The following is a 144,179-nucleotide window of genomic DNA, read 5'->3' on the forward strand; positions in this document are numbered from 1 at the left end:
CCCTTGCACAGAGGCAGGACCCACACTTCCTCCTCCTGAGGGCTCTCCTCAAATAAGTCACTTGCACAAGAATCCCTGCCTCAGGCTCTGCATCTGGAGAACAGGACCTGACACCCTACTTTTCTACTCTCCATCTCTGCCTCTGCTTGCCTGGGGTCCTGGTACATAAGTGTCTGCTTCTCACACTCAGAGGTGGGAAAGGCAAAAGAAGGTAAAGTGAGGGACTCAGGAACCTGGGGTTTCTGGGAGGCATGAGGCCAGGCAGCTGAGACAGGGCAGCCAACTCAACCATGCTGGCAGTGCCCAGCCACCCCCAGGCCAGACTGCCCTCGGCCTCATGCACTTAGGGTAATTAAGAACAGATGGCCCAGTGCCTCCGCCAAGCCCCATTAACTCCTTAATGCTGCTCTTCTGGAGGCCGGATGGTCGGCTGGAAAAGCCAGGTTTGGAGGTCATCTGATTAAATGATGGCCGGCACAGAGGGATGCCCAGTCTCTCTTCCTAGGCTGGCAGCTGCCCCCGCTGCTTCATCAGAGCTGCCATTGGTGACCAGATGGGCTGGGAAAGGGGCCTGGGTGTGCTTAATGGGGGAAATGTGCTGAGTGCAAGGAGGGCTGGCTTAGGAATCAGGGGATGATCATGGCCCTGTGGCCTGGGACAGGTCTCTTAATCCAGGTCTCACTTTCATCACCTGCCAAATGGCTAGAATAATAACAATGATAATAACCAGGCAATAAGAAGAAATTTAACATTGTCCTTGTGGCAATTATTATTCCTTCAGTGCTGATAGTAAGCATTCTAGTGGTGGAAAAAATACTGTGCCAAAACCTTCACATGTAATCTCTTCTTTAGTCTCCATTACCACCCTTTGGGGTGGTACCTCTTCTGTCTCCACTTTACAAGTGGAAAAACAAAGGCTCAGAGAGGTTAAGCAGTGTGCTAGGTTCACTTGCCCTGCCTGGCAAGAGCCGGAGGGAGGATTTAAACCCCGTTCTGACTGACTCCAGAGCCCTTGCTCTGCACTGCCAGGCTACAGTGCCCCATGGCACCTGCCTGGCAGGATATTCAAACCTCAGAGGAAAAGGCGGGAAAAGACATAAAAATGTTCCCTTATCCTTGGCACACCAGAGAATCCTTGATCCCTCTCCTCAAAAAAAAAAAAAAAAAAAAATCCTATTATTGATTCAATCTATTCGTCACCAAATTATTTTCTCAGACCTAGAAATCCAAGGCTTGTGCCAGAAACTACAGGTTCTTTGTAATGTTTCTCACTACCTAGAACAAGGGATAGATAAGACATGTATATCTACACATTTTGGGTAAAGAGGAGGCTCTGAGAAGGTGGCTATGCCCTTGGTGAATGAGAGAACCCAAGAAACATATGCTGGTGTCTCATTTGAGAACACTGGGCATGTGAGATGGGCTACAGGGGAAGGATGTAGGAGGGTCGTGGGGATGCTCACAGATCAAGAGGGCACAGGGAACAGACTCTCCACATCCATGCCTTTGGGTGCAGTATGGTACCTGGACAGGACAGACCTCAAAGAAACAGTTAATTCTAGTACCTGGTTCTGAAACTTAAAAATGCTCTGGCAGAAAATGTTTTATTTCTTGTTACATGGGTGTGTTCAGTTTCTGAAAAATCCCTGAGCCTCTCACTTATGTAAATATGCTTTTCTGACTGCATATTCTATTTCAATAAAGAGGTTTTCAAATAAAGAAAAACTACCACTCATGAAAGGCAGAAAGGGCTTTGGAAAACCCAAACTGCTATCCAGGCCTCCAGTTTTGCTGTTCTCATTATGCTGTAAACAATCCTCCCCGCCTCGCCCCTTCACCACCACCACCACCACCACCACCACACCACCTGGAGAGCTGGCTCTTCATCTTAAAACAAATGGACACCCCGTTTGCTAGATACCTGCCTGCGTTAGTCTCCACACTGGTGGGGGATGGTCCCTAACCCAGCCCACCCTGGCAGCATTCAAAAGCACCTGTCAGGCAAAACTTTCTTACTCCTTATTCTCTAAAGGCTTTACAATGCCAGATGTTCTCTCCCTGTATCACATCCACTCCTTGAAGCTGGAGACTGTGACACAGTGTAAGCAGTTCAGTGGAGACCCTCACTCTAGCAAACACAAGCTTGTCACCAAAAATGCCAAATGCCGAGAGAGCAGTGTTGGACACTCTCTTTTGTCTCCTTCAACTCAGTTTTCATCCCACTCATCTCCTCCACTGTCCTTGCCTCTGTCTCATTGAACCTTGACTTCTACTTCTTGTCTTCTAACTCCAAGTAGGCCTTCTAATTCTTTTCATCATTCCCCAACTTCCCCAATGTCACACCACTTTCTCCTACAGCCCTACTTGGTCACCATGGCCACTTGCCCAGTTGTTCAAGTTGGAAATCTTAGAATCACTCTTGGTTCCTCCCATTCCCTTACCCCTCATGTCTGGAATTTAGCTGCTCCTCCCCACCCACCTCCACCTACATCATGGCTCTGGGTCTCCTATGTGACTGTGATAGCTCTCATTCACCCTCCTTTCAAATGACTCTTACCAAAAAACAAACAAACAAACAAAAAAAACCCAACACCAGAGTGAGCTTTTATAATGTAAGTCAGATTAGGGTAATTCCCTGCTCTGAACCTCCACTGGTCTTCCCATCCCACTTAGAGAAAAATCCAATGTACTTTCATGCTTATGGGGCCAATGCAAGTTGATATCTGCTTAACAGTCTCCAGAGTGGCCCCCTCACTCAGTCTCAACCTCAGGGACCAGTTTCCATTTCCCAATCACTAACCTCACCCCTGACACAAGTCTTTCATGCATGCTGTTCCTTTCGTGTAGGCCACTTTTTCCTTGGCCTTTCCTGTAGCTGGTGGCTTCTCATCCTTCAGGTCTCAAAGAAAGGTCACCTCCTCAGAGAGACTCTCCCTGACCACCTGCTAATTCTCCATCATACCATCCTTTTAGTCTCATTTGCTTACCATCTGTCCTCTAACATGAAGGACCACGGTACCTATCTGTTTTGTTCTGCCCTGAGCCTTCAGCACCTGGCACACAGTCAGGACTCAGTGAATGAGTACACCTGGCACGTCCCCAGCATTCACTCACCTAGGTTGCCTACAATAGAAGTGCCTATCTGGCCCATTCCCTGGCTGGCATCCCAATTCATGAAGAGATAAATGGAACATAAAAGAATGGCTCCAGATCCTCCTGAGATGTTTCTTCTTCTTTCCCTTACTCCTAGCATGTCAATGGCAAAAACCAACAGAAAAAGCAAGGTTGACATGGGCCTGACTGACTCCCTCCTTCCCAAGCACCAGTGGTCACATTGGTTGACCTGCATTCCCCACTCAACTGGGAACAGAGAGGTAGCTAAATAAAATGGTGGAGCAAGAAGTCTGGACTCTGGAGTTGGAAGGATCTGAGGTCAAATTCTAGCCCCAATGTATTTATTAGCTATGTGACCTAATACCAAGCCTCCTGCCTCAGTTCCCCTTCTGTGAAAGAGCAATCAATCAATCTTCCACAAAGTAATCTGTGGTGTTAGGGAATCCTTTAGTGGTAAACCATGACATGAGGTCCATCTAGAAAGTGTTTAGCATGGTAGATGACACTAAGCACTCATTAAATGTTGCCTAAAATGAATAGTAATATCTCTGGGAAGCCTACAGATCTTCATATATATTTTCCTTTATCTGAGAAGACTCTCCTGCCCCCTCACCTTCTCAGTCTAAGGTAGATGCTCCTCTCACACACAGCTCTCAAACCCAGTGCTCAGTGGGATCCCAGTCTCTTTCAGAGTTAAAGCTAGCCTAATCATGGACACTACACATAACTGACCCCATCAGCCCTTTGACCCTCTTCATGCCACTCTCCCCACCATCTGACTCTGCTCCAGCCACTCTGGCCTCTGTGCTGTTCCTCAAACCTTCTTAGTCACCCTCCAACCTTGCCTCCTACTCTCTTCCTAGAACACACATCGCCCCAGCTATTTGCATGGTTCCTGCCCTCCTCTCCTTCAAGGACTTGATTAAAACTCCATGAGGTTCTCCTTGGCTACTGCATCAAGCTGAACATGGCTCCCCAAAGATGTCTCCATCCTAATCCCCTGAGCCTTATGTGGCAAAAGAACTTTTGTAGATGTGATTAAGGAACTTGTCCTGGATCACCCAGGGGCCCAATGTCATCAGAGGGGTCTTCATAAGACAGAGGTAAGAGGGTCAGACAGAGTGACTTCTTCATAGAGGAAGGGGCCATGAGTCAAGGAATACAGATGGCCTTTAGAAGCTAGTCAAGGCAAGAAATTGAACTCTCCCCCATAGCCTCCAGAAAAGACACATGCTGCCGACCCATTTTGAACTTTTGACCTCTAGTACTGGAATGTATTATTTTAAGCCACTAAATTTATAGTAATTTTTTTAAATTTATAGTAATTTATTACAGCAGCAATAGAAAGCTAACAGCTACCTAATAGAAAATTATATTCTCCACAGAATGTGGACATATGCATGTATTTGTACAAAACACACACAAGTATGAGTGTGAACACACAGAACACACACATTCCTTATCTGCTTTCCTTGATTAAAAGTTTTCTGGGATCCCTGGATGGCGCAGCGGTTTGGCGCCTGCCTTTGGCCCAGGGCGCGATCCTGGAGACCCGGGATCGAATCCCACGTCGGGCTCCCGGTGCATGGGGCCTGCTTCTCCCTCTGCCTGTGTCTCTGCCTCTCTCTCTCTCTGTGACTATCATAAATAAATAAATAAATACCTAAAAAAAAAAAATTAAAAAAAAAAAAGTTTTCTCCACAGCACTCACCATCTGACAAGCAAAATAAATAAGAAAATGTGGCACAGATCTCCCACACATATACACACAGAAATATTCTATGAAAACAGCAATTTTTGTCTATTTTGGTCATTGCTATATTCGTTGCACCTAGAAATAGGCCTGGCATTATTGAGTGGATAGACACTCACTAAATTTGTTGACTGTATGCCTTCTTCATCTTAGAACTCATATATCCTGTTCTTATTAGTTACATAAAATCTGTCTCACCCCTTGACTTTTAGCCTTTTTAGCAAGGACCTGTCTCCCTTGGTCACTGCTACATCATTCCATCACTAACACAGCACCCTGCCCCGACCCCCAGATGATCCCCACCAACATGTGTCAAATGAACATGATACCGCATTCTATACATCTGAGCCCCAGAGTTGTCAGAATTCCAACCTGTCAAGAGCCCTCACATTTTCTTTGATTGCAAATATGTCTAATTCCCAGTTCACTGAAGCAAGGAAAAAAAAAAAAAAGAAGAAAAAGCCACTCGAGTCTATAATTTACAAAGCAAATCTGCCCAGCAGAAATACTCATCTTCAGAAGACAGTGGGATGCAATCATTTTTTAAAGGGGAGAAGAGAAACCTGCCCTGTTCCTCAGACTTTCCAGTAGTATTGTTTGCAAACCTTTAGAAAGCAGTTTGAGGCCAAGGCTAATCATTTTGCCTCAAGGGGTTCATTTCCTGAGGCTGGTAGTACTTTTGTCACAGAGCAAGTTACACAGCAGGCATGAAAACTGAGAATGTGGCCAAAGTCCTTCTGGGGGAAGGGATGTATGAAAATCCAGTCAATTCCACTTGGCTTGCTAATTAGAAATCAGGAGAACAGGGGCGATGTGTCCCTCTGAAATCCTTGGAACAATCAGATGAACAGTATGATGATCCCTTAGAGGGAATGTGCAAGGACATATTTAAATTATCCTATTCTCACTTTAAATAACCACGTAGGAAGAACTGGTGACCAGAAGTTAAATGAGGCAGGTGGTTGGGGGGGATGGGGAGTGATCAGTATGTAATAGTTGCCTTTGCCTTTTTATTTCCTTGTCAGATTTATCTCATCATGCCATGTTGTGAAGGACTCTTCCATGCCCGTTCCCAGACCTGTCTGTGGGCTCCTAAAAGGCAGGGACCATGTGTCAATTTTCATTGCATTCCCTGGTAGCCATGACAGTGCCTGACACACGCTATACCCTGTGTTCACTGGCTAAATAGATGAGCAGATGAGTGGATGAGCCGATGCATGAGCGGATGCTTAGGCCAGGAATGAATATGCCTGGGGCCCCCTTTGCCTGATAATCATCATCCAGGGCACATGTGCAATCTGCAGCATCTCAGGCCTCCACCCTAGAGGTCTGATTCAGCCTATCTGGAATGGAATCTGGGAATATGTGCTTGAACTTTGACCCCAGGCAGCTCTGCTACTCAGGAAAGCTTGGGAACTGCATGTGCATCCACCTGTTTCATGCATCCTTACCTAGAAAGCCCTTGGGTTATGCTCCCACCTGCAGTAGCAGACGATGCTGCTCACATTCCAAAGGGGAAGCCTTCTCCACTTTATGCCACTTCATTCGCTCCTGGCTGCCATTCAACTCCTCCAATCACAGCCTTGTACTTTTCTGTTCTTGCTCTCTTCACCAGAGTGTTCAAAGGTTTCCAACATAAGACCAAGACAGCAGAGCCCACAACAGTCTGCATTCTGCCTGAAATCCACACAGTGACCACACTCGATTCCCTGCAAGACTTTGCACCTAAAAGCAGGGCTCCTGGCTCAGATTTCCTTGCACACCGCGTCCTTCCTGCCAGATCCACATACGTGCCAACTTGAGAAATGGGGTGATCAGTGTGTGTGTTTATGTCACAGGCCCCTTCTTTGAGGAATAAGGCCTCCACAGGCACTGTCAACCTGTGCTTGAAAGAGCCTTTAGGGAGCCACCAGACTCTGGGACTCTACCCTCCTCTCACTGGGGCAGCATCTTATTCTAGGTTCCATAGAAGGTCTTCACCTGAAATATTTGATTCAAGCAAAGGGTTCCACAGGACAGGTTGGAAGCCAATGGACAATGTTTGCTTTCTTCTCTCAAGGCACCACTAGAACAAAAGGGAATTGGCCTTTTAGGATGTTGAGAGCCAGACCTGAGGATTAGAATTCCCATTTATACTGCAGTGACAGATCAAACTGGACATAAACTATTATCAATTCTTGGAAATAGGAGGAACCTCTGAGAAAATTAATACTTTCTGTATTCATGGTCTGTTGGTGCAGAACAAATTGCCCCAAACCTTAGTGTGGAAAACAGTGTTTATCATCTCAGTTTCTATGGGCCAGGAACCCAAGCACAGCTTAGCTGGGTCCTTTCAATCATCTTGGGCTGAGCTAGAGAAGACTCCATGTCCTAGATCACTGACATGGTTGTCAGCAAGATTCAGTTCCTCAGTGGTACTGGACAGAAAACCATGGCTCCTCTCTAGCTATTGGCCAGAACTGTTGTCCTGTAGGCTCTCCATCAGACAGACCATGACACGACAACTGGCTTCAGAGTTGAGCAAGGGAGAAAGAGCATACAATCCAGATGGAAGTAAGCTAACCTTTTTTGTAACCTGATCTTGGAAGTGCCAACTCATCCCTCTTCCTGTGATCATTATCAGAAGCCAGCTCACACTCATGGGGAGGGCGTCACCCAAGGACACAAATTCCAGGAGGTGGGGGGACTTGGGAGGCATTTTAGAGGCTGCTCCCCACACCTACTTTTAAAGCACCCCCATCAGGTATTGTAGTCAGAAGCAATGCATGTGACATGGTCAGACAGACCTAGGTTCAGCTCTTGGGTCTTCCTCTTACTATTACTACGACTACTGAAAGTAACCATAAAAATGATTGCTCCTTCTACTACGTACTAGGCACCTTGCAGATCTTCACAAGCATCGTTTATTTTATTCTCACAACATACCTCTGAGGAAGTGCTTTTATGACTCCCCCCCACACCCCACCCCCACCATTGCACATTTCTCTTAGATGAGAAAACTAAGGCTTAGGAGAGCCCAGCATCTTGCCTGAGGACTTCCAGGAGTGAGAAAAGCAGCCAGATTCCAGCCTCTGTGTTTCAGGTGCTGTGACCCCAAGGCTAGCTCCAAAGGCTAGCTTAATTACTCTGACCTCTCCATGACAGACTCGAACAACACACACCAGCAAGGGTTGGCAGAGTAATAAATTAATCAAAGAATGGCACATGGTCAGAGATCTATAAAGGAGAGGTATTTTGTTGAACCACATCTGCTGAGCACTTCATCTGTGCCAGGCACTGTGCTGATTCAGGGTTTACTTATGCAATTTGTTCAGTGCTCATGCCAAGGCCGTGAGGCAGGTGGTGGTAAATGTGCAGTCTGGCTTATTAAAACTAGACTGTTTTGAGAGCTTTATAAAGTTGGGAGGATTCGCTGAGTCCTCAAAATGACTCTAGGAGGTAGGTACTTGGAGCAGAGGCCAGGGCGGGGGTAGGGGTGCAGGTGGACTCACTTGTATCACTGGGAGACATGCAGGCCAATTCCTAGTCTCTAGCACCTGCTCCTCTGCCAGGGCTTTCTTGAGCTGCCAAAGCTTGCTTCACCCTTCTGTGTGTCATGCACTGCTGCTTCTCCCCTGAGAACATCCTTCAGCAGATGACTAATCCCTCATCTTTCCAGAGGGGTAACTCTTGAGCTGTGTGCTGTGCAATGTCTACCAGAGTCACCTAGAGTGATTTCTGGGCTACCTCAGTGGCAACTGCTGAAAAATTCACTCTTTCTGGCTGCCCTCCCTTCCCTGTCCCATCCTCCACTACTAGTTTCTCTGGACCTTGGAGATAAATAACTTGTACTCAAATCTTTATCTTGGTGTCTGCTTCTGAGGAACTCAAAATAATACTATTACTAACCTCATTTTCAGATGAGAAGACTGAGGCACAGAGAGTTTAAGTAACTTGCCCAAGGCCATACAGGTCATACAGCTGGGAAGTGGTAGAGTCAGGATTCAAAATTAATACTCTCCAAAAGCCATCTGGCTCTTAATATTACACGTCATTATGTTGTTCCTTCTGACTAAGCTGGAGTACAGTACTGTAAGTACAGTAAGAACAGTTGACTTATGGTGTCAAGAATAACCCTAGCCCAAAGCACTGTGTAACCAGTGGCCAGGTGTACACATGCTTTCATGTACGACTGCAAAACCAGTTCCATTCTTTAATGAAAATGTCAGCTCCTCAACACTGCCACCTGTGATCACAAGGAAAGATGTGATTATGGAAGCCATGCTAATGGTGTTATCATGTAGCAAGGATTTCTGGTGTGCTTGTAAACCTAAAACCATAATTGCTAAAGAGAACTCATCCCCCACAAATCAAGCCCCTCTGTATTGACAATTATGTCCAGTGTTGCATGGAATTTATTGCCTAAATAATGAAGTCAAAGAACAATGCTGGAGACTGAGCATTTGAATATACTTGATTGATTCATTTCTCGCTCCCATTTAATAACCCACTTAGTCGGTGACGGTTAAGTGCAGCAGACTTAGAAAGAACATAACACACCAGAGAGAAAACATTTCACAGATTAATAACTGGATGTGGGTACAAGCTGGCGCTCCCCTAATAGCAGCACAAAAATAGGTTATCGTCAAAAATCTGGATTTAATGTTCCAAAATGGGGATTCGTGCTTTTCTTTTATATGGCTCCATACTTATCACCACAGGCTAATGAAACATAAATCAGAAATCAGGAGCTAATAAATGCAATTCTGGGGGAGTATTTTTTTTTTAATTTAATACCTTCTAAGATCGTGATCTTTGTTCAAGATCTTTAATGTTCAAATTACAATGTGTGAATATGAAGTATATTCGATTATGATTGAACTCTCCAAAAGGCTAATTTATGAACCCGGCAGCCTGACACGTGTGCACCATTTAAAGGAGGATGTGGCCACAGTTCATTTATACCAATTTCTTCAGTATAGAGACAAACACTCTTAAACGGCCTGTACGAATAAAGTCATGCGCATATGGATCTGGCTGGTTTGTTTGATTTGTGCACAGGGATGTGCAATTAAATGATATTGACTCAGCGTTTAAAGCAATTTTGGCAGGAATTTTGCTTCGGGGAATGTTCTCTTAAGTTTCTCACATGCTTTTTGGGTGAAGGAAAGAGATGGTTCACTCAAGGAAGAGTGCTTTCTTGGGTTGGACAGTGATAAAATAGGCTTCCTCTCCAACCATAATTCTCTTCCTGAAATAATTTTATTATATCTGTGGGAAAATATTTTCCCCAATGAGCTTAGTTTTAATGTCAGTTGAACAACTCTCATACCTTTAATTTGTTATAAGATTCCCTCTCATTTGCCCCGTTTATCATGGGATGGGCAAGCCAGTGGATACAATGAGAACTGCCTCATGTCATTCCAGGTGTCCAGCCAGCCCAGAAGGACATATTACTAAAGCAGCAGGGAAATGGAGGAAGGGGAGTGAAATATTTCCTGTGTGCTAGGAAACACTCTGTCCTGGAACACCTGGATTCATTTGTTCTCCAGGTTTCTGTGTTTTGCCACAGCATAGTGGGTTTTTGTTTGGGGGGTCTTTGTTTGTTTTATTCCCAAAGAGTATATATGATACTGACTTAGTAAATATGAAACATGAAATTAGAACTCAGAGGTTAGGGAGAGATTGGGTAAAATATATTGCAGGGACTTACAACTCAAGATCCTACACATTTATTACAATGAAACCATTTGATTCTGAACCCCCTGGTAGTCAATGTATAAAAGGAAACTCATCTCTTAAAGGATTCCCCAAAGAAGGCAGACATTTTTCCTGGCCCTTGAACAAGTACTGTCATTAACCTATAAAGTGTCTCTGAAAGAACTAATAGATCTGCTCCCACATTACCTTCCATACACACACTCCTCTGAGTGGCAGGCTCTTCCTACTGAGCACACAGTGTCTTTATGCAGTTTAGCAATAAATTTACCCTTCTCTGGATAGAAGCAGTTGCAGGCAAGCTGACTGTGACTAGTACAAGGGAGAAGGCACCCCTTCCTCTAGGAAGACAGCACCAAAGGAAAGAAAACAGCTTGGCAAGCAATGCTGGCTTGATATCGGCTTCCATGTACTCCTTTGGCTGGACTGTGCACAAGGACCTGGATTTAATTCTAAAACTTCTTCAGAGATGCATTGGTGCCTTAGTTGGTTAAGTGTCTGTTTTCTGCTCAGGTCATGATCCTGTAGTCCCTCGATCAAGCCCCACATAGGGCATCCTGCTCAGCGAGAAGCCTTCTTCTTCTCCCTCTGCCCCTTTCTCTGCTTATGCTCTCTTAAACAAATACGATCTTTTAAAAAAATTTAAATAGAACTTTTACACGCAGCGCTTCTAACAGAACCACAGAGCGATAGGTGGACAAAATTATCAATAATGGGAATAATCTTGGGTTCCCTGAAGCAGTGTCTCAGCCTTTGGTGAAAGCCAAGAACAGTGTCTATGGGAAATTTAAGGGAAGATAATTCCCCTGGGGCCAAGATAATGTGGTCCTAAAATCCCCACTGGTCTATCTCAAACCTATACAGGAGGATATATGGGCTGACTGTGCTTCAGCTGATCTTCCAAAGTACTACTTCCCTCAGTACGATCAGAAGAGAACCAGAGAAACTGATTAACCATTTTGCCAGATCATGGTGCTAGAGGAGCCATTATGAGAACAATATCCAGCCCAGGAGTAGACCTTTCAGGACCTGTGAGAGACTCCTAACCTAGGGTGAGATACTGAAATAATCTCCACCTTCTCTCTTATTTCAAGAAGTACCCTTTTCCTTCATTAATTTCATTTGTGTTGAGGGGGCTTGATTTAGTGAGCCATCCAGGTGGGCTTAAGAGCACAGCAACAGGCTGTAAATAATGAAGGCAGTCCAGAAATCACTCGGTTGTATGGAATGAAGGCTAACATGAGTGGTAGTAGATTAATGAAGAGTGCCAGAGTTAAGTCCCTTGAGTCCCTTGAGCATTGGAGAAGAAAAAAAAGGGAGCAAGGTGGTGGGTGGGAGGTTGAGGGATGGATTGAAGCTCTGGGACTTGAAACTTTGAAGCAATCCCCTATAACCCTCTGACAATGAAAAGCCAACCAAAGACAAGTTGGCATGTTAGGCTCTTATATATTTTCCACAAACATTTTGCCACCCAGTGAGAAGGTTCCTTCTTGTTGCAAGTATTCCTCCAAAGAGTCTCTCTTGCTCTCTGGGAGAAAAAAAAAATCATTAGGAGGAACACTCTAATCATGAGCAGAGGGGTCTCTTGTTGGAAATAATTTATGCTGGCCATCCAGGAAGCAGTATGCAAAGTTAGGCTGTTCTGATTGGACAGAACCCGCAAGATGCCAACCAATGCCCACGCGACACGGTTTGACCCTTCTGTCCCTGTGTTCACTGTCAGTCTGGGACCAAGACTCTCTCCATCTTCAGTCTCTCAGCTCACTAAGCTTACAGGAAAGGTTTTCACCACTGACTCTCTGGAGCATGAGCTACAGAAAGCCGGCTAGTATAACAGAAGACCAGGACGGAAATTCTTCCCCCTGTTCCCAGTTTTGTTCATGACCTCTCATATTTTGGTCAACATCTGGAATGAACAACTAATAATTGCAGCAATGCCTTACGGGGGTTTTCGCGTATTTACATATAAATAGTTCTGACCAGAGCTGGCCATCAGCAATGGTTAATTTAATTTACTATCCCTTGGCAAAAGAATAGTCATTGGTTTTCCAGCACTTTTAACCTTGGTAGACCCTCGGGAAATAAAAATTAGATTGAGAGAAAATTACCAGTGGTGGAGAACAGTATAAAAGTGACAGTAACATATATAAACCTCCGGCAGGAGTGGAATAAAGTGGCATATTATTGTTCGCTGGCTTTCAAAGTTCAATATTTCTTGTGTGATTTACACTCCCAGCACTGTCTTGCCCCCTGGAGTAATTCTGGCCTCTTTGGGCAGCCTCTCCCAGGGTGCACATCCTTGTTACTGTCAGAGAAGGTACAGATTACCTGGCTAAGTAGAGAGAGATGTGTGGACAAACAGCTTTGAGAAAACAGGGCTCAAAAAGTAAGACTTTAAAGAGATGACTGGAATGAAGCAAGTGAGTGTGTGGGATGGCTAAGGCTGACATTCCAGCTTTCTCTACAGAATTTTTTGATCATGTTCCACATCGGAGCTCAGTTCTGAATGGAGGTTCTAATTGGCCAGTGCTGCCTTCTCAGCCTCACTGCTCACCATAATATGCTCCCACTCCATGAAACCTCCTGTATTCACACATACACACACACATGCAAACATATACCTATACCATAGTTGTTTCTCTTCCCTGAACCTTTGCTCATGCACTAACCTCTGCCTGGACCACCCTTCTTCCCCTTCTCTATTGAGCTTGTGTAGCTTCTAATTGCCTTTCAAAATTCAGTCCAGGCATCACCTCCTCTAGAAAGAATTCCCTGATTACCTCCAGGCCTGGTGAGTGCCTTTTTTCAGGATTATCCTTCTGAACTTGCCATTTAACATTATTTGCATTCATCTCTTTATGTCCTTCCATCTCGCCTCCAGAACACATAATGAGACTACTGTGACCTCCCAAAGAACAGAAAATACAAGTCCAGAGAGAGACATCAGGGTTCAAAATGGGAGACTGAGGCAGAGGTTAAGAAATTACTAACTTCTCTAACTGGACAGATGTCCTGGTATAGGCTCTTCCTTCATTGAACATATCATAATTTTGTCCTTATTTTATCTGGTTGATTAATGTACACACACACAAATACAGACATACATACACGTGAGGTTGTAAAGACAGGAGTCATGTCCACCTTTCTTTCCCATATTTCAGTTATCTACCACAGTGTCTAGCACATAGATGGTACCCTGTAAACATGTGTATAATTAATTAATGAGCAGACATGAAACAGAACAGGGAGAGAAAAAGCAGAAATAAGGTCATAAATGGACCTGAAATCCAAAGTTCATTGGTAGGTGTCTACATGTCCCAAGAAGAAACAAGCACACTGTAAAGAGATGATGGAATATTAAGCCCCAATTCCAATGAAATTACATTCAAGCTGGGGAGGGTCTGATTCTGAGACTTACGTTTAAACAAATACTGAAACCACCATGGAATTTCTTTTCCCTGAGAGGATCCAAAGCCCATGACTTATTGAGTTAAACAGACTTAAATGATGAAGCTGTCTGGAATCCACTAATACCCTCATTTTACATGTAATGAGGTGGAGCAGGATTTTATTCACTCACCCACTGGAATGATAACTTTTCATGAAGAGAGCACAGTATTTGCTTAGGAGACACTTTGATTAACAGTGTAGGAGTAGAGTGTGAGGCTCCAAAAGTCATGCACAAGTCACAACAGAAGAGCCCCAAAGTGCCTTGGATAAACAGTGATCACAGCTACCCTGAGATTCTTTCATTTTGCCAAGCATTATTGTGAGCTGAATTTGCAAGTCTGGGGCAGAGAAGAATTGCTCTGATAATGGAAAAGAAGGGATCCAGGGTACTTCAGTGGGTATCAGGAAAGAAGGACACATGGGTGATGTGACTCTGAGAGACTTGAAGATTTCTCACTTTGCTTGCTATGGGTGATGTGATATATACACTCACTCCCTGTCTCCCAATAATGTCTTCAGTGAATGCTGCTTGGATTCCTAATGCTCTCACATGAGTAGGTTTTTATTGGGAAGTGAGAATGAGGACTCAAAGAATAGTATAAGTTAGTAGCTGACATCTGGATTTTGAAAGGGGAAAATGATTCCTAGCCAAGCTAACTGACTTGCCAAAGAACCCTCTGCTAGCCACAGACCAAACCATCAGATCCATCAGCTTCATCTATCCCTGTCCTATACATTAAACATTTCAACTAGCCTTTCAGCAGGGTACTTCAGGCAAAAGAGAAGGAAGGGTGAGTTCATTTTGGAGGGTTAATGTCAACATTGGCACCTAACACATGTCAGATGGTTTATGTGGATTTTTACTTACACTTCACAACATCTCCCTGGAGTAGCTAGTGTTACTTCTATTTTATAGTGGAAGAAAGAAGAAATTTGGGACTATGGAGGTAAATTGTTACAAAGTCAGGCAGCCAGTAAGTACTATAGCCAGGATTTGAATTCCCATCTGTCTTTCCACCATGTTATACCTATCTCCTTATAAAAGCAGGATTATGGCTAAGGAAGGGGAAGGGATGGAGTTTGGGAGATGAGGCCACCAATTCAGATAGAACTTCTCGGGAGAAACTGTTGCCATGGAGGACTGAACACTATAGGGAGCCAAATGAAGTATGTTGGTAAGGTATATAACCCTAAGCCTGGGAACTATGGGATTTGCATTTGCCATGATCGCCAAGGGGAGTCATACAGTGGGGAGCCAGAAATGCAGGCATTGGAATCAGGCAAATCCTCATTTGGATCATGGCTCTGATTTATTATCTAAAATGGCTCAACTCTAAATTTCCCTTTAGAAATAATAATCATAAACATAAATTTAACAATTAGTCAAAAGAAGAACAGCCCTTCTGAATTAGGGAACAAGTGTCACCAGAGAATAATAATCCTAAATCTTCTTTGCTGGATCCATGGCAGCCTCCAGTTCACAGAACATGAGAGCACAACCTTGTAATTTCCTTAATTCCTAAAAATAAACTGAAATTTCTGGTATCATTGGGATGAACCTTAATTGTATAAAAAGACAATGCTGGGAGTGGTGACTGCTCTGCAACCTGGGGCAAATTATTTCACCTCTTTGAGACCCGGGTCTGTCATCTGTAAAAGGGGGATAACCATGCACAAACATTCATTTTGAAGATATCGTGAGATAATGCATGTAAAGTGCTCAGCACACTGCCTATCACAGAGTAAGAATTCACTGAAAGGGAGCAATGGCAGTGGCAGTGACCATGATAACAATGACAGAAACACTGATGCAAAGATAAGACCCCAGTGAGACAATAATGTGTTGATGTTGATGTGGTAGTGGGTGATGATGATACTGACGATAACGATGATGATGATGACAATGATGATGATGATGATTTGGCAATCATGGTGATGGTGATCATGGTGACAAGGACAACAGTGCCATGATAAGACCCTGAAAAGCACAGATCATGATGCTAATGTGTTTGTTGATGGTGATGTTGGTAAGGGTAAACATGATGAAGGAAAAAGAAACAAAAGGGAGAAAAGAAGGAAAACATAAAAAAGAAGGAATTAAAAGAAGGAAGCATAGGATCTCTGTAATGTAGCAACTATAATTCATAGCTGACTGGGTCTCACCTACCCAAAGCTAAGGTGCTTTGTTCCTACAACCAAAACCATGGGGGTAGAGGGACCCCAGAGCATACCAGTGGACATGGCCTCTGGGGTCCCTCTAACTCCATGGGTCACCCAGCCCACTCATCCCCTAAGGAGAAGGGAACCTTATTATTTTGATTCTCTGAAGAGAACAATGCAGACACATGCCCACCATAACACCCACAGCCATATGCTTTCTGTGCAGTAAAGCCAAAGCCATGAAGGCTAACAATATAGAGAGGTGATCCTCAAGAGCCTAGTTTCCAGGTGGACTGAGACCATGACAGGCAGGACCTGGCCAAATCACTTCCTCAGTGTCATCATTCATGAAATGGAATTAAAGTCTTTTCAAGAGTTCTAAGATGAATAAAATCATATAAGCAAATGTGCTCTGAGTTCTCTCAAATAGTGACTATGAATATCTTAATTTTTAGATAATTATAAAGCACAGAATTATTCTAATGGTTGAAAGCATGACTTTTAACAAGTTAATTAATCTCTCTGAATCTCTATATGATGAAATAATAAGTTCATACAGCTGTACCTATCTCATAAGATAATAAAAGCCTTAAGTGATCTATATAAAAATACCAACATCATATCTTTCTTATGGTAACCTCTAGTAACATTAGCTGATATTATTACCAGCATTGGAGACAATAGGAAAATAAAACAAATATACCCAAAATACAGATGTGGTTATGTGACTCTCCAGCTTAAAACTTAAAGACTTAAAACTTAAAACTGTGGTTTCTCCACAGTTCTAAGGACAGGGTTGAAATGCTTAATATTGGCTGGTAAAGTCCTTCATGACCTGGCTCCTCCCCAACTCCCTCCACAACTAACCTTCCTAAACTGCTTTAAGGCCTTCCAAGTTTCAAACTCTTTGTATGCTTGTACACTTCCATCATGCTGCTGACCTTCCTAGAACATTTGGTGGCTAGGTTCGGGGGAGCCGCCTCCCTCCATGGCCCAAAGCCCTTTGAAAATCCCACATTACAGCATAGTTGGGTAGTTTCCTGGTGATTTATCTGTTTTCACAACTACTTGGGGTTGAGATGGTATACTGTTAATCTTTGCCATCTATCATAGCACCCAGCATACAGCAGAGCCCAGTAAAGCTTACTGAGTGAAGGAATGAGTACTGTGATTGATGTCTGAATGGGGTGCAGAGGAGGAGCATGGAAGGGGTCAGAGGAAGTCTAATGGAGGATGATACCTGAGCAAGATCTTGTTGGACAGGCAAGATTTATCCAGGCAGATAAAAAGGGTAAGAGCATTCCAGAAACAGAGAAGTGCATGGACAAAGCACAGAAGCATGACAGAGAAAGGTGCATTGGGGAAACTTCATATACTTATGTAGCACTGAAACACAGGATTCCAGAGTATGGTAGTACAAGATGATGCTGGGCTGTGAGTGCCATCAAAAAATTTGGTCTTTATGCTGTACAAATTGGGTAACCATTGAAGAATTTAAGGCAGAGGATCCATTTGATCAGATTGCGGCATGGGATTGGTGTCTGGGACCTACTATCTGATTACTTTCTGTTCTTTCCATCCTCTCAGCCTGTTCTCCTTTTATGTCTTCTTGAACATGTTCTTTCCTTTCCTACAGTTTCTGTTTACATTTTTGTTGACCCAGAATGCCAGAGAATCATGAATTAAGCTAGATCATCCCAACAGCACCAACTGGGATTCAGAAGGATAAAAATCCATTCTGACATGGTCAAAAACACTAACGGGCACCCCTTCTCAACATGAGGGCTCTGAAAATGAGACAAATGGTCCAAAAATGAGGCAGGGATTGTATTTCCATGCTGACAAAAGAAACACATTTGTCACTTGCTTAAAATAATTATTTACCTGAGTGTGTCTCTGGCAACACTAAGACTTTCTGATGACCAATAAACTTTTTAAATTGTAATACAATTCTTCTCATCTCTTCTTTTTCAGTGAATAATACACACAATATCCATTGAATAGCATGGCTCATAAAGTTATTCTAAGGTGATGGTTATCAAACTCAAAGTTCCAGACTTCTCTCTGAGGATTAAGGTTTGGGTTAAGGTTTAAGCTTAGAGTTGGGGTTGAGGGTCAAGGTTTAACATTAGGATCAAGATTGCCTTTTTAAGGAACATATTTTAGAATGATTATAATCTGAGCCACTTAAAAGGTCTAAAGAACAGGACCCAAAATTCAAGAGGTTAGGTAGAAACCATAAATGAAACCAAGAATGAGAGGGTAGCTGGGGAGCTAATAATTGATCAAGCCTGAAGATATTTTTGGGAATGAGGATTAATACCTTTCTACTAGAGCAGGTGTCCAAAAAAAAATTCTGGGAAGGACCAGGACCAGATAACAAATATAAACAGCTTTGCAGGCTACCTACAGTCTCTGTCACAGCTACTCAGTTCTGTTGCTCAAGAGCAAAAGCATTCACAGGCTATGCATGTACGAATAAGTATGGCTGTGTGTCGATAAAATTCTGTTTAGAAAATTAGGCATCAAGCAAAATTTGGCCCTTGTACTAGGGTCTTTCAGAGCATGTTTAGTGATAGACTATAAGAGGATAATCTTCTGAGAACTGAACCAGTGTAGAGAGATGCATAATGGAGATACTGGAGAGCAAGATCAAGACTGCAGTATTATTAGAAAGCCTAGATCCAACCACACCTGAAAACTAATTCCCCTGATATCTTCATTTACAGGTTCATCCTCCTTATCTGCAGTTTCACTTTCCATGGTTCCAGTTACCCATGGTCAACCACGGACCAAAAGCAGATGATCCTCCTTCTGATCTACCATCAGAATTTCAACAATACCCTAAACATTATGTCACAAGACCTACATCATTGACCTTAGTTCATCTTATCATGTAGGCATTTAAACATCTCGCATCATGACAAGAAGAAGGGTGGGTATAGGACACTAAGATATTTTGAGAGAGAGAAATCCATTCATAAAACTTTTATAACAATATATTATTATAATTATTCTATTTTATTACTAATAATTATTATAGTAATCTCTTACTATGTCTAATTTATAAATTAAACTTATCATAGGTGTGTATCCATAGGAAAAATCGCAGTGTATGTAGGGTTCAGTACTATCTGTTATTTCAGGCTTTTACTGAGGATCTTAGAACATACCCCCTGAACAGAAGAAGATTGCTATATATGAAATAAATTGTATTTTTTTATGCAGTATGATTTAGGTTTCTATCCATGGTCTCTATCCAGAAAAGTCTTGATTGACACACAAGATGTCAGAAGAAAAAAAAAATCTGGTCTTATCCCAAATCTTCTGACTCCCATTCCAGTGCTCTTTCTTTTCAGGCAGAAATAAATGCCCTCGTTGAGATATCTGTTGTCCTGGCCAAAGATCAATGTTGCCTATATGGGCTGAATTTTGCTCTAAGAAACTCCTATTTCTTGGAGTATCATCAAAGGAAACTATGTGCCTAAGAAATGCTGCCCCTGGATGTGGAAAGTTGACAGAACAGCCCTGGAGGGCCAGATGGATTCCAGACAGCTGTGACTTGATGGAGGCGCTCCATTTGGCAGGGCCAAGGAGAGCCCAGCATGAACAGCATCAATTAGCAACCTCTTTTGAGAGAGGACAATTATAGCACATCACTGCAATCAAGCTTCATGCAGCCACTACAAATAATGGTTATAAAGTCTCTGTAGCAACATGCAGACATGTTTGATACGATTTTAAAAGAGAATAGCAGAATATACTAGAATTCTCATTCATTGCTCAAGAATTTATGAATTGGTACAAACGCAATTTTGCCACATGTTTCAAAAAACTTTAAAATAAAAAACCTCATGGCTCTTTTTTTTTCCTCATGGCTTTTGATTCAGTAATTATCCTCCTCTCCTCTAAGAATCTACCTCAAGAAAATAATTGGAAATGCAAACATGGATTTCTGTGTAAAGATGTTCATCACAGTGTTATTTATAATGGACATAAAATAGTGCCCAAATGCCAAAGGTAGGAAATTGATAAAATACATGTCAGTGTGGAGCCACAGGAGGAAACATGATGACCGCTGTCAAAATTATGATTAAGAAAAATCTCCGGGATGCCCGGGTGGCTGAGCAGTTGAGAGTCTGCCTTTGCTCAGGGTGTGATCCTGGAGTCCCGGGATTTTCTTTTTTTTTTTTTTTTTTGGCTTTTAAAAGGATATTATATATTATTTATTTTATTTTTTTATTTTTATTTATTTTTTTAATAATAAATGTATTTTTTATTGGTGTTCAGTTTGCCAACATACAGAATAACACCCAGTGCTCATCCCGTCAAGTGCCCCCCTCAGTGCCCGCCACCCAGTCACCCCCACCCCCCACCCTCCTCCCCTTCTACCACCCCTAGTTTGTTTCCCAGGGTTAGGAGTCTTCCATGTTCTGTTTCCCTTTCTGATATTTCCTACCCATTTCTTCTCCCCTCCCGGGACTGAGTCCCTACATGGGGCTCCCAGCGAGGAGCCTGCCTGTCCTTCTGTCTATGTCTCTGCCAATCTCTCTCTGTGTCTCTCATGGGTGGATAAATAAAATCTTTTAAAAAAAACTCCAATGCCACAGGAAAATATTTTTACTAACATGATAACCAGTAAAAGTTTTCATTTTTACTTACCCGAGTATGGTGATGAAGTATCTGAGTTGGTGGATGCAGGGCTCCTCTTAGGGGTTTATTTGCATGAGGATGCTTTTCTGGGGCTAAGAAGTAAGAAGAGGTGGTAGGAGGATTCCTAGAGAGAGAAGAAACCAAGAGCAATTAAAAGAATGTAACAAGGGGCATCTGGGTGGCTCAGTCAGCTAAGCACCTGCCTTCAGCTTAGGTCATGATATCAGGGTCCTGGGATCAAGCCCCACATTGGCTCCTTGCTAAGCAGGGAGTCTGCTTCGCCCTCTCCCTCTGCCCCTCCTCCTGCTTATGCTCGCTCTCTCAAATAAATAATATTTTTAAAAGGATGTAACAGTGAATCTGCATCTGGTCCTCAGAGTGATATTTTTGAGGCCTCCATGGACGAGAAGTTCTAGGCAGAATTGAAGGATCATAAATGTTGCTTGTGGGGGGGGTTCTTTTTCCCCCAGATGATATACCATGCCTTTGATAGATGTTCTCAAAGCACTTTATGTCTCTCCTACAAAACACATAATAGACACTGTCAGCATATATTAAGATGATGTGCCATCCTCACTCACCAGTCCTATCTGGTAGCCACTGTAAAAAGCACGTGGCTATTTAAAGTTAAGTGTAAATTAATTCAACTAAAACAAAAATCTATTTCATGGTCATACCAGTCATGTTTTAAGGGGATGAAACAGATATGAAACATTTCCCTCAGCACAGTCTTATTGGACAATGCTGTCCTAGCTATGATTCTAGGTCTTGCTCACATGCCATCGCTAGTTCCTAGAGTCTCACATATTACAGTGCTTCATAAACATTTTCTGAATGAATACAGTAATGAGATGTCTTCATTAAAAGTAGGACCCTGGGGCACCTGGATGGCTCAGTCAGTTGAGTATCTGACTTTTGATTTCAGCTCAGGTTGTGGTCTCAGAGTCCTGGGATCCAGTCCCACATTGCTCTCCATGCTCAGGATTGTGTCTGCCTGAGATTCTCTCCATCTTCCTTTTGCCCCTCCCCCCACTCATGTGCTCTTGCTCTCTCTAAATAAACAAATGAATGAATACAATCTTTACTAAAAACAAGTAGGACCTAACATAGCAAAAGACATAAAATCACACCTCCTCCTTAGATTTGTTCCTTTTTCTAACAAAAACTAGTTATGAATACATTTACTTGGTAAGCAATAAATAGAAGTAATGAGAAAAGAGCTCTGAACTCAGAGTAGACATCCAGGTACATGGCATCAGCCCTGGCAGCAAAGAGGTGATATTTGATGACACAAATCACATCCAACTTCACAGGACTAAATCTGAACTGGAAGCAGCATATCTCTGTCACTGAGGCCAGGGTGCTGGGGATGACAGAGCTGAGGACCTGACAAGTAGCTAGTCCATGCTCTCTTCACCACTGATATATTTTCCAGAGCTAAAAGAGATAAAGGTTAAAATCTTAATCATATATAGGGACATAACCCCTGTATGTTCCTGACTGCCACAAAAAAGGAAAAGGAAAAGGAAGAAAAAAGAAAAGAAAAAAAAAAGAAAAGCCAACAAGAACCTCAATGTGGAGAGGCAAGAAATTGTACTCTTATACTCCCTTACCTTCAGGAGATACTTAGATAAATGGTGACTTAACAGGTGATTTAACTCTCAGTCTTGGAGGGCTGGTACCTTGTAAGTAACACTCACTCATTCATTAACAAATGTTTACTGGGCATCTACTGAGTGACAGGCAATTTTTAGACACCAGAGATATATCAGTGAACAAAAGAGAAACAGAAAAAAATGTCTGTGTTCCTGAAGCTGACCTGCCAGGCAAGGTTTTAACTTTGGCCGAATATTAGAATCATCTGAGGAGTTTTGAAAACTCCCATTACTTAGGCTACACACCGTCACACGGACACACACACACACACACACACACAGATTCTGATTACAGTGATCCAAGATAAGAACTAGGAACAGGTAACTTCCCAGGTGGACCCAGTGAGCAGTCACCTGGCGAAACTGAGAACCACTGTTCTGAACCAGGGGTTCTCAATTTGTGATCCCAAGACCAGCAGCAGCAGCATCTCCTTGGTGCTTGTTAGAATACAAGTTCTCAGGCCTCTCTCCAGATGTACACAATCAAAAAATCTGGGCATAGGGCCCAGCAAGCTGTGTTTTAACAATCTCACCTGGTGATTCAGATGCCCACAAAAGTCAGCAACCACTGCTCTCAGCAAAATTAACTGGGGAGATAAGTTTTTAAAGATAGAGGAATCTTGCCCTCCATCTTTTCCTAATCAGAAGACAGGAATCACAAGAGCAGCCTCCTCAAGTTGGTACCTGACTGCCACGCCAGGTGGCAGTTTTTAGACTCCCACCAGCTGCTCAAGGCACTACGTTGCTAACTAGGGTTCCTCTCCACACCCAGTTCCCTAGTTAGCAACTCCCCCGCCCCCCAAACTGCCAATGAGGCTGGCACAGACATCCTTTGGCTGACTCTCCATGATAGACTGCAGATGCAATTGGCCACAGCCATCTGATGTCCTTATCTCCCACACTCTCACATACACAGGCCTGCCTCACTGTGGCACACATTTTACACACATACAGCCCCATTTTATACAACACATGTAAACACATTCACCCTCTATGGCAAATATCACACACACACAAGCATGCATGGTCAAGCATACACTCACATCCTCTTACGTTGTTCTACACACACACTGAACTCATTTTACCAGTGATTCTCAAATTTGTCTGCATATTGGCCTCACTTGCAAGCTTTAAAAAATGCTGATGCCCAGACCACAACCCACACAAATTAAACCGGCAACTCTGGAGTTCCAACCCAGGTATCTGAGTTTTTAAAACTATCAATGTGGTTTCAATGGACAGCCAAGGTTGAAAAGTCCTGTTCTATGCCATGACTAACAGAAAGAGGAAGAGAGTCACAGCTTCTTCAGAAAAAGAGACAAGAGGGGGATCCCTGGGTAGCTCAGCGCCTTTGGCCCAGGGTGCGATCCTGGAGTCCTGGGATCGAGTCCTGCGTCGGGCTCCCGGCATGGAGCCTGCTTCTCCCTCTGCCTATGTCTCTGCCCCCGCCCCCTCTCTCTCTGTCATAAATAAATAAATCTTTAAAAAGAAAAGAGACAAGATCCATGGAGGAAAGTGGAATTGACAGACTTCCAGAGGTCTCCTGAGAATCTTTTCAATCCTGATTACCTGCACCACACATCCAGTGTTACTTTTTTCCACTTGCTGTATGCCCATTAGTTGAAGACCACCAGAAACACACTTTGTCAAACAATGTTGGGTTTACTGGCCCATCATGAGGGCAATGGCCCACCAAGGAGAAAATGCCATGAGGCATCTTAGTAAGAGAGTATTAGCAAGAACTTATTATAGGATTTTAAATAGTATGTGTTCTGGGAGAAGTTGCAAGGGAACAGGACTTCACTCTGGATTGGGTATGTCAGGAATTGAGGATGATAATTGTATGATTGGGTGTCCTAATGAATCTTATCTAGTGGTCAAGAGAAATGAAGTAGATAAGGAAGCAGAAGTCACTCCCATAAGCCAGGAAATAGGATGCCTGGCCATTTCTAAGGTTTTGACAGTGGTCTTATATGATGTTGGTCATTTGTGCCACTGCCAGTGTTCCCCAGAGGAGCAGCAAGGGCCAGCTGTGAGTGTGAGGTCTAGTGCTGGTTTTCTCTTTCTTATCTCTCCTTCATTCTCCATGTTGACTCTATATTGTCTCTTTGCACCTTACATGTGTCTGCTTATTTCTCTAGAAAATAACCCTCACCTTCTCAGTCACCTCTCTAAGACATAGCACATATAATACTGGCTGGATGTGTAGACAAGAGAGCCTTCACATTCTGAAAAGTACACTGGTTTAGATTTGGAATCAGAAAATCCAACTTTTTTTATTGGAGTTCAATTTGCCAACATATAGCATAACACCCAGTGCTCATCCCATCAAGTGGCCCCCTCAGTACCCGTCACCCAGTCACCCCCACCCCCCACCCACCTCCCTTTCTACCACTCCTTGTTCGTTTCTCAGAGTTAGGAGTCTCTCATGTTCTGTCTCCCTCTCTGATATTTCCCACTCATTTTTTCTCCTTTCCCCTTTATTCCCTTTCACTATTTTTTATATTCCCCAAACGAATGAGACCATATAATGTTTGTCCTTCTCTGATTGACTTATTTCACTCAGCATAATACCCTCCAGTTCCATTCACATTGAAGCAAATGGTGGGTATTTGTCATTTCTAATGGCTGAGTAGTATTCCATTGTATACATAGACCACATCTTCTTTATCCATTCATCTTTCAATGGACACTGAGGCTTCTTCCATAGTTTGGCTATTGTGGACATTGCTGCTAGAAACTTTTAATTCCTACTTTCTACTTGTTAGTATACAACCTTGCAAGTGGCTTAACTTCTGAGTTCCTCTGACTGAAGGTGAAAGTCCCCATCTTCCTCACTGGGTTTCTGGTGGCAGCAGATGAGACAACTCTGAGAGCACAAGAGGGTGGCAAAGTAGTAGATTCTCATGAAAAGGACATAGGGTAGGTAACTGGAGTGGAGAGATGATCGGTTTGACCAATACCTTGGTCAAGGATCACAAAAGACAATTGAATTACCAGATGGAACCTCAGTCACCTAAGTGACCCATCAGTTCTTTAAAAACAGGTTTCAATGTAAGCAACCAGACAATGAACTTGCTTAGAATGCTATGCCTCAACATTTTCTGAGTGCTTAGTATGTGTTAGGCATTATGATGCAGAAGTGGAAAAAATAACTTTCTTTTTTCTAAGATTTTATTTATGTCAGAGAAACAGTGAGCAAGAGTGTGTAAGCAAGGGGAGGGGCAGAAGAAGAAGCAGACTCCCACTAGCAGGGAGCCCGACCACACAGGGCTCCATCATGACCCGAGCTGAAGGCTAGATACTTAACTGACTGAGCCATCCTGGTGCCCCCAAAATACACTTAATTTCCATAGATGCTCCTAGTCTATTGGGAGAGAGACATAAATAAAGCAACTGCAATTCAGCATAATAATAATAATTTTAAAAAGTACTTGTAAGGTACAGTATAGCATAGTGCAGGGAGGAGTTAATACTATCAGGGGTTGGGGAGGAGTGACAGGAAGATCTTAGGGAAAACTGCACAAAAAGGATAATGCTTCACCTGAGTTTTCCCAGGATGAGCAGGAGCCTGCCAGGCAGATAGAGAAGAAGTATAAGGGAAAAAGTGATCAGTAGCAGGTGCAAAGATACAAGAGTGTAAAATACTCTGATGTGTTCTGGGATCTTGAAACACATTCATAAATAAGTCATCAAGGGGCCATCACATCAACTATTACATCTCCGGGCCATAATAAATTGTCTAGGGCATTATATTTACTTACAAATGGAGGGAGCAATTAATGAACACTAGAGCTGCTCCTGTCAGAGATTTCAGCCACTGTGATAGAATTCCAACCATTTACAAATGTTTATATATGGTATAGGCTTGTTTTACAGGTAATGGTACATTCTATTTTCACTCTTCTGGTCCCATGTGTAAAACTCTTTGGAATTATCTATATGCTTAACTGGTTTCAGTGCTCAAAACCAGTTTTTTTTTAAACAAAAATTGCACCAATATTGAGATTTTTTATTATTATCATTCAGTCTTTAGTTAGCTGCTGTCTTCAAATAACTTATTCAGGAAAGGTCTGACCCAAGGGCACAAGATTCCCTCCCTAGACTCTTCTGAGTTTGGCTTCTAGAAAGTCAAGTTTAGTTAGCTATCTGTAAGGTAACAGGCCATGAGAGAGCCCTGGGCCCTTCCCACGGACCTCGCTTTTATAGCAGAGACTCAGAAGCGAATTCTAGGAGTAGCTGCCAAGAGAGCTTTGGGCTTCACAAACCATGTGAGTGGCCATCTCCTGGGTAATCAAAACTGAAAGTGACCTATCTGGCCAAATTTACTGGGTGGAAAGACCATCTTTTAGGGTATACTACATACAGATTAGAGGAGTGGGTACACGTCTACTAGGCCTCTGCTCACTAATAGAACAAATGCCTCTTCTGGGTGGATGAGGCAGTGGTGAAGACAGTTGCCCCAAGACAGCTAAGGTCCCAATGAAATCATTTCATGAAATTGGAGCATAAGAAAAAAGCTGTGGTCTAAATATTATTTTACTTTTTTAAGACTTTATTTATTTATTTATTTATTTGAGAGAGACGGTGTGTGTGAGCTGGAGGGAAAGGGAGGAGAATCTGAAGCAGACTCCATGCTGAGCAAGGAGTCTGATTATCATGAGATCATGACCTGAGCCAAAACCAAGAGCTGGCCACTTAACAGACTAAGCCACTTAGGCACCCCAAAATAATGTATTATTTTATACCCAAATTGAAATTGGCATGTTAACTAAATTAAATGTAAGCAGACATTTGACTTATTTATCTCCATCTCTAGAAATTGATATTTAAGTTGGCAAGGGAAAAAAAGCATTTATCTCATTAAGAAAATGAAAGTCATTGTATTTTCAGGGATACAGAAATATTTAATACTCGGCACTGTGAAGAGGACCTGGGGAAGACCCAGGGAGGATCAGGAAGGAGGATGAGTGGCTTTAAGCCCCTGGTGCTGTCTCCATGTGCCACCTACATGGAGGACTTAACATTCCTGGTCTCAGCTTCTCCTCTATGACCTTTCCTCTACCTCTTTCCTTTTTTTTTTTTTTTTAAAGATTTTATTTATTTATTCATGATAGTCACAGAGAGAGAGAGAGAGAGAGAGAGGCAGAGACACAGGCAGAGGGAGAAGCAGGCTCCATGCACCGGGAGCCCGACGTGGGATTCGATCCCGGGCCTCCAGGATTGTGCCCTGGGCCAAAGGCAGGCGCCAAACTGCTGCGCCACCCAGGGATCCCTCCTCTACCTCTTTCCATAAAAACTTCAGTGTCCAAGACTCTGTGTCCTTAATCATTTTTTCTTTTTTACTTTTTTACATCAATATCATGGAGGTATAATTAATGTAAAATAAGATGTATTCATTTTAAGTGTATAGCTTGATGAGTTTAGAGAAATGCATGTGCCATTTTAACCCCCATCCCAAACCATAAAGAAACCGTAAAGAGTGTCTTCATGCCCTTTCATGGTCAGTCCTTTCTGTCACCGCAGTCATTTCCCCATTCTAGGATTTAATATGAATGGAATCAAACAGTATATGCTGCTCTGTGTCTGGCTCCTCTGACTCAGAGTGATGTTTCTGAGATTCACCCATGTTGTTGCATGTACTGGCAGTTTATCTTTTTCATGGCTGAGGAGTATTCCATTATACAAATCCACTTCTATTCATTTATCCATTCATATGGTAAAAGGCATTTGGGTTTTTCTCTTTTTTGAATATTACACATAAAATGTCTGCGAACATCCAAAGTCCTCTGCTGCCTTTGTCCAATGTTGGAAAACAGTTATTTCACATAATATCAGGTTGTCTGATGCCCTATAGTGGCTCCATTATGGGTGGGAACACAACAGAATCATCTTTAAATCCCGCCAATAGATTTGCCTTCCTGCCCCTGATCTGCTATCCTCATCCTCCTTGGGAATGTGCTATTTGACTCTACCCTAAGACACCCCTGCTTGCAAAAAGTTTCCCATTTGCCATGCTACTGCCTTGAAAATGGAAGACAGGTATCTATCAATCAGGTTTGGTAATGAGGTTAACTTCACCAGTGACAAGTCATGTCGATGGCACATACTCCCAACATGATGCATGAGAAGGGCAATTCTTTCTGTGGTATCCTTCCCCAAAACCTATATGACTAGTCTAACCAGGAGAAGCCCAAACTGATGGACAGTCTACAGAACACCTGACCAGTAATCTTCAAAACTGTCAAGAAACAGAAAGACTAAGAAACTGTCACTGGACCAAAGGAGACTCAGAAAACATGACTACAAAATGTAATGTGATCTCCTGGACTGGATCCTGGAACAGAAAAAGGATACAAATGGAAAAACTGGCAAGATCTGTATAAAGTCTGGAGTTTGGTTAATAGTGATGCACTTGTGTTAGGTTCTTAGTTTTGACCAATGTACCATGATAATATAAGGTTTTAACAATACAGGAATCTGGGTAAGGGGTATACAGGAACAATCTATGCCATCTTTACAAATTTTCACCAAATATAAAATGATTCTCCCCACCTCCAAGTTGTTTGAAATGTTAGACTTTAACATTCTGGGCACATAGGGGCCATCCAAGCTAACCCTGCTGTGCCGTCCACTACACCTGCATTTCCTGGGACAGGCAAGCTAACCTCTGCGTATTTACACATCTTATTCTACCTCATTTCCCTTTTGTGTAGATCTGCCTGGGATTTATGATTATTTAACTGCTATCTCATTGGTATTGCCAAAAATCCTTATTGGGGCTTTTCTGCACAGACTGGCCAATAAACTGCCCCAACAAGGAGAGGTCTAAGCCAAGAAAAGATGTGTTGTAATGCACATTGAAGTTCAACTATCTCCAGGAAGAAGATAAAGCCAGAAGGGAACATGGACCACCCAAAGCTCCATGGGCAGCAATATGCCAATGTCCTGCCTCTTCTATTATTTCCTCTCTTCCCCTGGAATGTAAAGCTCCCTGGTGTGGGCGAGGCAGCCGTCTTACAAACCCAGTGCTGGGCTCCAGTTTTATTTCCCAGGGTTAACGATCTTAATAAATCTGCCCTGCCTTACCTCTGCTAAGCTGCTTAGAAACGATGCTTTATAGTCAACATAGATCAGATTGGTACTTTCTCCCTTTGAAAGTTGCCATCAGAAGTTCTCACTCTACCTAATGAACCAATATTAGTTTAACAACATGTTGTTAGTTAAAAACAGAGTTTTATGCAAGTTTTTTTTCCCTAGGGAGGGGAAGAAAGGAATACTCTACTTGCAAAGCCCCCAAAGCAGAATAATAGTCCCAGAATTTATAGGCCTCCCTTAATGGATATGGTGAAATATCTTTTAAGGGTGTCCTTCCCTTAGGAATCTCACTCTTCCTTCAAGCAAGATCTGACCACAGATAACTTTCTATAGCCCAGGCCATTTAGCTTTCATGTGTGGAAGAAAACCTTTCATTCTGGGTTCTCAATTGGTTTTTCAACCCAAACCATTTTCCTGGTAAGTCAATGTGAATTGTGTGCCCATGAAAACAAAAGTCACATCTCCTGGTGGTTCCAGCCAAAGAGCTAGGGAAGTATTTTCATTTGGGTTCCTCTAGAAGCAAATCCTGAAATTAAGGATTCAAATGAAAATAATTTATTAAGAGGTGATCCAAGGACACATGAGTAGGGTGAAGAGAAGTGAGACAGGGAGGGGAAGAAAACCAACATGAAGGGTGTGTTACCGGGCAAATTACCATTGCAGGAAACTGGGGCTTAGCCATACTGGCATGCTCCGGGACCATGGTGGAATATGCACTATTGAGTCACCCAAAAGGGCTGGAAATTGTTCCCTAACTTTCAATTATCATAGGTTGGTGCCTATGAGAGGTGTCCCACTCCTTCCAATTTCTCATGAGCATGGGCAAAGTAGGCTCCAGGGAGCATAAAGACCCTTTGAGCAAAGAGACCCAGGTGCCAACAGCCGGAAGTTAGGCCAACTTCCACAGAAAGAGTGAGAGCAGAAGGGATGTGGGTGGGACACCAGGAGCATCTGCAAAAACAGTCAGTCAAAGCAGAAGTGGAGATGGAGCCCAGCCTTTCAGCCCTCTAGCCACGTTGGGAAAATCCCATTTCTGCCCTTGGCAGCAAGACACATTTTCAAATATGGCAGGCAGGTAGTCCAGCTCCAGAAAGTGTTAGGCTGAATGCAGTGTGCAGTGCTGTGGCTTCCCTTTCTCACTTTATGTGGTCCTAGGAAATGGCACAGTAGAAAGATGACTGAGCCAATGGGTCTGATTCTGCCAGTATTGGTGACCTTGGGAAAGCTGCTTAACCACTCTAAAACTCAGTTTCCTCCACCTGTGAAGTGGGGCTAAGAAGTATCTCATTAATACCTGAATGAAAGTTAATATTATTTGAAGTTTGTAATTGAGAAAACTGGGGCATCTGGTGTTACTGAGAGAATTAGATGAGATAATATATTCATAAGGTAAATAACCTACAAAGATAGTGTTAATAAGAACTTCATAAGAGAAGCCTTTTCAAGACCATCTTTTGGAGGATGGTTCCAAAAATACAGACATCCCAAGGCTGTCCTTGGGTATTTAGGGTATTGTCATCAATGTATGAGAATGGACACTAGCTGTAAAGAGCTAAAAAAAACATAAACACCAAATGTAACCCATTGTTCTTGTTTGGATCCTGTTTTTTTTTTCTTTAAGATTTATTTAAAGAAAAGATATATATATTTATTTATTTGAGGGGGGCAGGCAGAGGGAGAGAGAGAATCTCAAGCCTGCTCCCTCTGAGCACAGAGCCCGACTTAGGGCTTGGCTTGATCCCAGGATCCTGAGATCATGATCTGAGCTGAAATCAAGTGTCAGATGCTTAACTGAGCCAGCCAGGTGCCCCTGGATCTTGGTTTTTAAAAGAATAGTTATGCAATTTGAGACAATTGCAGGGATTTAAATATGGACAAACTTAATAGATGATATTAAAGAACTTAATTTTGTTAGGTGTGATAATGGTATTGTGGTTACTTAGGAAAATGATCTTATTCTTTGGAGATGCAAAGTTACAAATTTAGGGGTAAAGTGTTGTGTCTATATTTACTTTAAAATGACTGAGTAAACTATGGCAAAATGCTAATGCTAAAGGATAGCTATATGTGTATCTATTATATTTTCTATTCTTCTATAGGTTTAAAAAGTTTAATAATAAAAACTTCCCAATGTTTTTAGACATTTTTTAAATAAACATTTCAAGCATCAGAAAACTAGATAGTGTACTTTGGATTTATCTATGCTGTTATATAGCAAACCCCAGTTCATTTATGTAATTGAAATTTTTATTGTGATCATTGTAGATTCACATGCAGGTATAAGAAATAATCCAGAAAGCCCCTACATACACTCTTACCAATTTTCCCCAATGGTAACATTTTGCAAAACTACAGTCTAATATCATTCATAACCAGGTATTGATAGCAATGACATCTACTGATCTTATTCAGATATCCCCATTTTTTATCTATTTGTGTATATTTAGCTGTATGAAAATTTATCTCACATGTGTGGGTACCTGTTTCCACCACCACATCAAGATATAGAACATTTCCATCACCCCAAGGATCCCTCATGTTGGCCTTTCATGCAGGTAAATAGCCTACAAAGATAGTGTTAATAAGAACTATACCCACCTTGCTCCCCACTCACACCCCTCACCATCATTAAGCCTTGGCTCCTCCCATTCTAAACTTACATCATTTCAAAAATGTTTTATAAATAGAGTCATATGATATATAAGCTAAAAAATCAACACGCAGTGAGAGGTAAAAGTGAACCAGGAACCAGAAAAACTGGGTTTGAGTCCAAGTTCTGCCACCAGGTAGATGTATTTCTTAGGTATATGCCAATTTTTCTCAGCTTCTGTTTCTTTACCTATAAAACCAAGTGGCCACTTGCCTTCAAGGGTACAAGGCTTGGACCAGGAGGCAAGAGTGTCCCCTTGGCAAGAGCCCCAGTGTGAATCGTGGCTCCTGGAGTTAAGCAGGGCACTATCTCTACCCTGCTTCCAGGCTGCCATCCTTCCTCATTTTAAATGAATATGCTGGCATTTGGGGGTTTTCTCCATTTCTGCAAGCCTGCTTGAATCAATCTCTCTCCTCTATACCTGAGAGAATATTCTGCTCTCCTGTGCTGATGCAGAAAGCTTCTAAGCCTGAGAGGTCCTGGATCATGCATGATAAATCCATCCCCAAAATAAAAGCCACCTTTTGAGGCCCCTTGTCAGATAGTTAAAACTCTTCTGGTGACACCCTGACTTTACTGCCAACTCATCTTACACTTGAACAGAGGGTTTGAGCTTTTCAGGGTCTGCATTTCACCTACGAAAAGAGGATATGCAACAATTGGAATTTCGTGCCACCAAAAGAAGATGGATGGCTGCAGGGACAGAATGCTTTGCACTCTTACCGTTTAAATACGTGACACACCGAACCTCTCTCTTTAGCCAAAGTGTGACTCCAATGTCACCTGATTTATGTCCAATTATTTATTCTGTGGTAATGCCTTCTCCAATTACGGATAGATAATTGCAGAAGAGGAAATGAAACCCAACATGCCGGGCTAATGTGAGATCATTTTATGGGCAAATTCCTGGCTTGGAAACACTTGCTGAAATGGGGCACAGGTGATTTAGTACAATGAAATCAGGGAGACAGGGCCCCCTTTAATTAGCTCCTTAACTTATTTAATGATGCATCGTGGATCCTGAAAGCTGTTATTGTTTAAGGGCTTAATGTGCCATACAATTCAGGGAAAGTAGCCTGGGAAGCAAAAAGGGAAAATGCTGACTTCCCACCCAAGATCCCCGTGAGCCCTGCTCAGCACCACTCACAGTCCTGGTGATGCTTAATTTGCTTTCTTTCTCCCTTCTGTGCCTCAGATGTTAGTGGAAAGATCCTCTAAGTAACTTCATGCTGCCATTAGCCTCAAAAGTCTACTTTACAACTTTGCCACTACGTGCATTTCTACTTCCTGCTTCGGCACATCCATAACCGACAATGAGGAAATCACTTTTTCCTCTGAAGTCATCCTTCGTCTTGGGTTAAAAAAAAAAAAAAATCAGAGTCCAAAAGAGATGAGCAAGAAATATAATTATTTTTCTAAAACTGAACTTCTTATTCCCAGAGCTCATTTCACAGGAAAGGTCCCAGGAACTTTAGAGTTCTCCTTCCCTTGAGGTTACCAGGTCACCTCCAGGCATGGATGGCTTCCCCCCTCTGTGGAGTGGCAACATGCATCTCACCCTAGTTTTCTGGGTGAGCACTCAGGGATAAAATGCAGCCCTCCTACCAGAGCAGGCAGGCACTCTAGATGTGCAGTGCCTGGAGTCAGGCTTTCACTGTTACCTCTCTGAGCCTGGCTGTGTTGCTGGCAGTGCCCCCATTCCATACATTTTTCCAAGTTCAGTTTCTCCTTGTATCCATTCCTCTTCTCATTCAAGCTAGGCACCTTTGGATGGCCTTTTCTACATGAACCGAAATGCTGGAGATCATTGATGACAGAGTTTGAAACATGGAAGAACTCAGAAAGAATTTGGCACTACTCCCTGTCCTTTGCAGTGTAGTCAGGAGTGGGGGGTTGAGTATGATCACAAAAGAAGAACACAAGAGAGTTTTCTGGGGCAATGGAACTTTTCTGTACCCTGGCTATGGTAGTGGTTTTAAGAATACATACCTGTGTTAGAGTCTGTAGAACCTAGACACACACACAAATTACTTTTACTATATGACAATTTAAAAAGACAAAATTAACTTCAAAAATCTAGACCTGGGGTACCTGGGTAGTTCAGTGGTTGAGCATCTGCCTTTGGCTCAGGTTGTGATCCAGGGTCCTGGGATCAAGTCCCGCATCAGGCTTCCTACAGGGAGCCTACTTCTCCTTCTGCCTGTGTCTCTGCCTCTCTCTGTGTGTCTCGTGAATAAATAAATAAAATCATAAAAAGAAAAAAAAAAACAGAACTACCAAGTTTGAAGTTTGAGATCCCAATGTTGGTCTCCTGACTCCTATAAAACTACTCCCCAGAACAACAACAACTTAATTGGCAAAGCAGGTCCAGACGGCAAGGATGCATATATGTGTGACACGAAATGGAGCACAGGTGATTTCATACAATTATATCTACAGGACATCATATAGATGATATATATGTGTGTGTCCCTTCCATCTGGATCTGCTTTGTATATATAGTATATATATTCTTCTCCCAAGAGCTTAGCATAGTGTCTGGTATGCAATTGGAGACATAAATATTTGTTGAATGAAAATGAACGAGCAATGTGCATACAGAAAGCACCATGAAAGAATGCAAGTGAGATGCCAGGGATGTAAGTGGAGACAACTTGAACTTCCAGCCGCCAGCACTCTACCTGCTTACTTGCTTCATGCCCCTGCCAGGTGGGGGCTTGGCTAATTATCTGTGCTCATAAAAAATCAGTGCTATGGGAAGCTGTCATTTTTCTGCCTGTCAGTTGGGAGGCTTTCAAATCACCCATAGTGGTTTTTACTCTGACCTGACCCTTAAGCTCCATGTACATATATGGCCTACAGCTTCAACATCCTGATTTCAGTGCTTTCCAGGTGCCTCAAACTCCACATGGCCAAAATGGAATGGACGAGTGCCTATCCATCCTCCAGCTAAAATTCCAAGCAAAAGCCAAACATCTCTATCCCATTTCTGTAAATGGCACCACCCTGCCTGCAGCCACTTAAGCCAAAAACTAAAATGTCACTCCTGATTCTTCCCATTCCTTCATCCTCCCATTGCCAATCCATCCACTCCATCAACCGTGTCATCTCTCTCTGCTCTCTGCCCTCCCCTTATCACTCCCCTCCTGGTCGTCACCTCTCACCTGGAGAACTCCCAGCTTCCACACTTGCCCTGCTGCAGGCCATTCTCTGCAGAAGGAACTGGTCTTTAAAATGAAAATCACAACATGCCAACAAAACCTACAGTGCTTCCCTTCACGCTCAGAATACACACCAGTGGCCGGCCCTCTGTGGTCTGACCCCTGGCCTCTCTCCCATCCCATCTCTCTGCACTGGCCCTCTCTCTCATACTCCAGCCACTTTAGCCTCTGAACTGTGTATCAATTATGTCAATCTCATTCTTCGGGGTCCCTACCCTGACTGGTCTTTGGCCTGTACTACTCTTCCCCTGAACTGTGGAGGGCTGCCTCTTTCCCTGCAGGTTGCTTCGGATTTGAACTCTTCAGATAAGACTTCTTTTAACCACCCAACCTGAAAGAGCCTCTTTTTTATGAAGAGTGTTTATTATTTTCATCATAGATCTGGATATTCTCATTTATAAAGATAAGTTGTCTGTTGTCTTCCTCTGGGATTTGAGGTTCTTTGTTATGTTATTCTCTGTGACACCTTCATTCCAAGAACAGATCACATAGTAGGTTTGCAGCAAATGTTTGATGAATGAATCAATTGGGAAGGAAATGCAAGAAAAGCATGCAAAAAAAAAAAAAAAAAAGTAATTGGGATATCCACAGAGAAATTCTCAAAGACTCCACAAGCTGGTTGACACATTCTGGAGGATATATTTAAAAGAACAATTGCTAAGGCACAAAAGACTTCAGTAAAAAACCATAGCCCAGGGGCAAGAATGCCCTTCTCTTTGTATGCTGTAACTTCAACACTCAACATTTAGGAGCTTCTTCCTTCAGCTAGTAGGACACCTTATCTGAGGGTAAAGAGCAGGGCATGTATTAGGGGAATGAATTAGAATGTTTATTGGGCCATATCCCCAAAGACAAGACCACTTGTCTCATCAAAGTTACAACTGTCTCCAAAGCACGGAAAAGGCTCTCCAATCGGCAATTTACATGGGCAAACTTAACATATTGTACGATGTTGATTTATGGTGACAATTAAGAACGTATTACCAAAGTCTATTTCACCATTAACATCCCTGGGGACAGGATAAATTTTAAATCTTCCGGCTGCTTCTTCCCTAAAGGCTTAGATCTTGGCTAAGGATTTAGAGATTATAAATTTAACAAAGTATGAAAACTGCAAGAGGAGAGTCTTGAACAGCAAATAATGAGTTTAACCAGCATCTCAAGTTTTCAGCAAGATTTATAATGCTTCCCTGCCTAAGGCCAAGGAATCTTTTATTTTGAAGTTTTTAGCGCTATTGCTTGTTCTTTTAGATCCAGATGTGAGAGTCTGGCTCTGGGACAGGATTCTCTGTGGAAGTCAGTGGTCACTGCTTCAGTAGAACTTTCCTTCTGAGGACCGTTTCTGGAGAATAGAATAGTGACCAGGACACAACAGCTGCCATTTGCAAAGACCTAAAGAGGCATCTCTGGCTTGAACAAGTGGCTTGATGTACAGGCCACTGAACTGCATACTCATCCAACCATAAAGCCCAGTGATTAGAATTCCAACACTCTGGATTATAAGAATCCTGGGGTAAATGGTTCTATGATGAGACAGGTTGGATTTTCACATCTGGTGAGGCAGGGTCACCTTCAGGATCACTCATCACCATAAAGGAATACTGGAAAAAAACAATCACTATCTACTCATGATTGAACAGAGTTTGAAAGTCAACTGTACCTAGGTCAAACTTTGTCAAAGTACAGCTCACAGACCATCTGCATCAGCATCACCTGGGGTGCTTTTAGAGGATGAAAAAGCCACTACGCCAAACCTGGAGGTGAGGTCTAGAAATCTTCATTCTTAACATGCTGGACAGATTATTCCCGTACACACTAAACTTTAGAAAAGTCTGATCAAGCTTGACTGGGATGGATGAGAGATGACCTCCCAAAACACCATTCTAGGCAGAGGTCTTGGATACCACTAGTAAGTACTTCTCTTTGTCTTTGGTTACTTTCCTCTGAAAATGCAACCATCATGAGGGCCTCATGGAGAGAAAGGAAAATGAGATTCCTGAAGAACATTAATTTCTTCTGAGATATTTACCCTCCATTGGACCACCCACTAGCATGGCAATATTTCTATGCAATCCTGCCTGATTTTCACTTGAAATATGTATCTACAGGATACCTGGCACTCCACTAGGTGCTAGAATATTTTTAAAGACTAAAACAACTTGAGTAATGAATATCTGTAGTAGAATTTCAGGTACCATGAAGGCTGGTTGGGGGAAACATTTTAACTTGAACTATTTATAAACAATACTACTCTATCTCCCGAGAGAGAGTCATATAAAGGTTGGCCTACATGACCATGTATCGGATACTAGAACGTAGCACATCCTGTAAGTCCAAATTCCCAATGTTGTCAGGTCATGAAGTTTTCAAGCATGGCATTTTACCAAAAGGGAGAACCATCCACCAAATGCAAGGTGTATTATGCACACACACATACACATGCACTAATAAGCCTAGGAAATGGACTGTTCTGCTTGGCAGGGACTGGTAGAAGATGGTGGGTACAGAGGAAGATGATAGGCACAGAGCGTACCCATTCTGGTCACCAGAAGCTTAACTACAATAATCAGTAAGTACTAGAGCACCTGGGTGGGTGGCTTACTTGGCTAAGTGGCTACCTTCGGCTCAGGTCATGACCTCAGGGTCCTGGGATTGAGCCCTGCATTAGGCTCCCTGCTTAGTGGGGAGTCTGCTTCTCCCTCTGCCCCCCTTTATGCCTGTTCATGCTTACTCACACTCTCTCTTCTCTCACATAAAATCTTTAAAAAATTAAATTAAAAAAAAACAGTATCTAGAAATACCAGGTAGCCACCTTTCATAACATAAATATTTCTCTTACAAAATAAATTTTCATAATGTGAACTGGACATGATATGACATAATAGGATGATGATCATGATAACTAACATTTATTGGGAATTTATTTGTGCTCAAGAAATTTACATACATTATGAGTGATTCTCATCACTATGCTGAGTTAGGCAATGTTTCATCTCCATCTTACAGATGAGAGAACAAAAAAATTAAGTGACATTCCAAGGCTATACAGCAGAGAAATAAGCTGGGATTTGAATCCATATGGCCTGACCCCAGAGGAAACTTTTTCTGAAAAGGCTAGATACTACATGTTTTAGTCTTTGCAGGTGATAGGATCTTTGTTGTAACTACTCAACTCTACCATTCGATAGACATTCGACAATAGGTGGCTGGTGCAAATGAGCATGGCTGTGTACCAATAAAACTTTATTTATGGGCACTGAAATTTGAACTTTCTAGAATTTTCACACATCATAAAATATTATTTTTATTATTTTATTTTTTTATTCTTCCAACCATTTAAAAATGTAAAAACTATTGCTGTGGCTAATACAAAAATGGGTGATGGGCTAGATTTGGTTGGCTGGCTATAGTCTGCAGACTCTTGCTATATATCACTTTCTAGTCATGATATCCTGGGCAGGTTTCTCAATGACTCAGCTTTTTATTCTTAATCACTAGGCTATGATGATACCTTGACTGGCAGTGTACAGCGAGTCATTTCCTTACTCACATGTTCATATTGTCATTTAAAAATATTTATTGGATCATCACAATGGGGTAGAAGCTGAAGATGCTAGATTCAGTTCCATCTCTCAATGAGCTTATATTTTAGTGGGAGTAACAGACAGATAAACAAGTATTCTATGTGGCAAGTGTCTGATGGCAAAGTACAGAGTGCTATAGGACAAGAAATACTAGAAAAAGAAGCTTGAAATGTCTCAAATGCATCACAAGAAGAGAAGTAGAGAGACTTCTGGGACATAGGTAGTTCCATACCAGGAGGTGGGCCCAACGCATGTTGTCATTCATCCTACTCTGGCTTGGTCCTCTTGGGAGACTGATGGATTATCTGAATCACAGAACCTAGGTAACTGCTCTAATTCCTTGACAAAAGATGTATTTGTTTTATGTTGCTGTGTAACACAGTGCCATACACTTAACAGCTTAGAACACATATTTATTATCTCACAGTTTCCATGGGTCAGGAGTCTGGACATGCATAGCTGGCTCCTCTTCTCAGGGACCTACTAGGCTGTGATCAAGGTATTAGCTGGGCCACATTCTCATCTAGAGGTTTGACTGGAGAAGAATCAGCTTCTGAGTTCATTCACATTGGCAGGATTTAATTTCTTGAGGCTGTGGAACTTGGGGTGGCTTGCCTCTTCAAGGCTAGCAGGAGTAAGAATGATTCTTCTCAGAGCCATACAAATATAAATACATATAAACAGTTAAGGGAGTGACATCCCATCACCCTTCCCATATGACATAGCTTAATCAAGGAATCCATCATCTTTGCCGTATTCTGTTGGCTGAAGCAAGTTGCAGGGTCCTCAAATACAAAAGGGAAAAATCTTCAGGGCACTATACCAGGAGGCAGAGGTCATGGGGGTCATCTTAGGATTCTGCTGCCACAAAAGACTTCTGGCACACAGGACTGATATTGTAAGTGGGTCATTGTTAGTCTGTGTGCTAAAAGAGCTCAGAACACCATCTAGCACAGAAGGGGCTTGATCATTACCCTTATCATTTGCCACTATCATTATTAAGAAGGTCCCATCCATAATTCATCCTGCTCAGAGTGTCATTTCTCTCTCCAAGGTGATTTGGGATATTGCTATGCAGAGAGCAACTTCTCTTCTCTCCAGGGATTTCCACTGAGTCCACATTCCATTTGATGTCTTGGAATCTTTGAGCCGACCTAAAGGCTCTGTGCCGTATTACTGTCTAGGTGGAAATGCTTCTGTCAGAGATGAGTTATGTCAACTTTTGACCATAGCCTCTGAGCTCCCAAATTCCAAGTGCTAATTTGCTTTGTTCCAACAAATTCATCTAACAATCTTTTATTATGTGCCTACTGCACATCAGGTGTTCTGCTTTCTCCTTCTTGGCATATTTGCTCCAACTCATGTCCCCAGAATTTTCTGCCATTTTGACTGTTTTAATTTGTATTCAGTGTCACTTTGTTCCTCATTCTATTTAAGATTGAGTCAATTTTTACAAGCAGTATTGAAGGTTTGAAGTGTCAGAGAAATAGCACAACTCGCTGACCCTCTCTCAAATAGTGTAGGACTGAATTTAACTAAGCTTTCCTTTCTTCCTCTTTATTTTCTACTATCCTTTTCTGCCATTGAGATTCAAAATTGCTTTGTGTCCACCCTCTTAGTATCAACTCTCAGAAAAAAAGGGGGTACCTGGGTAGCTTAGTCGGTTAAGCATTCTACTCTTGATTTCAGCTCAGGTCATGATCATGGGGTCCTGGGATTGAGCCCCAAGTTGGGCTCCGCGCCCAGAGTAGAATCCACTGGAGGATTCTCGCTCTCCTTCTGCCTCTGCCCCTTCCCCAACTCATGCACACACACATTCTCTCTCTCTCAAGTAAGTCTTTAAAAAAAAAAAAAAAAAAAAAAAAAAAAACAAGAAAAAGGTAAAAAGAAAAAAAGAAACCTCTGATACTTTAGCTGACTATCTTTAATTTCTTTTTTTGTGCTTCTGATTTCCTGAGACTACTTTCTGATTCAAGTGATTGTTACTACATCATTAATAATAACAATATTAATATTGATGATGTTAATAAAAACTGGCATTGCTAGAGCTCTAATTATGTTCCAGAATCTTCCCTAAGACCTTTTTATATGTAGAATAATCTCTGCAAAGCTTCTACATGATGCCAGGTTCTGTGCTAAGCCTGTGTGTAGAATGGGTTACCTAAACCAGCCTCATTCTTTTGCTCCCAGGGCTCACTCCCTGCTGAGCACTAAGCCATATGAGATTGTCAATATTCAACCATTTTTTTTCACTTATAAGAGTGGCAATTCCATATGGTTCAACCTAATAACATGGGCTTATATTAAATGATTACACAAACAGAAGTACAATTATTATCTAAAAGCCATGCATAAACAGTGTGAGGATGTGAAAGCAAAACAGGGGAAACTGACTAAATCTCAGTTTCAGGATGGTGTTGGAGAGATACTTCTCTCCAGCCCTATGTTGCTTCCCAAATGGGGAGAATCCCATTAATGCACAGCTCTGCCCTCCCTCTACCTCCTCCACTGGTGAGTTAGGAAAAGGACTGTTTCTGGATCCCCTTCCTTCTCCTTCCTCTCAGTGGTCCACTCTTAAAGAAATATCTGCTTTTCTTGCTCCTCCATGCTTATGTTTTTCTTTTTACTGTGACAAAATACAACATAAAATGTACCATTTCCCCCATGTTAAGTATGCATTTTAGTGGTATGAAGCACATTCACACTGTTGTGCAACCATCATCACCATACATCTCCAGGATTTTTTTCTTCGTCTTCTCAAATTGAAACTCTGTCCCCATTAAATACTTCCCCATTCCACCCTCCTCCAAGCCCTGACAACCACCTCTACTTCCAGGCTTTATGAGTTGACTACTTTAGATACCTTGTATAAATGGGATCATACAGTATTTGTCTTTTTGTGACTGTCTTATTTCAATTATCATCATGTCTTCAGGGTTCATCCTCCTGGGAGCATGTGTCAGAATTCCCTTCCTTTTTAAGGCCAAATAAGTTGCCATTGTATGCATATACCACATTTTCTTTATCCAACAATCAATACACACTTGGGTTGTTGCCCCCTTTTGGCTAACCTGTAAAATATTGCTAGGAATATGGGGGTGAAAATATCCCGTTTGAGTTCCTGCTTTTAATTTTTTTTAAGATTAATTAATTAATTTATTTAAGAGAGAGAGAGAGAGAGAGCACAGGCAGGGAGGGGCAGAGAGAGAGAGAACAGACTCCTTGTAGAGCTTGGAGCCCAACTCAGAGCTCAAACTCACCGCCCTGAGATCATGACCTGAGCTGAAGCCAAGAGTCGAACACTTAATGGACTACGGCACCTGAGGTCCCCTCCAGCTTTCAATTCTTCGGGTTATATACCCATAAGGAAATTGCTGGGCCAAAAAGAAGTTCCTATTTTAATTTTTTGAAAAACTACCATACTGTTTTCCACAGCAGCAGTACCATTTGAAATCCTCACCAGCAATGCACAAGGGGTCTGATTTCTCTATATCTTTGCCAAGATTTATTTTCTTTTCTTGATAATAGCCATCCTAATGGCTGTCAACTGGTATCTCATTGTGGTTCGAGTTTGCATTTCCCTAATGATGAATGATGCTAAGCATCTTTTCTTGTGTTATTGACCAACTGTATATCTTCTTTGGAAAAATGTCTATTTAGGTCCATTGCCCATCTTTTAATCAGGTTGTTTATTATTGTATGGTAGGAGTTCTTCACATATTCTAAATATTAACCCTTTATCAGATAGATGCTTTGCAAATATTTTCTCCCATTCCATGAGTTGCCTTTTTACTCTGTTGACAGTGCCCTTTGATGCACATATTATGAATTTTGATGTAGTCCAATTTTCCTTTTGTCACTGGTGCTTTCAGTGTCATATCATGTGTCAGTTTTACAGAAGCAGGCCCACCACTGGGGATCGTGTGAGAACCAGTGTCTCTGGTAAGTGCAGTTAATTCTGGGTTTAGTGTTAAGAATCTCACTTACCCACAGAAATGAGCCCTATTTTCCAACATCAGCTTTTCTGGTTTAACAAAGAGATATTTTGATCTCCATCTGAATTACTCCTTGCCTTTTTCTTAACTTGTTTGGTACTAATTTATGCCTTTCTCCCAATACCAAAGGATGTAGGAGAATGTGATTTTAGGATGATAGCAAAAGGATTTACACACGTTAATGAACTGAAAGGAGAGAAGAAGGGTAAATCATTCAAGGCAGAGGAAAGAGAATATACAAATACCCTGTAATAAGAGAAATATAATGTCAGTAAGGAATTTTTAAAAAAGCATTCAGAGGGACTGGAAAAAGCAAGTAGAAGAGAGCAAAGGGAGCAGAGTAAAAAATGAAGTTCCCAGCCAGTAGAGCCAGAGCCCCACATCAGCAGGATCATGTAGGATATTATGCCTGCCCTTGACCAGAAAAAGTGAAGCCTGTTTTCTGTGATTCCTAAAGGATTTTACTCATTGTTTACCCTCATTCCTAGGTATGAATAATGGAGTCATCAGATTTCCCCTAGAGGATGAAGATTCTTAGTGAATAACACAGACAAACATGTCATATTACTGCCACCAAAGCCTTAAGTCAAAAATGTTTTAATTGGATAAGGAAACTCCCTTATGCCAAAAATGGAGGGGATCGCATGAAAGAGGCAACACATATTAAACTAATTTAATAAAGTGTTTGCATAGAGTGGTAAGGAAGAGAGCATCAAAATTCTTGTCCTTCTAAAATTATCCAAAAAATGTTTAAATGAACACCCCAAAATGTATTTGGCCATTAGAAATGTAAACACTTTCCACAGTATGGAGGCTCCTCAAAAAGTTAAACACAGAGTCACCCTACTACCCTACTACCCAGCAATCACCCAAGAGCATCTGGAATGCAAGATGCTCTTGGGTGATTCCTGGGTGAATTGAAGAAACTTTCAGGGTTTTATGCTTATTTTAGTGACTATTAGAAGACAAAATATAGCTAGCACATGGAACCTGTGTCCTCAGCAGTCACATCAAGTTTATTTTAAAGTAAATTAAGTAAAACTGTAGACTGTGTTTGGAGAGAAATAGGAAGCAGGTAACAGGGCAAATGATGCACCAGTATGGCAGAAACCCATGAAGGCGGTCCTTCCCCCTTGCCGTGTCCAAGGAGTCAGCTGCACACGGTCTTGGACACGTGTCTGGTCACTGCTTTTGCTGTAGAAGCTGATAAGCCAGATATTTGCTTTCCAGCAATTACACTACTAGGTATTTATCCAAAGGATACAAAAATAGTGATTTGAAGGGGCACATGCACCCCAATGTTTATAGCAGCAATGTCCACAATAGCCAAAATTTGGAAAAAGCCTAGATGTCCATTGGCAGATGAATGGATAAACCATATAATATTATTCAGCCATCAAAAAATGAAATCTTGCCATTTGCAATGACGTGGATGGAACTAGAGGGTATTATGCTAAGTGAAATAAGTTAGCAAAAGAAAAATACCATATGATTTCATGTATAAGTGGAATTTAAGAAACAAAACAGAAGAACATAGGGGAGGGGAAACAGAGAGGGAGGAAAGTCATAAACAGACTCTTAACTATAGAGAACAAACTGAGGGTTGCTAGAGGGGAGGTAGGTGAGTGGGATGGGGTAATTAGGCGATGGGCTTTAAGGGGGCATGAATAAGCACTGGGTGTTATAGGCAACTGATGAATCACTAAATTGTACCCCTGAAACTAATAATATACTATATGTTAACTAAACTGAATTTAAAAAAAGAAATAAAACATTTTCCAATGAACCCGAGTGGCTCAATCAGTTAAGCACCCAACTCTTGGTTTCTGCTCAGATCATATAATCTCATGGTTTGTGAGATCGAGCCCCACGTGGGGCTCTGAGCTCAGGGTGAAGTCTGCTTAAGGTTCACTCTCCTTCCCCCTTTTCCCCTCACACATGTACGCTCTTTCCCTCTCTCAAAAATAAATAAATCTTAAAAAAAGAGAAAGAAATATAAACACTTTTCCCTAGTCCTTGGTAAGGGGTTAGTGTAGATGAATTAGGAAGATCTTTTTTTAAAGATTTTTACTTTTAAGTAATCTCTACACCCAACATGAGGGTCAAATCTACAACCCCAAGATCAAGAGTTGCACCCTCCACCAACTGAGCCAGCCAGCCAGGTATCCCAGTGAATTAGGAAGATCTTAATAAACAATATTTCCTTCTGAGTGCTTCCATCAACCCACAGCACCCAGGACTACACAGAGGTACATCATTGCATTTAATATTTATAACTTCCCTAGGAAGATGGGTATCACCATTATCCCTGTTGTGCAGAGGAAAACACCAAGGGATTAAAGAAGTGAAATGAATTCCCAACAGTCATCACACTACTACATAGCAGAAAGATTAAAAACCAGTTTTGTCTGATGCCATAATTCACATTTCTACTCATTGTAACAACCTTATTTGTATACATTCTATTCCAGAGACTAGAAGAGACAGCTTTGGCCAGCTTATGTAAAAAGACTCTTCCCTAAATATGAGATTTTCATGTTGGTTTGCCCCTTTATTCAGCTACCTCCAGACCCTGATGACAGACCTTCTGAGTATATACAAAATTCTACTGAGTGACTGGGAACAGGAGGGAGAGGAAGGGCAGATGGACTACCTATGAAGAAGGATCTGTGAGACGAAAGAAGATTAGCAATGGAATAAAGGAAAAACAGCTATCCCCTCCCCAAAAGAGCATCTATTTTAATGAAAGCTAGCTAGTTTGAATTGTCATCTAGACATTAGCTTCTCCCTACCCCAAAATCCAAAAGCAGAGGTAAAGACAGAGATTTAAAAATAAGACTAGCTCTTTCTCATTCATTCACTTTTGACAGTTTATGGAACACCTTCTCTGTACCTGGCACTGTTCTAGGCATTTGGGATAAATCAGTGGGCCAGACAAGGATCCCTTCCCACATAAAGTCCTACTAAGAGAAACAGACAATAACCAATAACCAAAATAAATAGAGTAGGCACAAAAGGTCTGAAATAAGCTTTTCTGGCCCCTCTATCACTTCAAATATGGTCATCATAATAGCATTTATGAATGTCTGCTCTGCAAAAGATGTGATTTTGGATGTTATAAGCCCCATTTTACAGATAGGTAAGCAGAAGCTTAAAAAGGCATCTGTCTTAAGGCCAATAACTAGTAAATGGCAGATCCTATATTTGAACCCAAATAGCCTGATTCCAGAATCTACTCTGTAAGCCCTAGATAGACCAGCTCCTGGGATTAGGTTCCAAGTTATAAACAAGAGTAATGGACTTTATGTAACCTAAATAGAAAAAGGATTATCAAAAGAGTACCCAGTAGCTCACATAGTCAAGAGGAAAGAGAAAATCAGACTTTGAAAATGGGGCAGAATTAGGGGAAACAGCCAAAATTATAGTTAAAATCTCCCCCCAGGAGAATCTAGTAAGAATGTGTCTACCTCCTCCACCATCCACGCCATAGTGTTGGTAGCTTTAGGTTCAAGGTCCTGGGAAGGAGCATGTTATTGGGTGAGCTTAGTCTAAAGCCCACACACTACTCTCTATGAATCATGGAAAGCAAATATCTGGCCTATCAGCTTCTATAGCAGAAGCAGTGACCAGACACGTGTCCAAGACCGTGTGCAGCTGACTCCTTGGACACAGCAAGGGGGAAGGACCGCCTTCACAGGTTTCTGCTATGCTGGTGCATCATTTGCCCTGTTACCTGCTTCCTATTTCTCTCCAAACACAGTCTACAGTTTTACTTAATTTACTTTAAAATAAACTTGATGTGACTGCTGAGGACACAGGCTCCATGTGCCAGCTATATTTTGTCTTCTAATAGTCACTAAAATAAGCATAAAACCCTGAAAGTTTCTTCAGTTCACCCAGGAATCACCCAAGAGCATCGTGCATTCCAGAAGATGCTGCTCTAATGTAAGTAACAGCATTCTCATTTCCCACGAGGATGGCTGAATGCATGGTGACATCCAAAGAGACTATAGGAGGCTCCACATTTAATGCCAGAATTCAGAGTCAGGGACCTCTGGGAAATCTACCTTTGCAGTCTCTCCTCTTCCTTGATTAGCTCTCAGTGGAGCCCCATGGCTCCTTTGTTTTCTGGGCCCACTCAATGGTGGCAATGAGGAACAAAGACAGTAATGTGGGCACAGCCCCTCCTTGGGTTTGGGATATGAATGCCCTTCTACACATTTCCCAAAATGCTATTTAAGCTTCACATTTATCTCCTTTTCAGAAACACAATTCAAAGTCTCTTGCACCCTCTTTATTTCCCTTATCCCAGACCCACAGACTTGGCAGACTGGCCAAATAAGCAAATGAGCAAACAAACATAAGTCTTACCAAAAACAGGAAGTGGGAATGGGAGATGGGGGCAATTTTGCTCAAGAAATGTACTCCTTCCATTGCAGTTAAAGTGATGAGCAAATTTATTTACACAACGTAGATCCACCTAGGATTACCCTGGCAATGCAAGAATATCAACGCTGCATAAAGACTACTTTCTCTCTGCACAGAAAGTTCTGTCAACAGACCTGCAGTGAATGCAAAGCAGGACTTCCCAGTTGGAAGGACAAGGGCCTTTGGAGGAAGCTGAGGAGGAGATGCCATACATCCTGCCCTGCTTATGGACTCCCTCCCTCCCTCCCTCCCTCTCAGGTCCCTTTTCTTCTACTTCTTCTCCTTCTTCTCTCTCTCCCTCTCTCCACCTCACATTTCTTTCTCTTCTCCTCCCTCTCAATTACCCCTACCTCTCCTAGAGGGTGCAGGTAAGCAGGTGGCCTGGAAAACCCTGGATGGAGTTCCAGAGGTGCTGCACTAGAACAGGAGCCACCATGGTCCTTTTCCCTAAACTGAGAGAGCTGCTCTCAGCACATCTGATCTTCCATGCAAGAAGTGGGCCAGCCGCAGGAAATCATCTCAGCACATTTAGTCCTAAGTCCTCCTGCTTAATATAGTTGACTGAATTAGATAATCAATTAATTAATAAGTCGCATTGCTCTAGACTAATACATATGCCAACACAGCAAGAAACTGGAAAAGCACAAGGGGAAATGGAGAAAGCAAAGAGGCTTCCTCTGCAATAGGAGAGTATTTACTTGGAGTGCGGCGCAAGTTCAGCAAACATCTGCTTTTTTCAGGATACGAGCAACCAGGGAACTCAAAATAAGCAGAAAGGTTTCCTGGAATTTTACAAGAATGGTTGATGCTCTTAACCACAAGATGCTCAGGCCTTATAAGATCTTGAAGTGCTCTCTGAATCAGAAGATTTTTCTTTCTTTATGGAGTTTTAGAATAAAGTGGGTTCCAGCTTTCTGAACGTTAGCTCTAAGGGTATATTCTCTGGGGCAGTTTCCAGGTAAGGTAGATATTCTGTCCACCAGATAACCCCTGTCTCAATGATTCCAGGGCATGAGGGCAGGGGCAGGGGTTTCTATAAGGAAAACCCCCTTATGGTTTAAAGAATTCTGACCTTGCAGTTTAGAAAAACAGGTGGGAATCCTGGTTCTTCACTTACCAGAGGTCAGAAAATTTGGGCAAGCCTCTCAGAGCCTCAGCTTTCAAATCTGTAATTTGTAATTTGTAATTTGTGTAATGAGAAAAGCATTTCATCTTCACAAAGTGGCTGTGAGGATGAGGTAAGACAGGTCAAATGTGAGTGCTTCTTAGGGTATCACGGAGCAGCATTCAAATGCAAGGAACAATTACTGTAGTTTATAACTACACACTCTCAGGTTTGAGTTCTTCTCTTGTCCTCTCCCCTCTCTCTCCTCTTTTTTTCTCTCCCTCCCCGGGAGCATAATAATATTCATGCTAACTATTACTCATGGAAATTACATCTGTTAGTTCTTCTTACAGAATAAATTTCATCCAAATCCATTAAGATATTTTAGGCAATATGCCTCCTTTAAAGGTGTTATTAATCACGATTTTATTTCAAGATGTTGGTCTGAGGGGGAAAAAAAGGAAGACCTTAGTCATTTGGTGAGGAAGTTTGAAAGTAAGGCGGGTTTTATTAGACTTAGCCCACTCCTTTCAAACTGTCAACAAAGGCAGAGAGAAAGAAAGTCAAACAACCGTTAAATATCCAGCAATTAAGCCAACTCCAAGATCTCTACTGTGCTTAGGAAAGCTGTAACAAGTTCAAAAGACAATGTCTTGCCCACAAACTTAATATCCACCCCAATGGCAAGTTTACACTCTGCTTAGCCTCAAGGAATGGGAATGTTTTGAGACTTTTTCCTATTACTCCTTAGTCCTCCAAGAATGGGCATCTGATATCGACAATAGATGATTGATGGATGCAAAGACGGATTCCATTCAGATGGATTCTTTCTCCTGTGCATGAGGGGAAACCAAGACAAAGGGATTGAAGAAAAATATACAGTAAGGCTGATTTAGGAGGAGCCTCAAAATAATCTCACCCCACCTTCTCCTTTTTAAAAACTGAGTACAGAGAAAGAGGAACCCACTTACTCCAGGTCACAAAGCCAGTACTGCAAATGTTACTGATACCAGCAAATGGGCATTAGGTACCTACCGTGTGCCAGGTTTTGCACAAAGATTTCTACATGTGATATCTCATTTAATCCTTCCAGAACAATCAGAACACAGGTCTTATGGATAAGGAAACAAAAGCTCAGACCTGTGAAGCAGCACCCAAGTTCACTCAGCTGGTAAGAGGCAAACACAAGAGTAGATCTGAAAGGTATCCTAGCTAACAGAGACCCCAATCCCTGGTCTTTAGTTTAGTGCAAGGTCTCTGTGTATTTTAACCTGAAATTTTCATTTAAAATGGTTCTTACATTCCAGTGGTAATTGGAACCTCCCCCTTTTTTTTAAATGAACATATGGAAAAATGATTATCTCCCCAAATTGCACATTCCATTTTTTCTAGTGGAGTCTACTACCAGCGCTGAGTCTAGTTCAGCTGGGGCTGGGCTGCCCCATAAATAAGTCATGCCCAGGCTGAGTCTGTGTGCCTGTCACTGTATATATAATAGAAGAGACAGTGTCAAGGAGCAGTCAACGCTCTCCTCCGTGAGCATATGTTTCCAAATTGCCCTTGACAGGTTACGATCAGAGTGTTTCAAAGGGACGCATTAAATACCAATACAAGTGCTGGGAGAGTCTGCCTTTCAGCTTCCTGGGGCTGGCCCTTTGATTTCCTGCAATGCCATTTGGTTTTGTCTTGGCTTCCATAAGGCACGAAGTCCAAAGCAACTCCTGGGGCAGCTGGTCTGGCTCCAGGGTTACTTTCCTCATTTCTGAATACTAGCACAACAGAGTTAGGAGTTGATGAGGCACTTGGTCTCTGAGGCTAAGAGAGGTGGGCTCAAATCCTAACTCTACCATTTGCTTAGCCATGTGGCCCTAGGCCACTGCCTTAGCCTTGTAGCTCTTAAAATTGGGAGCAGGGGAAATAATGCTTTTCTCCAGAGGTTGCAGCAAGGATTAAGTAAGTATGTTGATAATAGCTAAAGTTTATTCATGACTCATTATATTCCAGACTCTTCCTTAAGCACTGAACATGTATGTATTACTCCTATAATACTCACAAAGAAATACATGGTCTTATTACCCCCATGTCAGAGGGGGTAAATAAACTGAGGCCACAGAGAAGTTATATAACCAGCCAGTTGTCTCCTGGCAAGCTTTGCCCTAGGTAGCCTGGTTCCACGCTAAGATCCTTGATCTAACACACTGTCAGTAGCCCAGAAAATGCTTAATAGATTTTGGTTATCTTCTGTCATTAAACAGCCTCCTAATTGCTCACCTATTCAGAAAGGACAATCTTTAGTGTCTTGGGGTAAGAACAGCCGAATGACCATTAATTGATCCTCAGGTTTGTGCCGGATGCTTTACTTATATTTTCTTATCTAATCTTCACAGAAATACTACATGCTAGGTCCTTTTGTCTCCCACTAAATGTGTGGGGAAGCTGAGGCTTTACAAAGCCAAAGGACTCTCCCAAGGCAAATAGGGGCACCAGGATAGAAGTCCAAGTCTGTCCCACTCTGAAGTCCATGCCACACCGACAAACTGGGCAAGCCTTCATAATGTACACCATCTAAAGCCACCAGATCCTTTTTGTCTCCCACGCTTCATGGTGTCCTGTGATGCGGAGTTTCCAAACTGTCCTGTGCACACAAAACCATCCGGAGATCTTATTAAATGCAGACTCTGATTCAGCAGGTCTGAGACGGAAACTGAGATGTTGCATTCCTCATAAGCACCCAGATGATGCCATTGTTACTGCTGTGTGGACAACTCTGAATAACAAGGATGTCAAGTCCTTCAGCCTCTCCATATTCTCTTGCTATTTGCCAATTGAGACCCAAGAGCCCTTTAGGGTCATAGAATTGAGATTGGGATTTAGTTCCACCTTCTTTAGCTGAATGGAGTCAGATTTCCAAACCACGCCTGCCTCCCACCAATGCCAGCCTCACCACCAGCATCACCATCATACATGCACACCCATCCACACACACACATACCCTCTCAGCCTCTCAAATTGTGTGTCTTTTTGTCATATGGTCATTGTGCACATTTCATATGAAACATTTCCAATATTACATGAAAACTCAAATTGTTACTAGGCATACTTAACCCCAAGAGGACAATTCCACTATATGCAAAATGCAGCAGCCCCAGCAATTTACAAATGAATAATGACCTAAGAAATGAAAATGAGCCTGCTGACACTTAGTTATACAACAGTAAAGTCTTTCACAAAAAATGTAACTTTCCCACTCTCAAATTCAGACCTAGGAGAAGTATTTAAAAGGTTCTTCATAAAGTGGCCCTCTCTTGTTAGCCTATGTTTTCATAGCTATGGTCCTTCCTGTCCAGTCTCATCTCTCTTTGCATTTCCCAAGATCTTTTTTGCCCAGTTGTGCTGGCCTTGCAGCTCCTTCATGGCCATGATCATTCTTGCTTTGAGGCCTGACTGTACTATTCTCTCTACATGGAGATTTCTCTTCTCCTGTATGTCATTCTCTGGATATCTCTATGTCCCCAAGCCCAGAGTTTCCTTCCGTAGGGCAGGGTTTATGGTTACGACATACTCATTAACCCTGCTCATGATTCCAAGAAGTTGATTTCATAGGCTAGGCTCTCTAAGTGGTCGACATTTTTTGGTGATCCAGAAAAAAGTAAAGAAAGTAATCAAGATGAAAAAACAGCAGAATGGCTAATAACCCAGGCCAGCTTATAAAAGCCCCTAGAATAACCTCCATTATCACTCAGTCAAAGATGTCCTCCATAAATCAATGCCAAGAGGTAGGACAAGTGAAGCAGGGTGAATTCACAAACATTCTATTTATCTATGCTGGTTAAAACAACAGCAATAGAAAAAGGCATTACCACCAAGTTCTTGCAATAAAACTCAACGCATTCTCTTTTGCTCACAGATTCAAACTTTCCAATGATCTCAATGATTGTCCTCTTAAGAAAACTTCTTCTGGACTTCTTTTCAGGGATTTTCTTTTCCTGTGACTGTGAAAATGTCACAACTGCAACATCTCTTCTTCTTTACCATGCTTGGGTCTCCAACCATCTCTCTGGCAATGACTTCATCTTGTGACCAGGTTATAATTGCCTGATTCTACTGTTTCAATACTGTTTATAATAAAAAAACAAATACACAAATATTTCCTAGCACAGAATTTCTTCCAGTTGTTACTTACTCCTCAATAATAAGTATTATAATCAAACACTGGATATGTGCCAGGCGTGGTCCTAAACATTTTACATACACTAATTCACTAAACTTCAAAATAACTAGTTGTAGGTATTTTTATTAGCTTCCCTATTGTACAGATTAAGAAACTAAGACACAAAGAGGTAAGGTGATTTTCCTACTGTCATATAGATTATAAGACTGAATTTGAACTTTAGCTCAGGCTGTGAACCTATACTCTTAAACCACTATATGTTGCTACTTTTGTTTACAGGATACCTGTCTGCACGTATTGCTTAACCTAATAATCTCTCATTTTAATTCATTTAACTCCTGATCAGCACATTCCATCATGTATAACTTCAAATTGCCATGGAAATTTGAAGAACAAAGAATAGTGTGCTATGAGAAAGAGAAACAGTGGGAATCCAATTTTTGATCAGAAGAGTAAAGGAAGTGCCCTCTGAAGAATGAAACTTGAATGGGGGCCTGAAAGACAAGGAGGAACCAAGCACATGAGACCTCAGGTAGAAAAATGTTCTAGGAAATGAGAAGAGCTTAGCCAAACCCTAAAGGCAGGAAAGTAACCAGTAGTCAAAGAACTAATCTAAAAACTTGGTGGTTAGAATTGAGTATAAGTAGAAAGTGGTGGGTGTGTGGGCAACCAGTTCAAGGGATTAGGCAGTGAATATGGACAAAGAACCTGTAACCAGAGAGAAGTGGAGTCAGAAACTATTTTTGTTTGGAGAGGTGGGGGAGCTAAGAAGTCATTTAAACGTGTAAAGGGTGATAGCACAGGAAAGAAGAGACTTAGATACACAACACAGAAGGAAATGGCATTTCATTAAAAGCTCCCTGGGTGATCCCAAATGGGCCTCTGTATCAGGGGTGAAATGAATACCAACTGATGCGATCCTTGAGGGACACTTACCAGAATGACAGAATTCCAGAATGATAGGGAGATCGAACGAATGGAATGAAAAGGGAGTAACAGAAATCAAGGAATCCCTCATCCTTAAACGCCAAACCTACTATTTGCCCTCTAGACCTTTTCCCACCTTTTCCTTCCATCACCCCAGATGGAAATCCACTGGATGACAGAATCACAGATAACAAAGCCACTCATCTGACAGTGAGGGAACTAAGGATCAGAGTAGGTGACTCACACAGCCAGATGGCTCCATGGTTTGCTGGTTTGCTGTTCCTCCTCACTCTATCCTACAGAACTACACATACGAAACCCTGAAGTCATGCAAGGGGGTGACACCCAAAATTCAGCCACGGAGCCTCAACCCACATGGATCCCTTTAATGGGTCTTGTCTGACCAACTTCGTAAAGCTACAGAATAAGGCTCCTCTTTCTTTTGTACTAGAACTGTCAAGAGCCTCTCTAGCCATTTATTTGATGGAGAGGTTGCTAAATGTTACAGCGAACAGCCCCATCAATCTGGGTAATAGCTGAGTGTTAGTGTCTGCTGAAACCCTAAGACCTCACCAACCTGCAAGGAAAAGTTTTCCTGACCACCAGAGCGTGCTCTGCATGATTATCCAGAACAGGAAGGTCATGTGCTGCAACGGACTCTGGCCCGGAGGTAAGAAGTGTCCTACCTGAGCCACGATTCTGCTGCTGAATTGTGTGGCCTTGAGGAAATCACTTTATCTCTCTGAGGAAACTTTCACTAGAAGGGGAAAGCGGCTAATACAAATAACTCCAAACATGGGCACACAAACTTTAGAAGCAAGTGCACCCTTTCAGAATTGGGTGGTGCCAGGGAATTTCTTCACTCCTCTAGCAGTTAGCTGTGGCTATTGGCTTTCTGTTAAGTAACAACCACAAAATCCCAGTGGTGCAAAACAGTAAGAATTCATATAGCTCATGCATCTGCAGTTCAGTTGATGTAGGTTCTGCTAGGCTGGCTGATTTACTCTGGGGTCGGCTAGAGTAGCTGGCTCTGTTCTGTGTCTCATCCTCTTCCGGCTCTGGCCAACTAACCCAGGTATACACTTCTCCTGATGATGACAGAGATGCAAAAGAGTGGGCAGAAATGCATGAGGCCTCTTAAAGCTCAGGCTTGGAACTGGCACATCATTATTCTCATCTTATTCTATTGGCCTACAGCAGTTGACATGGCCAAACTCAAAGTTAAGAGACTACGGAAATATATTCCACTCCTCTGGTGCAAGGAGCCACAAAGTCATGTGGCACAGGACATACACAGAGGGAGGAGCCAGTGAACTGCTTCATGTGCCCAACCCAACCTCCACCAAGCCAGTTTCCCCACTGTTCCCCCATTACATTGTGCCCCAACTGCAATAATCCCCCATCCACCTCTCTAAACTTGACCTATTCTACAAGTCCCAGACCAACAGGCCCCTTCTCCCCCATATGGAGCCCCAAGATTGACCAGAGCTGCTCCAACTCTATGGACCCTATGGAACGTGTCTCTTTCAGTGCCCCCAGTGCTAGTCCCACAACTGAGGTTCAAACAACAGAGGTCGTTTGATGGGTGAGGCTCTCTGTGAAGGGGATGTGGTGTTTGTGCTTAGCTTTGCCAGGAAGAAAAGGAAATGTCGACTGCCTGACCTAAAACCCCTGGGGAGCTGAATGGTGGGATTCCCTTTCTGGGGTTGAGGGGGTTGGAGCCACGTGCGAGTCCACCAGTAGAGAGCGTTGTATCTTGCTGTGTTGGCCCAGCAGTAGCACTGTGTGTGTACCAATGCCTACAACAGTGCCCCCTTCAGCTAGTGTAATAATCTTCATCCTCCCTAGAGCCCAGACCTAGTGGGGCTCAGGAGCAGACATCATAGTGTCCCTCTAGAGGATTGTGAACCTCTCATGTCAGCCACAATACTCAAAACATCCTTGTTGAAGAATGCTTGCCTCTGTAAAATCAATCCATGCACAGACAATGGTGGGTTAAAGCCCCACACACCCAGACCTCAATTTAGGTTTATTCAATCCACCCCCAACTATAAATATAATTTCTTAAAATGAGAAAATTAGGCATAAGAGACAAAAGATGAAGCCATAAGCATGACTAACACCCAACATTAATTATACTGCATCCCTGTAATACCGGGCTTTCGAGGAGCTAGGAGGATAATAAAATGTGTGGATAGCCCCAGTTCAGCTTCTGCCACAGACATCAGTGGCTGAGCCTCTTTTCTCCCATATATGGATCTCTCTTAACAGACTCCCAGATTTTCAAGGTCTCACTTACCTCTGGCTACAGGACCAGGGCTGCTGGGTCTCAGAATAAACATAGTCTGACCCCCACATAGGTTCCCTCTCATTCCCCAGGCCACTCTCTCAAAGTCCTATTCTGCCACTTTCTTCAACATCAGAGGCAGCCCAGCCCCCTGCACACCAGGCCACAGACTCTCACCTCATCTCCCTCTTAAGTGCCTAGAGACCATTTTGCACACACCTCTCAGCAGCAGCTACAGCAGACACCATAAACCTGTGAGCAGGATTCATTAGCTCCATAACAGGTCCTGGTACTCAGCCTCCTCAGCGCTCTGCTTCCTCGAGGTAACGGCGGGCTCCGGCAGAGAAAAGAAAGAGAGAGTCCAGCATCCACTGATGCCCCATGGTGGCTCCAGTGGCCACTTGGGGGCACGTCAAAGTGGGCTCCTAGTTCTGCAGGCACGAACCAGGGCCTAGGAGATGCACTTCTGGCCTGGCCGTGCCGTCTCTGCTCAGAGTACAATTTAGGACATTTTTTTCCACGCTGTTCTGGAAAGTGGAGACCCACAGAGATATGCTAATGAGCATCACAAGTCCTAGAATGCCCTGATCCCTGCAGAGCACCGTGTTACTCTAATTGTTTGGAGACCCATTTTCACATCCCAAGACCAGGGGCCAGAGACTCTATAATAACCTGGAGGCAAGAAATGATAAGTTTTCTCATTGCCTCTGTTCTGGAAAGAATGTAGTTTGCCCTTTCAGCCATGGTAGATCAGGACAACTCGGGGACACCTGTAATCTAAGAAGTTCCTTCCAATGGGTAAGGGTCCACAGGAAGAAGGGTCCATCAAGGTTAACCCAAAGGGGGACAAGCTGGTATGGGAGGTCAAAGGCACTAAGGGGAGATTCAAACTGACCCCCTCAGTCAAGCCCAAAACCTGGCCATTACCTTAGTTCTTTCTCTCTCCTTGACTAACTCATCAACCAGGAATGTCACCTGCTAAGTAGCTCTAGAATCTGTCCCATCCTCCTCATTTCTATTACCAAGGCCTTAGATCATCTGGGTAAATTTGTGGGGAAAAATGAGAGCAGGGCAAGGGACTAGGCCTAGACTGTTCTGTCCACTTGCATCCCAGTCTGATTCTCCAGCCTTCTAACCCAGGGAGCAGCAAACTACAGCCCAGGCACCAAGTCTAGCCAGCCACCCATTTCTGTAAATAAAGTTCACAGGCACACAGCCAATCACATTTGCTTACACTGTATCTATGACTGTTTTTATCCTACAACATCAGAATTGAGGATTTGCAAGAGACCCTGTGGCACACAGAGTGAAAAACATCTACTCTGTGGCCCTTTAATAAAAAGCCTGCTGAGCTCTGCTCTTACTACCACCCCTGGCATGAGTCCAAGTCACCTGTCTTCGTCTCACTCAAGATTCACCCACTGGTCCCCCTGCCAAATAGGAAAAATAAAAATGCCTTGGCATACATGCATGCAACATTCTTTACAAATCAATCCTTCCCTAGTTCAGGGATTACAAACTGGCAGCCCATGGGCTTCATCCAACCCCTGTGTGCCTTTTGCAACCCAGAGAGTCACAATAGTAAATTAATTTCCAACTTTTACAAATCATAAGACTATACATCAAAATTCAGATTTCTGATTTATCTTAGAAAACATGCAACTCTGGCAACACATGGCTCCTGTTCCCACATAGCAACCATTAGCCAGAATCAACCCACATCTGCCCCCTTTCAATGGTGCCTGTGCTCTCCAGGTCACCACAGACCCCACCACTCCCTTAGTAGCCCACACCAGGCCTGCTTCACTCATGTAGGCATATGAGTCTGACACCTCCGGCTCTTCCTTTTTTCTTTACCAGCCAGCCCTGGTAAATTTTACTATAGTTACACCCAAAGACTTAGAGTTCCCAAAGAAGTCATGCTCTCTTCCACCTCCACACTTGTGCATGCAGTATACTCTTGTATTAGTCTGGTAGGGCTGCCAAAACAAAGTATTGTAAACTGAGTGGTTTGAACAACAGAATTGTATTTTCTCACAGTTCTGGAAGCTGGAGGTCCAACATTAAGGTAAGAGCAGACTGGTTCCTTCTAAGGCCTCTCTCCTTGGGTTACAGCTAGACATAGCATCTTTATATGGTCTTCCCTGTTTGTGTCTGTATCCTAATCTCCTCGGCTTACAAGGACACCAGTCATATTGGATCAGAACCCACCCTAATGATCTCATTTGGCCTTATCACCTTTTTAAGGACTCTGTCTCCAAATATAGTCATATTCTCAGGCCCTGGGGGTTCGGACTTCAGCATGTGAATTGGAGGCGGGGGACACTGTTGAGCTCATTCACCACTCTTCCAGAAATGGCCTCCCCTACTTTAACCATCTGACAAATACTCCTTTAAAAGGCAAATCAGACACCTCTTCCGTGGTGAGGCCCCCTCAGAAATCCCCTCTAGTGTTTGGCTTCCCATCTTATATTTCTTTGCCACTTGGACACACCCTCACTAGAGAACTATCACTTTGCACTACAGTGATTTATATATTCCTTCCTTTTTTCCCACTGAACTGTGAGCTTCTGGGAATAGTAACTACTTTTTTCACCTCTATTCATCAATAAATATCCACTGAAGACCCCCCATGTGCCAGGTACTGTTGATGCCACCAAAGATGCAACAGTGAACAAGATGGACTAGTTTCCTGCCTGCACAGAGTCTGCACTTTAGCAAGGGAAAAGGATGATAAATAAGAAAATAAACAAAAGAGGTCAATTGTACAACACCATGTTTAACCACTTGGGGATATTCAAAAGACACTGAATGAATGCTATAAGGGAAATATGTGCAAGATGGGTCTAGGCATCTTAGGATATTTGCAGACTTGGATTTCTGAATTGTTTTGACTCCAAGTTGCTGAGGCAGTTATGTAAAATGTCAGTCAGCCTCCCCTTGTCCTGAAAACTAGTGTCACTAGCTTGGGTCACTGCATCCCTATATCCTTCTTTAAGTCATGGAACCCAACACCACCTCTAAGAAGAGATATAAAGACCAAGACAATATCCACCAAAGACTCCCACTGCCCCTGCCTCAAAAATCCCCAGAGTTAAGGTCTGGCTACCCATGGCCAGCCCCAGAGATGGGCTAGAATTTCCTGTGCACAACTTCTGGGTAAATTTGTGGGGAAAAATGAGAGCAGGGCAAGGGACTAGGCCTAAGAGGACCCACTCTATGTAAATGATGTCCATTTCAGGAGCATCATAGTCTATAACCATAGTCTATAAGGAAGCAATGGGTGATTTCTGGAAGTTCTCCACTAATACATGAGAAATGGCACCAACCACACCATAACCCCCATTTTGTTGAAAGCACAAAGCCAGTGGGAACTGGGTATGGCCATCCATCACATCCACTCCCTTCCTGTTTCCCACAATTCTTAAAAAAGTAAGCTATTTGTATATCACTGAATTTAAAAATGCTTATTGGGGTGCCTGGGTGGCTCAGTTGGTTAAGGGTCTGCCTTCTCAGCTCAGGTCATGATCCTGGAGTCTTGGGATCAAGCCCCACATTGGGCTCCTTGCTCAGTAGGGAGTCTGCTTCTTCCTCTGCCCCTCGCCCTGCTCATGCTCTCTCACTATCTCTCAAATAAATAAATAAAATCTTTTTAAAAATAAGTAAATAATAAATTTTAAAAATTTAAAAATGCCTATTATAGAAATTTTTAAGTAGATTAGAGACTAGGCACCAAATTCACCCCCAAGAACTCCATGTCCTCTCATACCCCTTCATACATATAAAATTCAGAAATCATTTTTGCCACATAAAAACTGATGTTAAACTTATAGATTAATGCTAAATTTATACATTAGCAGGAACTTGCTGCTAATTTTGTAAATCCTGGGCACCCCACCCTAGAATACATCTAGTGGTCTTTTATAACATTTGGTGCACTTTATAAATATATTCTAATATGTCCTGCATGTCAATTATCTATTGATAGATGTTTTATATTGTTGGTCACCAATCTCAATTATTATATATATGATTATATTTAAGTGATTATATTTCCTATGCAACTACTATTGGTAAAGAAAAGGTATGGTTCACCAAACTACCAAATTCTTATTATTTCTAATAGGTTTTAGTTCCTCCCCTGAGATTTTCTATGTAGATATCCCCATTATTTTAAGTGATGATTATTTTGCCAGGTTCTTTCCAATATATAACCCTAGTTCATTTTTCCCCTCTAATTGCATTGGCGAGCAATTCCAGGGCACTTGTAAATAATGACAGAAAGAGCAACCTGTTCCTTATCAAGTGAAAAAGGCATAACATTGGTTAGCTGTTGGTTTGGTATAGATTTCTTTTTTAGTCAAGAAAAAATGCACTTTCAGATTCCAATCATCCCATTATCAGTAATAGATGTCAGATTTTATCAAATATTTTTAAGGATCTACCATGATGATCTCAAGATGTATAGAATACTTTTTTCCTGCACTACACATTTCCATAATCCTTTATTTTCCCATGTCACAAGGCGAACAGTAAAATTACCAGATCAAAGATATAAATGTTTGAAAGTTCTTCAGACATTTTGTCAAAGTATATCCCTGAAGATTCCAGACAATTGATACTCTGCCCCCGCTCCACAGGGGATGAAAATGGACTCTGCCCAGCATTGTGCTTTAACAACTAAAATCTCTGTCAACTGATAAGACTATTGAATGTTGGCTATAAAATATACAAGATATACCACCTCTGTCCCACTCTCCTACTGCAACTCTTAAAAAATAATTGTTGGTCCTCAGGTTTATGGTACCTGCTGACATTTCATAAAGATTTTAACACAATTCCTCTGGAAGAGCCCTTAAGGAATATCTAGCACAATGATTGAGAAACATTTTGAGGTCACAGAACTACAATAATCTGAAAAAGTTATACAGACTTTTCTCAGAAAAGCTGTGCACACGTGTATTTTTTTTCATGAATATCTGAATATCTGCAGATCTCCTGAAGCTCATCAGTGGTGTGTCACAGACCCACAGTGAAGAAGTTGGACCTAGTCCAACGTCTCTATTATACAGATAGGAACAAATGAGGTTGGGAAATCCTGCTTTGGTTAAAAACTGAAATAAAACTATCTTTTGACTTGTTTCAAAGGCCTTCTCCAAAAACATTTTTAAAGAAAAGCATATATTAATTAGTTTTCTACTTTAAAAAGACATTTTTATGAGCTATTGAGAAATAGCCACATTACTGAACTTGCCATGAAGCTTCCCAAGATAAACACTTAAATGAAGTCCATAACTATTCTCATGGGATAAATGGGAAAATGTGCCTGAGCAGATATGAGAAGATCCAGGGCCTAGTCCCAACATGCCAGAGAGTTAAAGGTCTATCACGGAATAATCATAGGCACTGTGAGCCTCATTTTCCACATGTGTAAAATAGGGTAACAATAAGGTTGTAGCCTGTGGAAGGTTGTGTATGTGTACTGTGTATGAGTGGGTATTATGGGTAATGGAGGGTTGTGTGTTGTATGTGGGGGTTGTGAGTCATATGTGTGTTGTGTATTTTGTATATGATAGATTACATGTGCATTGTGTTTTGAGTTATGTCAGGGGTGGTAGATTGTATGGAGGGAGTTGCTGGTTATGTGTGTATGGGGATCGTAGGGAGGATACGTGTGTGTTTGCATGCATGCGTGTGTGTGCGTGTGTACATAGGCTAAAGGGGTAGGCTAAACCAGATTGTGGATGGCACACTAGATGTTGCTGGTGCCCCAAAGGTATCCCTTCCTCAGTGCAAGACAGTTGGTCTCCAAATGCCAGCACCAGCATGGATTTGCCAGAGGGCCATCTCTGGGTCTGGGTCCCACTTTGGCCCCACTCTCAGCAGGCCAGAAGTGCCAGTGAGTTCATGCTCTCAAACCATAGTAGCCCCCAATCAATGACTGATAAGGGTTGGAGGATAAATACCCCAGCTCTCCCAAGTTCATATTCTATACCTTTCCCTAGGCCTGCCCTGCAGGATCTTGCTCTAACTGCCCAGTGTAGTAATGGGCAGTAATGGTGATGACAAGCTTGAAAGTGATCTTCTATGGGTTGTTTTCTTTTCCCTGTTTTACTTCCACACTCCTATCTGGGTGTTTCCTGAGATCCTTCCCAAATAAATGACCCATTCTCACATCCATTATCTCAATGGTCCACTTATGGGCAAACTCATGCTAAGACAGTCTTATAAGCCATTCTGAACTTACCAATGAAGGTAATGGGCAGCCATCAGAGTTACCAGTATAACCCTATCAGTATAAACACAACCCATTATGTGTTTAAAAAATTAAGTGAAAAAGACCTAAAAGTCCAGGAACTTTCTGTAGCCCACCTGTACCCCAAGAGAGATGCCTATGTTGTTTGTGCACAAAGCCTCCTCCTAATCAAGGAAGGGTATTTGCCCTCCTCCTAATAAAGGAAGGGCATTTGCCCACCTCCAGGGTGGTCCCATTCACTCTGCAGGGCGTAGCCATGCCAAGACTCATGTCCAAGCAAACACTTCACAGCCCATTCACACCAGGATGCTTTTCTAGAAACACCTTCAAAAGCATTTTGTCCAAACCAGTCAAGAAAAAGATCCTGGGCCAACTCAAAACCTGTCAGGCGGAGCTGCCATTTCTGGTGGACAATGTCATCTCTACTCAGCCCCCAACTGGAGAAGGGAAGCCAAAGCCACCACCTGTCCTTGGACAGGAACAAGGAGTCTGGTTTCTTTGCAAGTCAGGCAGCTGCTGGTGAACCTGCTTTAAAGGCGGAAATCTGGGCCTGTGTGGCTCTCCAGGAAGCTTCGTCCGTCGCTGTCAGATGGGGGAGGCCCACAGAGTCTGCCACTCTCGGTGTGATGGACAGCAGCCGTCAGGCTGAGGCACCTCTCAAATTCCTCCCTGTCAGCCTCCCCTTCAGTGCCAATGAGAAAGGGCAGAGCTGCAGCCTCAGAAAAGCTGGAGGAGTGCATCAGAACAGCACGCGCAGGCATGAGAGAAAAAGGAAACTGAAGGCAGAGATGAGGCACCTGTAAGCGGACAGGATGGACAGGACCCTCCATCCCTTCAAGGGCTGTTTCCTAGAGACCCTGGGAGTGCTGGCATAGCCGCAGTAACAGTGTGCAGCACGACACAGACTCGTGGCCAACCCCCCTTATCCCTACTATACACATCCCCGTAAACAAATCCCTTAACTCCGCCGTGCCTCAGTGTCCTCCCTTATAAAATGAGGCTAGTCATACTTATTTCACAGTGTTGCTGAGAGGCTTACACGAGACACACTGTGTGGCAACTCCTAACAGGATGCCTACCAGGTACTGTTAAATATTCCTTTCCTTTCCCATTATAAGAAGTAACACTTTTGCAACAATTTCTATATGCCCAGGCACTGCTGAAAGAAAACTTTCCACAACCTGTGAAGCAGATCCTCCAACTCGTCCCATTTTATAGATTAGCAAACTGGATCAGAGAAGTCACGTACCTGTCAGGAGTTCTGGCACTTCAGGGGTGGCACCTAGGGTTGGGACACAGCAGCTCTGACTCCAGAGCCCAAGCGCTCCCCCATTTACATGAAAAACAGAAAGGAAGCCCACTTGTCCCAGGAAAAATGCTTACATGTCATCAGGCATCAATAGTGTTAATTGCTTGTTTACACTAAGTTTCAAGACTATGGTTGTGTTCACTGATGGTGTATGTTGTAGCTCTGGATTCAAAACCAAACAAACCAAAGTAACGATGCTGTGCAGCAGTGGTTCACAAGGTCCGACCCACAGACCAGCCACATCAGCGTCACCTGGGGATGTGTCAGAAATGCAAATTCTCAAGCCCTGGTCCCAGACCTACTGAATCAAAAACTCTGTGGGGGGACCCCACCAGACATCTCTGAGCAAGCTCTCCAGGGGATGCTTATGAAACACTAGAGTCTGAGCACCACTGCTGTAGTAGAACATATGTTTTCCTTTAGCAGTAACTACTAAGTGTGAAGAATGAATGAATGCATGAACAATAACATTGTTATTGTTTTACTTCCAGCTGAGCTTGTTAGGAGATAGGGGTAGTGGACACGTAATGTCCAGTGAGGACAAACAAATTTTCATTCATTCAATATTCATTTGTGAGCACTGACTGGGCAAGGCATCATGCCCGAATTGGCAGCATACAGCTAAAACGACAAATTGCACCAGGTTCCTACTTTTACAATAGAACAATCTAGTGGAAGCAGTTGTGTAACACATAATTACACAATTACTAAGTTGTGCTTGAGGTAAAGAATATGGAAGAGAAAAGGAATAGTCAGGAAAGGATAACGGAGGAGTGGATCTCATCTTGGAGGTCAGGGAAAGCCTCTCCAGGGAGTGACATTTGAGTCAGGACACTGTCTGGTGAAGCAGGTTAGAAGTGGGCAGCCTCGAGGGTGAGTGGGACCAGGTACTCTGGCAGGGACAGCAGCCTGTACCAAGGCCCTGGAGTAGGAAGATGCTCCCTGAGTGGTCTTAGGTACACCTCTCTCCCCCAGACCAGAGCCCTTTGATATAGTTTTTATGTTAATCCATTTGCTCAGGGCTCCCACACTGTGTGACAGGGCAAAGCCAGAACCTGCACCCATGCACAGGGCCCTGTGTGATTCCAGCTTCTCTCAGGGGACTGTTTTTCCACCCGCAGTGCCAGACAGAAGCGTGGCTTCCTTGCTGCACTCCTAAGCCAGCAGGTAGCAGATTCAGAGTTCCCGTTTCACTGATGGGTAAATTGTGCATGAAGCCAAGAGCTCCACACATGCAGCGGCCACCTGGGGCTGTCTAGATGCAGCTCTTGTTCATCACTTTGGCTTTGAACTTCCTCTAGCTTTCTACTAATGTGGTTCTGCTTTCTTTTTTTCCAAGCTTGGTTACATTTCTTTTTTTCTTGTTATATCTTACCCAGAATTTCTCTATAATTAAAGAGAAGTGGTAAGAGTGAATTTGCCACATCAGCTCAGTGCACTGTACTTACTTTTAAAATCCTCCATCACTGCACTGGGTGTCACTACAGTGTACTTCCAGAGGATCATGGACTTTCCATCTGAACCTGAACCGCCCAGGACTGTAATCTCTACCTGGAGCTCTTCTCTACCAAACTGCATGAACTCTCCTGGCTTGCTTGCCAATATTCCCAGCAACTAACACAGCCTGTGGCCTAAAACAGTGCCCAGTGAATATTTTGGAGTGGATAAATTAGTTCATTTTTAAACTTCATACAATCCTACGAGGTAGAGAGAGAATACTGTTCCTCTCTTCAAGGTCAGGGAATGGAGGCTCAGAGCATAAGGTAACTCACCAGAAGTCCATGAGAGAGTAAGCTGCAGATCTTAGAGTCAACATCAGGGCTGTGAGATCCCTAAAGGCCTCTCTCCATCCACCACCCTGCCACTTCCACAGAAAAGGAAACTCCAGAAGGGCTCAGCTTATAGGTGAGGGTGACTGGATGCAGAATGGGCTGCTTCTTTCTGCCTGCAGTCAGGACAGTGTTGTGTGATGGGAGAAGAAGGGTGTGAGCCCTGGGGCACTGGGGAGTAATTGGGGGGTTGACAGAATGAGGTGAAGGCAGACATCCCTATGCTGTCACAATAGAGAGGACATGCTCTCATCCCAGAAATAATAAAGTTTAATCCCTCATAAAGATAGCACCAGCTCTGCCCTGTAATGTAAGGAGCAGCAGGATCTTCTGGATGAAAATCCAGCTCAGACTGGTGAGCACACTTTCAGAGTCAATCCCTAGACTGAACGTTCCACAACTTGCAAAGACGGCCTCGTAGGGACCAAACTGTCACCAAAAAAATCACAAGAGAGAAGGCTGACAATCCTCTGTAACTCTCCATCCATGAGATCCACCCTAATTTTGCGAGATACTCAGAATTCTAAACCCTTAGCAGGTTTGAAATAGTGGTTATCACCTCATCACCGTAAAATGAGCAAAGAAATGCAGAGTACAGACTGTATTTCATGGTGATTCCAACCTTGCTTAAAAAGCAAAATAAAAATATGTGCAACCTGAAGATGACGAAACTAAAAGTACTTAATAAAAATGAAAGCTGCAGGAGAAGGACTCAAAGTGGGCTTTTTCCCCTCGTCATGAATGAAACTGCCTCTTTGGAACAAAACAAAACTGCATTATAAAGGAATAAAATGATGCTTCCTGAGTGCTTGTTATCTGACAATTTTGCCCCATTTTATATAACCCAAGGAAATGCATATTATTAGCCTTGTTTTACAGCAAGGGCAGTAACCTCTGATGGGCTGAACAACCTGGGCAAGTTGTATGTGTAAGTGCAAAGCCACGTTTTAAAAATAAATGTTGACATTATCTAAGGTCAACCCAGGCTGCATGTTACAATCCTATGGGAAACTTAAAAATGCTGCTCTCCAGGCCACACCCCAGACCAATTAAATCTGAATTTCTCAGAAGCATGAGCTTCAAGGTGACAAGCACAGTGTGGGCTTTCAAGACCAGCTCTGTGGTGGGGTTCCTGGCAAGCTCAACCCCAGTCCTCTGAGATGGTCTCAGTGCATCTTCAAGGCCTTCCAGAAACTCCCTTCTGCTTAAACTAGATCAAGTGCCTTCTGCTGCCTATAATCACGAAAAAGTAACTTAACCCCTCTCTGAGCCTTTTTGGGAAGAGTGATTAGCAGTATTAGGAATATCACAGAGGTGTCCAGAGCTTTGAGGCTGAGACTAGACCGCCTATATGCATTCAAACCCCAGCTCTGTCACTGGAACTGTTGCTTTGGACAAGTGACATCAGCTGTCTGAGCCTCAGTTTCCACAAAATACAATGAGGAAAGTGTACTTTGATGTCTTGCAGATCCAAAGGGAGAGTATAAATGGTGCTTTGCACATATAAAGCACTTAAAGTTTAGCTACTACTGTTGTTGAGGCTGGCACTGAAGGCTTTTCCCTCCATAAGACCACCATAAACCCAGGCTCTGGGAATGTTAATCTTCCTCATGCTTCTTAGAAGTCAAGCCATTCCCAGCATCATCCCTTTGCCCTTGTGGGGCTCCTGCCTAGAATGGCCTCCTTTTCCACTCCCACCTATCCAAATATTTCAAAACCTGACTTCTCTCACTTCTTCAAGAAATCCACCCTGCTCTTTCCCTTCTCCTGAATCTACATAGCATCTGGCAATTTCTACTGCACGATTTAGTACTTAATTATGCCTTGCTATAATCATCTCAGTATTCCATCCTAGGTAAGTCCTGTCTCAACAGCCACACTGTAGACTTCTCGAGGGCAGGTCCCTTGTCTCATATATGTCTTGGTCAACCCCTACTGGGCTGGATACTTAGGAGGAAAGAAAAGAAAAATGTGTCATATTGAACTGAGCAATTCAACAGATGCTAAATCAACGTCTCAGGTCACAGGAGCGGGCGGGGGGCGGGGGGCAGGCAGAAGGTCAGTGGGGAAGCCAGGAGTGGGTCTCTATGCAGCCCTGAATTCCACCCAGTGGAATGACTAGGAGACTATTTGGTAATTTACATACAGATGACATTCAACAAAATGCAGGTGCCTGCCTTCTCACCACAGAGGCCAATTAAATGCTTTACATTTTAAAAAGCAGACTCTTTAAGAAATGCCTGTGAGAACAATTAGGAGTACAAAACACAGTAAATGAAACTGGAAGTTATCAAAAGCTATTGAAAGAAGTTGGAGAAACTGGCCAGTGGCCAAATGGGAGGAAACAGAATCCAGTGGATCAGGTGAAGGACTATAAAAGCCAGGAGTCACTGGTCCCAGTCCCTGCAGAGCCTCCCATGGGCCAATTGTAAAATGGAGATAATAATAGTGCTAGTCTCCTATGTTTAGTTGTTAAGACTGAATGTATTAATATGTGTAAAGTAATTAAAGCAGTGCCTAGCACTTAAGTGCTCAATGACTGTGGGTTGCAATGATTATGATGATTATTAATATAGTATTATTATATTGGCTCCAAAATAGCAGAGACCTTTTCTGCCTTGTTTTCTCAGCACTCCAGCACTTCCAGGACAAAGGAGGTAACTCAATAAATGTTTGCTGAGTGATCGCATGAAATGCCAAGCTTAGCTGGTGACAAAATATGATCTGGAGCTGCCTACAGACCTGCTACTCAAGTGCCCTATTAGTGCTCCCTCCTTCCCACAGCAAAGTCTCAGGAGCCCTTTCTTAAGTTTCAACCCCAGTTCGAAAGCCTCAGGGACCCTCTCCTGGCTTATCCACTCAGACTCTCCCAGCCAGGGGTCCATCCGTCCCATGGATGATCTGGTTCCTGAATCTTATCCACTCCCCCCACTTTGAACCTGCACATTCTGAGCCCTCCTCCAGCTCCAAGATGGTACTCCAGAGGCCTGGGTTTAAATTCTGCCATTCAGTGTCTTGCTAACCAATGTCTTTGGGTCATTTATTTCATGTGTCTGACCTTAGCCTTCTCACCTAAAAAGTGAAATAAAGATACCCACTGATGGATATAAATGCCCATAACATGCCCAGCATAGTGTCTGCACACGAAAGAGGTGGCCCAGTGTTAATTCCCAGTATGCCACTTGCACAATATGGTGGAATCACTAGAGCCCCATAAAAACAATTGGATGAGCCATTTGGCCAGCAAGAGCCTGGTGATTGAAATCACAGCATCAAGTCTGTTTCTCCAAAAGAAAGCAAAACTTTGTAATAAAACTGAGTTGTGGTTGGATGCTAGGAAAAGCTGTTTGCTGCAGCCTTAACGGGAAAGATGGAAAGGGCACAGCCTCTGAGGCCAGGGGACAGGTTTATTAGTAGGATTAAAGCCAGGGGGAGCTGCTGGAGAGTCAGGGTGGCTTATCAGCATGAAATAGTGTGTACTCAAAGATAAGATCACCCACAGAGCAGCCAAGAGGCCACTTCAGAAATAAAAAATCGTAATGGGTTACTGGGAGAGCAAATACCAGTAGGCACCCTGAGCATTGGTCCATGATCTTTTCTGTAAGGACAGCCACGTCAGAAGCACCAGGGGAGTTTTAAAAAGTACAGAATCTGGACCTCTCCCTAAAGTTTCTGGTGGGGTCAGTGTAAGTGATCTCTAGCAATCTGTTAACAATTTTTACAAGAATGACAAGTTGATGATGCTAAGGACGCAACCAAGTTTTAGACTGAGTCACATACAATATAAGGATTGTTCTATAATTAGTTCAGTAGCAATCCAGATGCTTGGATTTATCTATTCATTTATTTAACCCATAATCATTGTATGTTTTTGGTAAGACACAAAAATGATGAAAAGATGGTCATGTCCCTCATCAAGCTTAGAGTTGACAAATGTAGACACTGACCAAAGAGCCTGACAATGAATAGATCATTCATTCATGTAAAAATTAAGTCCCTATTCTGTGCTGGGCTCTGTGTTAAGGAAGTGGGCCCTAAAAAATGGGAAGCAACATGTAACTTAAGAGAAAATAGTATTTTAGATCTCAACCTATCCAAGGGAAACATCATTGCTTTCCCTCTCTCTTTCAGAATTATGTCCTATATTTTTTGCTGAGAGGGGAAAGTTATATTTCCTAAAGTTCAGAGAAAAGATTATATTTCTAAGAACACAGTCTGCAGGCTTAGGAGACAGGTTTACACAAATGAAATATTGATAATATGTGCTCAAATGATACTAATGAGGTTAAAAAAAGAGTGAAGAGAGTAAAAATGAAAAATCTTAAGAGTAGCAGTAATAATATCTAACATACTAAGCAGTTACTATGTGCCAGGCATTGATCTCTGTGCTGAATAGACCTAAATAAAAATACACAGCCCTTTCATCTGCTACTGGAGAAAGCAGCAAATTCAGGAGTTCATTGGAGAGATAATTCCACAATGGTGTCAGCGGCCTTAAAGAGTATTCCTGTCATTTGACGCTGTTCTTTCTTTTCAGAAAGTACATCTTTTGGAACTAACACAAAGGTTCCATGCACAAAGATGTGCATCACTGGCTGTTATGGCACAAAACCTGGAAACAAACTGAGTGTCCAACAGTAGGGGTTTCCTTAAATTAGGCATCTGGTGTATCCACATAATGAAAGAATGAGGTGAGTCTCTTTATACTGACATAAAACTCTTGCCAAGATTAACTATTAAGTGAAAAATGCAAGGTGCAGAAGAGTGTGTGGGATCTTTGAAATTTCATGTCCTATGCATGTATCAACTTGGCAAAAATGATTTAAAGTAACATGCCAAACTATTTTATTATAGACTGTAATCCAACAGTCTATGCAAGGACAAGAAAAGTTGGGAAAATTTGGGGAAAATGTTAACTGATTTCGAGTCATAGTAGACCACTGGATTTTTTTCTCCCATTTTCCTATATTTCTAAATTTATATGTGTGACAAAATGAAATACTTTTGTAATAAAAAATTTAAATGAAAGAGGTCACAGGTCCAGGCTAGGGATTTTCTTAAAATGTTACAACACACATAAGAAGGGATTCATGATCAAGAAACAAATACCAAGGATTAATAGCAGGAAATGTCAAGGATATGGTCGGAAAGGCATAAATCCTAGAATAATTTGCCAAAAAACATAAAGGCGAGGGCCTCTCAAAATTGACTTTTGTCTTTTCAACAAATGGTATTAGGAAAACTGGACAGCAATCTTCAAAAGAATAAAACTGGACCACTTCCTTATACCATACAAAAAAATTAAAAATGGATTAAAGACCTAAATGGAGACAGGAAACCATCAAAATCCTAGAGGAGAACACAGGTAGTAACCTCTCTGACATCATCCATAGCAACTTTTTACTAGGTATGTCTCTGAAGGCAAGGGAAACAACAGCAAAAATAAACTACTGAGGCTACATCAAAATAAAAAGCCTCTGCCCAGTGAAGCAAACAGTCAACATAACTAAAAAGGAACCTTCGGAATGGGAGAAGATTTTTGCAAATGACGTATCTGATAAGGGGTTACTATCCCAAATCTACAAAGAACTTATCAAACTCAACACCCAAAAAACAAATGGGCAGAAGACATGCATAGACATTTTTCCAAAGAAGATATCCAGATGGCTAACAGACACATGAAAAGATGCTCAATGTCACTCATCATCAGGGAACTACAAATCAAAACTGCAATGAGATATCACCTCACACCTGTCAGAAGGGGTAAAATTAACAACACAGGAAACAACAGGAATCAGTGAGGACGTGGAAAAAGAGGAAGCCTCTTACACTGTTGGTGGGAATGCAAAATGGTGCAGCCACTCTGGGTAACAGTATGGAGGTTCCTCAGAAAGTTAAAAATAGAACTACCCTATGATCCAGCAATTGCACTAGTAGGTATTTACCCAAAGCTTACAAAAATACTGATTCGAAGGGATACATGCACTCCAATGTTTATAGCACTATTATCAACAATAGCCAAATTATGGAAAGAGCCCAAATGTCCATTGACTGATGAATGGAAAAAGGATGTGATACGTATACACACAATGGAATACTACTACCATAAAAAAGCATGAAATCTTGCTATTTGCAACGACATGGATGGAGCTAGAGGGTATTATGCTAAGCAAAATTAGTCCAAGACAAATGCCATATGATATCACTCATATGAGGAATTTAAGAAAAACAAAACAAATGAACATAAGGGAAAAACAAAAGAGAGGCAAATCATAAACTGATGGTTGCTGGGGGTGTGTGTGGAATGTATGAAACAGGTGATGGGGATTAAGGAGAGCACCTATCATGATAAGCACCAGGTGTTGTATGTAATTGTTAAATCACTAAATTGTACACATAAACTAATATTATACTATATGTTAGGAATTTTATTTAACTGGGATTTTTTTTAAGATTTTATTTATTCATGAAAGACACATACAGAGAGAAAGAGAGAGAGAGAGAGGCAGAGACACAGGCAGAGGGAAAAGCAGGCTCCATGCAGAGAGCCTGATGTGGATCTCGATCCTGGGACTCCAGGATCATGCCCTGGGCCAAAGGCAGGCGCTAAACCGCTGAGCCACCCAGGGATCCCCCTGGAATTTTTTTTTAAGATTTTACTTACTTATCATGAGAGAAACAGAGAGAGAGGCAGAGACATAGGCAGAGGGAGAAGCAGGCTCCCTGTGGGGAGCTGGATGCAGCACTCAATCCCAGGACCCCAGGATCATGACCTAACCCAAAGGCAGATGCTCAACCACTGAACCAACCAGCTGCCCTTAACTGAAATTTAAATAAAAACTTGAAACTCTTAAAAAATTGAGTTTTCAAAACTCATCATTGAGAGGTTGTTTGGGGGCTGTTTCTTTTTAAGTGTGTTGATTAGGACTCTTTTTGTTGTAATTGACAGGAACCCCAACTCCAACTGCATAAAGCAAAAGAAGGGACTTACTTACTGGCTTACAGAATTAAAAAATCCAGAAGAAGGACTGAGTTCTGGAATAGATTGGTTCTGGGGCTCACTAGCATCTTGACTTACTTTCTCTTAACTCAGTTCTCCACTGTGTTGGCTTCAACACCAGGCCCTGGGTAGTAGCCCCCTGGAAACCTAGGCTCACTTCACCTTATTACAAGCAGTTCTAGAAAAAAAAAGAGCTTCTGCCTCTTTCCCCTACCGATGCAAGAACATCTAAGACCCACCAACTGGGTCACATGCCATCCCTGAACCAATCACTGGAGTTACGAGAAAGCAAGGTTCTGACTGCCGGGCCAGAACACATGGCCCACCCTGGAGACCAGGAAGTACTGAACACCATCTGAATCTCTTTCCAGAAGAAAAGCAGGTACCAGAAGAAGAGGAGACTGGAAAGCAAAATAATAGCTGATCCCCAGATAACAGAGAAAAGTACAAATTCATGTAAGACCATCTCTTCGGTAATAAAAAAAAGAATTAAGAGCAAAAGATGAAAAACACACTATTAGGAAGAATGTGAAATCTGACATAAAGAAGCAGCAGTAGGAGTGCATTGCTTTAAATGAGTTCAGAGGCCAGAGGAACAAAGTCTCACAATTTTCACGGTTATGTCCACGGAGCTGCCATCAAAGATCTGGGCTTTGACATCTTTAAGACAATCCAAAAAACTAGGGAGGCCACAAAGGAGACAGGGAAGAGTTGAAAGTGGATAACCAAGGACCAGAGGCAACTGCTGATTTCTGATGAAATTATTGAACAGATCGTAAAACAGCAGATTTAAGCAAGCTTACAGAAGAGTTGATTAAAGAAACTATTGCAAGCTCATTGAGAGTAGGTCTTCCAAATGCACTCTGTGGGATGATCAGGTTGGGACCTCTTGGGAAGATCATGTATGTTAAAAACAGCACATGTAGCTTCCAGAAAAGCATTTGGGAATTGGAAAACAAGTTCAGAGGCTCAATCTTTGGACAATAAAAGAAATATGAGTGTGACTTAGCAGTTGATTGGCTGGCTATCCATACCAACTGTATATCATCGTTGCTGTCCTGAGAATGGTTATTGAGGGTACTGACCATGTGCCAAGAACCAGGATGTATCACAGCACTACTTCATTTAAACCTCTAAGCAATGCAGAAAGTAGATACTTACTAATGCCCCTTTACATTTTAGCTTAAGGCTTAAAAAAAAAAAAAAAAAGACAAACCAGCAAATCATTGAGCAGGCACTCTGACCCAGTTCTGTCTAACTGTAAAATTTTTCCTAATAAACACTATCCTCAGCTGATGTGGTATACAGTGAGTGTTCATAATTGGTAGCTGTTCTCATAAGTTCTTAGCATTATCCCAAACAAAATACTGCCCTCTAAGTGTGAAAAAATGCCCAGTTCACTCCTCTTCTGTGGGACTTAGAAATTTAAAGAAAAGACAGAAGCTTCTTTGGGGTAAGGGGTTAACACCTGAGGTTTTCAGGGACAAAACTCACACAATGGTTTTTGTACCTGTGCCTGATATTATTCTTTCTAGAAAATCTGCTCATTTCTGTTTCTCTTTCTTCTTCCTCATCTTTTGCCACTCCTTTTCTTCAGCTATCTATGCAACTCATGACTTTATTCATCTTATTTAGTGTCTTAATCACCAAAGTAATACATGCTTACCATCCAACTATCAAGGAACAGGTAAATGCAGAATAAATGGTGAATGTCCCCATGCCTTAGCAAACTGCTGGTGATGGTTTGGCACATAACCTTTTACAATATTTACTGTTCACATATAAGCAAACTATGTTTATTTATTTATTTATAGCTTTTTTTTATGATAGTCACACACAGAGAGAGAGAGAAGCAGAGACATAGGCAGAGGGAGAAGCAGGCTCCATGCACCGGGAGCCCGATGTGGGATTTGATCCCGGGTCTCCAGGATCGCGCCCTGGGCCAAAGGCAGGCGCCAAACCGCTGCACCACCCAGGGATCCCGCAAACTATGTTTAATACAATATTATATATTTATATAGAAGCGGTGAGACACACACCAGAATGACCAGCAGCCTCGAACAGTCTTTGAGGCATGCATGTGGTGTTACCGCGGACACCTCTCAGAAACTATGCTCACTGCCTCTTATGTTCATTCCTCTATCAGTCAACAAATGTTTGCATGCCTACTATGTACCAGCTGCCATGCTAGGTACTCAAAATACTACTGTGAGCTAGATAGGCACAGGGCCATTCCTGGAGACAAAATCTGGATGGTGAGTCTAATTCAGTTCCAGAAATGCAATCATCAAGCACCTTCTCTGTGCTAGCCCTTATAGAAACTGTGGGGTATCCAAGTGAAAACAGACACAGCCCCTGCCCTGAAGTGCTCATGAAATATAAGAGACACACCAGAAAATTAGAGATTTTATTTTTGTTTTTTATTATGTTATTATTAACTAAATTAACTGAGCATTTATTATGTGTCAGGCACTACTCTAGCACTTTAGGTGTATTAACTCATTTAATCCTCATGTGGACCCTTTGAAATACCTTTGAAATAGGTACAATGACTATCTCCACTTCACAGATACGGACACTGAGGCTCAGAGAGGACCAGTGACTTGCTTGAGGTCTCACAACTGGTGAGTGGCCAGGTTGTGACTCAAGCCCAGAGCTCTGGGTCTCTAAGACTCTTCTTCTTTTATGGTATTCTGTTCCACGGCATTCTATTTTGCTCCCTCACTAGCAGATCCCTACAAACACTACATGATTCTACTCTGTTCCAATCAATTTGTGCCTGATCTCCAAACTTTAGAGAATAGACTTGCTTGAACTCTACTGATAGCCACAAACAACTAAAATTGTTCACATACAACATAGAATATTCCCAGGGTACCCATCGAGACAGAAATAGGCCTGTTAATATAAGAGTCTTGTGTTCTACATTCAACTTGAAAGGTTAACATTCAGGATCCTCCTGAGCTTTAAGGCCAGGGGCATCAACATAATAAGGTGCCAGCAAGCATGAGGTCTGGACTAGTGACCTGTGAGCTTCTGTTGAGCCCTGAGTTCTTGTGATTTTTTTTTTTTTTTTTTTAGTTCAGCATAGTGAAAGAACTTATGAGGATCTTGGTCAAAAGAAGTCTTGATCATTTAATGAAAAAGGCTAACTAGTCAACCGCTCACTATCAATTTATTTTCAGACCAACCTAAATCATAATTCTATCCATTATCTTACCACCATCACCATCCTTCCCTGCCCTGCACCCAATCACTCTCAGCCAGCTCTAGGATATAAATGTTCTATAGGGTCTCCCTGCCCTATAGGATTCCCTACACTGCGATTAATCAACTGCAGAGGGGTCATTATCTAGTTCTATAAAAAGGTATTTCTATTGACTCAAATGACTGCTAGGTTGTCCCAACTGGACCCCTTCTTTCACCATGCCATTCCTTTCCTAAGCTCCTGTTCTCCATTCAGACCCTTCAATTCATATCAACAATGTTCTACTGAGCTTCTACTAGGAGCTGAGCATCAGGTCAGATTGGAGATAGAAAGATGAGATCCAGGTCCTATAGACTCATGGCACTCGTAGTCAGAAGGAAAGGGTAAACAACTTACACCAAAATAAAAATTGAACTGTGTTTTCCATGCAATGACACAAGAAAAAACAAGATAGAGGAAGGGTTATGTATTCTCTTTGGAGAGGACAGGAGAGGACACAAGGAAGTTTTCACAGATGAAGGTTTTTAAAGGATAAATAGAAGTTTTCCAGGAAGAAGTGGAGGAATTGAAGGCAGGAAATTGTAAAAGAACATGTTTGGTAGGTTGGTGAGTGAGAATAAGAAAAGAGGATGGCATATAATTCAGGAAAGCTATTGGGTGCAACATGGGGGAGCAGAGTGGTGGAAGATGAGCAAGTCAAATTGTGATGGCCCCTCAATCACTTTGCTTGCTTGGTTTTATCATGTGATTTTAGATTTGAAATAATTTCATGCTAACAGGAAAGCTATAAGATTCACATAAAGAACTTTCATATATGCCCTTTCCACCTAGTTCCCCAAAACAGTCAATAGTTTACTACACTAGCTACATCATCTTTTCTGTACACACACATTTTTTTGATTTTTTTTCTGAGCCACTTGAGAGTGAGTTGAGGTCATGATATTCCTTTACTCTGAACACTTCAGTGTGTTATTTCCTAAGACCAAAGTCACTTTCTTGTAACTACTATATAAAGTTAGGAAATTTATTTTGACTTAATACCATCATCAGCTCGACAAACCTTTTTCATACTTCACCAATTTTCCCAGTAATTCCCTTCATTGCAAACAAAAAGAGTTAACCATCCTATTTTAAATTGGAACCCAAAAACTGTCAACATGCCCTGGCCCTGTTTTATTTTTCTTGATAGCACTTACCACCATCTAACATACAACATATTGTTCTTACTTTTAAAATTGTTTCTTGCTTCCTATCACCCCACTAGAATGTAAGTCCTGCAAGGTCAAGATTTTTGTCGACTTTGTTTACACCCCAACACCCAGAACAGTGCCTGGCATGTAGTAGTTGTTCAAAATTCTTTGAATGACTGAATGGCCAAATGTGGAGCTATCTCTTCCTTCCTTTCATTCCTTTTATTTTTTTTAACCCAAAAAACAATGTGATAGTCATGTCAAGAACACTGAGGTTCCCTCCTTTAAAGTTCTCGTTTGGGGTCCTTTTGTCCCCCTGTAGGCATATGGTGCATATTTCCAGGAAGAAGGCTTGAACTATTCTAACCCACAACAATTACGGCTTCTCCTAAAGCTAGCCCAAGTCAACTGAATCCCCTTTGGGCTGTCCGTATAGATGCAAAAGTCCTTGAAGTGCTATGGTATCTATCCCTCTGCAAATAGAGTTGGCATCTTTAAATCTAATTGAAAGATTAAAAGAAAACCCCCAACTAGAAGGTCAATTTATAGATTCAACAGTTAAATCAAGCCATATCCTTAAGCACATGAGACACAAACCTTGTATTAAATCAAAGACTTAATCTAAATTAAGCCACCCTGGCTGGGAACTCAAGCTGGAGATGTGTAATTAACACCAGCCATTCAGCACCAACTGCCCCATCTGACAGTCCACAGCCTGAACAACCTTGCTATAATTTCCAGGGGACTGTGAGGACGCTCACCTTTCAAGCTGCAGAGATGGTGGGCTTGGCTTCATTCTACCTGTCCTCATCTCCTACAACTCACACCCCTACCACATGACACTGCAGGCCCATGGACTTCCTTGTGCTTCTCAAGCATGTCAAGGACATTTCAAGGTCATTTGTACCTGTTCTCCAACTAATGTCTTGTTGGGCTTCGCTCAAATGTCACTTTCTCAGTGAGAATGTCCCTCTCTCTTACTTAATTCTGTAAGCCCCTCCCCTGCTTTATCCTTCCACATGGCACATACTACCTGACATACTGAACATTTTACTTATTCATTTTTTAAAAGATTTTATTTATTTGGGATAGAGAGTGAGAGAGAGAGAGCATGAGGAGGGGGAGTGGCAGAGGGAGAGGGAGAAGCAGACTCCCCACTGAGCAGAAAACCTGATGAGGGGCTTGATCCCAGGACCCTGGGATCATGACCTGAGCCAAAGGCACTTAACATACTGAGTCACCCAGTCTAAGGCTCCCATTTACTTATTCATTTACTCTCTCTTCCCCGCCATAGTATATAAGACCTTTGAAGGCAGGGATTCTGTTTTTTCATTCATTGCTGCCTCCCCAGTCAGTTAGAAGTGTCTGGTACAGATTAGGCACTCAATACTTAATTTTTAAAGTTAATTGGTTATTTGATTAAGTGATTAGTTAATTCAGCTCATGTGCCTGGCCCAGTGTAACTACTGGGCTAATAAACTCTGATAAAGCCTGTGTTGGGTACTTGGGGTATCGAGTCAATTAAGATCCACCCAAAAAACCCAAACCTCAGATGTCTGTAATATACCACCTCAGACACTGTTGCAGGTTGGTGACTTTGGGACAAAGTTCAAATTCTCTGACAGTTCTCATCCCCTGGACTCCCACTTTCACCACTCCAATAGGTCCTCTACCCTCCAGTGACCTACCAGAACTCCTTCCCGCTCCTCAACATCACCAAGTTCTTCTCACATGTAACATTTCTCTTCCTATTCTTCAAGTCTGGCCAGCTACTATTTACCAGATGCATCTTCTGCCCTGGAACTCATCATGCTGTATAGGAACCATCTTCATAACATGTCAGTATAACCAGACTGTGGGTTCTATGAAGCCAGAGCCCTTGCCTTCCTCTCTATTTCAGGATCAAGGACACGCCAGCCTCCTAGGTGAATATTTACTAATTTGTACAAGGCTTATCCTATTTCACAGATGGAGGTTAAGTAGAACATAATGGTAATATATTAGTATAAGTATATAACTATAACAAAATATAGTAAAATATATTACACTCATAAGTGTACTATAATGATAACACAGACCATGCCTTGAAACAGCTCTGAGTTCAAATCCCAATTCTTCCACTTAATACCTGTGTGACCTTAAGAAAGGTTCTTCAGCATTCTGAATTGTTCTCCTCATCTGTGAAATTATGAATATGGTAAATTCATACTCCATTCAACACTGTTCTCAAGGCCGAGGATATGGCAGTAAATAACTGGGTAGTCTGCAGTAATAGCTGAGCCAAGTCCTAAGTGATGAGAAGTTGCTGGCTAGCTTGAGCACGAAAAGACAAATATTGGGGCACAAGAAAAGTCACACACTGAGTCACTAAGGCAGAAATAGCCTTATCGTTTTCAGGGAGAAGAAAAGAAGTCCAGTGGTGCATCTGGCCTTCTGAAAAGCAAGCCTCCCATACTCTCAGGACATACAAAGCTGCTCTCTCTGCCCTGTTTCAGGCTCCTTGCCTAATCCTCTCCTAATCTACCCAGCTTCAGAGTCTGAGGTCCATCTTTGGCTCCCATGAAGGACACTGCAGCTCTGGTCACAGTTTTCTCATTTCTTCTCCATCTCAACTGGAATCTCCCTCTGGTTGGCCACCCTGTGTGTGTCCCACTAACTCAGCCTTCTCAATCCCCGACATCAGCATCCCTCTGGGTGTCATTGTTAACCAGGCTTGCCTGGCTCTCAGCCCGAAAATCTCCAAGGCAAGAACCAATCGGTAATGGGGAAATAAATAAAATGTGGGAGACTACAACTCCAGATCTAGATGTCACTGGGCTCTAGTTAGGTCTGAGAATATAAAAGTGTCTATGCTCCTCTACCCCCACTATCCCTAAATACGAAACTATGGTCTATGCTACTGGATATTTTATCTTTATATCTGCTTTACTCTGACCCTGTTACAACACTGATTCTCAACTGGGAGTAATTTTGCACCTCACTCCACCCCTGACAGGGTAATTTGGCAATGACTAAATCATTTGAGTTGTCACAACTGGCAACTAGTAAGCAGATGCCCGGAGTGATGCTGTGTGGTGCAAAGGACAGGCCCACTGCCATAATAAATTATCCCTGCCCCAAAAGTCAAAAGTGCCAAGGCTGAAAAACTCTGCTTTAAAGTAGCCCAGCACACACACATATAAACATGAAGCATATACAAAGAGATGCTAAAATTTACGTGTATACAGAAAAATGCATATTAAAATATTAATGAGGTATTTCATACTTGGTATGTGACATGATCAAAAAGGTTAAGTACTGGCAGGAATGTGGGGATATGAGAACACTCATGCACAGTTAGTGGGAATGGACACTGGTGTGGCCCAAGCAACATGTTACTATTTAATCATAGTCAGAGTCACAAACCCAATGGACCAGTAGTTTTAGGAGAAATTCTTACAAAGCTCCTTACAACATGTATGAAAATAATCACCATGATGTTGTTTGTGGTTTTAGGAAGTTAAAGGCCACAGAGTGTCCATCACCAGGGAAGGAGACAAGCAAAAGTAGATAAGTGAGCAACACAGAGTATTAGAAGTGACATTTTAGATGTACAAACAGCAGTAGAGGTAGACCTGACAACTACAATGAAAGGCAGGTAGGAGAGAAAAACAACAGCATGAGGTAATTAGGACAATTCTACACTCATGATTTTTTTTTTTTAATGTACACATTCAGGGTGCCTGGGTGGCTCAGTCAGTTAAGCATCTGCCTTCAGTTCAGGTCATGATTCCAGACTCCCTGCTCAGTGGGGAACCTGGTTTTCTCTCTGCCGCTCCCCCTGCCTGTGCTCTTTCTGTCAAATAAATAAAATATTTTTAAATGTACACATTGGGGGAATCCATTGGCACAAGTGCTTTTGGAAAATCATTTGCCAGTATCTACTAAAGTCAAATATAAATACTATGACTCAGCAATTAAACTCCTAGACCTATACTCAAGAGAAATGAATGTTGTGTCTACTAGAAGACATGTACAGGAATGTTCATCTCAGTTTAATTCATATTAACCCCAAACGGGAAAAAGCCAGTTGTTAATAAATAAAATGATGCACATGTATATGATGGAATACTATACAGCAACAAAAAGGAACAAGCCACAACTGAATGCAGCATGAATGAATCTCACGGATACAATGTTCAGCAAAAGAAGCCAAACACAAAAAGTACAGAATGGGATGTAGTGATTCTCTGAATAAAGCTTAAAATCATACAAAACTAATCGATACTGTTAGAAGTCATCCATTTGGGAAGGACAGACTATAAGGATGCATACGGGAGATTACTGCAGTGCCCGAAATATTCTGTATCTTAGTCTAGGTGGCAATTATACAGGGGTCTATACATATGCAAAATATCAAGCTACACACATAAAATTTGTGCTCTTTATGTTAATTATACCTTAACTAAAAATAAAACATGGAGGGGGCACTTTCAAAAGATACAGATTCAACTGACAATACTAAGTACTGGCAAACATGAAGAGCAATTAAGAATGCTCATACATTGCTGATAGGAATGCAAAATGACACAGCCAGTCTGTAAAACAGTGTGGCAGTTTCTTAAAAAGCCAAACATACGCTTATAATATGGCCCAATAATTCCACTCCTGAGTACCCTAAAAAAGGAAAACCTATGTTCATATAAAAACCTACACATAAATGCACAAATGTTTATTAGCAGCTCCAATGATAATCACCAAAAACTGGAGACAATCCAAATGTCCCTCAGTGAGTGAAGGGATAAACAAACTGCACAGCACAGAATACTACTCACCAATAAAAACAAACTACTGATATCGGCAATAATCTGGATGAATTTCAAAGGTGTTATTCTGACTGAAAGAACCAATCTCAAAATGTTATATACTGCATGATCCCATTTATATGACTCTTTTGAAAAGACAAGATTATAGTGAGGGAGACAGACCAGGGGTCACCAGGAGTTACAAGTGGAGAGAGAGTGTGACAAAGGAAAAGCTTGAAGGAATTCTTCAGGGTAATGTATGTGTTCGATATCCTGACCATGGTGAGAAAGGTGACATGAAGCCATGTATATGTTCAAATTCATAGCCCTCTACACCACCCCCTCAAAGAGAGTCAACTGCACTACCTGATAACTTAAAATATAAAATAAATAAGATATTGATTCAGAATCCTATTCCATAATTAATAGACAACTATATTAGAAATAAGACAAGTTCTGGCAATCTAACAAACAGAAGGTATTACATACTTAAAAGTTGCTAAGAGAATAAATCTTAAATGTCACCACAAAAAAAGAAATAGTAATTTATGTGATGTGACAGAGGTGTTAACTAACACTATAGTGGTAACCGTTTTTGCAGTATATGAGTGTAGCAAATCAGTGCATCATATACCTTAAATTGGCACAGTGTTAGATGTTAATTACATCTCAGAAAAGCCAGAAATAGAAATATGTGCGTGTAGACCAGCAACATGTGTGTAGTGTTTCTGCCCAGGGAAGCCTACTTTTACTGGGGGATGGTCACTAAGGCACAACAACCAGACACCACTATTGAAATCCCAGGATCCTAAAAGGGAAGTAGGTATTCAGTGCCCTTGCTGGGCAAAAGAGCCTTGTCAGCATTTGGAACAATCCAAAAGCTGAGTTCCCTGGTGTCAGTCAAGGGTCAAGCCCAGAAGTATGCCCTTCTAAAGATGGCAACTTCTGTCCTGCTATTAACTCCTACTTGCTCTGCAGCCCTGCAAAGACAAGTGTTGAAATGTAATGAGCCTTAATCCAAAAGAAAAAGTAAAATAAAATCAACACTGTATCAGTCAAATAAAACAATGGTTTGACCAAGATACAGCCATGGGCATTGTGCTGCAACTCTGCTTTCAGGGCTGCAACCACAGGGTAAAGAAGCCCTATAAACACTCCTATTTCAGCCCCATGAGGCACAGTATGGCTACCGGTTACAGGAGACCCTTCCCCTTTTCTCATATTAAAGCAGCATTGCCCTCAACAAACCAACCTGAATGTATTTCCCACTAACCTTTGTCTCACTATGTGAGACAAAGAAAAAAAAAAAAAATCTCTCAGCAAATGTTAAAAACAGAAGTATAGGGCAGGCCCAGTGGCTAAGCGGTTTAGCGCCACCTTCAGCCCAGGGTGATATCCTGGAGACCCGGAATGAAGTCCCGCGTTGGGCTCCCTGCATGGAGCCTGCCTCTCTCTGCCTGTGTCTCTGCCTCTCTCTCTCTCTCTCTCTCATGAATAAATAAATAAAATCTTTAAAAAAAAGAAACTTTAAAATAAAATTTTAAAAAACAGAAGTATAGAGGGCAGAGAACACCTCCCAAATATCCCCAAGGATAATCTAAAGACAGAATGATTCTCACCTCCCTGAAATGACCCTCCCTGGCCCACTACCATCCCTGCCACCACAGCTGCAAAGTGATTAAAAGGAAAAATTCTCTGATGTTTTCTGGTTCGGTGTTTTAAAGTTTCAGGAATGAAAAAGGTTTTGTTCCCTAATGATAATTCTCAGTTGCAGCAGGGCCTGGTCTCTGTTTAGCTAAAGAATTGCCTTTATATCCACTACATTCTTATCCCACCTCAAAGACAGATGCTCAGCAAGAACAGGAAGCCTGCAAAAGCCACTTAAAAAATCTGATATTAATTGATCTGCTCTATCAGTTTTGATTATTATTTAAGCCATATTAGTGTGTTAACCAGGCAGGCTCGCTAGATGGAGGGACGGACAGAAGGAGGGAGGGAGAGAGGGAGGAAGGAAAGAAAGAAGGAACAAAGGAACGAAGGATAGTCCAGTAGATGGATGGAGATAAGCAGATGTAGACAATTAGATATAGACAAATAGAGATAAACAAAGACATTCATTCAATATTTGCTGAGTATCTACTAGGTGCTGAGGATATAACAGTAACCAAAACAGGCAAACATCCCCTACCTTCTTGGAGTTTACATTCCAGAAGGAGGAGAGAGAGATCATACATAAATGCAACATATAGAATGACATTTGGTATTAAGTGCTATGGAGAGGAAAAATAAAAGGGAAAGACTTGAGACTGGCTGGGAGGGGTTTCAATTTTAAATAGCAGGGCCAGGCCAGGACTCACTTGGAAAGTGATTTTTGAACAGAGACCTAAAGAAGATTAGGGTATTCAGATTCAATTGTACTTTTTAAGTAGATAGACCTAACTACCTATGGAAAAATAGGCTTCTGTCAAAAGTACCCGGACAATCACAGAAATTGGTTTAACACCAACATGAATATATAGGAGATCATGAAATATAACTGTATAGTTGTCTGAAAGATTTGGATTGAAGAAGTATAATATGGCTAAGGCACAGTTAGAAAAAAACAGTGATCTATCACAAAGAAGGGTTCCCCCTATCCAGGCCCAGGGTAACCAGATCTAAGTACTCCTTATGTCATAATAATGTCATCACACACAAATGACTTCACAGATTAATTCTACCAAACATTTAAAGAGTTAATATCTATTCTTCTCAACCTATTCCAAAAAATAGAAAGGGAAGGAAAACCTCCAAATTCATTCTCTGAGGGCAGCATTATCCTGATTACACTTTTTTTTATCCTGATTACACTTAAAAAAAAAAAAGAACTATAGGTCAATATCTCTAATCAACACAGATGCAAAAATCTTCAACAAAATATTACCAAACTGAACTCAATAATACATTAAAAAAAATCATTTACCACAATTAGGTTGGATTCATTCCTAGGATGCAAGGGTGGTTCCATATTTGCAAAAAAAATCAATGTGATACATCACATCAATAAGTACAAAAACCATATGATCACTTCAATAGATGCAGAAAAATCATGTGACAAAGGACAACATCTATTCATAATAAAAACTCTCAACAAAATAGGTTTAGAGGGAACACACCTCAATATAATAAAGGCCATATATGAAAACCCCACAGCAAACATCATACTCCATAGCTTTCTCCCTACTGAGAGCTTCTCCTCTAAGATCAGGAACAAGACAAGGATGCCCATTCTCAACAGTTTTACTCAACACAGTACTAGAAATCCTTGTCATAGCAATCAGACAAGAAAAAGAAATAAAAGGCAACCAAATTGGTAAGAAAGAAGTAAAACTTTCACTACTTGTAGATGACATGATACTATATAAAGAAAACCCTAATGCTCCACAAAAAAAAGCTATTATAACTGACAACTGATACACGAATTCAATAAAGTTACAGGATACAAAATCTATATACAGAAATCTGTTGCATTTCTATACACTACTAATGAAGTAACAAAAGGAGAGACTAAGAAAACAATCCCATTTACAATTGTACCAAAAGTAAGAAATTACCTAGGAATAAATTTAACCAAGGAGGTAAAAGACCTGTACTCAAAAAAACTATAAAATGTTGGTTAAAGAAATTGAAGACACAAATAAATGGAAAGATATCCTACAGTCATGAACTGGAAGAACTAATATTGTTAAAATGTCCATACTATCCAAAGCAATCTATAGCTTTAACGCAATCCTTATCAAAATACCAACAGCATTTTCCACAGAACTAGAATAAATAATCCTACAATTTGTATGGAACCACAAAAGATCTTGAAAACCCAAAGCAATAGAAAAAAAATGGAAGTAACACAATCCCAGATTTCAAGATACACTACAAAGCTGTGGTAATCAAAGTGGTATGGTAGTGGCACAAGAATAGATACATAGACTAATGGAAAAAGTAGCCCAGAAATAAACCCCAAAATATATGGTCAATTAATTTACAACAAAAGAAGTGAGAATACACAAAGGGAAAAAGATATTTCTCTTCAACAAATGATGTTGGGAAAAATAGACAGCTACATGCAAACTGGACCAGTTTCTTATGCCAGACACAAAAATAAAACTCAAAATGGACTAAAGACCTAAATGTAAGACCTAAAACCATAAAATTCCTAGGAGAAAACATAGGCAGTAACCTCTCTGACATTAGCTGTAGAGATATTTTTCTAGCGATTTCTCTTTTGGCAGGGAAACAAAAGCAAAATTAAATCCTTAGGACTACACGAAAATAAAAGCTTTTGTACAGCAAAGGAAACCATCAACAAAACAGAAAGACAACCTACCAAATAGAGAAGATATGTGCAAATGATATAACCAATAAGGGGTTAATATCCAAAATACATAAAGAATTTTTTAAAAAAACAAGAGTTTAAACAATTCAACACCAAAATAATCACAAATGATCCAATTAAAAATGTGTAGAAGACACAAATAGACTTTTAACCAAAGAAGACATACAGATGGCCAACAGACACATGAAAAGAAGTTCAACATCAGTCATTATCAGGGAAGTGCAAATCAAAGTCACAATGAGGGCAGCCCCCATGGCCCAACGGTTTAGTGCCGCCTTCAGCCCAGGACAAGACCCTGGAGACCCGGGATCGAGTCCCACGTTAGGCTCCATGCATGGAGCCTGCTTCTCCCTCTGCCTATGTCTCTGCCTCTCTCTCTGTGCCTCTCATGAATAAATAAATAAAATCTTAAAAAAAAAACCACAGAGAGATAATACCTCATACCTGTCAGAATGGCTAAAAGTCAAATCACAAGGAACAAGTGTTGGTAAAGATGTGGAAAAAAAGAAATCCTTATGCACTGCTGGTGGGAATATAAGCTGGTATAGCCACTGTGGAAAACAGTAAAGAGTTTCCTCAAAAAGTTAAAAATGGAATTACTAATATGATCCAGTAATTCCTTTTTTTTAAAGATTTATTTATTTATTTATTCAGAGAGAGAGAGAGAGGCAGAGGGAGAAGCAGGCCCCATGCAGGAAGCCCAACGTGGGACTCAATCCTGGGTCTCCAGGATCACACCCCGGGCTGCAGGCAGCACTAAACCGCTGCACCACAGGGGTTGCCCTGATCCAGTAATTCCACTACCGGGTATTTACCCAAAGAAAATAAAAACAGTAATTTAAACACCCCTGTGTTTACTGTAGCATTATTTAAAACAGCTAAATATGGAACCAACCCAAGTGTTCATTAACAGATGAATGAAGAACATACATACAATGGAGCATTGCTCAGCCCTAAAAAACAATGAAATCTTGCTATTTGCAATAACATGGATGGATCTAGAGGGTATAATGCTAAGTGAAATAAGTCAGAGAAAGACAAATACCATATGATTTCACTCTTAGGTGGAATTGAAGAAGAAGAAGAAGAAGAAAGAAGAAGGAAGAAGAAGAAGAAGAAGAAGAAGAAGAAGAAGAAGAAGAAGAAGACAGGAAGGAAGAAAGAAGAAAAAAGACGGAAGAAACTAATACAGACAGAAAGAAAAAAAGAAACCAAACCATAAAAATAAGGATAAAAAATAGCAGCACACTCCACTAAAGAACTCCCTCCCCGCCATACCTAAGCAAAGAAAGAAATAAAGAAGAAAGAAAGAAAAAGAAGAGAGACCAAAAAAAAGACTCTTAAATACAGGGAACAAGCTGACCATTACTGGAGGGGAGGGGGGTGAGGGAAATGGATGAACCAGGTGCTGTGGATTCAGAGCCCATTTATTGTGATGAGCACTGAGTAACCTACAGAATTGCTAAGTCATATTGTACATCCAAAACTAATATAACACTGTATGTTAAATAAAAGGGAATTTTTAAAATTAATTCAGTAACTTTTTAAAATGCTGTCACACAAAAGCTGGGGTTATGTCTAATGTGAGCACAGAGATAGGAAGAAGTGTGGCACCAACCACCGCTGATACAGATACCCTACGGATGTACAGGTGTGTCAAAAGATGGAAGAGAACAGGACAGTTGAAGTTCTATATAAATATGGAAATGTAAGTAACAGGCATGTGAGGATCCCCAGGAATGTTGCAGGTCTGCTGCTTTTTTGGACTAGAAAATGGCAATGGTTAGTCTTGGTGGTACTTATGAGCCAAATCAGAATTATACTGATCCCTCCCATCCCTATATGCACTTGCCTTTATAATGCAACATTGCTCCTCCCGGAAGGGAGGGAGTCTATTCCTCTGCCCTCTTTCATCTGAGCTGGCCACGTGGTTTGCTTTGACCAATAAAATCTCAGAGAAGTGATGTCATAGGGTGCCTGCCTAAGCTTCAATAGGCCTTCTCCCTCTTGAAAGGCTCCCCCTTCTCTGATTGACTTACTTCACTCAGCATAATACCCTCCAGTTCCATCCACGTTGAAGCAAATGGTGGGTATTTGTCGTTGCTAATGGCTGAGGTTCTCATTCATTTGGGGAATATAAATAATAGTGAAAGGGAATATAAGGGAAGGGAGAAGAAATGGGTGGGAAATATCAGAAAGGGAGACAGAACATAAAGACTCCTAACTCTGGGAAACGAACTAGGGGTGGTGGAAGGGGAGGAGGGCGGGGGGTGGGGGTGAATGGGTGACGGGCACTGAGGGGGACACTTGACGGGATGAGCACTGGGTGTTATTCTGTATGTTGGTAAATTGAACACCAATAAAAAATTAATTTATTAAAAAAAAAAAAAGAAAGGCTCCCCCTGCAGGGTGAATGCAACTTTCATTTTCCTGCCGGCATCCACACTGCCAGGCCCTCTCCCTTCCATACACTCTCCCTTCCATAGCTCTGAAATGTGAGACAGTGAAAATCCTGAGGAGGAGCACAGCCCTGTCCTCTGGGCTTGTCATGATTGGTGCCTCATCTTTCCTGTGCAGGTGGGGTTGATTAATGGCACAGTTAAAGAGAACCAGATGCTGCTTTCCATTCCCCTTCCTGCAGAGATGCTTAATTACTGGGCTTCACCTGTTGAGTCTCCTTAAGCAATGTGAGTGTGTATTTTTAAGTGGGAAAACAATTCATTAGCAAGCGCCAACATCTTAGAGGAGGGAGAGCCCCCGATTAATCCAAGAGCTGCTTTTATCTGAATACCATAAAGCCAAAAAAAAAAAAAAAAGAAGAAGAAGAAGAGGAAGAAGAGAGAAAAAAAGAAAAGAAAAGAAAAGAAAAGAAAAGAAAAGAAAAGAAAAAAAAAGAAAAGAAAAGAAAGAAAGAAAAAAGAAAAGAAAAGAAAAGAAAAGAAAAGAAAAGAAAAGAAAAGAAAAGAAAAGAAAAGAAAGAGGGATCCCTGGGTGGCACAGCGGTTTGGCGCCTGCCTTTGGCCCAGGGCGCGATCCTGGAGACCCGGGATCGATTCCCACGTCGGGCTCCCGGTGCATGGAGCCTGCTTCTCTCTGCCTGTGTCTCTGCCTCTCTTTCTCTCTCTGTGACTATCATAAATAAATAAAAATTAAAAAAATATTTAAAAAAAAGAAAAGAAAAGAAAAACCATCAGCAGAGGGTGGGGACTTGGGACCCCCCCTTTGAGTCATGAGGTCAGACCACTCCCTTCTCAATCTCCACCCATGCTTGAGCATCCCCCCTCTGCTTCTCCCTTTAGCTTAGTAGCTTTGGAATGACAGCACTGGCCAGACATTCAGGAGCTACCTACAAAGGGCCAAAGCTGGATTTATCATTTTTGCTTTAGCTTTGGCATTATGTTAAATAAATGCAAAGTCTGCAAAAAGCCTAGCCTAGAGTTATTAGTACATATTTTGGCCTAGAATAATATGTCTAAAGGTATTAGAATTCAGGTTCTAAGACAGTGGTTCTCAACCCTCATAGCAGAGGAAATTTAGAATAGGTGCCCAGACTCTGGATTCAGATTTAATTGGTCTGGGGCGTGGACTCTGGCACTGGGATTTTTCAAGATCTCCTGTGACTACTCTAACATGCAGCTGGAATTGCAAACCATTCTGGTTTGCACTGCACTTAGATAGATTACAAAGTACTTTCTAAAGGATGGGTCCTAGGCATTATCACTGAATCACCTATGCCAAGCATGGTGCCTGGCAGAGTCAGTCACTGATACAGGTTATGGGAATAAAAATAATATTCATTGATCATTTTTTTCAGTTATTTTGTGTGATACATATATCCATCCATATGTCTGAAAATGCCGTGTGTGTGTGTGTGTGAGAGAGAGAGAGCATGCATGCATTTTTATTTCCTTATTTTTTGCTTACCTGCTTGTCCCTCTCATTTCCATCCTTATCCCAAAACCTGTCCTGCCTGCAAACCCTCTATCAAAAGCTCAGTCAGTGACTTTCCATATATTCCCCATCCTCATTTAATTCGAGGCAGACATATGGACATATATGAGCATGGGTGGTCACTGTGTGTTTTGTAGAAATGGGATCATATCATACATATCAATTCCTTCCAGAAAGCTCCCCAAGTCACCTGATAGAGCCCTACTGCGCTCTCCTCCATTGGCACAAACTAGTCCATGAGAATATGCACCATAATTTACTCAGCCATCACCCTATGAAAGGTATTCACTTTGCTTCCCATTTCTCCCCCATCAGAAACCATGCAGCAACAAACAAAAGGTTGTCTGATGCTGGCAACCAACCCATAAAGTACAAATGTCCACATGGATCTCTCCTCCCATCCCCACACACAAAGCCAAATGTCCACTGTGCCTGCTTTGACACCCTAAACTTCATCTCTGGCCAAGGAAGATTATAATGAATTATATGAGATCATGCATACAAAAAACACTTTACAGTCTACAGAATGCTTTGTGTCAAAGTTGGGCATTCACATGGCATGGCCAGATTCTCTGTGGCCAGCCCCATTCACAACCCAGCTCTGGCAGAAAGCTGTTCAATAGCATCATTAACAGCCCATTGATCCAATTACATTTCTTTCTGTTCCACTTCAGAATTACAATCTTTTGTTCCCCGCCCAAGAGCCCAGATAGATTCCTGATGATCAGTGGAAGAGGTAGCTGCCATCAGGACTCGCTTGAAGGACCCAACTGCTCATCTAATTGTGGCAAGGGAGGAATTAATCTGGTTGACACCTCAGGCCTCTCTCCTCCATGGAAACTTGCTATGTACTCCAGCCCCTTAGTCTTTCAGGTTAGATATAGGGATGCAGTCAAGCTTAGTCAGTCCAGGGGTATTGTTGGGCTGCCCTCATCTGGCATGTAGTAGGCCCTCAATAAATGTTTAATTGGAAAATGCCCGAGGGATCATATACTGGGGCTCAAAGCAGAGCAGGTTGGCAGAATAAAGGAGATTTGTCCAAACCATCTCTTTGCAGGTGGGCCAGTGGGAGCTGGAATCTGTGTCCAGAGGTAATGCGTAAAATGAAAATACACTCCAGAATAAGACAAAGTCAAGACCTTGAGTGACAGCTGAGGGCAAAGTAGAGGGAACTAAACACACATTCTCAGGGACGCCTGGGTGGCTCAGGGGTTGAGCGTCTGCCTTCAGCTCAGGGCGTGATCCTGGGATCCGGGATCAGGTTCTGCATTGGGCTCCCTGTGGGGAGCCTGCTTCTCCCTCTGCCTGAGTCTCTGCCTCTCTCTGTATCTCTCATAAATAAATAAACAAAATCTTTAAAAATAAATAAATAAACACACATTCTAAGTCCAGTGGGCAAGACAATGATTGAGAGAAATGAGTAACTGGACCAGAATAGGAAGCATTCACTCACTTGACAACTACATATTGAGTACCTAGTGTATGCCAGGCACTATGCTAAGTACTGTTGATAGGGTGGGATAGCCATGGTTCCAGCCCTCAACTGCTCATGGTCTTGTGAAGGAGACCAAAACATAAACGCACCATCTTAACACAGACATGACAAGGCAGGACAGAGCTAACGCCTATGACAGAAGTAGGCCCAGGGAAATTCGAGAGTACATGAGGAGTCCAAACCGGGGAAGTATGGAGGATATTCTGGAGGGGGGGATGGAGGAATTCATAAAGCTGACAGAGAGGGGAAGACGGATTGGCAGGTGAGAAATTTACACCATTTAAGGCTGTGGCCTCCTCTGCCACTGCATTCACCACAACTTTTGACTCCTACATCTGGACTCCTCTTCAATGAGAGCCTATGCCCGTAAGCATATCTCTGGGTGCCACGGAGCCTGTGCTTTCCAACCCCTATGCCTTTGTCCACGCTGTTCCCTCTGCCTGGATAGCACCAGCCCATCCTCCCTCTTCAATCTACACAACCATCATCTCTACCTCCCAGCAAGGCACAGCCCAGAGGTTACGTCCCCTGTGAAGCTGTTCCAAATTCCTCTACCAGGAATTAATCTCTGCCTCTCTCCCTGAATTCTAATAACACTTTGCTTGTTCCTCTCTTTATAGTACATAGGCACTCTTGACATTGTATTATAATTATTTGTGTATTTGTCTTCTCTACTAAACTCTGAACTCCACTGGGGCAGAAAACCTTGTCTTAACCACCTTGGCATTCCCCACAGTGCTTTATCCAAGGCAAGAGCTTAATGCATGTTGAATGATGATGATGTTTACCAGATTCCAGGTAAATGGGAGGAAGTTAACAGCACAGCTAGAATCAGGGGACAGGTGTTACAGGCAAGCTCAACTTTCTAACTAAAATTGGCTGCTGACTGAAGTAGTGCATTTCCCATGATTGGATGCAAAGATTCTTTAAAAATAGCTCGATCAGGTGACTTCCAAGCTTATCTAACCTTTACCAATTTACTCTGATGGAGAATGGTTGATGAACAAAAAGGAGAAAATCCCACAAACAGGTGAGTTAGGAATAGGTTGTTGTCAATGTTATAACACCTGGGCTGGGTGATACATGCAAGGGCATTTATTAGATTATTAAATATTTAGGCAATTAAAGAGAATAATTCCTAGGTAAGTTCTGACAGTATGTCAAGAACAGGGTTCTAATCAACCTAATTCTGAACATGTGAGATCCATTTAAAGTGTTTGATGTAGACCATAGCTATCCCCAGATCTGTTTGTTGGGTCAATCAGGTCAAGTGGTGAGGACTTTCTAGAGCACCAATCTCACGATATCATCTGCTACTTAAATCTTCTATGACTCCGTAGTGCCCCAGGACATGCTCCTCAGTACTCAGCATGATGTTTAAGGCCCTAAATGATGTAGCTCATGCCAGCCTCCCCTTGAAGCCTTCCCCTGACACACTCAGACCAGGGGTCCCAATCTCAATGGTATACAGGGACACAGCAGAGGGTCCTGGACCCAGAGAAAACAGCAAGTGTATGCCCCAATTTGAAAACAGAGCAATTCTACAGGCCCAGCCCCTTTTTCCAGCAGGAATACAGACTCAGCACTGCAAGTGCTTCCAAGTTTTCATATGAATCAGGAAATTCAGATTTTTTTATAGGATCTGCCATTTTTTTTGTACTGGCTCAAAAATTTTAAATGCTATGCAGGCCAGACAAACCCCTTCTGTGGTCTATGGATCCCTACCCTATGCTTACTTAGAATCTATTTTTGTAATCAACTTAGTGTTCCTGTACAGTACTGTGCTCACTCACTTCCATAATTCCCTCTCTGATTCTCCTCTGCCTACGTCACCCCTCCCATCTCCTTTTCCCGGATTCATTCCTGCTCAGCCTTTAAGATTCACTTCTGCAGCAGTTACTCCTGCAGAATTATCCATTCCTTTATACTGTCTATATTTTCACAATTTCTTACGATGAACATGAGTAGCAGACACTGTCACTGCTTTGCCACCCTGAAGATCCTTCTGACACTGATATGCATACCAGTCCCCATGTGCCATCACTCTCAACTGCCTTGGGCTACTGAAACTCACTTTCTCTTTGTGCTTGGAGAGCCACAAGTTCCTAGGAATGTATGTCCCACAAAAGCAGCCCTTATCCAATGAATGGCAGGTGCAGAGGTAGAAATACTCCACCTCCCTTGTCCCTTGATAAGAATAAATCTAAAATGTACTGTCTGCAGATCTCCTCTATAGATTGAGTTCTCCTCTGCAGGATTTTGCTTGTTATCACACACTTGCTTCTGTTTTTCCTGGAAATGCTTCCTCACAGATCAGTTTAAAATGAGTTCTCATTCCAGGATCCACTTCTGGAATCTGCAATAAACACTTCTGACATGCCACCAATGACCTCCACCTCTTTGTGTTCAAGACATTGTGTAATTTCTTCCCTTGAGTATGACTTGCTTCTAAGTCTAAAAGTGAAAAGTGTGGCTTCCATGATTCAGTTAGAAACAATTATGACTTCTATCTTGCTAGCACACTTTATTATCTTCCCACCTTGCATGCTTTCATAATGCAAGCTGCTGTGTGGGAGAAACCCATGTGACAAGGAACTGGGGGTGGCCTTTGGCCAACAGCCAGCAAAGAACTCAATGCTGCCAACAAACACTGAGCTGGGAAATGGATACTTCCCCAGTTGAGTCTTTGGATGAGACCAGAAACAGACCTTGGGCCAACACCTGATTGCAGCCTTCTGCAAAAGTATGAAGCAGAGGACCCAACTAAGCCACAGCCAGACTCCTGACCCACAAAAACCATGAGATAATAAGGGTAAATTGTTTTAAGCTTCTGAGTTTTGGGGTGATTTGTTATAAAGGGATAACTAATACAGGATCTCAATTTAAGAAAGCATGTAATACTTTTATAATTAGAAAATATTTTATCCCAGTTGTCTTCTCTAGAAAGCCATTTCTGAACCTCCAGAGCTCTGGGTCCCCTCTGTCATGGTCCTCATCATGCTGAATTTAATCATTGATGTCCCTTGCCTCTATTCATTTGTCCCCCCACCATCACCTTGAAGACAGACCTTTGGGAGAGGAGAAGCCTGATATATTTCTTTATCTTACCACCTAAGCAAAGTATCTGGCATATAGTAGATGCTTAATGAATGTTTATTAAAGTGATTAATTTCATTGTTAATTATGTCCAGCATGGTTTTGGCCAAATGTCTCCCCATACTCTGTCATTCTCCAGATGCCAAAGGAAGGGTACAGCAGGCCGTTGGTATCCGGCAAGATCTCCACTCTATGCTTCCCCTGCATTACTACCTAAGCAGCTTCTCCTTTTCAATCACCAGGGTGCATATCAATTTTACATTGACACTTCCTCCCATCTGTTCGATTCATCTGTTGGACGGTCACTCGCTGCCACTTCAGAGCAACAGGGAGTTCACTCTTCCTTTCATACCCCTCTGGGAAGCCCAGGGAAATTATCTCTGATTGATGTGATTTCTTCTTTTGGTCCCAATGACAAAATTATAGAAAAATCCAGTCATATTTTGCACCACACTTGGAAGAAATCTGTTCAGCTTTTGTCTGCCAACCATGACAAAAACTTGATTAACCAGGACTCAGCACACAGTGGTTTTGTTTGGGGGGATTTTTTTTCTGGTTAGCTAAGGGATAAAACTGAAAATGCCATTTATTTCCTCCCTTATTCCTTGGAAAAAGAATCAATAGGTTAGCCCACATTGCTGCCCACTGTAAATAAATTCCCCCAAAGAAATTGAGTCTGAGAGAGATGAGCATCTTGCAGGCCAGAGGACTAAAGATGCTGTTAGAAATTAGCTTTGAATCAGCAGAGATCTTTGTGGAGTGTGGGGTTTTTATTTTTAAAAAGTATTTGCTAACACTCATATTCCTTGTCTTTGCCTCTTCTAAGAGCAAAGGATGGAGTGTTTGTCCTGTTATTGTTATTGTCCTGTTATATGTTCCTGATTCTTGAAGTCCAGCTCGTATAAGTTATACTGTATTTTAGTTAATATGGTGGAGACTCATTTATAGATCCCTAAATCCAAACTGATTAATATCTCATATTCTGCACTCAGTAGGGACTCACAGTCTCCTAAGCATCTCGGATCCTCCCTCCAAGACACATGAAGTTCCTTTTCCATTCCTTCCCATGGTCTAGGGCATGGTGAACAGAGGTGACTTTTTTGTCACTAACCTAATAGATCCTCTCAGCTCTGGGAGAGGAAGAAGTCAGATGGTAACTTGATACCTTGACCAAAATCCAACTTACTTTAAGGGAAATGGGGTGTTAAGAGAGGAAACAGATGACTGAGTGCTGACTCTGGGCCAGGCACCAGGTTAGAGAATGAGGTTTACTCCTGACCGCAGCTTGCGAGATCTTACTTGATCTGGCCCCCTGATGACTTCTCTGCCCATGCTCCTGTAACACTTAACATGCTACATCCACACTGGCCCTCTCTATATTCTTCCTACCTCAAGTTGTTTGTGCTTGCTGTTTCCTCTCTGGCAATGCTCTTGTCCAGATATTTTCATGTCTCACTCCTTGTTATCCCTCACTGCTCAATTCAGTGTCCTCTCAGAAAGGTCCTCTCTAGTCAGGTTGCCCACCTTCCATGCCCATTCTCCACCAGGTTCCTTTACCATATTTTCTTCAGAGTCCACTGCCACTTTTAATTAATTTAATTCTTGTCTGCCTCCCTGTGAGAATATAAACTTCATGAAAACAAGGAAGTTTCCTGTCTGACTCTCGTGAGACCAACATGCCAACACACACCTGCCATGACATTTGTGGAGTGAGTGAATAAATAACTTCCTCTTGAATCCTCCCCCAAGATAAGTATTTTCATTATCCCCACCTACAGATGAGGAAGCTGAGGCTTGGAGCAGGTCAGAAAACTCCATACATTTATACAGCCAGGAGGTAACAGCCTGACTTTTGACCACAGAACTACCTAATGCCAAGAGCCTGAAATTTTCCATCACTATTAGGTACTGTGTGGGAAGACAGGAGATTATGCTTTAATCAATTGTTTTCCAACTTCTGTTCATGAAAAATGTCTGCACAGCTGTGACAAGGAAAGAAAAAGTCTTTTATCAGCCCACAATCATGAGTATGTCATACCTGGGACCTGTCTTCCAAATCAAACATTGCTAATTTGTCAAATAACTGGATAGAATGGAAATCTCAAGAAACTAAAAAAAAAAAAGAAAGAAAGAAACTGTTGTGTCTGTACTTCTCTGATGCATGCCTTCTCTCTAGGATCCTCTCAATAAGCAAATGAAGTCAAAGCAGAGTAGGTGATACAGGCAAGTGATGTTTGCAGCAGGTGGACTTGCCGAACTCCGTTTTTTTATGCGGCTGTCTGCACTCACCCCAAACCTTTTCACTAATGTGACCACCCACCCAGCATGGAAGCAGGTGGTGCAAAATCATGGGAACCAGATCCCGCAGCCCCATTGGTAGTTATTATTTTTCTGGGACCTTCTCCTTTTATGAATATCATTTGGGGTAATATTCACCCAAGAGTCTCACTATTTGCTTTGCTTCTTGTCTTCAGCTCAAAGCTCAAGAGCCTCACAAGAAAGGAATGGATTTTACTTTCTGGATCTTGAAACTTGGGGCTTCCTAAAGATAGGGTCTGTGTGCCATGCCCCCATCTTCCAGTCATTTCTGAGCAGGACTGATTTTAGAGAACTGCTCCCACCTGGCTTTGGAGCCCCAAACAACACACTCAGCTCTGGATATTCCCTACTCAAGTTCCACTGATAAGAAAATAATCAGTTACCTCAACCATATTGACTATCCTGAAACTTCCAAACTCGAGTAAGGAACTTTCTCCTGAGAAGAAAATGGGGAGCTGCTTGCAGCTATAGGACCAGAGTGAGACATTCTAGTCCAAAGGCAGAACTTGCACTATCTTCTCATTCCCATTTTTTCTTACTTTAAGTCTTTTTTGTTAAGAGACTCATAATGTTCTCTCTCTACATGACACATTCCCTCTTTAAACATTAACTAATTAATTGACTGAAATGGTATCTTGGGAGCATTTATCATCTATCCCATTAGCCAAAGAGCCAGGCGACTGTCTATAAAAGCCGTTGAACACTCAGTGGAGGCTTTGTCTTTCCACTTCCCTTCCCAAGAACATTTGTGTGTGTGTGTCTGTGTGTATGTGTGTGTGTGTGTGTGTCTTGAATGTGTAATGGAAAAAAATAAAAAGAAAGAATTTTGCTTCTACCAACCGCTGTAAAAATCTACCTCTGGGAAACATGGAATTTCAATTGTGAAATAATCAGTCTTGGAAGTTGTCCTGTCCTCCAGGAAAAGAAAAAATAAGTAGTTTAACAGCGATTGCCCTTCAAAACAATTACTAATTATAATGTCTATAAAGAAAAATACCCTCGATACCATTACTCCTAATAAAGCCAGGCGAATCTATAGAAAGGAATTAGCCGGCATGTCTAGAATCTGACGGGAGAGCTCTTGGGGGTCCGTTAGAAAGGGGGGTTGTGCTCCAACAGGCTTATAAACCTGAATCCAAAGCTTTAGGAAGCTTACCCCCTGGGGCAAGCCCCTGTCAGCAAATTGGGAAGATTAGCACATGCCTAGAGGAAATCAGGCCAGGATAATTGAGAAAGGAGAACCCAAGTTTCTTCTGGACCATCCTTGCAGCCCCTCCATTCACTTCTCCCCTGCCCCCCTCACCCTCCTCCTCAGGCAGCAGCCAAAGACTCTGGGATTCCATTTAGGAGGCATGCCCCAGGGCTCGGCATCACCTTCTCCCTTTGGCCCCCTGAAAGGCTCAAAAATGACTGGGATGGGTTATATCATGGCCCTAAGGCCTTGGAATGGCCTGCCAGATCCCACCTGTCCAGAACAAAATGTGGTATGGGAGAAGGATATGGAAGGAGAGAAAGAGAAAGAGATAAAAGAGATAAAAGAATGGGGAGCAGCATGGAAGATGGGCAAAAGGAAACAGCTGGTCTGCTTTCAAGTTCTCCACCTCTCACCTGTTGTGGAAACCAGGTAAATTCACGTGAACTCTGATTCTCGGACCTCATGTCCTTATCTGTAAAAGGAGGGTTCGGAGCAAGGTGTGGGGAACCAGTTTTCAGGTAGTGATCAGTTGCACACAACAGAAACCCCTCCAGCTCCTTGAAGCAGAAAGCAGGAATTTATTACCAGGGGTAAGGCGACTTAGAAAACGAATGGAAGCACTCGAAGAGTTGGACCTTTTAAGAACAAACAGCTCCTCCCCAAATATCCCTACCTTACGATGACAGGGGGAATCTACAAGCGCTGCTACTAGAGCAAAAGCCTGCAGAACACCCTGCCTCTGGAGTGACCCCACCAGCAAGATAGGCTACATCTTGGATGGGGAGGGGCTACCCCCCTCTGCTCTAACACAGTCCACATTCAAGATTCATGGAAGTGCATTAAGTTGCAGAACCTGAGTCATAGCCAGGACCCTAGACGCAGGAGTCCAGGAAATGTGCTTTTTGGCTCCCCAGCCTCTGCAGTAGAGGTGGCATTGAGGTTGAAGGAGACTGTCTACAAGGATTATCAAGAGAATCTAATGAGATGGTACTTATAAAGGGCTTCACAAATGCCTGGCCATTAGTGGCTTGTCAATAAACATTAGTTTCCCTTGACTTTCCCCAAATTTTGCTACAGATTGACCCTGTGAATCTTCCCAAAATAACAGAAAAGAAAAACCACAGAGAAGAGAATGGATCTTCCTAACTCATGTATGAGTGACATGGGCATCTTTAATCTAATGACCTTATCAAACATCACAGTTATCCCCACGTAAGGTTTTCTCCTGCCTCCACAGAAAGCTGGGATAATTTTATTTTATTAAGATTTTATTTATTTATTCATGAGAGACAGAGAGAGAGCAGAGACACAGGCAGAGGGAGAAGCAGGCTCCACACAGGGAGCCTGACGTGGGACTCAATCCCAGGTCCCCAGGATCAGGCCCTGGGTGGAAGGTGGCACTAAACTGCTAAGCCACCCAGGCTGCCCAGCTGGGATCATTTTAAACAAGAACTTAAGGTTTTACACTTTGTAAACAGCATTTCCAAAGGATCTTCCCTCTGGATAATTACATTTACTTGATCAATTTAACCGATATTGGGCACCTACCAGATGCCAGTCACAGAGAATTCCTTCCTTTCAAAGAATCAACAATCTAGGCAGAATAATTGTGTGCAACATACAAAATTATAAATTCTGATAAAAGCTAAGTGAAAAGAACAGGATGCCAGGAGCCAGGAAAAAATAGGGTGAAACCAGTACTGCTCAAGGAGTAAAGAAGGACCTTGCTTCGAAGATAATGACAAAATTATTAGCTTGTCTGAAGGACAGCTTGTCTGAAGGACAAAAAGGTCAACCAAGTCAAGATGGGAGAGATGCTCATTTCTGGTAGAGGAAACAGCAGGTGCAAAGGCCGTGTGTTTGAGAAACCAGAAGAATACAAGCATGGTTCGAGTATTCTGAGTGAAGAGAGAATGACGGTGTGCTGAGAATTACTGTGGCTGTATACCCCAGACAATTATCTGGGGGTGACATTTCCCCGGAGGTTAGAATCCAGACATGTTAGACAATTAACATTTCACAAATACAACATTGGAAGCAATGTTTGTCTGCCTTACTGTATCTTAGTTATCTCCTTGGTAAAAGAGAAAAAGATTAATCCTTTGCTTGGTGGTTGTGTTAAACAGGCTACCCAGAATAATGCTAGTGGAGAAGCTGCGCACATTTTGAGCACCAGCTCAACACTGTCGTCATCATCCTCAGTGTCTCACCACACTACTCCAGAAAGGTCCATGAGTTCTGCCCCCTTGGCATCCCTTTCTCACCACATCCCCTTCTCTAGCCTACACATGGCAGAGGCACCCATGTGGCACCCCTTACCTGGCATCAGTTGACTGGACCGGAGCAGATGCTGACCACCTCCCGGGGCCTATCCGATTCTGACATTTAGAAATTTGCAATGGAGACAGAGGCTGAATTGGTCAGAGTGTGTTAGAAGCTGGAATAGTAAGGTCATGAAGAGGAAGAGCCAGAGCTATGGGCAAGTGGAAAATGATCAAGAACAAAATGTGAGAGATCTTGATGTCAGATGCCAATCTGCAGTGAGGAGGATGGAGCAGATGTGCAGAGATAAGCTCCAGAGAGCAAGATGGAGACAATGGTTGGTTAACAACATTCCAAGTCACATGAGGTAGAGCCACAGCATTGGAATCCTGAGAACCTTCGGTGTCCTGACAATAAAACTTCCTATTCACTGTACTTTCTTTTAATGAGTTTCTGTTCCTTGAAATTAAATATCACTGCCTGAGGGACGCACTGGGGTGGAGAGCCGAGGCCACCCTTCCTAAAATAAGAGCTGAAATGCAACCCCATCTTGCAAACCACGACCATGTGCCCCACCACCATCTCAAGGCTTTGTTCAGGCTGTTCTTTCTGCACAGAAAACTCTTCCACCTACTTTCTGTGAAACTAACTCTTACCCACCTTCTGGACTGCCCTCTTTGAGTATCACTTCCACAGACTCCCACTCTAAGGTGGACCTTACTGGGGTTTCCATAGTTCTTAGAACTTCTACTTTGCAGCATGCAATTCATTTTCAGCTGCTTGTCCAGCAATGGCCACCACCCCAGCAATGTTCCATCCTACGTGTACTGTTTCCTGCTGTGTCTTCAGGGCTTGACACATAGTGCTGGGCATATAGTAGCTGCTAAATAAACATCTGCTTCAGGAATGATCAATAGTATGAAAAGACCAAATTGACTTTTTAGCTATCACTCTTTATGGGAAAAAAAAAGTTTTATCTTAAACTGTGCAAGATGTTGGGAATACAAACGTAAATTGGACAGAACTCCTGTGTTTAGGACTTCACAGACTAGGGGAACAGGCGGATATGTACACTGAAAAGCTTATTATAATGTAACATTGGTATGAAAAGAGATAGAAAGACGATCATAGGAGTATTAAAAATAACTTTGGATGATAGAAGAGGAAAGAGATGGAGGAGAGGAGTCCGAGTATCTCCTATGCCACCACTCCTCTGAATTTCCTCAGAGAATCAATGTAACAGACATCCATAGTTTGGCTGCTCAGCATCTATTCTCTCCTCTTCCAGAAATAGCACCCCATTTTTCCTTTTGGAGAAACACCTGCCACCCTCTTAATTCAAGTGATTTAGATTGGGACCAATCTAACACCCCACCCCCAGAGTCAGAGGCAGGTGTGCGGCTGGGTCTGATCTGTGAACATACTCTAACCCCACAGTGAGTGTTCGGGAATGATGGGACAAAGCCCAGTCAAATGAGAGTCAATCTCAGAATTCTTGGGGGGAAAACCGATAAAAAAGACAAGCTCTTTTTTCACAAGAATTCCTGAACTGGTAGCAGCTTTGAGTCACTGCTGAATCCTGCCTTGGGACTATGGGGGGAAAATCTTCCCAAGAATGAGCTCACAGGGAAAGTAGCAGGCCAGAGAGAAGACGCTTCTGATGACTGTTTGCACATCTGGGTCCAGCTAGCTCTATCCTGGATTTTTAAGTTATGGGTCAACAAATACCACTTTTTTTTTCTTAAACCAGGATTTCTCAACCTCAACACCATCAACATTTTTTTGCCTGAGTGAGGGCTGTTCTGTGCATTGTAGGATAGTTAGCAGCATCACCAGCTTCTACCCACTAGATGTCAATCAATAGCCATCCTCACCCCTCAACCATGACAAAAAAAAAAAAAAAGATCTTCAGTCATTGCCAAATATACCCTGAGGGGCAAAATTTCTTCCAGTTGAGGACTATTAGTTTAAACCAGCTCAAATCAGGTTTCTACTGCTTGTAACCAAAAAGAGTCAAGACTGCAAATGAACCCTCAAATTTCCAAGAATAATTTTCACTCCTACATTTCGTTATTTTCCAGGATACCTGAAAACATCTTTCTATGGCCTTTGCTCTCCAAAGCCAGTTAGTCTATTTCGCATTTTTAAATATTGGCATGAATGAAAGTTAGTCAATCAGATCAAGAACAACTTAGATCTCAGTTCCAGCGGCGCTTTTGTAAGTGGCAGATTCGAGTACATCGATTACACCCTTTACTCCCCTTTAAAAATTTAAACATCTTCCCTCATTTACTTTCTTTATTTTAGAATTTTCAACAGTCAATTTTCTGTTCTCCACAGACCTTGCCTTCGATGGGAAACTAATCAATAAGAAATTATATTTTTGCCAGGCTATTTTAAAGTAATGTAACCAACATATATTTCTCTCTCATTCGTGGCTTTATTGATTGTGAAATAAAAACAGAAAGCCAGTGGAGACTCCAGCCTGCATCCCTGAGATTCCCACTTCATTATGCTCCACCGCAGTGAGTGAGCTTCATCTAGAGGAGCCCTTTCTCCTGATGTCCTTACTCTATGTGAGGCTTGCATCTGATCATCAGCCTCACACTGTAAACTGAAGCTTAGCTAGAAATGAGTTAGTCTTTCAGAATGAGGGGTGGCAGAGTGGTAATTAACAGTAAAACTCAGAAAGACAAGTTGCACCTACTAATTCTTTCCAAAATTCTATATATTTTTTGCAAGTTATTACTCTTATCATGATGGTGCTAACCCACCTTCTGGATCCTAAATTGGAATATCCCTTACAAGAAAATGTCACATTGTACTGAATAATAAAATCAAATGAAAGTGAATTTTCAAGACTAATGCAGCTACCATCATTTCAACCGTCTTTTAGAATACCAGGCAAGAGAACTTTTAAGACACAGGTACACACGTAGACATGTGGATCCATTTCATAGATGTATTTGTGTGCCTGAAGACAAAATAAATACCAATGAAGAAGGGAAAGAAAATGGACAGTGAGTGCCTCTGACTAAGTGCACATAGTAGGTGTTTGGTGCGGGGTGATCTGACCCAGTTTCTCAGGGTGGGAAGGGGAGGGACTCTACTGCTGACACCATCAATAATATGAATTGTAAAGTTACACATGGATCCTTTATTAAAAGGAGATAAATCCATCCATTTGGAATAGTTACTTGAGAGTATGTCAAGTCATTAAACAAAGGCACATGCACAGGTCAGCTGGACATCAGGAGCATGCTAATCAAACACCACAGAGCGTTATGTTCCTGCAGCCATGTGACTAATCTGGGCCCAGGACTCATGTCAAGTTTGACCAAAGGAAGCAGGCAGTAAACAAGGCCTTGCTTGGATGTCTGGATGTCACAGAACTCCATTCCTGGTTGCCCTGCCTATGTACCACCTTCCATGCTAATAATATTATAGCAAAAAACAGGCACATGCAAATGAAGAAAGAAGTAACAAGATGAGACAACATGATCTAGCTAATTCCATCTTGAGGGCAAATATGGGAGAGTGGTTGGAAAACGTCTGTGCATTGACTGTATCAACAAAATGATTGAGCTTCTGCTCTAAGCCCCAGAACTGCCCTAGGCTCTTGGGATGCAAACCAAAGATGCCTGCACTTATAGGGCATACTTTCTAGCAGACAAAGGGTGAAATCTCAAGGGATGGTCAAAGGCTGTGGTTAAAAGGAACAATATTTAGCCTCAACACTTCCTAGGTCCTCTAAGCCTGTAACAAGTCCCACAGACTTTGGCAGAGGTGACTGTAAATAAACAAAACTTCTCCCGCATCCTTGCGTTCTCCTCTAACTTACCTGCCAAGAAAGTAAACTCTCACCTCCAGAACACAGAGATGGAAAAGCAGCTTCCCCTGGTGTGGCAGCAGTGGTGAACTTGAGCTGTGGCCAATTTTGGCAATTCTCTGCTTAGATAACTCATCCCTAGCTGCCATCAGTGAAGCCAGAGCCTCCATGAACCAGTTAGGATAAATTCCTAGGAAAAAAAGCCAAACAATAAGAACTAACCCAGGCTGAGTCTGCTCTGTCCAACCCTTTCTGAGGTACATATGCACGCCCCCATCTCACAAATGAAGAAAGTGAAACTCAGAGAGAGTAAGTGGAGGAGAGGTCTGAAGAACTCCAAAGCCTATGTCCTTTCTGTGTTGCTATGCTGCCCATTTCACTCAGTGCAACCCAGCTCTCTAGCATGTGAGTATTAATAAGTCAACATGCTGAGTCTTTATCTCTGTACCTATCCCCAGGTAGGGCACTGCAGGGGCATGGAGTTAAGGTGCAGTCTTTGCTCCCTTGGGACTAACAGTCTAGTTGAAGAGACAAGGGGAAAAAATATTCATCCAATTTTCAACAAACAAACCCAACTTTCCACCACGCCCACCTTATCTGGTACAAACACTGGTGGCTCCCAGAACATGCTGTGCCTTTGCACAAGCCTGCCATGCCCTGCACCCCCTCCTTTATCCCCTTATCGAAATCCTCCCCATCCCCCACAAGTCAGCTCCTCTAGGAGGCTCCACTAAACTCCCAAGCTGGTCAGTTGTCTCTTTTCTACGTACCCTGAAACCTCGAATGCTTATCTTCACCAGGAAACATGTAATAACTCTAACAAGGAGATCATCAGTGAGAACTTCAGAAGTTAGGCAGGAAATAAAAGCCTGAGATGGGGAGGTGAATAAAGATAAAACGGTATGAGGGACATGTATTGTGGTCCAAGGCAGGGACCATCTATGACAGGAAACTCATGGCCAGGTAAGGGATAGGAGGGAGAGGGGAACGATGTAAGACACGGAAGCCAGTACATTCAAAACCCAATTGACCCCAATGTTCTATTTTCACTTATTTTCTCTAGGTGTTTCTACCTCAGGAATTCTATCTGATCATCACAACTATGAGGTAGACTGGAGATACTGTCCTCCCCATCTGATGGAAGAAGAAACCAACACACTCAGGAGAGGCCAGGTGAGCTGTCCAAGGTCACACAACATAAAGACCCTCAGGCAGCAGAACCAGGTGGTTAAGATCATACAGTCTGGTGTCAGACAGGAACAGCTCTCCATTTCCTGGCCCTGTGACCTTGAGTAAGATACTTACTTTCTCTAAGACTCAGTTCCCATGGGGATCCCTGGGTGCATCAGTGGTTTAGTGCCTGCCTTCAACTCAGAGCGTGATCCTGGAGTCCCAGGATCAAGTCACATCAGGTTCCCCGCAGGGAGCCTGCTTCTCCCTCTGCCTCTCTCTCTCTGTCTCTCATGAATAAATAAATAAAAATCTTTTTAAAAAAATAAGACTAATTTCCACAATTATAAATTTAGACTGAAACTCATATTTCACAGCGTTGCTGGAAACATCAGATGATACTATGAAACCGCAGTCAGCCCCTGACATTTGCCACGACAAACCTGTATCTCATCCATTACCACCTAAACTTTTGTTTAGCATAAGTCCTCTGCAAAACCATTTGTATGAAACTCTGGTCTCAGCTGTTCTCCAGGAACATTAGGACTTCCTCTCGAAACATGGTAGACAACATTGACGTTAGACTCCAAATTCCTGAGCTCTTGTCTGACTGCACATCCTCTTCCTTAAAGAGCCACTGGCTTTTCATTTCCTTCCCAAGATGCCAGGAAACAAATACCAGGGGCTTGTTTTATGGAATAGTTTGGCAAATAATTAGTTTGCCTTCCACAAAGGACAGAGTTCACTGCTGAGGTATTTAAAACTCTACTGATGGCTTAAAATAAATATCACAATGGAGATGTCAAAACAGCAGTGTGTTCTAACACATGACATTTGTGGGGGGAGGAGAGAGTAAAAAATGTAAATGGATTTACCAAAATAATCTCAAGGTAAGACCTCTGAGGTTTTGATACCACAGAAATGTCATACTGTTTCAAGTTTCTTTTTTTGCGTGAAGTTTGTTTTCCTCCTTTGAGGGCAGTGAAAGGTTTGTCATGAAAAAGAATCAAAAACTTCTCTCAAAAAGAAAGAAAGCATAATTGTATTTTTGTAGATCAATCGTAATGATTTTCAGCTGCTTTTCTGTGAGCTGAACACAATTCCCAAACACAAATACAGCAGTCCCTCCTTACCTGTGGGGATTACGTTCCAAGACCCCCTCCGTGAATGCCTAGGAGTCCCCTCTGTGTACTAGGTTTCTTCCTACAGAGAAAAAAATGATAAAGTTTGATTCATAAATAAGGCACAGTAAGAGATTAACAGTAACTAATAATAAAATAGAACAATTTTAACAATATATTGTAAAAAGAAAATTTAGGTGAATGTGATCTCTCTCTCAAAATATCTGATTGTTCTGTACCAACCCTTCTTGTGATGATGTGAGATAAGACGCCCATGTGACGACATGAAACAAAGTATGTGACATGGGTGCTATGACTTAGTGTAAAGCTACTACTGACTGACCTTCTGACTGCACATCAGGAGGAGGATCATCTGCTTCTGGATCATAGTTGCCTGCAGGGCACTGAAACACAGAAAGCAAAACTGTGGGTGGGGGAGGGAGTTACTGTAAATGATCTCTCCAAATGGAAGATGTACTGAGTACCCAAGGGATGCCAAGTACTGGGCTGGGTCTTTCAAATATTTCTTTCATTTTAATCCTCACCGATGCTCAGGGAGGCAGGCATGATTTCAGAGGTTCCAGAAACCTCCTGGTAACTACTCAAGAACATGGTCAAATAAAGCATGCCAGGATTAAACATGAGTCAATCTTTATCCTGACTCAATGTTCTTTCTAGCACATCTCAAGAGCCTTCTACTACATCCAAACCTATGAGGGCTCAACATCCAAAATTATAAGGCAAGGCAACAAATATAATTCTGATAACTGGAGTTTGTGGCTAATATAAATAAATAAAAGGTAAATCTCAAAGGGAAGCAGTTTTTTAAAAGTATTTTATTTATTTATTTTAGAGGGAAAGAGAGAGAGAGAGAGAGCACAAGCAGGGGGAGGGACAAAGGGAGAGGGACAAGCAGATTCTGTGCTGCACACAGAGCCTGACACTGGGCCTGATATCACAACCCTGAGATCATGACCTGAGTCAAAACCAAGAGTCAGATGCTTAATTGACTGAGCTACCCAGGCACCCCTCAGAGAGAAGCAGTTCTAATAAATACCCATAAAACTCATAAATGTGACATCTTTCCCTGGTCTGCCTGGCACAACTTTCTTCCTTATCTCCTACTACTTCCCACTTGGGCCTTTATCTCTGTTAAATACCAAATCTCATTTATTGCCCAAAGCTATTCGTGTTTCATACCACTGGGCATTTGCAAATGCTGTTCCTTTTTTTCCAAATGCTCTTTCTCCACACTCTAATTGGTAAACTCCCGCTCACCCACCAAAACTCTGCTGAAACATAACCTCTTGGAAAAAGCCTTCCTCATCCCTCTCCTACTTCTGCACCCAGTAGAACACATGAGTTCCTTCTGAGTCCATTCTCTCTATCATGCAGCTGCTCACATCTTTGTGATAATCACAGCATTTGGAGTTTTGTTCTCTCGGTTGGATGTCTGGCTGGTTTGGCTAACAGGTCTGTTCCCCTCACCAGAGTGACTTTCCTGCAGGCGGGAGATTTGCCTTAATCTACCTCTGTGTCCTGCATGCCCAGCTCATTGTCTGAGTCAAAACAAGCATCTAATTGAATGGAATGCAAATTGGAAGTGAAAACAAATATCGCAGAGAACTAGGAGAAAGAGAAACAAGTGCTAATGTTGTGAGCGTCTATTACAGGGCAATCAACCAGACCATGTTCTCCTAATACAGATTACAAACCTGGCATGGAAGCAAGACGGAGCAGCAGTGGGGACTCATACTCTCTGGACATCTGCTGGGTGTCTCATCTGATCAATCCCCGCCTTGCCTAACTGACGATTTCATCATTCACAAGTCAGAGGATGTGGCAGGGGAAATGGTTACTTGGCATTAAATCCTGGCAACAAAGAAACATTGGTTGATGGGAAAGGAGTGGAATCCTTGGGAGAAGACACAATGGCAGAGAATCTTGACGTTAACGATGGTGCAGGAAAAGAGGAAAGAAAACAAGCATTCATAAACACCTACTATAAGCCACCCACTTTATATGTGTTACTATACTTAATTCCCACTAATGCCTCAAGAGGTGGGTCTACATCTCTTCCACCTGCAGAAAAGCAGAAAATGCAGAAAGGTAAAGTCACTTGTTCTGGGTCATCCTGTGCAAGACTGCCTGCCTGAAAGTCTCCAGTTCTAACCTCACACCATGTTGCTGAGCAAAAAAGCAGGGCATTGCCGGACATGACAATCTGAATCTGAAGAAGAAGTGGTGTCCCTCCATATGGGCTGGGGAACTTGACAGTGACAACACACACACCCTACAATTACAGTACCCTGATGCAGTAACACTCATACCCCTGAGCCTGGGCAGCTTTCTAGGACAGGTGGCCATTGTCCTTTGTGTGGTGGCTCAGCATTTGTGAAGCTCATGGGACCTCCAACTCAATAGATGCTTCAAGCTGTGCCTCTGTCAGGGGAAGAGCCCTGTGGGTTCCTCATCACTAATGCAATGTCTCTGCCCAGAAGCAGCACACATCACTTCCGTGCACAGGACCTAACCTCTCATGTGAAGGGCAGAGAAGCATCATTCTCTGCCCAAGAGAAAGAAACCAGACAGTGGCACACCTAAAGTTCCTACCACAGCAGTTTCTATAAAAGTGAGGAAGAAAGCTCCATGGCTAGGACGCTTGGGTGGCTCAGTCAGTTGAGCACATGCTCAGCAGAGTCTTCTCCCTTTGCCGCTCCTCCTGCTTGTGCTCACTCTCTCACCTCTTTCTTTCTCTCTAATAAAAAAGAAATCCCTTAAAAAAAAAAAAGAAAAAAGGAAAGCTTCCATGAGCAGCAATGAACACTTGACAAATCCTGCCTCAACACATTGCCCAAGGAGAGAAAAAACACGGAAACAAAAATTAGCAGCTGGATGGCAAAGATCAAGTAAAGAGAAAGGGGACACTCTGCATGGGAGAATTTGGTAGAAATTCACAACTAAGAATCACCAAGCATGCAGGGAAGTTTGGTGCTATGAACAAAGTCGCCTGGCCATAACTCAGGAGGAAAATGTTGTGCAAAGTGAATGGGAGTGTCTTAGCTCAGGCCACTCTACCAGAAATGCCATGGACTGCTGGGCTTGGACTTCAGGAATTCATTTCTCACAGTTCTGAGGCTGGAAGTCCATGATCAAAGTGTCACCAGGCTCAGGCCCTGGTGAAAACTCTTCCTGATTTATAGATAGCCACTTTCTCATGGAGAAGGGAGGACACCTTGGTCTCTTTCTCTTATAAGGAGGCTAATCCCATCACAAAAGCTCCACCCTTAGGACCCCAGGTAAACCTGATCACTTTTGAAAGGCCCTACTTCCTAGTACCAACTTGCTGCAGGCTGAGGCTCTAAAATATGATTTGAGGGAGACACAAACATGCAGTCCATGACAGGAAGGACCAAAGAAGCTGCATCTGCTAGTTCCTTTTTTACCAATTCTCAGAAAGAAGGAAGACGAAATATGATGGGAATACACAAGATCTCCCCAAATGCTCTCATTTGAAAAGCTCTGAGCAAAATTTGGAAGGCTGGACACAGACAAGCATTGCCTTTAAAGTGGACACAGGCCAGCATGATGGAAAATGCACTGAGCCTTTACCACTGAGCTGGGGGGACTTAACAAATTACTTCACCTCCCCAAGCCTTGATTTCTGTATGAGCAATAGGAACAACATTCAATCGGCCTCCAAGGGTTGTTATGAGGACTGAGAAGATTCTACAGTCATGTGCTTGTCCAAGTGCCTAGCAAAATGTCACAGCAAGGAAAAGAGTGATAAAAACAGGAAAGATGATGATGACGACAGTAAGCCCTTCAGTGGGATGAACATCAAGTTGGTAATCCCAGGAAACTTCAATCTTAGCTCTTTGACTTCATTTCCCATCACCCTGTTCTTGCCTAAATTTTGCTCCATTCCAGCTACACTGGATTTTTTGCCGTTCTTTGAACATGTAAGGCATGCTTATGCCTCAGTGCCTAGGCACTTTGGGGTTCCCTCTTATGGAAAGCTCTTCTCAGGATCTGAGCAGACATCTTGTTCAAGTGTTATTTACTCACTGAAACCTCCCATAACTGCCTACTTGACACAACAATAGCGACCTCACCTTGCACTCTGTCTTCTTTCTGTTTCACATGGCACATATCATCTATTATACAAAATAATGTTCTGATTTATTGTGTCTTCTCCCCTTTAGAATGTTTGCCCAAACTTAGATGAACTCCCAGCCAAGAACAAGACCAGGCATACAGTATGCACTTAGCATTATGTGTCATTTTTGCTGCTGTTGTGGTTACAGTGATATCATAGTTCTTTTCTTTGATCCAGTGCTTATTAATTTTAGATTCTAGTGACAGAGGATGCCTTAACTAAATTCTGGACATCCTGCACCTTCTATATCTTTTACTCTGCCATTCCAAAACTCTCTGAGAGAACATCTTGAAGAATTGTCAAGATGCAACCCAGTCTTCTCCCACATGGTCTTGCAAGGACCTGTCCCTATATCAACCTTACATCACATCACATCACACTTTGTGATCTTCAGAGTTGTCTGGACATCTACCTGTGGAAGGTGACCAGCATCCAAAAATGTCCCAGATTCACAGGATCATCGGCTTAAGTTCCAGTTACTGTGGTACCTTCGACTACAGGTCCATGTGTGGCTGTGAATGTCAGCCTGGCATTGCACATCTTGTACCACCCCTGTGCTTTCTCGGGGGTCAGGGGTATTCTTCATTTAAACTGGAATACAGTTTGTGTGGTTCTGCACAAGTAATATGGAAGTGCACACATGGAGTTCTATCAGGTGCCCCTGCACTCGGTGAGAAGCAATGGTTTGCAAGTAGTTGTTATGAAATCTAAATTTCTTGGAAATTTTCTGATAGCTTTTGCAAGGTGGTGACAAAACATGGAGGCCATTTTAATATCAGATTTCATTTCAATGAAAATATCAGAATTTCCAGAGGTAATGGAATAAGTATCCAGCTACAAATCATCTAGGAGGCACACCATCCATCGCCTTCAGGAAAAAGGGCTCACAAACATTGGGCATTTCACAGTAGCAGGCCCCATGATGAGTGCCTAAAAAATTAGTATCCCATTTCCTGTCCACTGTGAGGGAATGGCCAGGTAAGCTCTACTGGATCCATTTTTCAGACTTAAAAAACAAAGATCTGGAGAGGTTGATCATTGCACAAGTATGTGCATCTAGTCAGAAGTGGAACTAGAGGCCAAAGCTATGCCTGTGTGACTCTAAAGATTGCTTTTTCTACTCTATGGGATGGGAACTGAGGAAAACAAGCTGCTCAAAAAAATAAATGCATGGGAGTCCTGGTAGACCTTCTCCTGCATGATCCTTGAAAGAGCGGCCCTGAAGCCACCAAAGCCAGGGCAAAGGGTATGTTGAGTCCAGATAGGCCCTCACTTCATTTAGGAACTGACCTCTGTCCCTAGTTGACTTAGCTCATTGATGGCATTTAATTGAATCCCTTCATCCACAATTACTAATTTGGCCTCCACAGGCCAACAAAAGAAAGGATCTGTTCATGCATTTGACCTTGGGACTAGCTCATCCTTGATCTCAGTGCTCTCACCAGATCATCCAAAAGGAGAAAAATCCTCCAGGCAATGGCTGGAAAACAGACCACCACTCCCCTAGAGCTGGCAGCTTTGAGAAAGCCATCAGCTTAATATCATAAGAGATGAGATGAGACAAGTGGAAGGTACACTATTGGAAAGACAAACAAAAATAGGCAGGGATAGCACAGCAACTTGTATTTCCCATGTTCCTCCAAAATAGCATTCTCTCAACATGACTATCTTAAGAACCAAAGCACCTTTTCCACAGCCTCAATTTTTAAATGGCTGGGAATATAGGGAGATAGGAGTGCTAAAGAGTCTTGGCTGAGAGTCAAGTCTTGACCGGGGCGGGGGTGGGGGGATCTCACTCCCAAGTCCACTGCACACCCACTGTAGGACTTGAGCAATAAATGTCTCCAAGCCTCAGTTTCTTTATCCTTAGAAGAGGAATAAACCTAGCATCTCACTGTCATCAGGTCTTGAGTGCTAAGTGAAGAAATACAGGAAACTTCTTGACACAGGGCCCAGCACGCAGAAAGTACTCAATAAAACGTTGGCTATTACTTTCAAGAAAGAAAAAGGTTAGCTAGTCTATAAATTTTATAAGCCAACATCAGTACTGAAAATGACTCTTCTCCACACCCTGAATCTTCTTTTCTTGATCGATATGCTTAGGATTTCTGAATATGAAGCGAAGCTTCTCCTAACATTTGGGGCTCCGTGAGGTAAGTCAATGTTCCCCCAGGACTCTTCTTCCCTCTGCATCCTCCTTGAGTCATGTTCCTCCTGGACAACTTCATCCACATTGAGGTTTTAGCCATCCACTCATTCCCTCAAATATTTATTATCTATTTGCTGCCCAACACTATGTTCTACATATAAAGCTAAGGCAGCATATATCCTGCTCACCTCTACCTGGATGCCCAGATGCCTGAAAATCAAAATGCCCAAAACTTGACATTCCATCTTTCTCTTAAAACATGGCTTCTCTTCCTGCCTCTTTTCTTGGCCAGTGGCCCAAATGACCACCCAAACTGGAATCATTCTAGACTTCCTCCTACTCCCATATCCATTTGATCCCCAATTCTTAGGGACTCCAGGTCTGAATGGCTCTCCCAGCCTATTATTCTCCATTCCTAGCTGACACTCAGAGCATTTTCTTTGAATATTACAGCAGCTTCAATGTGGTCTCACTACTTCTAGTCTCGCCCAGCAGAGCTCCACATGCAACACAGAGTCATCCTCTGAAACGTGATTCTGATTCTGACAATTTCCTGTTTAAAAACCTTCAAGGATTCAGGAAACCTCCAACATAAAATCTCTGCTCCTCAGCCAGGAAGGCTCACCATTATCTAGCCCTGCCCACCAACCCAGCTCTATCTATGGCCATTTCTTGGCAAACCCCTTCCTGTGACATGCCACTGCTGACCTACAAGTCCCCCATATGCATTTTCCCACCTCCATGTCTTTGAATATGCAGTTCTTTGTGCCCACAATTCCCTCCCACCCCTTGGCTGCTCAGCTCACCCTAATTATCATCTTTCATGAGTTCAGATCTCCCTGTGGGCCTTTGCTGATTTCCCCTCCCCAGGCTATGTTAGGCCTCCTTCTGTTGTGTTCCCTCCAACATATTCCTTCTAGAGTAAATATGACCCAGTATTACAACTTGCTCTTTTCTTCTTTGTCTCCCCCCAAAATCAAATGGCCATCTCTTTAGGATAGAGACTGTGTCTTATTTCCTAAAGAAATAAGGCAAATTTCCTTATTTGCCACTCCTGTTTTAAGGATAAAAACATTTTTTTAAGTTTTTGCAACTGAGCAAACCAGAAATTACTGAAAGCAAATGTTTTATGCATATCAGGGGAATAATAACACTGATAATAACAATGCAAACTATTTTTAAGTGCTTAATATGACTAAACACTTTATAAGCATAGCTCATTTAATTCTTGTAACCACTCCATGAGGAGGAACTATTTTTGTTCTTTTTTTTTTTGGATGAGGCAAATGAGGCACATAGAGATCACATGTGCGTGCGTGCACACACACACGTTTTAGAGTCAGAATAATTCAGTTCTTAATATGGTTCTGTCATTTACCTTCTACATGACTTCAGGGCAGTTCACCTGGTCTCCATTTATTTCTTCATCTCTGGGATGCAGAATAATTTACTGTGATAATTGAAAAGACTATTTATAAAATCACTGGCAGACAGTAGATACTCTACGTGAATGCCTCTTTCCCCAGACAATGACCTCTGATAACTTGTCCAAACTCTGATTATTCAGGGACATTATTAAATTCTTAAATTGGAGAAGTGGACCTCTGGTTGGCTGGCTCAGTTCTGACTTATCCAACAGACCAGGTCTGAGTCTCTCCCCATCCTTGCTCCCCTATTTCTTCCATAGCCTCCCACTGACACAAGCTTCATGGATAAAGTTAGGACTCTGGGTAAGTGATCTGGGTTGGAGTTGGGTAAACCTAAAACAGTTTACTTGATAAATACAAGAAGCCAAAAGCTTGCCAGTTTGCTTTTGAGGTTGTGAAGCAAATGTGAAAGTGCCAGATGTGTATTTTGGTCAACCACATCCAACAGGCCATTTCTAAGGCCACAGACCCCCAGGTGTGGAAGCACAGAGATCTGATGTGGGTGGAGATTAGCTGTGAGCAGATTTAAACACAAGCTGTTTGTCTGGGGATTCCAAAGCCAGTCTTCCCATCAGCTCCAGTCCCTTCCACCTCGGCCCCTCCCCAGCTCCTCACAGAGGAATACATTGACATTTCGAAATGTATTGATTACAAGGAGCAGACTAGGTTTGGGCAGGGGAAGGGGGAGAAATTGATTGATTTTATTATTTGTGGGAGGAAAAAAGAACAAACAACAGTGCTTTTGTTTGGAGGACAAAACCAAAATTATCGGTTGAATGGGGCTGAATTAAGCACTTAAAGTTCAATCTTTCCAGAGTGCTGACAATGCAAGTAGAGATCAATACGGAAACAATTTGCACCGTGGGGAACCTGGGCTGTGGTTATTAACAACTAATTATACCAAGTTTTCTGCAGGATTGGGTTAGTTCTCTTAAAGGTTGTGATATCTCGGGACTCACAGGCAATGTCCAGGACAGGGATCTGGTTCCCAGAGCTGCAAGGCCACAGGTCAAGGCCAGGAAACCCACAGACACTTACGCTCTGTGGAGCCCACTTCACAGCTAGATACTAGCAAATCAAGGTAGAGTAAGCCTGTCATATTTTTAACAGAATTTTAAAATACAATTACCAGTGGCAAGGCTGATCTTTAGCAAGGAGCATTAGTATGGCCATACCAGGGGTTAAAGTACTGAAATCCCTGCACATTTGTTAGTCAACAGCCACTCTTGGGACTTTCCAGAACCCTGTTCCACCCTGACCTAAGAACTTAAAGGTTAACACCTTACAGTAACGATTGCTTCTGCAGGATGCACCCCAACATTCTGGTGAGTCAATGCCCATAGCCCGTGAATGGTTGAATATTTTGATTATGACCCTAACCACATACAATGGCTTTTTATGATCAGCTAGTTAGTGATGAAGAAAAGATGTTGGTGTATGGAGCCACTGCCAAGAAGGAATTCTTGAGATTTCTTTGGTGCAAAAAGGTGGTTTTATTAAAGCATGGGGACAGGACCTGTGGGCAGAAAGGGCTGCACTGGGGTCATGAGGAGTAGTCAATTATATACTTTCAAGTTGGGAGGGGGTCAGGGACAGCACAAACCTCCAAGGTATACCAGAAACAAGGTTTCCAGAACTGCGAGGGGACTAGCTATCATTAGGAAAAGATAATTTATTACTGTCTAGTATAAAACTCAGTCATGAGACCCTTCAGTTGTATATTGGTGGCTCATATGCTTGGGGATGATGGCCAACATATATCTTGGGGAGTAGAGATAAAGGAAGTTTCCAAAGGAATTTTTATGTGTTAAAGTAGACTCACAGAATACCTGGGTGGGGGGGAGGGGATAAGAAGGGGAATCAGCTAAGATTGCCTTTTGCCCTTAGCAAAGGATTAACATGGAGGCAGCTGAGTTCCCAGAGGAAGGTCACTCTGCTTGTTTCAAGGACTTGTCAATGGGCTATAACTAGTCAGGAAATCTTTTTTTTTTTCTTTGCCTTTATTTACCACATCAGTTATCAGTAGTCAGTCTATAAACCCAGATGCATTCCTTTGGGGGGGGGGCATGTTTACTGTATATAAATAAAATCATACACACACCGTATGTATGCACACACATATACACATGTATTTACTTATATATAGCTCCATGTGTAGCTTTATATATTAATTACTTACACATTATATGTAGCTCTATATATATGAAGATAGATTAACAGTTTAATCAACTTAGTTATGTTTGGGAGATATTTCCATGTTAATACACATAAATTTATCTCACTTTTTTAACATCTCATGGCACTCAGGGGTAATTCAGCCACTCCCTTACTGATGGATATTTAGGTGGCTCCACTTTTTCACTATTACAAACAATGCTGTAATGAACATCTTGAACATATGTCATTCCACACATACCTAAACATTTCTGTAGTACAGATTCCAAGAAGTAGAAATGCTGCATTAATGGAGATGTTGAGAAACTAGTCACACTTTCTTTTATACACAAATGACAACAAATGTGCCCCCATTTACCTGGTTTGCAGAAATTAACCCCTCTCAAAGTAGTCTCTAGTCAACTTGAAGAGTGCCCATGATGTGTCCATCTGCACTTAACAACTGGAGTCCACCAAGCTCTTTTGTGTCTGCTCTGGCACACATTTGCTCACAAAGAGGCTGGGGGAAGCTTCACTGCTGTTTCAAGCCAACAGATTATTCCAGATGCCCCCAAAGCTTCCAATCTGTTGAGCTGCCTGAGAATAGTGAAAGGCAAGATTCCCTGCAGAGCCTGGGAGAATGGCCCTCTCACCAGCCCTGTGTCAATTGTTACCCCAACCCTGAAGCTGCTTTGCTTGTCTCCAGAGCCATAAAGAGACCCTCTGACAGTTTTGATAACTTCTGGCCACGATATCTTGCCTAGGATATCACAAGCCTCCCATGACAAAGAGCTGTCCGTTTCTGTCCCTCTCATCAGAGGACCTCAAATGCAGCACAGAGGGCAAGATGGAAAACAGATGCCAGTCTTTCCCTCTGTCTCCCTACTTCCCATAACAAAAGCTCCAGGGCCCAGGAGGGGACAGAGGAGAGGGAAGTACAGCTCACAGTAAAAGCCATCTAGACCTTCAGCTCAGTCAGCCAAAATGCCCCACTACACAAGCATTTTTATTCATCCCACAAAGGACTTGAGGCAGCTTCTGAGAAGGTACACAACACAATAAAATTGGAAAATGTAATTAAAAGACAAAGCCAGGGGAAATATATATGGGATAAGATATGAAGAACAAAAGGAAATGTATCTAGGTTCTGCACAATTTTTAGATATTTCAACTCCAACTGGATTCCAAGCTCCCTGGCTTCCAAAGAAAAAAAAAGAGAGGGGGAGAGTGGAGGTTGATTAGACTTATAGTATCCAGATCCACAATGTGCATGAAGAGAGTTCCCACATTTTTCACATTTAGGCTTTAAGGGTAATCATGAAGAAAAAAGTAGAAAGTAAAGATGACATGACTCTCAGTTTCTCAGTACAGTTCTGTTTGTACTTTGAAGATGGTCCCAAGAGCTGACAGCTCAGCCAATCCTCCTCCCCACCCCACCAGGGAAAACCCTTCTGACTTGATGTGCTGGACCCCATTTTAGCTCCCCCTACCTGCAATGTCCACTCCCCTCAGGCCACCCCTCATCCTTGCCCTCCCCCAACCCCCTCAGGGTGCTGCCCAAACCTGACAAAACCCTGAGCACCCAAGACTGTCCCACGAACCCCTCTAAGACTCTGGGAGATCTGCTTCATCCTCCAGGGAAAACAGCCCTTCTCTCTGGCCACCTGACTAACCAAGTATATTTCTGATCTCTCCCTTCTAATCGTCCTACACACACACACACACACACACACACACACACACACACAAGGATATGACAGGAGGCAATTCCAGTTTGTACCAAAACTACAGAGTATTTTCACCACCTCCCTTCTTTTATTTCATTGGAAACTGTTAAACATTAAGAAACATCATATAAAAGTCCTGATTTCTTACTTTTTAAAAATTGGGCCAAAAAAATGTTTCTGAAGGCAATATGGTGTCTCCTCGTAGGTGAATAAACAGTTGACCCTTTAAACAGAAAATAGCACCTCCAGCCTGCCAGAGTCCTTTCCACTCCCTATGCTTTACCTGTCACCCACTCTGCTCACCATGTTTGCAAATCTCAGTCTGGGCAACTAATGCTTAAATTAAAAAAAAAAAAAGGGCAAAAAATAATAATAATAAAAATACAAGCAACAACAATAAAAAACCCACCCCCCCCCCACACACACACACACAGGGAAAAGACCAAAGGGGTGAGCAAAGTTACACTGAAAGACCGGAGTTCAGACCCGTGACTTACCATCCATCTTCTAGATCCAGAAAATGAGGGGTCAGACTCGAAAAGAGAAACTCTTTCCACCTCTGACAAAATTACTTCTTCTGACTGGCAGAGGCCCTGCTTTCCAGGATGGGGGAATTTGCTGACATCTATAAACCATGGCAACTTTGATGAAGGGGTCAAGAAGGGGGCTTTCTATGATGGGTCCATTTCACTTCATTTTGTGCTTGAAAGGTCTCACCCTGCCAGTGCCCTTACCAGCCCGACCCTCAGGGGCACACCAGCACGTTAGGCTGACATCACTACAAAGATGAACTGCAGGCTGAGAGGCAGTGGATTCCTTTCCCAAGCAGAAACAAAAACAAAACAGAGGAGGTGGGTTGTTTTGTTTTGTTTTGTTTTGTCTCTTCCTTTCCTTACAATAAATTGTTGCATAAAACCTGTAGCTTGTTGACCGGAGGTGGGCTGGAGTACTAGGTGTGTCCTGGAAGCCAAGCCTTGAACGCCATCTATGTGCAGAGGGTGGTACCGCAGGTGCCATTCCTTGAAGCAGGTACTGCACCTGTGACTTCTTGCGGACCCTTCCCTTCCCCTATCCCATCTCCCATTGCCTGAAGGTATCAGGAGAAGCTGCGTGCTACAGTGGGGAGCCAGGGGCTTTGCAGTCAGACCCTGTCACTTCACTAACTGTGGAGTCTGGGGAAATTTGTTTCCTTATCTGCAAAATCGGGATAATCATGCCCATTTTACTGGGTGTTTGGAGGATTAAGTAAGAAAAACTATACATAATCTGGCATACAACATAGAATCAACAAACCTTCATTCTTTTCTCCCACTGCCCTATAAATTTACTCAGCCCACAGCCAAGTAACACTGGAAAGGCTGGTTTTGCTCACCTGTAAATCAAGGATGGGGGGGACCCCCAGGGTTGTCGGATGCAGAGGGAACATAACCAATATATACAACTCCTGGCACCTAGTGAATGCTCAACTGCTAAGAATGGGAAAGGAAGGAAACTGTAAATCAGGTTCTGATCAGTTACAGGCACTGAGGTTATATGAATACATGAGATGATCATAAAGGCAAATAAGACAGTCTTGTAGTGAGAGAGCCAAACGTAAGTAATAATACAAGGTAATAAATTAGATGTATGAACAAAGTACACGTCAATATAGCCTTCTAGGCTGTATCCATTACTAAACTTAATTTTCATATGCACCCAGCAACAAAGGACTGTAACCCCAAATTGCGAGCCAGGACTCAGAGAAAGTAGGGGACGCACCCTGAACTTACACTATTTCCATTCCCACCTCTCCCTTGCTCCTATTCCAGATCTGACTCATCTTTACTTTCTTCCCCAAAACGGACTCCCCATTTCTGCCACTAAAAGAGAACAAATTCCAATCTTCCTTCCTACTCCCACCTCTCCCCTGCCCCAGTACTTCATCAGCCGGGAGGTCAGTCTATTCCAATTCTCCATGTCTCCCCCGTTAGACTTTTTCACCTCACCCATGCAGGAGGCTTCTCCCTGAGCTCTCTGCTCTTCTCCCTCCAATCCCTCCCGTGGGGACTTCCAGGGGGTCCCACACTTTCAGTGTGTCCTGCCGCAAGTCTAAGCTATCTAGGCTGCTCACCTTCCTGCAACTAGCTTTTCCCAGCTACACTACCCCACATGCATCTCTGCTTTCCCTAAACACAGATGGGTACTTCCCAATTCTGCCTCCATAGTAAAATAACCTGGGGAAGCTTTACAGACGGTTTGCCAATAAGCATATGAAAAGATGCTTGACTTCACTAGCCATCAAAGAAATGCAAATCCAAGCCACAGTGAGATCCTGTGCCACGCCCGGGAGAATGGACACAGTAAAAATATACAGACAACAATAAGTGCTGATGAGGATATGGAGATACCTGAACTGTCCATGCACTACTGGTAGGTACTGAAAATAGCGCAGTTACTTTGGAAAACAAAGCCAGCAGTTCCACAAAAGGCTAAGTGTAAAGTTAAACATTTGATGCAGCAATTCCACCCTTATATATATATCCAAGAGAATTAAAAACATATGTCCATGTAAAAAACTTACACACAAATGGTCATAACAGCATTATTCATAATATCCAACCATCCTGGATTAAAATTCCTTGAGTGGGGCCCAGGAGTCTGCATTTAACAAGAGTCTCTTCTTAGACATCTTGCAAGTGGAGAAGCACTAACTTACAGAACCAAACGAGTCCAAGGTGTGTGTCACAGCCAACAAAATCATACCTTTAGGACCTAGCTCCACCTGCATCTCCAACCTCCTGTCTCACCACTGCTGCCCAACACCTGTTGCTCCATGTAACAGAAATGACCTCTCCCTTCCCCATCCCATGGCTCCTGCAACTAGCCTCCAGGCCTCCACTCCAGCTTCACCTCCTCTGGCAAACTTTCCCTGGGCTCCCAGCCTCCTACAAATGTACTCACTGGAGCCCTGGGCTTTTCAACCAGGAGAGACCAGGCTCCCCAGAGGATACCTGGCTGATATGGAGATAATTTTCATTGTCCTAATAAGGGCTGAGGAGGTACTACTGTCATTATGATGCTACTAACATCCTGCAATACACAGAACAACAACACAGACACATGCATATGCATGCACGCACACACACACACACACACACACACACACCCCTAAGAATTATCTAGCCCAAAATGTCAATAGTGCTGACATGGAGAAAGCCTGCTACTGACTATTGTCATGTGGGTTCTTCAAGGGCAGGGGATGTGTAAGACTCAACCACATAACCTCACTAGGTACAGAGCCTGGCACACAATAGAGGTGCAGTAAATATTAGTGGAATGGATTATCTGTTCTCTTCATCTAGCACTTAGGTGTGTTCATTTATACTCTATCTTATTCTAAAAAAGAACTGTAGTTGTCAACAAAAACATATCCAATACAAAAGGGTAAAATAAACAAGTGAGAGAGTCTTAGAAGGAAAAGATAAGATGAAGCCATAGGTGGGCTGCTTTAGGTAAGCATCAGAAATGATTATTATAGGGGCGCACTTGGGTGGCTTAGTTAAGTGTCTGCCTTCAGCTCTGGTCATGAACCCAAGGTCCTGGGATCAAGTCCTACAATGGGCTCCCTGCTCAGTGGGGAGCCTGCTTCTCCCTCTCCCTCTGCTCTTCCCCCGGGCTTGTGCTCTCTTTCTCTCTCTCAAAATGAATAAATAAACTTCTTGCAAGATACATCTATGAAGGCAAGGGAAATAAAAGCAAAAATGAACTATTGGGACTTAATCAGGATAAAAAGCTTCTGCAGAGTAAAAGAAACAGTCAACAAAACTAAAAGACAACCTACAGAATGGTAGAAGATGACATATCAGATAAAGGCCTAGTATCCAAGATCTATAAATAACTTATTAAACTCAACACCAAAGAAACAAACAATTCAATCATGAAATGGTCAAAAGACATGAACAGAAATTTCACCAAAGAAGACATAGACATGGCCAACAAGCACATGAGAAAATGCTCTGCATCACTTGCCATCAGGGAAATACAAATCAAAACCACAATGAGATACCACCTCACACCAGTGAGAATGGGGAAAATTAACAAGACAGGAAACAACAAATGTTGGAGAGGATGTGGAAAATGGGGAACCCTCTTGCACTGTTGGTGGGAATGTGAACTGATACAGCCACTCTGGAAAACTGTGTGGAGGTTCTTCAAAGAGTTAAAAATAGATCTGCCCTACGATCCAGCAATTGCACTGCTGGGGATTTACCTCAAAGATACAGATGCAATGAAACACCAGGACACCTGCATCCCGATGTTTCTAGCAGCAATGTCCACAATAGCCAAACTGTGGAAGGAGCCTGTGTCCATCGAAAGATGAATGGATAAAGAAGATGTGGTCTATGTATACAATGGAATACTACTCAGCCATTAGAAATGACAAATACCCACCATTTGCTTCGCGGTGGATGGAACTGGAGGGTATTAAGCTGAGTGAAGCAAGTCAACTGGAGAAGGACAATCATTATATGGTTTCACTCATACAGGGAATATAAGAAATAGTGAAAGGGATTATAGGTAAAAGGAGGGGAAATGAGTGGGAAATATTAGAGAGGGTGACAAAACATGAGAGACTCCTAACTCTGGGAAATGAACAAAGGGTAGTGGAAGGGGAGGTGGGGGGAGGATGGGGTGACTGGGTGATGGGCACTGAGGGGGGCACTTGATGGGATGAGCACTGGGTGTTATATATTGGCAAATCGAACTTCAATTAAAAAAATATATTATATATATATATATATATATATATATTGAAATGAAAGAAATGATGATGACAGCCATAAGGTAGAGAGGAGCTAAAATTTGATTCTGGGTTTTCTGCGGGCCACAGCAACAAGGGAAACATGATATTCATGGCATCTATCCAATAAACAAACCTCCATTGCTCATTGCTCGAGGGAAGCACACTTCCCCTGAAGCTGACTCGTGACAGACACTGGGAGTAAAGGAGGCAACCCTCTCAACAACATCAAGACACAAGGAGTCTTTTGTGATGATATCTTCTTACTCCCTCTGGGTCTTTTATCTCCTTGCTTGATCTCATTTCCTTTGCCATGTGCTTGGTAGCTTCTCCCTATCTCTTGAGAACAGATGAAGACAGACATGATGTAAGCAGAAGATGTCGAGGTTTCGGCAGCCAGATGTGCCATGTTGCATCTCTGCCACCACCATGAGAAGACCGTGCCTGGGTGGTCCCCTGAGTCCAAAGAGGGTGAGAAACACACAGAGTGGGGCTTACTCAAGCCAATCCACAGACTTGTGACCTGCCATAGAACCAGCCAGCTGAGCCCATCCTAGCCCGGCAAAACCTCTGAGGACCTATAACTGCATGAGCAAACCCAGATACATGTCACAGAGCCTCCCCAGCCATCTCCCCAGAGCATGAGCTCAATTCATGTCCAGCATGACATGCCAGACTGTGGGGAGGGTTTGTTATGTGGCACTATTCTGGCACTAGCTAACTAAAACATCTCCTTCGTGCAAAGGTAAAGGATGACACCCAAAGCATGGCAAATGTAAGTAATCAATATATAAATATAAGCAAACTTTGGCTTATATTTAGGGAGTAACTCCTTCATAACAGACTGCATTTCTCCCAAGTGATCACCACAGAGCTGGACACTTAAAGATATTTGATGTAAACATGTCAATCAGCATTTGATTAGGAACACAGCCAAGCTGAGGTATGTCAGAGAAAAGCTGCAATGAACCAAAGTCAAAATGCTCGCAAAATGGGACAATGACTGAATCAGTCTGTACAGACTCAGGTGTTCTAAACGCCCTCCATCCAATGAGATCTGCCAGAGGACTTAAAACAGATGATGCGGCGGCAGGCTTCCCAGTCTTAGTTCCCACATGCCATCCATCCTCCTGCATATGGTTGGGTCCTTTCCAACTGCCTCAGACCCCTCAGGAAGAGATCCAAGAACTCTCTTGATCTCTCACTCTTGCACATGGCTCCTCTTCCAACTCAGAGAGACAATTTCTGTACTTCCCTCCGTTGGGTGACAGGCCTGGGATCTCTGGCTTGTCTGCTCAGGAATTAAAAGGCTCAACCCCTATCTATACTTATATTCTCTCAATTCCTCATGCAACACAACGGTTAAAGTCATGAACTGTGCAGTCAGGCAATCCTCGTATTTCTACAGCAGCTCGGCCACTTGTGTGCTGTGTGACCTCAGGGAGGCACTTAATTTCTCTGAATCTCAGTCAGCTTAACCATACAATGGACATAATAATACTTACCTACCTTAGGGTTGTTAGGATTCTTAATGGTAAGACATATAAAGTACTCAGCATAGTCCTGGCGCATAGTCAGTGTTCAATGAATGTGAACTATTATCATTCAGCTTTGAATTCAGAGCAGACTGGTCAGATAGAGTTCTGTGGGTGGAATAAGGAATGGAGGCAAGAGGACCTACTATGAACATCTACTGTGTGCTGGCAGCTGTGCTGGGCACTTTAAATGGGCTCTCCCATTAATGCTCAACCATGCCCTGCCTGGTTATCACTGCTGCTGTAACAGGAAATCAAGTGCGAATTTTCCAATTGTTCTGGAATTGATGACTATGGCAAGCAGGTGGCTTCTAGCTCAGGGCAGGAGATCTCTGAGAAAAATTACTCCTGGGGAAGAGGATCATACATCCCATGCCTGCCCAAGATAGTCCCAATTTATACCTGTTGTCTTAAGATAACTATTAATAACTCTCCACTCCCTTTCACACTCAGTAGCATCCAAGTTTAGACAATAAATTATACGGTCGACTACCCTGGAGCTGGGCATGGGGGTGACCAAAGGAAGGGGGGCCTGGCATCCCAATCCCTGAGCTACAGAACCACGAGGCCCCTCCAGTGCTGTCATCAGAGCAAAGCCAAGTGAGGACTCTCAAGAATGTTTTCTGTAAGCAGAGCATGAAAGCAGAGGATACAGAGAGCATCCCTCCTCTCAGCCCTATGCCCTCAGAGCTCTTTCGGGATGTCCATGTCCATGTCCCTATGGTATAGGAGGAAGCCAGCGAAAAGCTAGGAGGCATCCAGGGAGCCGGGAAGTTTGGGAGTTTGGAGTCATGGATGACGGAAAGGAGCCAAAGACAATTTCACTTTTAATTTTTTGAGGAACTTCCACACTGTTTTCCACACCAGTATGTATTCCCACCAACAGTGCACCAGGGTTGCTTTTTCTCCACATCCTCACCAACACTTGTTGCTTGTGTTTTTTATTTTAGCCATTCTGACAGGTGTGAGGCGATACCTCATCGTGGCTTTATTTTTATTTAAATTTTACTTATTTGAGGGGGGGGTGCACACACAGAGGGAAAGAGAGGGAGAGAGAGAGGGAGAAGCAGACTCCCCAGTGAGCAGGAAGACCGATGCGGTCCTATGTCCTAGGACCCTGAGATCATACCTGCGCCGACAGCAGACACTTAACTGAGTGAGCCACCCAGGTGCCCCTCAACGTGTTTTAATTTGCATTTCCCTGATACAACACTGTATGTTAATTATAACTCAATTTTTTAAAAAAGTATAAGAAATTAAAAGAAAGGAGCCAAAGGGAGGATGGCTGGCCTTCTCTTGGAGTCTTGGGTATAGATAGGGCACAGGGAAAGCTGGAACCTAGCCCACTATCAAGGACAGAGCTACTGCATTTGAAGTCTCGAGCAGCAAGCAAACAGACCTGGTGTTGGCCAGAGTGAGATCAGAAATGCCAGCTCGCAGCAACGGCCTTGCCAAGGCACAGAAGGGTTATGCCTCCAGTTTCCTTCTCCCTCCTCCCTCTCAGCACATCAAGGAGAGAGGTGGAGGTATAAAGAGCTGAACACCCCCTACCTCCTCAGGTCCCTGCCACTGGGGAAGGGAGAGTTTTCTTTGGGTCTGAAATGGGAGGTTTAAACTGGGCCTGAGATTTTTAATAGCTTAAACGAATCAGAAAGATAAGAGATCTGCCACCCAGTGGGGTAGGGAGATTTAGCACACAGTTGATAATAGGATAAAAAACAAGACACTTCCCTGTGCACGTTTTCGGCTTTCAAAAGCCGAAACCTGTGGAGTTGAAACTCCTTCCCAAATTACCTGTCATCTCTTATATACAGTATAGTAAATGCTTTACATACTTTGGCTCACTTAAACCCCACAACAGTCCTTACCCCCATCTAACTGAAGAGGAAAGGAGCTAAAGTAACTTCTGCTGGAAAATCAGCAGAGGGAAGATTTGAACCCAGGTCTGTCTATCCTTACGGCCCCAGCTCTTTCCTCAACAGTGAGCTGTTTCCTCCACTCCATCTGGGCTCGCCTCAGGCCTGGGTGTCCCCAGGGTCTCCTCAATTCCTGTCGCAGGCCATAGCCACCACCTGGTAAATGGCACGCAGCCTCTGTGGAAGAAGATTCTAATTGTGCCTGACCACAAGGTCTGCAGGGAGTTAATAAATTATTCCAAGAGAATATTTGCACTGAAGGCCTTATTGACCAGAGTCCATTTCCTGAGCTGGCATATTTTTCCCCCAGCAGCTTTGCAGAGCAAGTGCGAGTACAGGTCTTGATGCCTCACATATAGGGTCCCTCGCTTACCGCCAAGGATACAACTTCACAATCTGCCCCCAGTCAAGGATCGCAAAGGACACTGCCGTCGGAAAGAGTCAGATTTGCTTTAGGGGTTCCTGGTTTCCACAGAAAAGGCATTTCAGTTCCATTCTTTGTGGGATGAATGATTGCCACTTTTCTCCCCTCCCAGCATAATCTCTCTGCCCACAACTGATTATTTGCAGCACTGTAATACCCAGTGCACAGAATCAAACCCAAATGTCTACCAGTAGGGAAATGCCTGTATAAACCATGGCATATCCACCCAACAGAGGGCTAAAAAATCATAATAAAAGAATAAGGAAGGGGTGCCTAGGTAGCTTAGTCAGTTAAGTGTCTGACTCTTGATTCTGACTCAGGTCATGATCTCAAAGTGGTGAGGTCAAGCCCCAGGTTGGGCTCTGTGCTGAATGTGGAGCCTGCTTGAGATTCTCTCTCTCTCTATTCCTCTGCCCTTCCCCTTGCTCAGTCTCTCATTTTAAATAAATAAATAAATAAATAAATAAATAAATAAATAAATAAATATTTTAAAAATAATAAGGAAGACTCAATATCCCCAATATAAAGTGGTCTCCAATTTATAACTTTTAAATGAAATAAGCAAGGTTCAGAAGAGAGTACGTGATTTTTTTTAAAAGATTTTATTTATTTATTCATGAGGGATATACAGAGAGAGACACAAGCACAGGCAGAGGGAGAAGCAGGCTCCTCACAGGGAGCCTGATGTAGGACTTGATCCCGGGACCGGGATCACGCCCTGAGGCAAAGGCAGACGTTCAACCGCTGAGCCACCCAGGCATCCCAAAGTACATGATCTTATAGAGGAAGGAGATGAGAAAATATTGTTGCTTATATTAGCAAATTGAAACAATAGAAGGATAAACCAGCAGAAAATGGTCCTCCTGGGTGGAGAGAATAACAGGAATGGAAGTGGCATTCTTGGAGGCAAAGCATGGAATAGAGTACCAAGAAAGGAGGAGTGTGGGGGTGGTCTACCCCACTAGAGGCTGCCAATAAGGTGCATTGTCTGTAGAGAATTTTAAATAAAAATAATAAAACTATGGGGATCCCTGAGTGGCTCAGTGGTTCAGTGCCTGCCTTCGGCCCAGGGCGTGATCCTGGAGACCCAGGATCGAGTCCCACATCGGGCTCCCTGCATGGAGCCTGCTTCTCCCTCTGCCTCTGCCTCTCTTTCTCCGTGTCTGTCATGAATAAATAAATAAAATCTTTACAAAATAATAATAATAAAACTAAGTACGATGCAATGTGATGTCCTAAAGTAGATCCTGGGCCATAAAAAGTGGTATTAGTGACATTAGTGGAAAAAGTGGTAAAATGTGAATAAAGTATACATAGCTTAATAGTATTCTATAGTACTATAGTAATGTTAATTCCTTAGCTTTGACAAAGGTATCATGACTGCATAAGATGCTAATCTTAGGGGAAACTGGATGAAGGGTATATATAGGAATTCTCTGTGTTATCTTTCCAGCTTTTGTGTAAATTTAAAATTATTCCAGAATAAAAGGTTTATTTTTAAAGATATATGGGATATGCTGAATGGCAGATGAATGAACAGGCATTTATGGAAAGAGACGGAGGGAAGCAACTCAAGGTATTGTGCTTTCTATTACCACCGTGTCTTGACAATGCCAAACAGTGTGGGTGCTCAAACACCCCACTCCTGCCAGGGCAACTACCTTGCACCCTGCCCCCATGCTCTGAGGATACATTTTTAATACCATTCTTGGTTTGGAAATAAGTAAATGCTTTACGGGTCTAAAACTAAGACAAACTTTGAAAACAGAAAGGAAAGAGACATAACACTAGGCCTAAATAACCCAAATCTGAGAACCATCAGCATGGAGTCTAGGTTTGGGCAACTCTTACCAAAATCCCACAGCAGTGACAACCCAGGTAGAATTCAAGTCCAGCTCCATCTGAGCTCAGATCCCACAAGCTTCCAGATAGATCTTCTCAGAGGTGACAAAATATAAATAAAAAAGCAAAATGGAAACTGGTAGTTCTTCTTCTGCCCTTTTGAGAAGTGTCAACAGGGATACAAAGATTTCATTACCAAGAGATCATATCAGCAGTCTGCTCTGCCAGGGAAACCGAGTTAGCAGAGCCTCGTCAAGCACTGAGCCTAACACCAAGCGCCAGTGGGAAGAGCAGAACACAAGCTGAGGACCAGCCCTTTCCATTCAAGTCACCAAGTACTTCCTTTGAGCATACTTACCTCAGGGAGCCCCTCATCATGGACGCCCCCACAAAGAACTCATCACTGCCTCAGCTGTGTGACGTTCCTATTTAATCTCAAAACTTCTATTGTTTGTTGCAAGTTTTTTTTTAAAGATTTTATTTATTTATTCATGAGAGACACATACACACACAGAGAGAGAGAGAGAGAGAGAGAGGGAGAGAGGCAGAGACACAGGCAGAGAGAGAAGCAGGCTCCCTACAGGAGCCTGACGTGGGACTCGATCCAAGGTCTCCAGGATCATGCCCTGGGCTGAAGGCAGTGCTAAACCACTGAGCCACCTGGGCTGCCATATTGTTGCATGTTTTATGATTATAGCCTCCATTTCCAAGCCCCGCAGCTATCTGACCACCTTGAAGCCTTAGAATTAGTTCCTTCCTCTGCCTCATTTGCCACCCCAGGTATCTGCATGGCTCATCCCTGGTTTATTCAGGTCTTTGCTCAGAGCCAGCTGTTCGAGAAGTCTTCTTTCATCACTCTATCAAAAGTGAGGCACCCACATAGCACCTGTGTGGCTCCATTGGTTGAGTGTCTTGACTTTTGGTTTCAGCTCATGTCATGATCTCAGGGTTGTGAGATCGAGACCCATGTCAGTCTCCATGCTTAGCAGAGCATCTGCTTGAGATTCCTTCTCTCTCCTGCCACTCCCCCCATTCATGTTCTCTCTCTCTCTCTCTCTTTCACTAAAATAAATGCATAAAACCTTTAAAAAAAAAAAAAGGGAGGCACCTACTCTCTGTCCCCTTACCTATTTTATTTATCCTCATAATGCTGTCTCTTGACATCTATCTGCCTGTTGACAGGTTTTCTTTGTGTTTCCTCTTTGAAAGCTCCAGAAGAATAGGGCCTGTTGATGATGCACCACTAGAGCCTGACAAATAATAGGTGCAAAGGCCCTGAGGTACACAAGACTATGGCAAGCTAACAGAGCAGGAAGAAGGCCAGTATGGCAAGAAGGAGAGTGCTAGGCAAGAACTATAGAGGTTCCAGATCCAAAAGGCCTTTGTAGGCCAGAGCAAGTGGTCTGGGTTTTATTTTGGGTATTGCAAGTGGTCTGAGTTTTATTCTGGATATTGGAAACCACTGACCACTCATCTCCAGAGCACAGTCTTTCCCTTCTGGCAAAAACTTTCTCTTTGCTTTAGCTAAACCCAGTTTCCTTGCACAGAGAAGAAAGGAGACATTTCGATTCACAAAAGGACCACTTACACAAGTAGGTTTATGTTAGATTTTGCACCAGAGTCCACTGGGTTCCTAGTTTCTAAAGATGACCCCTAAAAAAAATAAAATAAAATAAATAAATAAATAAATAAATAAATAAATAAATAAATAAATAAAAAGATGACCCCTAACATACATACCATTCTTTATGTGAAGAGGCAGGGCTGTTTTCCCCTCTCCTGTAAGCTGGGTTGGCCTTATGAACAGCTTTGGGATAGAAGCAATGTGCCGAGCCTTTAAGAGAACTGGCAACATTAATTTTCTGCCCATTAAAAACTAGCTTCCATGCTGGGGAAAGCCCAAGTCACATAGAGAAGACACATCGAAGAGAACTGAGGCACTCGGGCTGAGCTCCTAGCCCAGAGCTAGCACCAATTTGCAGCCATGTAAGCGAGCCATGTTGGAGGCTCCAGCCGAGTTGAGTTCCCACATGACTGCAGCTCTAGCTAACGTCACATAGAGCAGAAGGTTTGCCAGCTGAGCCTAGCCAACCTCCAAAATCACAATAATAATAAATTAGTTTCAATCCAATAAGTTTTGGGGCTGGTTTATATGCAGCAATCAATAACTGAGACACTCAATCTAATAACTACTTAGTCTCCTGGGTTCCAGGATTCTTTCAATGTAGTAATAAGCCTGCATTAAATGCACATTACAAATGAAAAATACATCATGATTTTAGAAACCTTAAAAATCCGCTCAGATTTAGAATCTGAGAATCAAGAATATGGCCACTTGATGACACATACATTCCAAGTCCTCCAGATTATCACATTTACTTCAATTACATGTAGATAACAGAACAAATCTTTAGACAACTCAGACTGCATCTGGCTTATCACCTGGTTTGTTCCTAAATTTATTGCTTCTTCAGGGAGAGCGGAGGACATGTCCCTCTCTCTCTCCCCTCTCAGGGCATATTTCAATAACACTTCTTTTTGATGAACTAATACAAGACACAGAAGCAGTCCTAAAACTCAATTTATGGAAGTCAGTGGAGACCAGAGTTTGGATTGAAACTCCCGATCTTGCCTAATTAATGACACATATTATTGCCCCTGTTCCCCTAACTTGAAAGCAGCCTCTAAACCTTGACGTGTTTTCCCAATGATAGAATGCAACAAATGAATTAATGTCCTAAGGGACCATGGCAGGAATAAAGGGAAAGCCATGAAAGATAGATGATGTCTCAACTAATTTTATGATTTATCGATCTCCACTTTGCTCATTTTGCAATGTGGGAGAGCTCATTTTTCTGCCAGGCCCACACTGGTGTCACCCTTGCTAATAGATATGATTACCATCCCCAAAATTGTGTTTGTGAGAATACGAAGTGTGGCTTCCCTCTGCTGCTGACCTCAGCATTTTTTTTTATTATTATTATGTGTGTCGGACCTGCCAAGAACCAAAATTGATGCACTTATCCAGGGACTCTGTTGGACGGTCACAGGCATTTTTCTCATTTTTCTTCCAAACAAGTTCATCTTTAAGCAAGTACAGATTCACGGTTTAAATTACTGAGTTGACACATCATCTGTTTTCAGTGTGTGTAACCTCACAAGGAGGATCTTTTGTGTGGTACAAGAGCAGGAAAGGGGAGAAATGTGTCACCGCTAACCATTTCTGGCCCATGTGCCAACTTGAGTTTAAAGATGTATTTGTCGGGAAACAACACAAACAGATTTGGATGGTTTGACAATCCCGTTCAGCCAACACTGACTGGGTACAGGTACTGTGCTAAGTATTCTTAGGGGTGGCCAGTCCTTCAATAAATACTTATTTGGCACCCTCTATATCCTGAGTGCTAGGGTCACAAAGTAAACAGAAGGGACAGGCTCCTTTGTCATGGAAAATGTGCCCTAAAGAGAAAATATAGAATGTCAAAAGCAAGGACTAGGAAGAAAGTAGAATAGAATGTATTCATCGACTATGCTACACAGCCAGTGGCTTACAATGATGGGCATTTATTCTTGCTCATGGATCTACTGTTTGGCTTGGGTTTGGCTGACCTAGGCAAGGCTTGGCCACCAGCCACCAGTTCAGTTCAAGTCCATTCCACGTGCCTCTTCTGTGACCTGCAGGTTAGTCAAGGTATGCTACTCTCATTGCTGAGGTAGAGGTGAAGTGTGCAAGCCCAACAACTCAGTCACATCTCAAACCTCTGCTCGTGTCATGTCCACTAATATCCTATTGGCCAAAAGAAGTCACAGCCAAGCCCAAAATCATGGAGTAAGAAAGTAAACTCCATCCACAACTGGAAGGGGAAGGCAATAAACATCTTCTGGGCAATAATCCAAACTATCACACAGAATGATGTGACTAGGGATGCTTGGGTGGCTCTGCGGTTGAGCATCTGCCTTTGGCCAAGGGTGTGATCCTGGAGTCCGGGGATCAAGTCCCTCATCGGGCTCCCTGCATGAAGTCTGCTTCTTTCTCTGCGTGTCTCTGCCTCCCTCTCTCTGTGTCTCTCATGAATAAATAAGTAAAATTTAAAAAAATAAGAATGATGTGACTAAAAATGGGCCCATTGAGGAAGCACTAAGGAAACATAGAGAGCTGTAAACTTTGTCTGAAGGTGTCTGAAAAAATTCAGAGAGGAGGTGACATTTGAGCTGGACCTCAAATGAATCATCTCAAATGGCACCAAGCCAGAAAGCAAGGAACATCTCAATCAGATAGACTGGGTGACACAAAGCCACACCTATGATAAGCATATTGGAAAGTACATTGGTGAAGCAGAGGGAGAACAAGTTCTCATGAAGACAAATGTTAGTGGTTTAAGAGCACAGGAGCCAATGTGCTTGGATCTGCACACATAGAAGAAGGACGCCACCAGGCATAAGGTGGAAAACAGGTAAGTACTATTCCACATGCTATTCAAATATATCTGTTATAACCTCACACCTGTTAGGATGGCTATTATCAAAAGAAGAGATAACAAATGTTGGTGGGGATGTGGAGAAAGGGGAACCCCTGTGTCATGCTGGTGAGAACAGAAATTGGTACAACCACCACAGAATATGGTATGGAGTGTCCTCAAAAATCTAAAAATAGAGCTACCCGATGACCCAGCACTTCCACTTCTGGGTATATATCCAAAGAACAAGAAAACAGGAACTCAAAGAGGTAGCTGCACCCTCATGTTCCTGCAGTGTTATTCACAACAGCCAACACACAGAAACAGTCTAAGTGTCTCACAGTAGATGAATGGACAAAGAAAATGTCACACACATACACACACACACACACACACACACAGGAATATTATGCAGCCATAAAAAGAAGGAAATACTGCCACTTGTGACAACACCGATGAATCTGGAGGACATTACACTAAGTGGAATAAGCCAGCTACAGAAAGACAAACACTTATAGGCAGAATCAAAAAAAATCCAAACTCACAGAAACAGAGTAGCATGGTGATTACCAAGGGCTAAAGGGGGAAGGAGCAGGGGAATAGAGAAATATTGATCAAAAAATCCAAACTTCCAATTATAAGATGAATAAATCCTGGGCATCTAATGTACAGTGTGGTGACTACAGCTGACAATACTATATTGTATATTTGAAAGCTGTTGAGAATAGATCTGAAAAGTTCTCACCATACACACACACATACACACACACACACACACACACGGTAACAGTGTGAGGTGATGAGGGTGTTGACTAACCTTACTGTGGTAATTATTTCACAATATATATGTGTATCACATCAAACCATCATGCTATACACCTTAAACTTGCATAATGTTATACGTTGATTATATCTCAATAAAGCTGGAGTCAGAGGGAGAGGGAAGATCTGTGATGTAGTATACCCAAAGTGATCCTCCTAATTTGCCATGATTCTGAAAAGGCAGGCTAGAGATTTGAGGGAGTCAATCTGGCAAAGATAGTCTCAGAATTGAAGAACTGAAGGGCACAGACCCATGTCTGCCCCAACTAGCTTAGTGATTTCTTTGCTCTTCAGTTCTTCTTATATGAAATGACAGAAGTTGCACAACATAAGCTAATAATACAGCAAATTACAGGCTCTTGAATACCTGTTGAACAAACAAATGAATATTTAATGCAGCATTATTTATAATTATAAAATTGTAGAAATTACACAAAGGATCTCAATAGGGCTATAATTAAATTAGGGTATGTTCATACCTTGGAATATTATGTAGCTATGTAAAATTTTCTAGTAAAAAAATTCACTATTGAAAATGTGGAAAATACAGAAAGATGTCAAGAAGAAAATAAAGATTACTCTCCAGAGATAACCTCTATTAACATTTTGGAGGATGTCCTTCCATTCCATGTGGGGTTTTTTTGAGTGTGTAGGCATTATGCACCCATGTGTAGTTAGCTAACACAGCTGAAAGCATATCAAATTTATGAATTTGGATCCTGATTTTATCCCTCGTAATATTATTTTGAGGTGTTTTTCCATACCTATAGATTCTTGCAAAACAGTTTAATAACATAAGAAATTGGTACTGATTTTACAAGGATGGAAAACTGGGAAACAAAATCACATATTCAATATGATTTCAGTTATACATTTCATAGAGACAGGTGTGTATGTGTTTTGTGTAGGTCTGTATGAATCACTGTAAGGAAATGTACCCAAGGTTGATGGTGGTTGTCTTTGGGTCATGGGGTTACAGTTCCCTGTCTCCAGCAATTGGCTTCATTTCTATCTCCATGAGTGCACACAAGAACACACATACATGCCCAACTGTCCTCACCTGCCAGGCCTTTGCCCATGCTATTCCCTCTACCTGGGATGCCTTTCCCTCATTTCTATTTATTTCGATTCTTCATATGTCCAAAACCCTCTTTCAAGAAGCCTTTTGAAAAACCACTGCATGAATAATGAAATTTGTTTAGACAGGCTCTGCATAATATTACAAGTTATAGACATACCATAATTTATTTAATTAAGGGGCTTTGGGTAATTTCTCAATTTCTCTCCTGGTTGTGTCACACTGGGGAAGTAAAATCATCCTTCTGATCCCAAATCTCTCATCAGTAAAATTATAATAGTAGCTGCCTCAAAGGGTTGTTATAAGGATTAAAGGAGAGAATGTATTTCAAAGATCTGCCCAAAAGTAGTCAAGTTCATTTCAGTAAATATCAACAAATGTCAGGTCCCCTGTCCACCTTCCTAGTATCAAATCTCTGCACTATTTTCTGGGTAGTATTTTGCCTATATATTCACTATATTCTGCCAAAGTTTACTTTTAAGTCTCCTGGAGTCAAGGATGATGTAGTTGCTAAGAACAAAACCTCCAAATTAGTCAGAATTGGCTTGCATCCCAGCTCTGACATCTTCTAGCTGTGTGAGCTTCAGCAAATGATTTTGCCTCTCAAAGCCTCAGTTTTCCCACATGAGAAATGGGTTTAATGTTTGGGGTTTGGAGGGCTCAAAGGATAAGGTACATGAACTTCTTTGAACAGTGTGTGGCATACTGGATGTGCCAAAAAGGTTTGTAATTCCTACTTCATGGGGTTATCATGAAGATTGAATGGATTTATGTCTGCAAAACCCACATCCAGAGTCCTGGCAGGCATGGAGCAAGCCCTCTATAAACATGAATAATATAATCCAGTGTTTGGTAAACAAATCCGATGTCCCTTTCCCCCCTGAGTAACTATATAGATATTAGTCAATCCCTTTCATACCAAAATGGCCTGTTCTCTCCAATTCACTGGGGTTCCCCTGAGCTAACTTAGCCATCCTCTCCCTCCCCTGACCCCATCCTAAATGAATGGATTCCTGGAGCCAAGTGGGATGGTCCTCCCTCACCACAAGGGCCCAAGGGCCAGGTAACTAATGTCTGGCTAATTGGGAGCCAAGCAGAAACTGGCGCTGGAGGACATCCGCCAGGCTTATTGCATTTCCTTCTCCCATAAAGGAACCCTACGGCCCAGCCCAGCCAGCTCCTCTCATCAACCAGCTAATGGGGTTACAAGATTCGACTCCCCAGGAAGCTGACTTTAATAATGGGATGCCAAGGAAAGAATGATGCTAGCAGGGAAAGGGAGGAGGGCAGGTGAGGGTATGAATCTACAGCTGAGTGACACATCCTATATGAAGTTGATTCATGTCGGAGCAAATCTGGGCAGGGACCAGCTGATTCTGGCGGTGAAGTTATTGCTCTGCCAGTTTAATATTTCGCCATCTGCTAACTGAAGGCTCCACTGCCTGCTGGGTCCTATAAAGACTTTTATTTATTATATTACACATGGCAACATCTGCCACCGGATGAGGCTGTACTCGGCGCCCTAATTAAACAAACACACACTCCGCCACGGCAGAGGACTGGGTCTCACTGTGAATGAGCAGAATTGTTGCAGATAGTTAAAACTTGGAGTGTCCTGGCATGAAGAGTTTTCCCGAGAAAAGGCAGCATGCAGAATGTTCAGCTCCCCTCCTGATGCTCACTAAAGATTTATAGTTGATTAAAAGTAGGCTGGAAAAAAAGCTCTTAAAAGATAGGCTGGGTTTTAATCTCCTCCATCCTGTCTCACTTCCCAACAGAACTTGAATTTTAGGACTTGGTTTGGCCAGCAGTCAGAATTCCTGGTCTGCTTTTCCTATGGCATGGTCCCCAGCTGTGCTACCTTTCAGTCACCCCGTGGCTCTCAGGAATGCTGAATGTCCATGCTGAAACAAGAGGCCCCATAGATTTTTAAAAATGAGTTTCTAGGGGTTCCATTCATTTCTTCACCTGTGCCCTCACTCAGTAAATACTGAATCTATTAAGTGAGCTGGTGAATTAGGTCGCCTACATTTCTGTCTCCATAAAACACACATTTGAGTGATGTCTTTGAGTGGACAAATAAACAAGACAATTAGAGATTCTGGTAAGTGCTAGGATGGAAATAGAGGGAGTGACATGTTACAGAGTGCCAGATGTGGACTGGTATATGGCGGCATTAGTGTCCTATGGCTGCTGTACCAAGTCACCACAAACTTAGTGGCTTATAACAACACAAATTTATTATCTTATAGTTCTATAGTTCAGAAGTCCGACATGGGTCACACAGGGTCAAAATGAGGGTGCTGGAAGGGCTGTGTTCCTTCTGGTGGCACTAAGAGAGACTATGTTCCCCTTACTTTTCTAGCTTCTAGAGGCCACCTGCATTTCTTGGCTCCTGGCCCCTTCCTCCACCCACAGAGGCCACAACAGAGCATTTCTGTGACCCTGTTTGCATTGTCACACTTTTTTCTCTGACTCTACTCTTCTGTTTCCTTCTCCCACTTTTAAGGAGTCTTATGATTCCATTCACCCCTTCCAGATATCCCAGAACAATCTCCCTCACATACAGAGATTAGTAACCTTGATTCTATCTGCAATCTTAACTCTCCTTGGCCATGCAACCTAACATATTTTCACAGGTTGGAGAGATTCTGATGTGGACATCCAGCAATCATAGGTTGTTATCCCACCTGCCATGAGGGGCACAGGGCTATTTTAGATACAACAGGCCTTAGGAGGGCTTCTCTGAGACGTGAAAATGAGAAAATGACACAAGCAGAAGGAAAAGGAAGTGCAAAGATCCACTGGCAGGAAAGAACTTGGGAGTATTAAACAGTGTTAAAGGGAAGCTAGCTGTGGGCTTGAGGTAGTCACACAGTTGTGGGCCAGGAAAAGGTGGTCCAAGATGAAGCTGAAGAGGTAAAAGTGGGTCAGATCCTGTAGAATCATACATGCCTTATGGAGACAGCCTGGTACAATGATTGAAACACCAGACATAAGAAGGGAATTTATTTCCATTTAGCATCTCATTTTTAACAAATCCTGTGCCAGAACCTATAGATATATCATCTTGTTTAATTCTGCAAGTACATAAGGTATGCTTTGCCATTCCCTTCTTATGGGTGAGGAATTAGTGACCTACACAGTAAAGTGGTGGAGAACAAGACTTAACCCTGTCTGACTGGCTACTGATCTGACTCCAAAGCCCATGCCCTCCTGCACCCCTCTCCCCGCTGCAGGCTGTTATCCAAATGATTCTGCCTTCTATGCATGTGTGACTATGATGCCACATCACTCTATCTCCTTCTTCCTCCTTCCATTTGATAGACAGGCTTCAGAACCCAAAAATAACATGCAGTCAAGTATCCCACTCACTTGTGCATTGTTCGTTGCTGCTTTATGAAGAAAGGTGCATTAAATTCTTGTTTATCCTGAAGAGGCTGACTCATTGAAGAAATAGAGATTTACATTCTCCAATCCCACTAGGGAGGATATTAGTTGGAACACTTGGCTAAGTTGCTGGAACAGGTGACTCAAGATAAAATGGCTCAAATAAGGTAGGGATCTATTTCTATTTCACATACTGGTCCAGAGGTAAATACTCGAGGCTGTCATGGTTCTTCTGCACCTTGCAATCAGCCATGGGCCCAGGATCCCTCTATCTTACTGTTCTTTCTTCCAGATTATTGTCCTCATTCACATGATTGAATGAAATTGGCTTCCCACAACCCCACTAAATTCCCCACCTGCAGGAAGATGTTAGAGAGGATAGAATGCAAGCATTTTCCTTTCAAATGGCATGACTTGAAGTTGCACACATCACTTCTGCTCCCAACCCATTGGTAGCTACTTAGTTGTATGTCCATGCATAGTTGCAAGAGAAGCTGGGAAACAGTCTCTCGCTGGATGGCCATGTGCTCAGTTAGAGCTTGTGAGGTTCTACTTAGAAATAGGAATAGGATAAAATCAGTGCCAGGGTATAACTAGCATTCTCTGCCACGAAGGATGACTGCCCTTATTTGTTGATCTAAAGTCTAGTCCTTCCTTTTCTACTGCATATTACTTAAAAACAAACAAACAAACAAAAGCCACAGTAAATGCCTGTTTTCCAGAAAAGGGAACCAGATTAATTTCTCTTTTTCTTTCAGGGACTTAAGTAAAAATGGCCTGGGCCTAAGTTGATCCTCCTTAATTTCCTGTCCCTAGGAAAGGCACAGGGGTGGTGGATAGATACACAAATCTGATCTGGCACAAGACATCTTAAGGGGAGAGTCCTTGGGACAGAAAGCTCTGTGCAAGAAAGAAAGAATGAGGTACCAAGAGCTGTAGCTAGGGGAGCCCAGGGAGTCAAATGCAGACGTGACTGGAGAAGGATGACTATAAGAGTTATCCGGTTGCTTGTAGTGAAGCCCAACAGTGACAGATCAGTGCTCGTCGGCGCCATCTGTGGCAGTGACGAGCACTAAAACGCTGACAAATCCCAGAGCTTTTTCTCTACTTTAGAGTGGAAGAAGAAGGACTTCTTCTCTTTTCTTTTCTTTTTTTAAGATTCTATTTATTTATTCATGAGAGACACAGAAAGAGGGAGGCAGAGGGAGAGGAAGAATCCCCACAGAGCAGGGTGCCTGATGCAGGGCTCAATCCAAAGACCCCAGTATCACCACCTGAGCTGAAGACAGATGCTCAACTGACTGAACCACTCAGGTGCCCGGAGGACTTCTTAACAACATAAGAACCCTGGTCTTATAGAGAAAACTTCCAATTTTTTACCACTCAATATGATGTTAGCTGGGGCTTGTCACAGAACTCTGGGATTCTTGGATGATCCATGGTAGAAGAAAGCCCCAAAAAGGTAATATGGGACTTCTGGCCAACCCTGAGGGTGGAATTTCAAGCAATTCTGATTTAATTCAGGAAAGAAAAAAAAAAGTGACAGTACTTGCTCCTGAGGTGTTTGCAGAAATGCTTATGTCCGTCAACAAATAAAAGAGGTGAAAATAAACATTCTCTGAAGATCTCTTTAAGTCATGTGCAGAAACACTATAGGTCAATAAAATGTCAAAGATCTGGCTTATAAAAGTGTCAAAAAAAACCTCATGAAGCACCAAGGTGACCCACTAAAAATACTCCAAGTGCAATCTGTGATCAAAATCCTACTTAAAAGATTGTTTATCTGAGAGAACTAGAGGATCAGGGCAGGCCCAAGGAGTAAGGAACTTTCAGTGGGTCTTGGGGGAACATATTTACAATAGTAAATCTCTGACACTCATGTAAGTTTGGGACCTGTTCTCCACAAACGACCATCCATAAACGACCTCAAATGTTTCATCCACGAAACGGGCTGAATACTCTAAGAGCTGGGCCACATTAAGGGTTAGGAGAACACACGGGAAGCAAGAACCTAAACTCAGTTTAAGCAATTTACTGAGGAGGCAGCATCTGAGCCACATGGTGGAGGAAATGAGGGATCTTGATGAGGAAAGATTGTGTGCAAATACAAGACAATGGGAGCATTCCCACCTCACCGAGCCTTTATCTCCTCATCAGTGAAGTGGGCTACAAGGTTATGGGGAGGGTCAGAAATAATGTTTGTCAAACACCCAGGACAGGTGTGTCATTAAAAAAACAAACAAACAAACAAAAACCCACATAAGTGAATATTATTAAAATAACAGCCAACCATTGACTGTAGCAAAGTGGGGCTAGAATCAGAGACTCCCACATTAGCCCAATGCTCTAAAGGGAGACAAAGTACCCCCTACAAGGTCCCCATGGAGAAGCAAACACAAATTATCTCTGCTGGAAAGAATTTCCTACTGAAGCCCTCAGGACTTCCACAGATTAAGATCAAACCTCCATGAGCTCACAAAGGCCATCAAACTCATTAGGAAATAAGCAACTGTGAGAATCAACAGAAAAAATAAACAATATACTTTTACCTCCACTGACTTCAGATACTGAAAACACAAGAACAACCAAATATATAAGATAATCATGTTTAACACATGTATTTAAAGAAATTAAATATGGAATATAGGAAAATGAGAAAGTAACCAAAGATGATAAAAAATGATCATAGTTGCAAAAGAACCAAACAAAATGTTTAAAAATATACAAAAAATGAAAGAGATCATTGAACTTAAAAACTCAGTTCAGATTTTTAAAAATAGAATAAAAGGGAACTGAAACTTGAAGACACATCTGAAGAAGTTATCCAGAATGCAGCACGGACAGGGAGATGAACACTATTAACCATTTAATAGAGAGGTCAGCCCCTCTATTAAAGAGGCTTAATCTCTACATAGGTTCCTAAAAAGAGGACAGAGCAAGACAGACTACTTAATACATGTCTCTTTGGAGTCCGAGGAGGAGAGAGTAGAGAGATTAGAGGAGATATAGTGTAAAAAGTAATAGTAGGGGCGCCTGCGTGTCTCAGTTGATTAGGCATTTTGGCTCAGGTCGTGATACCCAAATCATGAGATTGAGTCCTGTGTCAGGAGGCCTAAGCATGGAGCCTGCTTAAGAGTCTCTCGACTCCTAACTCTGGGAAATGAACAAGGGGGTAGTGGAAGGGGAGGTGGGCAGGGGGATGGGGTGACTGGGTGATGGGCACTGAGTGGGGCATTTGATGGGATGAGCACTGGGTGTTATGCTATATGTTGGAAAATCGAACTCCAATAAAAAATATACAAAAAACTTAATTAATTTAAAATATTCTCTCTCAAAAAATAAAAAAATCAAAACCAAAATTAATAAATAATAAAGTGATGGTGGATGGGCATTTTCCAGAAATGGCAAAACATATAATTCTCCAGATACAACAAGCATGACATTATATAAACAAGAAAAATAAAAAGAAATCCATACTTTGATTGCAAATACGTAGACTGCAATGAAACCACAAAATATCAAAGAGAAAAGACGTAAAAGCTCCCAGGGGAAAAAGGTTTTTTTAAAAAGAGGGAAAAGATTACCTTCTAAAGAGCAATGGTTAGGTCATCAACTGAGTTTTTAGCTATAGCAGTAAAAGCCAGAAGACTCTAGGCTAAAATCTCCAAAGTTTCAAAAGTAATATAACCATCATTCTAGGACTGTGCACCAGGCAGACCTATCTTTTAAAAATGAGTGTGAGATCATGACATTTCCATACAAACAAAAACAGAGATTTAATTACTAACAAATCTTCACTGGAGGAATTCTAAATGAAACAGAAAAAGAAAAATAGTGTTAGAGAAAAAGATCTTGGGTGCAAGAAGAAATGGTTAGCAAATAAACTCCTAAACCAGTAGGTAAATATAAAACATTGTATTAAATATTAATGATAACATTCTAACTTGTAAGATTTTAAAAACAGACAAAATTGAAACAATTACAACACTGACATTTAAGTCAGGAGGAAAATGCTGGCATTAAAGTATTGTGAAGTTCTATTATTTGAAAGGAGAAATATTTATAATATGATACCATTTTTACAAAGTTCAAAAGCAAGCAAAAATAGAGAATAATGCATTCATGATAAAGTTAACAAAGCAAAAAAAAGAATGAAAAACACAAAAGAGGAAAGATAGTAGATTTCTATATGAGAATGGGGAGGGGATGGTACTGGGAAGTAATATCTGAGCAGATCCAGCAATATGGACAATTTTAGTTAATAAGTGATTCCATGGGTCCTTATTTTATTAACATGCTTTGTAACTTACATACCTTACATAACTTACATATACAAACTTATATGTATTCTTTTGTGTGTTTTAAATATTGCCTTAAAATAAATTAAATGATGAAGCAATAAGAGGATAGATTGCCTAAAGACAAGAACAAAACCAAAGCTTTTCTGTATATGCCATTTGTTGTGCACACAGTGTGCCCTGAACAAATATCTACTTATATTACTTCCACGAATCTGTTCTCCTTAGTGAATTACAAAAGGACGAGGAAAAAACAAGGTCTCCCATAAGCAAATGGCAGGGAAGTCAAAGGGAGTCTAAATTCTATATTATAGTATATAATGTAGTATAATAGGCATGATACTGGTAATATTAACAGAAGAATAAACCAGTTTCTCAGCCACCAATTACACTGTCTCTGTGGCTTTGGGCAGGAAGCCTGCCTTTAGCTTCTCAGGACTTCAGGTTGTTACAATCATGATGGATGATCCCATAAGGAACCAAACAAGATCAGTGGAATTCATTCATTTGGCTGGTGCCCTGGGAACTCTTGCATTTCCCCCAGCTCTGCTGGCCTCCTCGCATTATGGTAGTAATGGGTCCGTACCACGCAGACTAACAATGACATGGAAGAGAAAGACCTGAGATCACAAAGCTAGCATCCCAGACTAGCCACAACAGTTCAAGAATAAACACTTCTCACATGTAGTCCAAAGGAACAGAGGGGTGGTTAGGAGAGCAGGGAGGGCATGCTTAGAAATCACACACTGGGGGTGCCTGGGTGGCTCAGTCAGTTAAGCACCTGCCTTCAGTTCAGGTCATGATCCGGGGTTCCTGGGATTATGTCCCAAATTGGGCTCCCTCCTCAGTGAGGAGCCTACTCCTCTCTCCTACTTGTGCTTTCTCTTGCTCCCTCACTCTCTCTCTCAAATAAATAAATAACATTTTTAAAAAAGAAAGAAAAGAAATCACACCATGTACCTGCAGCTTGCTGGCTGTGTGTCTGGGATGGATTATTTTGCCTGCACAAGACTCAGTTTTTCATTAGGAAAATGAGAATAATAATGTGTAACTCAAGGATTATTAGGAAGATACCTGCTTGGTCCAGCACCTAGTAGGTATCCCCAAAATACCAGTTGCCTTTCCCTAGTAAGTTCCATACACATCTTCACCTCTGATCCCCAATTTTAAATAAAGAAAAGAGTGCAATCATGAGTGACAGAGGGAAAAAAAATGCTATTTTAAAACTACTACTGACTGCAGCTGCTTCTGCCCCTAAGGGAGAGACATTATTTCTCTCTAGACTAAATATATTTTCTTTAGCAAAATTTTTTGATAGGCAGCTCTGGTTATGAAAAGTGAGAGCCCCCCCAGGGCACAGTTTAGAAGGAGACCGTGAAACAAAGAGGTAGCTAAACAGCTCTGCATTATAAAAATGAACAGGAAGGCTGGGGTTTGACAGCTTGCTGAGAAATGGGGTGATGGGTAGAAACACACTGCCACAGCAACTCCCATCTCTACCTGACAACCAACTGCATCCTCCTCCCCTGCTGTATTTCCCTCATTAGAAATCCTCACCATCTTACTTATGGTATACTCTATTTATTTGTTTACTGTCTGTCATTTCCTCTAGCATGTAAGCTCCATGAAGGTAGAATTTTTACCCTTTTTATTCACTGCTTCTTTCCCCAGAGCCCATAAGTGTGCC

At 42.3% G+C, this 144,179-nt stretch overlaps 1 long non-coding RNA gene across 1 annotated transcript; it reads right to left on the minus strand.

Annotated features, from left to right (window-relative positions):
* Nucleotides 1-20,845: 20,845 nt before the first annotated feature.
* LOC111096501 lies at nucleotides 20,846-106,413 on the minus strand. Its single transcript, XR_005360372.1, has 3 exons — nucleotides 106,347-106,413; nucleotides 104,079-104,233; nucleotides 20,846-20,951 (listed from the first exon to the last, which is right to left on the minus strand). It is a non-coding gene; the product is annotated as an uncharacterized LOC111096501 (long non-coding RNA).
* Nucleotides 106,414-144,179: the final 37,766 nt, after the last annotated feature.

This window comes from Canis lupus, chromosome 6 (genome assembly GCF_011100685.1).
Source record: "Canis lupus familiaris isolate Mischka breed German Shepherd chromosome 6, alternate assembly UU_Cfam_GSD_1.0, whole genome shotgun sequence".
Taxonomy (NCBI): domain Eukaryota; kingdom Metazoa; phylum Chordata; class Mammalia; order Carnivora; family Canidae; genus Canis; species Canis lupus.